At 44.8% G+C, this 144,179-nt stretch overlaps 1 protein-coding gene and 2 non-coding genes across 3 annotated transcripts; 1 reads left to right on the plus strand and 2 right to left on the minus strand.

Moving 5' to 3' along the window:
- Positions 1-16,439: 16,439 nt before the first annotated feature.
- On the minus strand, positions 16,440-83,920 carry LY86 (lymphocyte antigen 86). Its single transcript, XM_038770493.1, has 5 exons — positions 83,800-83,920; positions 50,968-51,054; positions 42,326-42,454; positions 18,605-18,657; positions 16,440-16,973 (listed from the first exon to the last, which is right to left on the minus strand). The coding sequence occupies exons 1-5, from the start codon at positions 83,918-83,920 to the stop codon at positions 16,890-16,892; spliced, it is 474 nt and encodes a 157-aa protein (XP_038626421.1). The 3' UTR covers positions 16,440-16,889.
- Positions 38,995-39,065, minus strand: TRNAG-CCC. Its single transcript has one exon. It is a non-coding gene; the product is annotated as a tRNA-Gly (tRNA).
- Positions 83,921-94,077: 10,157 nt separating the features above from the next.
- On the plus strand, positions 94,078-94,210 carry LOC119948990. The gene has a single exon (XR_005457089.1). It is a non-coding gene; the product is annotated as a small nucleolar RNA SNORA7 (small nucleolar RNA).
- The last annotated feature ends 49,969 nt before the right edge of the window (positions 94,211-144,179 follow it).

Genomic DNA, 144,179 nt, shown 5'->3' on the forward strand with positions numbered 1-144,179 from the left:
TAGTCCCTGTCCCTGTCCCACAGTCTAAGAGGGAGGGAAAACTAGTTATTTTATTACGATTTGACAGATGAAGAAACTAAGGCACGGAGAGGTTAAATGACTTGCTCAAGCTCACACAGCTGGAAAGTGGCAGGATTAGAATCCAGGTCTCTTGACTCCCGGTCCCATGCCCTTTTCTCTGGGCCACGCAGAAGTGGTATTTACTTCTTGGCAGACCTCAGGGAACATGCCTGATGCTGTTTAAATTGATTTGGCTTAGGTCAGGGCAGGGGGGTAAAGAAGCGTTGACACATATACTGCCTGTAGCATGCAGCACGTCAGCTCCAGACAATTCCATAGCTGTGATGCCTCCATAGTAGGCAATTAGCCAGGAAAAGATCCTCTAGGCAGGGGAATGCCTTATCCAGGGCAGGTGTGTCCTTTATATTGAGACTAGGCAGGAGGAGAATCTTAAGCATGGAAAATTGGATCCTGGAAACAAGCAGCATGGCTTAGTGGATAGAGCACGGGCCTGGGATTTGGAAGGACATGGGTTCTAATCTCGGTTCTGCCACGTGTCTGCTGTGTGACCTTGGGAAAGTCACTTAACGTTTCTGGGCCTCGGTTACCTCAACTGTTAAATGAGGATTAAGAGTGGGAGCCCCATGGGGGATAGGGACTCTGTCCAACCTGGATTCTTTTATCTACCCCAGTGCTTAGAACAGTACTTGGCACAAAGGAAGGAATTAAGAAGCATGATAATTACTATAACAAGATGGGAGTGTTCTGTTTATTGTCTCTGAAAGAAATCAACTGGAGAACAGTTTCATCTCACCTTGACTGCATCAGACTCCTCACTGACCTTCCTGCCTCCTGTCTCTCCCTACTCCACTCCTTACATCACTCTGCTGGCTGGATCATTTTCCAGAAAAAGCATTCAATCCGCATCTCCACACTCTTCAAAAATTTCCAAAAGTTGTCCATCCACTGAGAAACAGTGTGGCTTGATGGAAAGAGTACAGCCATGCCTGGGAGTCAGAGGACCTGAGTTCTAATCCTGACTCTGCTTCTTGTCTGTTGTGGGACCCCGGGCACCTCGTGTAACTTCTCTAGGCCTCAGTTTCCTCATAAATGGGATTCAATACCTTTTTTTAAATGCTTGTTAAGTGCTTTCTACATGCCTGGCACTTGGGTAGATGCAAGGTGGTTATATTGGACACAAACCGTATCCCACACTGTGCTCCCAGCTTTAATCCCCATTTTACAGATGAGGTAACTGAGGCACAGAGAAGTTAAGTGACTTGCCCAAGGTCACACATCAGACAGCTGGCAGACCCGAGATTGGAATCAGTTCCTCCGACCCCCAGGCCTGTGCTGTTTGGAGCGCATGCTCTTTCCACTAGGCCACACTGCCTCTCTATACCTGTCCTCCTTCCTACTTTAACTGTGAGCCCCATGTGGGACGGGGACTGTGCCTGACATGATTATCTTGTATCTGCCCCCATGCTTACGACATACCACCATTACTGCTATCCATCTACGCACCATATGGTAAATGGCCTACCTCTGGCTTTAAGGCACTCAATTGGCTCTCCTCCTCCCACCTAATCTCACTGATTTCCTATTACAGCCCAGCCTGTACAATTAGCTCCTCTAATGCCAACTTAGTCACATCCTCCTGGCCTGGTATTCCCTCCCCATCAATATCCATCAGATCAGCCTTACTAAAATCATATATCCTCAAGGTAAGCCTTCCCTGACTTACTCTTCATTTCCCCACTCTATTCTCCCTCCTGAGCACATAGATCTGTACCCCTTAAACATTTTGATACTCACCTCACCTCCAGCCCCACAACACTTATGGGCATGTTATTGTACTCTGCCGCTTCCCCTATCTGTTATTTGTTTTAGTGTCTGTCTTCCCCATTAGACTGTAAGCTCCTTGAAGGCAGGCAGCATGTCTACCAACTCTATTGACTTGTTCTCACCCAAGTGCTTAATATAGTAATCAATACACAGTAAGCGCTCAGTAAACACCGCTGTTTGATTGATGAATGGCTTGAGTTATCCTTCTTAAATTGGGAACCAGGGACTGTGACTAATTTTCACCCATGTATTTTTTTCTTCCAGTGCTTAGTACGGTGATCTGTTTAGCACAATAAATACCACCTCTACTACTACTCGCAATGGGTGAATTTTATGAGGTAACCTGCCTCTTACTATCATCAACCGTAGAATTTGGGGGAGCTTCATGATAGCACAGCTTTTTCATTTGCATATTACTTATTTCCTGAGAATCAGTGCAGCCCACTGGATAAAGCCCAGTCAAGGAATCTGAGTTCTGATCCCGGCTCCTTCACTTACCTGTTCTATGACCTTGTGATTTGGGATTTGGACTGTGTCCAGTCTGAGTATCTTGTACTAATACAGTGCTTGACATGTAGTAAGCTCTTAACAAATACCACTATGATTATTATCATTATTATTGAGGTCCAGGAGAATAGGCATTGAATTCTCCTTGATCTCACATGCCAGCAAGTTACTGCTGAAAGTTATACAGCGTTAAATGGAGATATACATGGAACATGAATTGCCTGATGTTCAAGCAGGATTCCGGAAAGGACGAGGGACACAAGATATTATTGCTGATGTCCGTTGGATAATTGAGAGGACAAGAGAATATCAAAAGGAAGTCAGCGTGTGCTTTATTGACTATAGTAAGGCCATCGACGGCATAGATCATGAGAAGCTCTGGAGCACATTAAGGAAAATGGGCATGCTGGACCACTTAATTGCATTAATACGGAACCAGTATGCCTAATGGGAGGCTACAATAAGAACAGAATATGGAGAAACAGAGTGGTTTCCCATTAGTGAGGGTGTAAGACAAGGTTGTATCGTATCATCTTACCTGTTCATCCTTTATACCAAATACCTAAAGAGAGAAGCTGGATTGGATGAAGACAAACAGGGAGTAAATATTAGAGGAAGGACTATAAACGACCGCCGTTACGCTTATGATACAACCCTACCAGCAGAAAGTAAAGAAGATTTGAAGGGCTTATTAGTAAAAGTTAAGGAACGGAGCAAAAAGATGGTCCTACATTTGAATGCCAAGAAAACAAGGATCGTGACAACTGGAAGTTTTAAAACACTCGTAGTGGTTGGGGAGAAGATTGAAATAGTTGACAATTTTTCTCTCTTGGGATCGATAATCAATAATAAATGAACTAGTAGTTAAGAAATATGCCAAAGATTAATGTTAGGAAGACTTGCTATGAAGAGCCTGGAGAAAGTCATGAAACATGCTGATGTAACAATTGCCACAAAAATGCAAATTGTCATCAATTCCATGGTGTTTCCAGTGACAATGTATGGATCCAAAAGCTGGGCAGTGAAAAATACAGGGTAGAAAGAGCATCGATTCTTTTGAAATGTGGTGTCTGGAGAAGGCTTTTGTGAATCCCATGGACTGCCCGAAAAACAATCAGATGGATTTTAATGGATTTTGGAGCAAATTAAGCTAAAGTGGTCTTTGGAAGGCCAAATGGCTCGACTTAGATTAGCATATTTTGGACATGGACTAATTCTCTGGAGAAGACACTAATGATAAGAAAAGTCCAGGGAAAACGTGGAAGACGCAGACCAGTAACTAGTTGGATAGAGACCATAACAATGAAAACGGAAGAACCGTTTGCTAGGTTATGGATTATGGAAGAAGACAGGATGTTCTGGAGATATCCATAGAGTCGCTATGAATTGGAAACGACTCAACGACACTTGATAATAATGGTAAGATAAGGAAACTGAGTCACCGAGAAGTTAAGTGATTTGCACAAGATCATACAGCAGGAAAATGGCAAAACTGGGATTAGAACACTCTGACACTCAGGGAGGTGCCCTTCTACAAGCCAAACTGCTTCTCCCTATCAAAACTGTTCATGTTGATGTCGGCCAAGAAAAAAGTCATGACAACTGACATATACATATCACCAAGAGGCTTAGAGCTGTGAATTCTGGTAAATTTTTAATGGTCTCGTTACATATGCTTGAGAAGCAGCACGGCCTGGTGGAAAGAGCACAGGTCTGGAAATCAGAGGACCTGGTTTCTATTCCCAGCTCTGCTGTTTGACTTTGGGCAAATCACTTAGCTTCTCTGTGTTTCAGTTTCTTCATCTATAAAATGGGGATTCAATTCCTGTTCCCCCTCTTACTTTGTCTGTGAGCCCCAAGAGGGACAGGGACTGTGTCCAACCGGATTATCGTATATCTACCCAGGTGTTAATACAGTGCTTGGAATACAGAGAATGCTTAACAAATACCACACTTACCGATTCTATCAAGTACAGGTTACAAAATACCTAGAGAGTCAATCCTATTTATAGAGCATTTATTGTGTGCAGAGCACTGTACCAAGTGCTTGGGAGAGTACGACAACAATATAACAGACCCATTCCCTGCCCACAATGAGCTTTCAGTCTAGAGAATTGGGTGGGGAATGTCTAGGGTTTAGGTTATCTATGTTAGCTAGTTCTCTGAACTAATGAACCTCCTCCCTGGTAAGGGAGCATACTACTACTACTACTACTACTACTACTACTACTACTACTACTAATAATAATAATGGCATTTGTTAAGCGCTTACTATGTGCATAGCACTGTTCTAAGCGCTGGGGGGGGATACAAGGTGATCAAGTTGTCCCACGTGGGGCTCACAGTCTTAATCCCCATTTTACAGATGAGGTAACTGAGGCTCAGAGAAGTTAAGTGACTTGCCCAAGGTCACACAGCAGACATGATCGGAGAAGCCTGTGACTGTAAACCAGCAAACTCTGGGTTTTGAGGGAACGATTATGAAGGTGGTGGATTTTCCAGGTCCCTTGCTTGCTTCTCTTCCTCTCTTGCTGCTGCCTTTTCCTTTTTTATGGTTTTTGTTAAGCATTTTCTATATGCCAGGCAATGTACTAAGTACTGGAGTAGGTACAAACAAATCAGGTTGGACACAGTCCATGTCCCACACGGGACTCACCGGCTTAATGCCCATTTTACAGATGAGAGAACTGAGGCAGAGAGAAGTTGAATGACTTGCCCATGGCCACAACAGAAAATGGCAGAGCAGGAATTAGAACCCAGGTCCTGCTGACTCTCAGGCCTTTTGACTGTTTCACTGATTGTCTACCCCTACAGAGAGTGTGCGGGAGCTGGTATCTGACAAGCTACTGTAAGTTTGGGGGTGAATTCCCTGGCAAATGGGCATCCCTCTCCCAAGCTGTAAGTCCAGGAGCCAAACTCTGGCCAAGGCCAAGGGGTCTGTAATGAGAATAATAGTTGTGGTATTTGTTAAAGGTTTACTTTGTGCTAATCATTGAATAATAATAATAATAAGGGTATTTGTTAAGCACTTACTATGTACCAAGCACTGTTCTATTCTATTTATTTTATTTTGTTAGTATGTTTGGTTTTGTTCTCTGTCTCCCCCTTTTAGACTGTGAGCCCACTATTGGGTAGGGACTGTCTCTATATGTTGCCAAATTGTACTTCCCAAGCGCTTAGTACAGTGCTCTGCACACAGTAAGCGCTCAATAAATACGATTGATGATGATGATAAACACTGGCATAGATACAAGGTAATCGGGTTGTCCTGCATGGGGCTTACAGTCTTAACCCTGCATGGGGCTTTTCTGCACACAATAAATGCTCTATAAATAGGACTGACTCTCTAGGTATTTTGTAACCTGTACTTGATAGAATCGGTAAGTGTGGTATTTGTTAAGCATCCTCTATATTCCAAGCACTGTATTAACACCTGGGTAGATATACAATAATCCGGTTGGACACAGTCCCTGTCCCTCTTGGGGCTCACAGACAAAGTAAGAGGGGGAACAGGAATTGAATCCCCATTTTATAGATGAAGTAACTGAGGCACAGGGAAGTGAAATGGCTTGAACTAAGCACTGGATGGATACAAAATACTCACGTTGGACAGAGCCCCTTTCCCACATGAGGTCAAAGTTGGAGGGAGAGCAGTTATCGAAATCCTGTTTTGCAGGTGGGGAAATTGAGTCAGAGAGCAGCTAAGTGACTTACCCACGGTCACACGACAGGCAGAGTAGGGACTGGAACCCATGTCCTCTGACTCTCAGGCCTACACTCTTTCCACTAGGCCTCCCTGTTTCTCATTTTCTCCTGTTTGAGACTGAGAAATCTCTGAAGAGTTTCACTCTAGTGTAGCCCAGGCTTTTCCCAATCCAGATCACCCCCAAGGAGATGTTAGGGGCCCGCCTTCCTGACTTTTTGAATATAGGGAAGATAGTGGCAGTTGACTGCATAGATGAGGAGCCGTAGGACTGCTCTTCTTCAATAAATTTTTATTTAACTTTAAATTTACCACTCCAAGTCCAGGTAGCCATTGTTCATTGTCAAACTTTCAGTTGTCTTTGTTGTGTTTTCTTGATATTCTTCGGTTTTCTGGGTGTCCTCCCTGCCTTGAAATTGTGAGCCCATTGTAGGCCAGTCAGCCAGCACCTATTTCCCTCAATCAATCAATGTCATTTATTAAGCGCTTAATGTATGCAGAACACTGTACTAAGCACTTGGGAAAGTATAATGCAGTAGAGTTGTAGATACAATCATTTGTACAGAGGACAAATCATTTGTAGTCTGTACAAAACACACACTAAATAATGTTACTAATGTTGTAATAACTCTGAATCCACACTTTGCCCGAGCTTCCCTCTTCAGACATCCTCAGAACCAAACTTCTACAAAAACCCAATTAAAACAGGAGGGAGAAATGAGACCCGGTGCAATATATTACATTACCTTAGGCCAGCCCCAGTTTCCTCTTCACCAAGAGCTTATTTTCGTGGCCGACTAAGACAATTCCAGGCAGATGGGTATCTTTCTGTTTAGCCTCTAGGAAATGAGATTCCGCAACTTCCCTTGGTCGCGGCGAGAGTACGCTTCCTTCAGGAAATACTTCCCCAAACCACATCTAAACAGAAGAGGATGTTGATCCAGCTCTATTCCTCAGGGAGAGAGAGAGGAGCAGGACCATGAGGGACAGCCAACTGGGCCTGAATGATTAACTACGGTCCTGGATTATTGGTTCCAGGAGTTTGGAAGTCTGGTCAGGCAATCTCAGAAGAATTAAATTCATAAAATGGAATTCAATAAGTGGAGATTTTTTTCAAGAGAATAAAATAAATGATGGTGGAGAGAGACAGCTCTTGCAGTGGTATCGGAATGAGAACAATGAAGATGAAGGGATGGTGGCATGGGGGACAGGAAGCCTAGATGAGTAAATCCAATATAAAAATGGGCAAGACAGAAGCTGGCAGAGCCTAATTTCTGCTTGACTCTGCTTGCTCTAGCTGGTAAATTTACACTCCCCTCCCACCCATCCTTTTCCCCCACCCCAACCAAATCTTGAGGGCAGAAAAAGCAAAAAAAATCACAGCTGGCGGGGGATACACTTTCTAGGCAAGTTTTTGTCCTTGGCTTCCATTCATTCATTCAATCGTATTTATTGAGCACTTACTGTGTGCAGAGCACTGTACTAAGCGCTTGGGAAGTACAAATCGGCAATGTATGGAGACGGTCCCTACCCAACAACGGGCTCACAGTCTAGAAGGGGGAGAAAGACAACGAAACAAAACAAGTAGACAGGTGTCAATACCATCAGAATAAATAGAATTATAGTTATGTACATGTCATTAATAAAATAGAGTAATAAATATGTACAAATATACACAAGTGCTGTGGGGAGGGGAAAGGGGTAGGGCTGAAGGAGGGAGGGGGGCGGTGGGGAGGGGAGGAGGAGGAGGAGAGGAAAGGGGGGGCTCAGTCCGGGAAGGCTTCTTGGAGGAGGTGAGCTCTCAGTAGGGCTTTGAAGGGAGGAAGAGAGCTTGTTTGGCGGATATGTGAAGAGAGGGCATTCCAGGCCAGAGGTAGGATGTGGGCCAGGGGTCAACAGCAGGAAAGGCGAGAATGCGGCACAGGGAGGAGAATAGTGGCAGAGGAGCAGAGTGTGCGGGCTGGGCTGTAGGAGAGAAGGGTGGTGAGATGTTGGGGGGCGAGGTGATGGAGAGCTTTGAAGCCGATAGTGAGGAGTAACATTAAGTCTTCCCCCTTCTAGACTGTGAGCCCATTGTTGGGTAGGGACCGTCTCTGTATGTTGCCAACTTGTACTTCCCAAGCACTTAGTACAGTGCTCTGCACACAGTAAGCGCTCAGTAAATACAATTGAATGAATGAATGATTATAACCCTTGTCTTCTAAACTAAGGTGCTTCTTCCTCTCGCTTGCATTCAGGACAAAATGATTTGCCATTCAATCTCTAGCAGTTGTTCTAGAGAGGGGAATGGGAAATAGACAGTGATATAAATTTACTGGACCAAGTTGATAATAATAATATAATAGTAATATACATATCCATGATTTATTTGTTTGTTCATACTAATATCTGTCTCCCCTTCTAGACTGTAAACTCTCTGTGGGCGGGGAACGGGTTTACCACCTCTATTTTATTGCTATATTGTACTCTCCCACCCACTCTGAGAATCGCACCTGGAGAGTTTCCAGTACTCTACCAGTCTCGACTACAGGAGGGAGAGTCAAGAGGAGGCGTACCCATTCCCTTCCTAGCTTGGGCAGTGGCTAGTGAGTGGAGGGCTACAAGTCAAAACTCACCTATGCTGGGCAGCAGCTGCGAGGGAGAGAGTCGAGGGCGGAGACTCAAGTTTACTGCATGGAAGAAGGCAATGGCAAACCACTTCCGTATTTTTACTAAGAAAACTCTGTGGGTACACTACCAGCCCGATTGCAGATTGAGGTGGGGTGTTCTGGGGGAGATATGTCCATGGAATCGCTACAGGTCAGGGACGACTCAACAGCAGAAGGCTAAATAGGACTCTCCCAAGTGCTTAGACCAGTGCTATGCACGCGGGAAGTGCTCAATAAATATGACTGATCGATTAATTGATTAACAATAATAATGCCATACACTAAGCAATTACTATGTGTTAGGCACTGAAGTAGCTATAAGGTCATCAGATTGGACTCAGTCCCTAGTGAACACAATCGAAGAGGGAGAGCAGGTACCTTAGCAGAAGCAGCGTGGCTCAGTGGAAAGAGCACGGCCTTTGGAGTCAGAGGTCATGCGTTCAAATCCCGGCTCCGCCAATTGTCAGCTGTGTGACTTTGGGCTAGTCACTTAACTTCTCTGTGCCTCAGTTACCTCATCTGTAAAATGAGGATTAAGACTGTGAGCCCCCTTTGGGACAACCTGATCACCTTGTAACCTCCCTAGTGCTTAGAACAGTGCTTTGCACATAGTAAGCGCTTAATAAATGCCATCATTACTATTATTATTATCCCCATTTTAGAGATGAGGAAGCTGAGGCTCATAGACATTAAGTGATTTGCCCAAGGTCACACAGCAGTTCAGTGTCATGGTTAGGACTAGGACCAGGGTCTCCTGACTCCCAGTGTGGTGCTCTTTTCCCTAGGCCACATTGCCTCCTAACAAAATATATTTGTTGTGATTATCTTGTTAACCTCGCAACTGTTAGAGAGCAAGGCCACAGCAGGAAGAGGGGTTTTTAAAATCCTTTTAAGAGGTCCAGAAGTTGGATTGTAGAGACGATGAAGGATGATGAAGCCCATGGTGTAAAGGGTTTAACTACATTTCAAAGGAGCTATTGCACTTCTGAGAGACCAACTCTATTATATTGTTATATAGAGTTCCAAGTGCTTAATACTTTCATTCATTCATTCATTCAATCGTATTTATTGAGCGCTTACTGTGTGCATAGCACTGTACTAAGCACTTGGAAAGGACAATTCAGCAATAAAGACAGACAATCCCTGCCCACACTGGGCTTACAGTCTAGAAAGGGGAGAGACACACATCAAAACAAGTAAACAGGCATCAATATAAATAAATAGAATTATAGATATGTATATAGATACATAAGTGTGGTGGGGCGGAGGGGGGGAGATCAAAGGGAGTGAATCAAGGTGACACAGAGGGAAGGGGGAGCTGAGGAAATGGGGGGCTTAGTCTGGGAAGGCCTCTTGGAGGAGGTGAGCCTTCAATAGGGCTTTGAAGTGGGGAAGAGTGATTGTTTGGCAGAGTTGAGGAGGGAGGGCATTCCAGGCCAGAAGTAGGACATGGACCAGGGGTCGATGTCAGGACAGGCGAGACTGAGGCACAGTGAGAAGCTTAGCATCAGAGGAACAGAATGTGCGGGTTGGGATGTAGACGGTGCACTGCCCCGGCAAGTGCTCAATAAATATGATCGATTGGTTGATTGATTGGGAAGAGACTGGACCCACCACCCTGGGGGCAGGGCAGGGCTCTCCTGAGGAAAGCTTGGAGACAAAGTCAGGCAGTTCTGAGCTTCTTGGGGGTGTGCTATGCCTGACACCCTGCTCCCCTGAGACCTTGTCAGAAGACGCTTCATGTGGTAAAGCATTTATCTCTGCTTAGTTTATACTTGGGGCAAGAGGGAAGCTTGAGTAAGTTAATTTTAGAGAAAACCCTTTTTCCAGCCACTTCCTCAAGCAAAACCTTCAGGCAACTGCATGTCTAAAATACACGGTGTCTGATTTCTGAGTATAAAATCATCGAGTATTCAGATTTGTAGTATTTATTAAATCCCCGCTTTGTCATCATCTTTGGGAATCTGATTCAGCCACAGTTGCTGGGCTTTAAAAATTGTGATAGTATCTGTTAAGCACTTACTATGTGCCAAGCACTGTACTAAGCACTGTGGTAGGTATACAAGAATCTGGTTCCACATGGGGCCCATAGTCTAAGTGGAAGGGAGAAGTGGCATTTAATCCCCATTTTGCAGATGAGGGAACTGAAACCCAGAGAATAATAATAATAATAACAATAATAATAATAATAATAACAACATTTATTAAGTGCTTACTATGTGCAAAGCACTGTTCTAAGCACTGGGGAGGTTACAAGGTCATCAGGTTGTCCCACGGTGGGGGCTCTCAGTCTTAATCCCCATTTTACAGATAAGGTAACTGAGGCACAGAGAAGTTAAGTGACTTGCCCAAAGTCACACAGCTGACAATTGGTGGAGCCGGGATTTGAACCCCTGACCTCTGACTCCAAATTCCTGCTCTTTCCACTGAGCCACGCTGAGAAGTGAAGTGACTTGCTCAAAGTCACACAACAGGCATGTGGAGGAGCCAGGATTAGGACCCATGTCCTCTGACTCAGTCAATAGTAGTTATTGAGCACTTACTGTGTGCAGAGCACTGTACTTCTCACAGAGCACTGTGAGAAGCAGCGTGGCTCAGTGGAAAGAGCCTGGGCTTTGGAGTCAGAGGTCATGGGTTCAAATCCCAGCTCCACCAACTGTCAGCTGTGTGACTTTGGGCGTCACTTAACTTCTCTGGGCCTCAGTTACCTCATCTGTAAAATGGGGATTAAAACTGTGAGCCCCCTGTGGGATAACATGATCACCTTATAACCTCCCCAGCGCATAGAACAGTGCTTTACACATAGTAAGCGCTTAAAAAATACCATTATTATTATTAATATTGTTACTTAGTACTTGGGAGACTGCAATGTAACAACAAACGCATTCCCTGCCTACGATGAGCTTACCATCTAGAGGAGGAGACAGACATTAATACAAATAAGTAAATGCATAAATTATAGATATATACATAAGTGCTGTGGGGCTGGGCGGGGGGGATGAATAAATGGAGCAAGTCAGGGAGATGCAGAAGGAAGTGGGAGAAGAGGAAAGGAGAGCTTAATCAGGAAAGACCTCTTGGAGGAGATATGCCTTCAATAAGGTTTGAAGGGGGGAAGAGTAATTGTCTGTCGGATATGAAGAGGTAGGGCAATACAGGCCAGAGGCAAGAGGTTGGTGAGACGTTGGCGGCGAGATAGATGAGACTGAGGTAGAGTGAGTAGATTAGCATTAGAGGAGCAAAGTGTGCGGGCTGGGTTTTAGTAAGAGAGTAGCCAAGTGAGGTAGAAGAGTGCAAGGTGATTGAGTGCTTTAAAGCCAATGGTGAGGAGTTTCTGTTTGATGCAGAAATAGGTTGGTAACCACTGGAGGTTCTTGGGGAGAGAGGAAATATGGCCTGACCACTTTTCTAGAAAAATGATCCGGGCAGCCGAGTGAAGTATGGACTGGAGTGGAGAGAGACAGGAGGCTGGGAGGTCAGCAAGGAGGCTGGTATGGTAATCAAGGCAGGATAGGATAAGTGATTGTATTAACATGGTAGCAGTTTGAATGGAGAGAAAAGGATTGATTTTAGCGATGCCATGAAGGTCGAATCACCAGGATTTAGTGATGGATTGAATATTTGGGTTGAATGACTAATGTCATAGTTATGGGTTTGTGAGTCAGGAAGGATAGTGGTGCCGTCCACACTGATGGCAAAGTCAGGGGTAAGAGAGGGTTTGCGTGGGAAGAGAAGAAGCTCTGATTTAAACATGTTAAGTTTGAGGTGACAGGAGGACAACCAAGTAGAGATGTCTTGAAGGCAGGAGGAAATGTGAGACTGCAGAGAGGGAGAGAGATCGGGCTGAAGATGTAGATCTGGGTATCATCTGCATAGAAGTGGTAGTTGAAGCCATATGAACGAATGAGCTCTCTAAGGGAATAGGTGTAGAGGGAGAAAAGAAGGGGACCCAGAACTGAATCTTGAGGGACCCGGGTGAGAGGCAGAAGAGGAGCCCGCAAAGGAGACGGAGAGTGAGCAGCCAGGGAGATAGGAGAAGAACCAGGAGAGGACAGTGTCAGTGAAGCTGAGGTTGGATAATGTTTCCAGGAGAAGAGGGTGGTCGACAGTGTTGAAAGCTGTTGAGAGGTTGAGGAATATTAGGATGGAGTAGAGTTCATTGAGAGGGAGGTTTCTGTGGAGCAAAGGGGACAGAAACAAGTTCCTTTCTCCTTTACATATGTCTTAAATTGCAGTGGGGTCAAAAGGATGTATGGGCACCCCACTATAATACAGATCCCACAGCCGATGCTAAGATTTTGGACTTGTAAGACAGGGAGGATGATGGGAAAGTTGGTGGGAAAGCAGGGTTTGTGGAGGAAGACAAAGAGTTCAGATTTGGGGTGTTGGTGGGTCAAACGTCATTCCCTTTTAACACTGTTGTAGAGTTATTATTATGGGATTTTTCAAGCATTTAAAAGCATTTAGAGCACAGGCTTCTAATCCCATCTCCACCGCTTGTATGCTGTGTGACCTTGGGCAAGTCACTTAACTTTTCTGTGCCTCAGTTACCTCTTCTGTAAAATGGGGATGAAGACTATAAGAGCCTCACACAGGACATGGACTTTGTCTAACCTGATTATCTTGTATCTACCCCAGCGCTTAGTACAGTGCCTGGTACAAAGTAAGTGCTTAACAAATACCATTTTTAAAAAAGAGCCATGAAACCAATCATGAGGAGTTTTGGTTTGATGTGAAGAGGCAAAGAGAGCCAATGGAGAGTTTGGCGGAGAGGAAAGATGTGGGCTGAGCAATGCTTAAGAGGGTAATCCATGCAGCATTATGGAGTATAGATTGGAGACAGGATGACCAGAGAGGGTAATGTAATAATAAGCCATGAAAAGGCCAGAGCTTATAGCAGAATGGTAGCTGTTTAGGAGAAGCGGATGTGGTGGATCCGGGAAATGTTGTGCAGGAAATTTTGGCGGGATTGGACAGTGAACAGGATCAGACAGTTCAGTGATATCAAAGAGTCGAGGCTGGCACCAGGGTTGTGGGCTTCTGGGATGGGGAAGATGGTGGTGGTGTCAACTGAGATGGGAAAGTCAGGAAGGGGAGGAGGTATAGGAGGGAAGAATTAGGGTGCTGTTTTTGGCATGTTGAGTTTGAGCTGGCAGGACAAACAGACAAGATGTCCTGGGGGCATTAGGAGATGAGGGATTAGATGAGAGGTCAGGGCTAGAGTGATAGATTTGGGAGTTATCCACATAGAGGTGGTAGCCGAAATCATTTGAGTGGGTGAGCTCCCTGGGCCAGCGAGTGTAGTGCGAAAACAGTAGTTTTGGGAAGTGCCCTCAGTAAGAGGATGGGAGGTGTAGAAGGAGACAGGAAACAAAACTGAGAGGGAGTGGTAGGAGGGGCAGGAGGAGAACCAGGATAGTATTGAGGTCTGATAATGTTTCCGAGAGAACAGACTGGCCCATGGTATCAAGAACAGCTGAGGGATCGAGGTGGTTGAGGATGGACTAGAGACCTTTGGACTTGGCTATCAAGAGGTCGTAGGTGACTTTGGAGAGAGCACTTACGGCGGAGGGGAGGAACCAAAAGCCAGCCTGCAGAGGTTTGAGAAGAGATTTGGGGGAAAGGAAATAAAGGCAGTGGGTGGAAAGGAATGGGAACAGGGAAAACCAGCGTTCCTTTTTCATGAGAAACAATGTTTTTGATCTATGGTAGGTGTACTGGTAGAGCTGGTTTTAGTCCCTTCCTGTCTCCATGATGAATGACAAACACACTCAATTTTAGTTTGGGAGCAGAGAGTGCCAGGAGGGAAATAGCAGAGTCTGAGAGAAATGAGAAGAAAAAACAAATCCAAGTGAGTCCATCCAAGTTTCAAAATCCAACTTTCATTTGACCACTTATACCACTCACACCGAATTCCCCAAAATAATTAAATTTACTTCCCATAATTGTTTGCAATGGCCTTTATTATATACAAGGATGTTTACTAAACAATAAATGCAAGCTGAACAATTCCTGCTAAAGCCAGTGAGAATAGGTCAGAAATACAGGAACGTATATACGGTTCCTTGGCCTTGTATACAATGTCACGATTTCCTTATTTCTCCTTCCTCCCTAGACCTAGAGTTGTTGGGCACAGCTGTAGAGCCCCTCTCCTCCCAGCACCCTAGGCCTTGGGGCTCCCCCTCCCCAACTCTTCCACCTCCCAGTAGACCAGTAAGGAACTGGTGACCCCGACTTTCACATTTGGATTCCTGATCAGCTGTTCAAAGTCATCATCATCAATGATATTTACTGAGCACTTACTGTGTACAGAGCTGTGTACTAAGCACTTACAACCGAGTAAGTAAACACATTCCCTGCCCATAACAAGCTTGCAGTCTAGCATCCTGGAATCCCAGGCATTTCTGACGTATTTTACTGGGGAATGAACAAAGGATTGTTTTACCACAAGACTTTTGTTTTTCTTATGAGTATAAATCAGGTATGCGCATGAAAGCAACAGCTACACACCAGTCCTTGGGTATGTGTTCCACATTCTGGCCTCTTACAGTGAGAAATATTTCCAACGATGGGATGCTTAGTGGAAAGAGCACGGGCTTGAAAGTCAGAGGACATGGGTTCTAATCTCGGCTCCACCACTTGTCTGCTGTATGACCTTGGGCAAGTCACCTAACTTCTCTGTGCCTCAGTTACCTCATCTGTAAAATGGGGATTAAAAGTGTGAGCCCCACGGGGGACAACCTGATTACCCTGTATCTACCCCAGTGCTTAGAACAGTGCTTGGCACATAGTAAGCATTTAACAAATACCATTATTGTTATTATTATTAGACCAGAAGACAGATGATCAATTGACGGTGGATCATCATCTCTGGTGTTAGAGACACACGCTGATAGGAATTGACAGGAGGCTGAGACAGAACCGCACGTTTCAGTGAGGACAATAGAAGTCAAACAGTCCTGGAGATTAAATTGAGGTTGAGGAGAAGTTGTCCCTTTATGCTATAGGCAGAGTGAGAACAAATGGAAGTGATGGGTGCCCAGCTTCATGAGCTATATGGCTATATATCTCTAAAGCTGTAAACAGATGGCAATTGAGATTGAGAGAGATTGAGAGAGAGTGAGAGAGCTGAATTTCTAATGCTTCCTGAATTTAAAAAGCAAAACATAAACAACTTTCCAAAAATACTCTTTAGAATGGAACACATTTTCTAAGGACACTAAAACTTTGGCCAATGCCTTAAAATTTTTATTTCAAATTTAACACTGGATGACATGAAATCGGATTCTTATGCTGCTGCATTCTAGGGAAATCCTGTGAACACGTGGTCAGGGTTTTCCTAAAACAGTTGGCCTGGTGGGGCAGTAATGTCTAATTTTTAAATTAGGCAAGAACACTGCTCAAGCAGCAGGCATAAGGACTATTTCAAAGGCAAACACTTTACTCTGAAGGTACAGTGGTGAGAAGCAGCGTGGCTCAGTGGAAAGAGCATGGGCTTTGGAGTCAGAGGTCATGGGTTCAAATCCCAGCTCCACCAACTGTCAGTTGGGTGACTTTGGGCAAGCCACTTAACTTCTCTGTGCCTCAGTTACCTCATCTGTAAAATGGGGATTAAGACTGTGAGCCCCCTGTGGGGCAACCTGATCACCTTGTAACCTCCCCAGCGCTTAGAACAGTGCTTTGCGCATAGTAAGGGCTTAATAAATGCCATGATTATTATTATCATTATTATTATTTGTGGTGCTTACTGTGACTGAACATTTAGGACTTGGGAAATGACCCCTAGTGGGTTGGATAGGATAAAAATATTGCCTATGATGATCAGTTAAGGAACAGAAAATGAATTCCAGTGAATGCTTGGCTAGCAATGATAGACACATTAAAAATAGATAATTTCATTACATCAGGGGGTCTAAAATTATCAATCAATGCTATTTATTGAGCGCTTACTGTATGCAGAGCATTGTACTAAGCACTTGAGAAAGTACATTCCAAACAGAGTGCTCTGTCCCTCAACGAGCTTACAGTCTACCTCAGCTCTTGGAGTTTCTCAGCCCCTGAACTCTCCAGGGAAAATTGTTCTCTTGATCCTTCTCTGTCCGGGATAATGTTTTTTTTTTCTTGCCCCAGACTTTGCAGTTCTCATGACACAGAACTTGGGTGCAGTAGAATTGCAGGAAAACAAGTCACAGGCTGATCACAGTGAAGTTGGCACAAGCAATGGTGCCCTGCTGTCCATTGAAGAGTGTCACTGAAATGTGGTATTCTCCCTGGGGGAAACAGAAAGCCATCGTTAGACTGGAAATGACATCCAGCACATTCAGCATTGAATCATGGCTGGCCAAGAAGAAAATGTTTTATCAGCCATGCGATCCTTTACTAATAGTTTTCAGGCAGCAGAGTACTCCTTTCTGAAATAACTGTGGCTCAATCATTCATATTTATTGTCATCCTACTCTGTCCAGAGCACTGGGTGAGCTCTTGGGAGAGTATAATAGAGGCTAAAAAACATGATTATTTTCCTCAAGGAGTGTACAATCCAACAGGGGAGGTCGATGCAAAATATTTTGGAGACGGGAGAATTAAGAGAACTGAAAAGCTCCTCCCTCCAGAGGGGGTAAGATCCTTGTGGGCTTGGGATCATGTCTACCAACTCTAAATATTGTACTCTCGTTAGTATAGTGCACTGCACACAGTAAGCACTCAATAAATACCATTGATTGATAACAAATGTATAAGTGAATAAATGAGTGCTTCAATGGCAGAGTATGCAAATAGGGTTATACAAAAGTTCTGAACTATCTGTGTTCATTAATGTCGAGAGAGGACATTTGTGTTGAGGTGTTAATTGGAAAGATATGACCTGTGGAGAAGAAAAATTAATTTAGGAAAGCTTCCTAGAGGCAGTCTGATTTCAAGATGGGGATAAATGAATCCTGAAAGATGTGAAGAGGTAGGGAGTTACCAGGCAGGATAAAGAGTATGAGCATAAGATTAGATGCCACAAAGCAGATAATTTGGCACGTGAATCGGTTATCTTGGGAGGAATTACAGCATGAGCTGCGTTGGAGTGGGAGAAGAGAGTTGATACTCAAATGCAGAGAGCGTGATAGAGTGCTCTCAGGGTGTCTTAAAGCCAACGGTCAGTGCTTGATGTGGAGTGGAATGGTAACTATCGGAAGTTTTTGAGACATCCACAGGGAGACCAGTGAAAAGACTGGCACGGTTTTCTATCCAATGTGTGACGGGCTTCAGGACCAAAGTGGTGGCTATTGGGATGGAGAGCAAAAGGCCAAATGCTATCTAATTCTGCTTGCCATGATCTATCCAAAAGCACAGTAAAATCACACATTAGACTGTAAGCTCGTTGTCTCTGGACTGTAAGTTTGTTGTGGGGGTGGAATGTGTCATTTATATTGTTGTATAGTACTCTCCCAAGCGCTTAGTATGGTGCTCTGCTTATGGTAAGCGCTCAATAAATATGATTGATTGAGGAGAACTGCAAGTTTTTTCACTGAGTATAAAACTTCCAAGGGAGAACCAAGACCCTCCCACCTCACCCACATTCCCTCACACCACAAAACTTTTATCTTCTCATTCATTCAATCATATTTATTGAGCGCTTACTGTGTGCAGAGCAAGCGCTTCTCCCACAGAGACCTCTGATCTTCAACCTTCTCCACTTATCCCAATCCATCATAACCCACACAGGCTCCCTATCTAACCTTCCCTCCTTCACCCCTTTGTCGACACTGAACTCAAGTCCTCTCCACCCTGGACCCCTATCAATTTCAAACCCCCAATCCCCAATTGCAGATTGGCTCTTAACATACACTTCTATCACTCCTGCACTTGGGCAGCAACTAGGTGTAAATAGGGAATAACCAAAAAAGAAGCTTACCTGAATAACTGGTATGGAAGGAACGTTTATAGGCCCACTGAAGTAGATCTGTTCTGAAAATACATAAGCTATGTAAAGTAAAGGAAAACAAAGACAAGCTGCAATGCAACATAGCAGTGGATGGTTAGGAGACCACAGGGGCAGACTGACCAGCCTTGAAAGAGGGGGGAGAGGGTGCATATTCTGAAAAAATGGGGCTCTCCCTGAGCTAATGCTTCATGAAGATTGTTATACAAGGAGGCAGCTTTGGAAACAGAGGCCAAATATGGAACAAACCATTTGAACATTGGCGGAGCAGACCAATTAGGGTCAAACCATTGCCTTAGATCTATTCATATCTGCAAATAATGGGGGTGGCTGCATCGGAAAAGAGCATTGCTCTTTTCAGTCGCACAAATAAATGGATAGGATTTCACCTCCAGAAGCACCATCTTCCTAAAGGTGGTGTGTATATAGTTGTAGCCATAGTCAATGTGAATGGTCAGCAATAGTCAATGTAAATTGAATGATGAGTAAGCCAAACCCTTTGGGAGACAAATGAACACATTCAGAGCACAGTGGGACCACTATTATTATAGCACCTTACTAGAGAATCTGCTTTCAACCAGAGAGAGTTCATTTGTTCTGTATTTCCCCCAGTACTGAACATGTTCTCCAGGATTGGGATCTAGATTCCTGAATATGCTCCTTGAATACGAGAATGAACCAGCCAGCACTCCAGCAGACATTCCAGCTGGGTTTTATCCTTTAATTGTCTTTGATGTAGGGAAACACGATGCTGAGAGTTTTAATCCTTGATTTGCCTGGCTGTGTGCCCTTAGGGATGTTACATAACCTCTCCATGCTTCCATTTTCTTTTTCCTGAAATAGCGTTGTCTTCAGAGGGCTGAAGCGAGTAGGGCCAGCCTCACTGTGGGGTGAAGTGGAACATGGGCTGAGGTGTCGAGATCTTGACAGCTGCTCCCACACTCCAAGTATGATCGAATGCATGGAGTCAGAGCAAGTGTTTTCTTTCCAGTAGACTTCCAATGGGCACCAAATTGCTCTCTTGGCGCACTCTCATGCCTGGGGTTGCTCTAACCATTGAATGAAAAGTTCATCCCAATTGCATTTCCCCTTCCATGCATATATCTAGAGCAACACCTAGCAGTTCTGCAGAAAGTACTGGTTGCTCCAAGCAAGGACACATGCGTGGCGGTGAAGAGCTTCGGCCTCCCACTAACCCCAGGCAGGAGTACCAGGGCTTGGATCCAGCCCTTTGTGCCCTCTTCCTCCCCTTCAGCTCTCATCCCTGTAGGGTGGAAGCAGGGGAGTTGCAAAGTACTGTAGTTACTGCCTCATTTAACGGCCTAGTGGCCTAGTGGTGAGTCTAATAAAGTGGCAATTTTGTAGACAATGAATTACGAAGATAAGTGGGCCCAAGCAGATTCTTTGAAGAACACCATTTGAAACATTTCAAATAATAATAATTGTGGTATTTGGTAAGCACCTACTATGTGCCAAGCACTGTTCTAATTGCTGGAGTAGATACCAAGTAATCAGGTTGGAAACAGTTCACATCCCTCATGGGGCTCACGATCTTGATCCCCATTTTACAGATGAGGTAACTGTGGCCCAGAGAAGTTTAATGACTTGCTCAAGGTCACACAGTAGACTGTGGAAGAGCCAGAATTAGAACCCAAGACCTCTGACTCTGAGGCCCGTGCTCTTTCCACTAGGCCACACTGCTTCTCAAATGTGCTGCTACTATTCATTCAATCATATTTATTGAGCACTTACTGTGTGCAGAGCACTGTACTAAGCGCTTGGGAAGTACAAGTTGGCAACATATCACTTACTTATCATATACTATCATTTAGGTGTTCAAAATTGGCTAATTTGAGCTCCTCACTATTACCAGGTTTCTCACTGGGGTGATAGATTTTTCACTATATAGGTTTCTTGCAGTTGTCAATTTCAACTGGAGCTATTTTTGTTGGAAAGGACTTTCAGAGAATTGCTTCAATTTATCAAACTGCTTTCTTTCCCGATGAAACAGCACCTAGAATTAAATTTTCACTCCTTGTTTTTTCAATTCCTTTCTGATGCTGGGAATCTTTTAACATTCTCACACTCTAGTTCTATAAAAAGACCCTTCAGTTTTAAATGTAGGGGGGATGGGGGGATTACAGGGCAGGGGAGCCTAGACTGTGAGCCCACTGTTGGGTAGGGACCGTCTCTATTTGTTGCCAACTTGTACTTCCCAAGCGCTTAGTACAGTGCTCTGCACACAGGAAGCGCTCAATAAATACGATTGATTGATTGATTGATTGGGAAAGGGTGGGGAAGAGCTCGCAGTGGGAGAAAAATTACGGAGTTTCCTGTAGCCAGAAGTCATTATGAGGCTGTGCCTTAGTATCGTCACAGCAGGGAAATGACTTGTAAATTAAGCTGGCCTCTAGACTGTATGCTCCTTGTGGGCAGGAAATGTTTACCAACTCTGTTATATTGGCATATTGTACTTGCCCAAACAGTACAACACTGTGCACACATTAAGCACTCAGTAAATACAGTTGATTCATTAACTACGTTGGGGAAGCAGCGTGGCTCAGTGGCAAGAGCCCAGGCTTTGGAGTCCGAGGTCATGCGTTCAAATCCCGGCTCCTCCAATTGTCAGCCATGTGACTTTGGGCAAGTCACTTCACTTCTCTGGGCCTCAGTTACCTCATCTGTAAAATGGGGATTAAGACTGTGAGCCCCCCGTGGGACAACCTGATCACCTTGTAACCTCCCCAGCGCTTAGAATAGTGCTTTGCACATAGTAAGCGCTTAGTAAATGCCATCATTATTATTATTATTATTATCCAGGTAGAGATGTCTTGAAAACAGGAGGAAATGTGAAACTGCAGAGAAGGGGAGAGTAAAGCTCACTTAGCTGTGTCCAAATTTGGCCCTATTCCTGGCCAGCAAGTTCAGGCGATGTACTGGCCCCGATTGGAATGAGACAGCTGGGGACTGGCTACGACCTTTTCTAGATCTGGGAGGCATCAAGTCACGCTCCGATGGTCTAGAGGCCCATGGACCTGGAGCCAGGTGTGGGTGTTGCATTATGGATGTTTCCTTTCTGGGTTGGGTCTGATGCCGTCCGTGGCTTCTGTGCTCCGTCCTCTCCAACTACCTTCTGATCTAAAATGATGGCGCTGCAAAATATTGGTGACAGCCCACCCACCCTGTCAAACCCACTTTCTAGCAGGAGCCAGTTAAAAGAAGAGAAACTTATTTAAAAAGCAGCACTGAATTTCAAAGTAATGACCGCAAACACATTTACGAAAATTGAAAAGTTGCTTGCACTTGGAAAATCATCTGCCCTCACTCATTTGTCCCCCCACCCCGATGCCCGAGCTCCACGAAACCTCAGCCCTGGGATCACCACCATAGTTCACTTCCTCCAACCCCATGCTTGGGCAGCTGAGCCAGAATGGCAGCAGTCCAGAGACCCAGGCGACCAGCCACCCAAATTCCACTCTCTTGCTCTCTGCCCTTTCAACTGCTCCTCTCCGCATTGACTCCCACCCTCAAGCTCTCACTGACTCTTCCAGACCTTTCCTTCCCTACCAAAGCCCCCTTCTTCTCTAACCCCTCGATGACCTGACTAAATAATCTGTTAACAAAATAGAAGCCATCAGACAAGAACGTTCCCCAGGGTCACTCTCCCCTCCAACTTTCTCCTGACTCCATTTCCATCTATCTTCTACTGTCCTTCTCATCTGTCTCCAAAGAGAAATCTCTCAGTGCTCTGAAAATCTAGACCCGCACTTGTCACCTCTCAGAGAAAGCTTGCTGTGGCTCTTCATTTCTGCAGTACTTTCATCTACAACCTTTGACTTTCTCACTCCCTTGTGAACTTCCCACATCCTTCTTTTGACTCTCACCATCACTCAATCAACCAATTATTTTTATTGAGCGCTTGCTGTGTGCAGAGCACTATACTGAATGCTTGGGAGAGAATAATACGGCAATATAATATACATTCCCTACTCACGGGATTAGAACCCATGACCTTCCAACTCCCAGGCCCAGGCTCTATCCACTACGCCGTGCTGCTTCCCACCCAAACCCTGTCCTCCCCCTGACTTTCCCATCACTGTAGGCAGAACCACCATCCTTCGTGTTTCACAAGCCCATAACAACTTTGGCATTATCCTTGACTCCTCTCTCTCATTCAACCCACATATTCATCAGTAAATCCTATCTGTCCTACCTTCACAACATCGCTAAACTCTGCCCTTTCCTCTCCATCCATACTGCTACCACATTAATACTATCACTCATCCTGGATTACTGCATCAGCCCCCTTGCTGACCTCAGCCTCCTGCCTCTCTCCACTCTAGTCCACACTTCACTTTGCTGACCGGATCATTTTTCTACAAAATCGTTCAGGACACGTCCCCCACTCCTCAAAACACTCCAGTGCTTGCCCTTTCACTTCTGCTTCATACAAAAACTCCTCACCATTCATATCACCTTGCCCATTCTTAACTCACCTCGCTACTCTCCTACTAGAAGCCAGCCTACAGAGTTTGCTCCTCTAATGCTAACCTTCTCACTGTACCATGATCTCGTCTATCTCAACTCTGACCCCTGGTCCATATCCTGCCTCTGGCCTGAAACACCCCCTGCCCCGAATCCGACTGACAACTACTCTACCACGCTTCAAAGCCATCAAAACCTTAGAGAAGCAGCGTGGCTTAGTGGCATGGCTGTGGGAATAGGGGACATTTGAGCTGTGTGACTTGACTTGCTTGTGTGACTTGAATGACTTGGCTTGGGCAAATCACTTCTCTGTGCCTCAGTTACCTCATCTGTAAAATGGAGAGTTAAACTGTGAGCCCCACATGGGATAACCTGATTAACCTGTATCTACCCCAGTGCTTAGAACAGTGCTTGTCACATAGTAAGCACTTAACAAATGCAGTAATAATAATGATAATTATTATTATTATGAAAGGCGCATATCTTCCAGGATGCCTTCCCTGACTAAGCACCCCCTTGGCTCTTCTCTCACTTCCTTTCATTCATTCATTCATTCATTCGTATTTATTGAGCACTTACTGTGTGCAGAGCACTGTACTAAGCACTTGGAAAGTACAATTCGGCAACAGAGACAATCCCTACCCAACAACGGGCTCACAGTCTAGAAGGAATAATGATAATAATGACATTTGTTAAGTGCTTACTATGTGCAAAGCACTGTTCTAAGCACTGGGAGGGATACAAGGTGATCAGATTGTCCTACTTGGGGCTCACAGTCTTAATCCCCATTTTACAGATGAGGTAACTGAGGCACAGAGAAGTTAAGTGACTTGCCGAAAGTCACACAGCTGACAATTGGCGGAGCCGGAATTTGAACCCATGACCTCTGACTCCCAAGCCCGGGCTCTTTCCACTGAGCCACGCTGCTTCTTGAAGACAGAAAACAAAACAAAACAAGTAGACAGTCATCAATGGCATCAATATAAATAAATAGAATTATAGGTATATACACATCATTAATAAAATAAATAGAATGTACATGTGTACATTCTGTTGCCAAATTGTATTTCCCTAGCACTTACTACAGTGCTCTGCACACAGTAAGCGCTCAATAAATACGATTGAATGAATGAATGAATACACAAGTGCTGTGGGGTGGGGAGGGGAGGAGGAGCAGAGGAAAAGGGGGGCTCAGTCTGGGAAGGCCTTCTGGAAGAGGTGAACTTTCAGTAGGGCTTTGAAGGGGGAAAGTGTGCTGTAGGACGTGGGCCGGGGGTCGACAGCAGGACAGGCGAGAACAAGGCACAGTGAGGAGGTTAGCGGCAGAGGAGCAGAGGGTGCGGGATGGGCTGGAGAAGGGGAGACGGGAGGTGAGGTAAGAGGGGGCAAGGTGATGGAGAGCTTTGAAGCCAATAGTGAGGCATTTTTGCTTGACAAGAAGGTTGATAGGCAACCAATGGAGATTTCTGAGGGGTGGGGGGTGACATGCCCAGAGCGTTTCTGCAGAAAGAGTGAAGTATAGACTGAAGTGGGGAGAGACCGGAGTTTGGGAGATCAGAATAGATGCTGATGCAGTGATCCAGTCCAGATCGCCCAGACTTGCTCCCTCTGTTCTTCCCCCCTCCCAGCCCCACAGCACTTATAATAATAATAATAATGGCATTTATGTAGTGATTTCATAGCGGGAAAATCCTGTTACCTGAGAGAAGGTCAGTGGTAACAAAGGTCTCTGAAGAAGGTATGATTTTAGGAAGGTTTTCAAGGTGGGGAAAGTTGTGGACTGTCAGATTCATTCATTCAATCATTTATTGAGCACTTACTGTATGCAGAGCACTGTACTAAGTAATAATAATAATAATAATAATGGCATTTATTAAGCGCTCACTATGTGCAAAGCACTGTTCTAAGTGCTGGGGAGGTTACAAGGTGATCAGGTTGTCCCGGGTGGGGCTCACAGTCTTCATCCTTATTTTACAGATGAGGTAACTGAGGCCCAGAGAAGTGAAGTGACTTGCCCAAAGTCACACAGCTGACAATGGGCAGAGCCAGGATTTGAACCCATGACCTCTGACTCCAAAGCCCGGGTTCTTTCCACTGAGCCACGCTGCTTCTAATGTACATATCTGTAATTTATTTTTTTTGTGTGAATGCTTGTCTCTCCCCTCTAGAGTATAAGCTCATTGTGGACAGGGAATATGTCTGTTTATTGTTGCATTGTACTCTCCCAAGCATTTAGTAGCAGAGAAGCAGCGTGGCACAGTGGAAAGAGTTCGGGCTTTGGAGTCAGAGGTTCAAATCCCGGCTCCGCCAATTGTCAGCTGTGTGACTTTGGGCAAATCACTTCATGTCTCTGGGCCTCAGTTACACATCTGTAAAATGGGGATTAAGACTGTGAGCCCCCCCATGGGACAACCTGATCACCTTGTAACCTCCCCAGTGCTTAGTACAGTGCTTTGCACATAGTAAGCACTTAATAAATGCCATTATTATTATTATTATTATTATTCTTTAGTACAGTGCTCTGCATACAGTAAGTGCTCAGTAAATGATTGAATGAATGAATCTGACAGTCCACAACTATCCCCACCTTCAAAACCTTCCTAAAATCATACCTTCTTCAGAGACCTTTGTTACCACTGACCCTCTCAGGTAACAGGATTTTCCCGCTATGTAATCATTACCGAAGAGACCATACACCAGCATTGTGGATTATGACAGGTTCTCTTTAATTGAATACCCCTCTGGCCCCCCATGCCAGGGTGCACCATCCAAGCATCATCTGGTAGACGCACAGCTTTACAGCAAAGGCTTATGTTCTTAATGGCCAAAGAAATCCAAACTCCCAAACTCTCTATATTTCCCTCTCACTTGGATTTTATTTTGATGGTTTTTGTTAAGTGCTTACTATGTGCCAATCACTGTTCTAAGCACTGGGGTAGATACAAGGCAATCAGGCTGTCCCACATGGGGCTCACAGTTTTAATCCCCATTTTACAGATGAAAGAACTGAGGCCCAGAGAAGTGAATTGACTTGCCCAAAATCAAACAGCTGACAAGTGGTGGAGCCGGGATTAGAACCCATGACCTCCGACTCCCAAGCCCGTGCTCCTTCCACTGAGCCATGTTGCTAAGGATTTCATTCATTCAGTCGTGTGTATTGAGCACTTACTGTGTGCAGAGCACTGTATTAAGCGCTTGGGAAGTCCAAGTTGGCAACATATAGAGATGGTCCCTACCCAACAACGGGCTCACAGTCTAGAAGGCGCTCAATAAATATGACTGATTGATTGATTAGAAGGGGGAGGCAGACAACAAAACAAAAGGATGTGCACCCTTTACTCACCTCTCCCTCAGCCCTACAGCACTTATGGACATATAATAATAATAATAATAATAATGGCATCTGTTAAGCGCTTACTATGTGCCAAGCACTGTTCTACATATCTGTAATTAATGTCTGTCTCCCCTTCTAGACTGTTAACTCCTTGTGGGCAGGGAATGTGTCTATCAGTTTTGTTCTACTGTACTCTGCCAAGCACTTAAAACAGAGCTCAGTACACAGTAAGCGCTCAACAAATGCCATTGATTGATCCCAAATGCTTCCCAGACTTCTCCTCTGAGTGCTCAGCCCAACAAAGAGTACTTCAGGGTGAGCCCGTTCCTCTTTTCTTTTGCTGATCCTATGCAGGAGCATCTCTTCTCAGGTCGTCTTTTGTCAAAAGAAATGCCTCTAGGAATATCAAAGGAAATTCCTCTCCTGATGATGCAGACAGTGCTGATTCCTCCCCATTTGTTGGCTGGATTGGGGGAGGGAAGGGGAGCTGGTGGGGGGGGTGGGGGGGGGGCGACTTTCCTGAAGAGATCTTTGTTTTGATCCTTGTGTGTGTGAAACTGCTGCTTGAACCTTTCCAGAGATGACCAGATTGTTCACAGGACTGCTTGCAGGCTCAAAGCAGGGCTCTTGCTGTGATTGCCTTGGAGAAACAGCACAGCCTAGTGCATGGAGCACAGGCCTGGGAATGAAAGGACCTCACTTCTAATCCCAGCTCTGCCATTCGCCTGCTGGGTCACCTTAGTCAAGGCACTTAACTTCTCTGTGCCTCATCTGTAAAATGGGGATTCAATACCTGTTCTCCCTCCCCCTTACGATGTGAGCCTCATGTGGGACGGGGACTGCATCTGACATAACAAATTCCATTATTATTGGGAAGCAGCGTGGCCTGGTGGAAACAACAAGGACCTGAGAGTCGGAGGATCTGGGTTCTAATCCTAGCTACACCGCTGTGTGACCTTGGGCAAGTCACTTAGCTTCTCTGTGCCTCAGTTCTCCTGCTCTCCCTCCTACTTGAATTGTGAGCCCCATGAGAGACAAGGACTGTCTCCCCTCCCCATCCCCTCTGCCTTACCTCCTTCCCCTCCCCACAGCACCTGTATCTATGTATATATGTCTGAACACATTTATTACTCTATTTATTTATTTATTTTACTTGTACATATTTATTCTATTTATTTTATTTGGTTTATATGTTTTGTTGTCTGTCTCCCCCTTCTAGACTGTAATCCCGCTGTTGGGTAGGGACCGTCTCTATATGTTGCCAACTTGTACTTCCCAAGCGCTTAGTACAGTGCTCTGCGCACAGTAAGCGCTCAATAAATACGATTGAATGAATGAATGAAAGGACTGTGTCCAACCTAATTCACTTGTTTCTAACCCCAGTGCTTTGAAAATACCATAAAAAAAGGTCCTTCTATGACTCAGGCACTGTAGTAAACACTGGGGTAGACTCAAGCTAATCAGGTTGGACATAGTCCATGGTTAATCCCCATTTTACCAATGAGGAAACTGAGGCACAGAGAAGTTAATAATAATAATAATAGCATTTATTAAGCGCTTACTATGTGCAAAGCACTGTTCTAAGCGCTGGAGAGGATACAAGGTGATCAGGTTGTCCCACGGGGGGCTCACAATCTTAACTCCCATTTTGCAGATGAGGGAACTGAAGCACAGAGAATTTAAGTGACTTGCCCAAAGTCACACAGCTGACAGTTGGTGACTTGCCCAAAGTCACGCAGCAGACAGGTGGCAGGGCAGGGCCAGGATTAGAACTCAGGTCCTTCTGATGGCCAGGCCAGTGCTCTATCCACTGGACCACACTGTTTTTCATCTGTTCCCTCCCCTACTTAGACTGTGAGCTCTGTGTGGAACCTGGCTATCTTGTATCTTTCCCAGCGCTTAGTACAATGTTCTGGACATAGTAAGCACTTAAGAAATACCACTATTACCATTATTATAATCATTATCATTATTATTATTGTTCTGTAGTTGTCATGCCACTGGGTAACAGCCTTTCCCAATTTCCACTAGGCATCGTGGTATAGTGAGAAGAGCAAAGGCCTGGGAGTGAGAGGACCAGGATTCTAATCCAGGCTCTGCCACTTGCCTGCTGTATGTATGTATATTCATTTATTTATATTGATGCTATTGATGCCTGTTTAATTGTTTTGATGCCTGTCTCCCCCCTTCTAGACTGTGAGCCCATTGTGGTCAGGGATTGTCCCTCTTTGTTGCTGAACTGTACTTTCCAAGCACTTAGTACAGTGCTCGGCACACAGTAAGTGCTCAATAAATACGACTGAATGAATGGATGCTGTATGACCTTGGGCAAGTCACTTAACTTTTCTGGGCCTCAGTTTCCTCATCTGTAAAATGGAGATTCAATGCCAGTTCTCCCTCCTAATTAGAGTCTGAGCCCCAAGTGGAACAGGGACTGTACCTAACTTGATTAGCTTGTATCTATCCTAGAGGTTAGAACAGTGCTTGACACATAGTAAGCGCTTAGCAAATACAATGGTAATAGCAACAACAATAATAATGATGGTGATGATGATAATGAAAATACTCACCCTCCCTTCTGCATCACAAATGCACTTGGATCTGCACCCCCTAAGCACTTAATATTCACCTGATCCCCAGCCCCGGAGCGCCTATGTGAGTATCCTTATTCCAAAACATTTTTTCTATCTGTAATTTTTTTCATGTCTGTCTCTCCCTCTTGACTATAAGTTCCTTGTGGGCAGGGAACTCTATTGTATGGTGCTCTTCCAAATGATTGATTGGTTAATTGAAGGACTTGCCATGCTCAGCTTCTGCTTGATCTGTGGCCAAGATAATAATGATAATAATAATTGTGCTATTTGTTAAGTGCTTACTATGTATCAGGCAATGTTATTAAGCACTGGGGTGGTTACAAGCAAATTGGGTTGGACACAGTCCCTGTCCCTTAAGGGGCTCAATCTCAATCCCCATTTTGCAGATGAGGGAACTGAGGCCCGGAGAAGTGAAGTGACCTGCACTAGGTCACACAGCAGACAAGTGGTAGAGCTGGGATTAGAATCCAGGTCCTTCTGACTTTCAGACCTATGCTCTATCCACTGAGCCATACTACTTCTCTATCTTGCCACCCAAGCCCTGTCCTCCCCGGACTTTCCCATCACGGTAGATGGCACCACCATCCTTCCTATCTCACAAGCCTGTAACTTTGGTGTGATCCTTGACTCTTCTCTTTCAACCCATCATTAAATCATATTGGTTCTACCTTCACAGCATCACTAAAATCTGCTCTTTCCTCTCCATCCAAACTGCTACCACACTAATCCAAGCACTTATCCTATCCCGGCTGGATTACTGCATCAGCATCCTTTCTGATCTCCCCACCTCCTGTCTCTCCCCTCTTCGGTCTATACTTCACTCTGTTGCCCGGATTATCTTTCTATAGAAACGTTCTGGGCATGTCACCCCCCTCCTCAAAAATCTCCAGTGGTTGCCTATCAACCTCTGTATCAAGCAAAAACTCCTCACTATTGGCTTCAAAGCTCTCCATCACCTTGCCCTCTCCTACCTCAACTCCCTTCTTGCCTTCTACAGCCCAACCTGCACACTCCGCTCCTCTGGCGCTAACCTCACTGTGCCACATCCTCGCCCGTCCCGCCATCGACCCCTGGCCCACATCCTACCCCTGGTCTGGAATGCCCTCCCTCCTCAAATCTGCCAAACTACCACACTTCTCCCCTTCAAAGCCCTTCTGAAGGCTCACCTCCTCTAGGAGGCCTTCCCAGACTAAGCCCCCCTTTTACTTTGCTCCCCCTTCCCTCCCCATCACCCCGACTCACTCCCTTTGCTCTACACCCCTCCCTGAACCATAGCACCTGTATATATATATATATACATATATATATATATCCTGTATATATGTATATATGGTTGTACATATTTATTACTCTATTTATTTATTTATTTATTTATTTTACTTGTACATTTCTATCCTATTTATTTTATTTTGTTGGTATGTTTGGTTCTGTTCTCTGTCTCCCCCTTTTAGACTGTGAGCCCACTGTTGGGTAGGGACTGTCTCTATGTGTTGCCAGTTTGTACTTCCTAAGCGCTTAGTACAGTGCTCTGCGCATAGTAAGCGCTCAATAAATACGATTGATTGATTGATTGATTGATATATGTACATCCCTATGTACATATGTACATCCCAGTTGTACATCTGTCTCCCTCCTTCTAGTCTGTGAGCCCGTTGTGGGCAGGGATTGTCTATTTGTTGCTGAATTGTACTTCCCAAGCATTTAGTACAATGCTCTGCACACAGTAAGCGCTCAATAAATACGATTGAATGAATGAATGAATGGATTTTTCGACAAAAACGTTCAGGCCACGTTTCCCCACTCTTCAAGAAACTCCAGTGGTTGCCCATCCACCTCAGCATCAAACAAAAACTCCTCACAATTGGCTTTAAAGCACTCAATCACCTTGCCTCCTCCTACCTCACCTTGCTACTCCCCTACTACAACCCAGCCTGCACATTTTGCTCCTCAAATGCAAACCTTCTTACTGTACCTCGATCTTGTCTATCTCGCCTCTGATCTCTGGCCCATTTCCTGCCTCTGGCCTGGAACGCCCTCCCTCCTCAAATCCTACAGAAAATGAGTCTCCCCCACTTCAAAGCCTTGTTGAAGACACATCTCCTCCAAGAGGCCTTCTTTTCCTCTGTGTGGGCCCCTCTGCCCTTGTGGACTTTTCCCCGGCTTGGATGAAGATGACCGTGTCACTTTTAGCAGATGCTTTGGCCTACCAGACAGGTCCCAGGCTGCAAACACCAGAAGTTTCCCTCTATGTTGGAGTTGGGGTGAAAAATGTCTCTGGGCTTTCAGGCAGAGTCCTCACTTTGGAGAAAGCTCCCTGCCACCACCTCTTGCTCGGCTGGAGAGAACAGTGCTTGCCACACAGTAAGTGTTTAACAAATATTATTATTATTATTATTATTATTATTATTATTAGGGAATGAGGCAAAAGAGGGGTGGGAACGGCCCACCCAGCTCACTGGGGGCTGAGACTGTAGAGTTTGCCAGTTTCCCTCACTCTTTCTTCCTCCCCAGTACAGATGGTAAAGTGAATCGAAGGAAAACACTAGACAAAACCCAGATCCGACCAGAATGACTGAGCCCTGACCATTCCCGGTATCTCATTAGTCACCAGGCTTTTCGCACTTACTTTCCCCAGGGAATGCCAGGTTTGTTTTCCTTCCAACCTGCTTCTGTGATCTGCATCCTTCAGTCAGGAAGAGAAGGGGTTTGACAGGCTTCCAACCCACCAACTAACCTAGTCTTTCCTTTAATATACCTATTTCATAACCTACACCTCTTTTCCCAAGTACTCAGGTGGTTGGTTTTTCCCCAATTATCTAGGTGGGGTTCAGTAGATTCATAACTGATCCAATTCACTGAATTGCCCAAAGGGTTTGAGTCTTTTAGCTAAATGACTTAATGACAACTGCTAAACAACTTCCCCTCTCTTAATTGCCCTCTCCTGGGAAGGAGAGCTAGTTAAACCAAAACAAATAGATGATTTCCTCTCTCTATTGTAAGTAAATGATCTAGCTTGCTATCGGGGCTCCAATAGAATAGTTAGCCTAACTCCTCCCTTCCTCTTTATTGTAGCAATGTGGAACTCTCCTAAGAAGTCATTCAACCCGGCTCATGGATTTCAGGGACCTCTCAAACTTTGTTTTCCCCTTTATCTTCTTTTCACTGGGCAATAGTGCATTTTATTCAATATCACAATATTATAGCTCCATGAAACTGCTTTGCCCTGGGCCTGCAGTGGTATTAGTGGCATAGTTAATCCCGCTCAAACACCACCAACACGGTTTTGTTTCAGAGTAGGAATGGGAGAAAAAGCACTTAAAACCACTAGACTCTCAGTGAAATAAGACACTTTAAATTGTATGATTGTTTGCATACAGTCTGCTCATCCACTTCATTTTCGTTTGGCTCTTCTACACAACAAGGTTTCCAACCCCTTCCTGAATGGAATCTTATAAAGTTTTCCCTCTCTTCTATGTAATCAGCTACATTAGCTAAAACAATGACTGTTTTCCAGTACTGGAATGGGTTACTAAAGGGAGCTGTGAGATTATTATTATTAAGTGTGTCGAGTGATTTCTGATTCACAGCAACTCCATGGATATACTTTCTCCAGAAAGTCCTATCCTCTGCCACAATCCACAGCCTTTCTAATGGTTCTTCCGCTATCATCATTACGGTCTCTGTCCATCTAGCTGCTGGTCTGCCTCTTCCACGTTTTCCCTGGACTTTTCCTAGCATTAGTGTCTTCTCCAGATAATTAGTCCTCCTGATTATGTGTCCAAAGTATGCTAATCTAAGTCGAATCATTTGGCCTTAATAATAATAATAATAATGGCATTTATTAAGAGCTTACTACATGCAAAGCACTGTTCTAAGCGCTGGGGAGGTTAAAAAGTGATCAGGTTGTCCCACAGGGGACTCACAGTCTCAATACCCATTTTACAGATGAGGTAACTGAGGCCCAGAGAAGTTAAGTGACTTGCCCAAAGTCACACAGCTGATAATTGGTGGAGCCGGGATTTGAACCCATGACCACTGACTCCAAAGCCCCTGCTCTTTCCACTGAGCCATGCTGCTTCTCTAATAATGGCATTTATTAAGTGCTTACTATGTGCAAAGCACTGTTCTAAGCTCTGGGGAGGTTACAAGGTGATCAGGTTGTCCCACGTCGGGGCTCACAGTCTTAATCCCCATTTTACAGATGAGGGAACTGAGGCACAGAGAAGTTAAGTGACTTGCCCAAAGTCACACAGCTGACAATTGGTGGAGCCGGGATCTGAACCCCTGACCTCTGACTCCAAAGCCCGGGCTCTTTCCACTGAACCACCCCTTCCAAAGACCACTTTGCTCCAAAATTCATTTGTTTGTTTTTCGGGCAGTCTGTGGTATAGCCTAGGTAAAGTGTCCGGTGGATGACGGCTCATCATTTTGTCCCCTGTCCCCTGACCCATGAGGGACAAGGGACTGTGTCCGATCTGATTAACTTGTATCTACCCCAGTGCTTAGTACAGTGCTTGACTCATAGTAAGTGTTTAACAGGTACCATAATAATAATTAATACTATTTCTGAGCTTGCTCAGGAGAAGGTAGTCTTACTTGGCATGGTTATGCAGCTAAACTATTCTGAGTAGCAAGCTCCAAGAAATAACACTTATTACTCGCCTCTTTAGCCCAGGCTGGTCAAGTTATTAACATCTTGAAATGATCTGTGAATTCCACTATCGACATCAATGCCAAAATAGCATTACTATCCTGTTTACTCTAATTCACCTGTTGCCTAGGAACAAGTGGGATAAAATAGAAGGGGGAAAAAAAGCAAGCCACTGTCTCACCCTGTGGAGGTCCTAGCCACACACCCCCTTGACCAAAATCAATTTCTGCCTGGTCTTTTTGAACTCAGCTGGTAGAATAGCAAGTGGCATCCTGACTGAAAGAGAAACAATACTATTGCTCTGGAAATCTTATATCAGTAAGTCAATGGTGGTATTTATTGAACGCTTACTCTGTGCAGAGCACTGTACTAAGTGCTTGGGAGAGTGCAAAATAACAACAATAGTAATAATCAGAATAGTAGTAGTAATAACAATGAAATGATAGTAACAATAGCCAGACATCAGGCCCCCTGAATCAAGCTCCCAAAGGCCAAATACCTTCCAGTCAAGGGGGTCTCCTCCATCACCAGCAGTCACCCAACAATAATCACCCTCACCACATAATTTTATGTGCAGTGTATGCTCCTTGTAGGTAAGCATTGCATTACTTCTTAATTCTGTACTTGATGGTGGTATCTGTTAAGCACTTACTATTTGTCAAGCACTGTTCTAGGGGCTGGGGTAGACATAAACTATTCAGATTGGGCACAGTCCCTGACCCACATGGGGCTCACAGTCCTAATCCCCATTTAACAGATGAGGTAACCAAGGCACAGAGAAGTGAAGTGACTTGCCCAAGGTCACACAGCAGACAAGTGGCGGAGCTGACATTAGACCCCAGGTCCTTCTGTCTACCAAGTCCGGGCTCTATCCTCTAGGCCGAATATTTCCCAAACTCCTAGCATGTTGCCAACTTGTACTTCCCAAGTGCTTAGTACAGTGCTCTGCACACAGTAAGCGCTCAATAAATACGATTGAATGAATGAGTGAATAGTACAGTGTATTGTACAAAGTGGGCATTCAATAAATACTATTATTACTACTACTACTTCATTGCCATTACTACTACTGCTACATCTATTACTGCTACTGCTAGTGCTATATCTCCTACTCCAAATTTTAAATCTCAGTCTCCTTCTCCCACCCCCTAAACGTGGGGGTCCCTCAAGGTTCAGTGCTCAGTCCTCTTCTATTCTCCATCTACACTCATTCCCTTGGAGGACTCATTCGCTCCCATGGCTTCAACTACCATCTCTATGCAGATGATACCCAAATCTGCATCTTCTCCCCTGTTTTATCTCCCTCTCTCCAGGCTCACATCTCCTGCCTTCAGGACACCTCTACCTGGATATCCTCCCGTCACCTCAAAGTTAACATGTCCAAAACGGAACCCCTTATCTTCCCACCCAAACCCAGACCGCTCCCTGACTTTTCCGTCTCACAAGCCTGTAACCTTGTCTTTATCCTTGACTCATCTCTCATTCAACCCACATATTCAATCTATTAGCAAATCCTGTCGGTCTCACCTTCACAATATCGCTAAAACTTCCCTTTCCTCTCCAACCAAACTGCTACCACGTTAATACGATCACTCATCCTATCCTGCCTAGACTTCTGCATCATCCTCGTTGCTGGCCTCCCAACCTCCTGCCTCTCCCCTCTCTAGTCCACACTTCATTCTGCTGCCCGGATCATCTTTCTACAGAAAAGTTCAGGGCATGTCATGCCCCTACTCTAAAATCTCCAGTGGAGACCTATCCACCTCTATATCAGACAAAAACTCCTCAGCACTGGCTTTAAAGCACTCCATCACCTTGTCCTCTCCTACCTCACCTCGCTTCTACAACCCAGCATGCATAATTCACTCTTCTGGTGCTAACCTTCTCCCTGTGCCTCGATCTCACCTGTCTTGACTCTGGCCTGGAATTCCCTCCCTCCTCAAATCCTACGGACAACTACTCTCCTTGCCCCCTTCAAAACCTTACTGAAGGCACATTTCTTCCAAGAGGCCTTTCCAGACTAAGTCCCACTTTTCCTCATCTCCCACTCCCTTCTGTGTCTTCCTGACTTGTTCCCTGTGCTCTCCCTCCACTTCCCAGCCCCCCTGCACTTTTGTATATATCTGTAATTTTATTTATTTGTACTGATGTCAGTTTATTTGTATCAATGTCTGTCTCCTCCCTCTAGACTGTGAGCTCCTTGTGGGCAGGGATTATCACTGCTTATTGTTGTATTGTACTTTCCCAAGCACTTAGTACAGTGTTCTGCATGCAGTAAGCACTTAATAAATATGACTGAATGAGTGAATGAAAGATTTTGTTCTCTGAACCTAAAAGATTTATACAACTTAGCTGCTTGTGCAGCTTTTGTACATTACTTTTCTGGTATTTCCATGCTATAAGAAATCCATTGGCCATTTCCAAAGTGCTATCTTATCAACAGACCTCTGCATGGCCTTTGAATCCTCAGCAATAAAGCAAATAATTGATCGAAATGCAGCTCAAGGTGCAGAAAGTTAGTTTTCCTAACCTATTAGAGCTGAATTGATTCTGGCTTGCAGATAATTGGGCTGTTATGTTTGTTTTTAATATCTCCTCCTCTGTGCCAGAAGGGAAGAGTAATGCATTGTGCATTGTTTTCTATTATTTCTGTTGACACCGCCTATTGCTCTTAGAGGAAAAAAAAGAAAAGAACAGGGTTCAATTTGGGAACTGAATCCAAAATCAAGAAGACTGACTTATAAATCTCCTTAGGATTGTGATCCATTCCTCTGAAAAGAAGTGTTTCTCTAGGTTATCAATTATCCTCTTATGCTCTCGGGATGCTCATGAATTTACCCAACTGGCTAAACATATTGGTGGCATTTGTCAAGTGCCATGTGCCAAGCACTGTACTAAGTGCTGGGGAGGACACAAGCTAATCAGATTGGACACAGTCTAAGGGGGAGGGAGAACAGGCAATTAACCCCTATTTTACAGATGAGGAAGCTGAGGCGCATAAAGTTTAAGTGACTTGCCCATGATCACACAGGCAGTAAGTGGCAGCCCCAGAATTGGAACTCAGGTCCTTCGATTCCCAGGCCTTTGCTCTTTGCACTAGGCCACACTGCTTCCCGTTGTCCAAGAAATGGGCATGACTAAGCTAGCCTTATTAATTTTGTTGAAATTCATTCATTCATTCATTCAATCATATTTACTGAGCGCTTACCGTGTGCAGAGCCCTGTACTAAGCGCTTGGAAAGTAAAGTTCGGCAATAGGTAGAGACAATCCCTAACCAACAATGAAATGAAACATGGGGACCACATCACAAGTTTGCACACCTTCCTCTTTCTGCTTGGTGGTTAAAAAGGTGGAGGAAATGGGTCGTGTGGGGGCTAAAGTTCCCAACCCTTCTGGAACATTCATATTACTCAACTCAGAATGCTGTGTGGCCCAAACCAGGCTTTTCTGAAAATGGTATTTGTTAGTCACTTATTATGTGCAAGGCACTGTACTAAGCACTCGGGTAGATACAAGTTAATTAGGTTGGAAGTAGTCCCTGTCCCTCATGGGCCTCACAGTCTTAATCCCCATTTTACAGATAAGAGGGCTGAGGCACAGAGAAGGAAAGTGACTTGTCCAAAGCCATGCAGCAGACAAGTGGTAGAGTCGGGATTGGAACCCAGGTCCTTCCGACTTCCCCTGTGCTGTATCCACTAGGACACACTGTTTCTCCTTTTCCTCCTCTAGCTCCCCCTCCTCCTCCTCCTACTGCAGTAGAACCACCCTTTCTCAGAAAACCCCATTATCTGAGTCAGGCTAGGTCAAGGGGAGGGCGGGGGGTACACACACACACAAACACACACACACACACACACACACACACACACACACACACACACAGATGCACTCATTTCCAAAGAACGAAGTATTAAAAATCAGAAGGGGCTTGGTTTGAAATACTTATAAGTAGTGAAAGGATGGAAAAGAGAAAAGTAGAATATGTGGGATTCACTCATACTTAGCAAGAGGGAAGCTGTACGCTCTACTGCGTGTTAGCTGGGAGTCACTGGGCAGTGATCCAGTGGAATGGTCCAGTCAAAAAAAACCACACATGAAGACAGAGATGGGTTACGCTGTTCTCACCGTTCTGCTACCTGGATCTGAATCTGGGCTATTAGAGACTGTGAGATCATAAACTCATGCCAGGCAGGGGAAGTAAGTATTTTCGGGTCAAATGTTCTGTCCATGAGATTTGTGGACCGACTCAAAGACGTTTTAAAAAGGAATGCTTTGAATACTATCCCCTCTCTGCACAAATTAGAATTCCGCAAGGCAGAAAGAGTGGCTAATCGTTCGCTGTTAGCTCTTGGACGCTTCTCTGGTTCACTTCCACTCATATCAAAGGGAAGTCGCAAAGATGAAATGGCTGTAAATGACAACCAAAAACGGCAGCCATACCCACTAGTGGTGGAGGTTGGGGGAAGTTGGCATGGACCTGTGTCCAGAATCCTGGGCTCCTCACTGTGACCTTGGTTCTCATAGATGGAGTGGGTAACAATGGGAAGCAATGAAGTCCTGGTCCCCTCTGGGTCTCCAAACCAGAACTTGGACTGCCAACCCTAAAGTGGGCATCGGTGTCCACTGCATGGACAAAACTTGCATTCAATCAAACACTCAATCAATAGCATTGATGGAGCACTTCCTGTGTGCCCACTACTCTGCTAAATACTTGGAAACATACAACAGAGTTGGTCAACTCAAAGCTTGCCCACAGGGACCTTGCAGTCTACGGGGGAGACGAAAGCAAGGCCGCAGCCTCCCTGTGTGCTCCAGCTGTTTCCGGATTGAGAGCAATTCATCCCCTGCACAGCCTCACTCAGCCCTCCTTCCCCTATTGTCCCATCTTTGTGGGCTGGACTCCTCCATAATAATAATAATAATAATAATGGCATTTGTTAAGCGCTTACTATGTGCCAAGCACTGTTCTAAGCGCTGGATAACAGTATGACAGACATATTGCATTCCCTGCCCACAAAGAGCTCACATCATGGTTGTTGGGAATCATTGTTAAGGAAATGTATTATATTTTAGTACAGTACAGTGCTGTGAGCAGAGTAAGCACTCAATAAACACAATTAATCGATTGACTGATTTTCCATCAAGTCTCCAGGAAGTGGAAATAAATGGGGATTAAGACTGTGGGCCCCACCTGGGACAACCTGGTTACCTTGTATACCCACCAGCGCTTAGAACAGTGCTTGGCACGTAGTAAGCGCTTAACAAATACCATCATTATTATTATTTGAAAAGGCCATTCGCATTGGTCGGGAATCGAACCCGGGTCTCCCACGTGGGAGGCGAGAATTCTACCACTGAACCACCAATGCTCTTCTGTGCCTCAGTTTCCTCATCTGTAAAGGAGGTATTAAATACCTGTTCTCCCTCCCTCTTGGTCAGGGACTACGTCCAATCTGATTTTATTGCATCTACCCCAGTGCTTAGTACAGTGCTTGGCCCATAGCTACTGAACTTGCTCCAGCTCAGCTCAAGCATTTTAGGTGAGCAGTAGCAGTTAGTGGCCCGATCATGAGAGTCAAGACAACGCCAATTCCTGGCATTTGTATATGTTTCTAAGCTTGCCAGGGATGTTAGAGATAGAGCCAGGACTTCTCTGGCTCAAACAGAGTTGGTCAGCCTGCATATAAACCAAACAACCCTGACTCAGAGAGGGTCCTTTTGGACACCAGATTATCTGAGGAATTTCTAGGGGCTGGGGGTTAGGAAATCCCTACACAGCTCAGGTAGGCGTTGGGGAAGAAAATATTTTTGCGAAGGAGAAACTGTGCCTTTTTTGACTAACTTGAAAGGATAAGTTCTGTAGTATAGTGTGAAAATGCTAAAAATACCACTATTATGATCCAAATAGCCACACTGATAATAACAATAATGATGATTTATATACAACATTTCCACAATACACAGCCCTATACTGTTTAAAAGACTCATACATTAAATGAAATCTGTAACACTGGAATTCACTACTGTGCTATGAATCACTTCATTATATACTTAGAATATGTAAAGGTCTGCCGGACATAGCAGTTGTTGAGATTTCTGAAAAGTGCTGGCTCGATTTGGCAAACTTTAGGTATTTAGCAGCCAGTAAGGAGTTCCTCTCCTACAGCTGGTCTCTCATTTATTGTTCATTGTCGAAGAGGAGGAGGAAGCAGGCTGTGGCGAGGGTGCAGGAACGGGTTCTAAAGTGGATTAGACTGTGAGCCCACTGTTGGGTAGGGACCGTCTCTATATGTTGCCAACTTGTACTTCCCAAGCGCTTAGTACAGTGCTCTGCACGCAGTAAGCGCTCAATAAATACAATTGATTGATTGATTGATTGATTAGGGAAGCAAGGCAAATGGGGAGATTGAGAAGCGGCGTGGCCTAGTGGAAAGAGTGTGGGTTAGAGAGTCAGGGTACCTGGCTTCTAATCTCAGCTCAGTCAGTTGCCTGGTGTGTGACCTTGAAAAAGTTGACTTTTTTTTGATACTTGTTAAGTGACAATAATAATAATAATAATAATAATAATAATAATAGCATTTATTAAGCTCTTACTATGTGCAAAGCACTGTTCTAAGCGCTGGGGAGGTTACAAGGTGATCAGGTTGTTCCACGGGGGGCTCACAGTCTTCACCCTCATTTTACAGATGAGGTAACTGAGGCCCAGAGAAGTTAAGTGACTTGCCCAAAGTCACACAGCTGACAAGTGGTGGAGCCGGGATTTGAACCCATGACCAAACTTGAACTCCAAAGCCCGGGCTCTTTCCACCGAGCCACGCTGCTTCTCTATGGGCACTATAATAGTAATAATAATTTTGGTATTTGTTAAGCGCTTACTGTGTGCAAAGCACTGTTCTAAGCGCTGGGGTAGATACAAGGTAATCAGGTTGTCCCACGAGGGGCTCACAGTCTTCATCCCAATTTTCCAGATGAGGGAACTGAGGCCCAGAGAAGTGAAGTGACTTGCCCAAAGTCACACAGCTGACAAGTGGCGGAGCCGGGATTTGAACCCACGACCTCTGACTCCAAAGCCCGGGCTCTTTCCACTGAGCCACGCTGCTTCTGGATTGGACACAGTTCCTGCCCATAGGGGACTCACAGTCTTAATTCCCATTTTCCAGATGAGGTAACCGGGGCCCAGAGAAGTTGAGTGACTTGCCCAAGGTCATAGAGCAGACAAGCGCTTAACAAATACCATTAAAAAAAAGTGGCCCAGACAGGGTTAAAACCCAAGTCCTTCTGTCTCCCAGACCCGCTAGGCTACGGTGTTTCACTTAGCTTCTCTGTGCCTCAGTTTACTCACTTGTAAGGAATGGGCGTTGAGAACCTGTTCTCCCACCTATTTAGACTATGAGGCTCATGTGGAACCAGGACTATGTCCAACCTGATTCACTTGGATCTATAGCAGTGCTTGGCATATAGTAAATGTTTAACAAATACCATTATGATTATTATTATTATTATAAATAAGCAGAGGAGGTATAATTAAGGGCTCACTGGGGCTGAGGGATAGGAGTAGTGAAAGGACTCTATAAATCAGCTTTGGGGCAGTCAAAAGAGGAAGACTATGCATTGTCTTAGTCATGCAAGAGTTGCTAATGGCAAGGGAAAGGATCAGGACTTAAAAGAAATCAGGCTGTAAGACTGGAAGGAATAAAAAAGAAGAGACAAATGGACTGATCAGCAACACTAGGGTGCTGGTGAGGGTGAGGAGAGCTAGGGTGAGGAAGCAGCATGGCTCAGTGGAAAGAGCACGGGCTTTGGAGTCAGAGGTCATGGGTTCAAATCCCGGCTCCGCCACTTGTCAGCTGTGTGACTTTGGACAAGTCACTTAACTTCTCTGGGCCTCAGTTACCTCATCTGGAAAATGGGGATTAAGACTGTGAGCCCCACGTGGGACAACCTGATCGCCTTGTAACCTCCCCAGCGCTTAGAACAGTGTCTTGCACATAGTAAATGCTTAATAAATTCCATTATTATTATTATTAGGGATATTTCAGGCTTCAGGGCTTTGGAAGACTCAGGGAATAGTTCTGCGATGCTGGTGCCCGAAGAAATGCAAAATGAAAGCTAGAATGTTGCTGTCTGCTGATAGTCTGCTGTCCAGGATGATTTTTCCCAATTCCCTCTCTAAATCCCTGTATGTCGTGTCCAGGTCCAATTCTATACCCTATTCTTCAAATCTCTCCTTTGGGCCACCTTCTAGGTTCATCCCTACTTCCCCTCCTGCTCGCCATACTCCATCAGCCAAGCCTTAAGAGAAGCAGCATGGCTCAGTGGAAAGAGCCCGGGCTTTGGAGTCAGAGGTCATGGGTTCAAATCCCAGCTCCGCCAATTGTCAGCTGTGTGACTTTGGGCAAGTCACTCTACTTCTCTGTGCCTCAGTTACCTCATCTGTAAAATAGGGATTAAGACAGTGAGCCCCCCGTGGGACAACCTGATCACCTTGTAACCTCTCCAGCACTTAGAACAGTGCTTTGCACATAGTAAGCGTTTAACAAATAGCATCATTATTATGAACAGACATCATGTCACCAATTTGCTAGCCTCTACAGAAGTAGCCAAGCCATTTACATGATGAGCAAGTTACCTCCTTTTCTTCTTCCACAGAAAGTAAACTGTGGGAAATCCAGTTCACACACTGGGAGTGAATAAGATAAGATGGATGCTCCCTGGGAGAAGAAATTAATGTCAATGAACAGTTCCTGGATGTCACGTCCTAAGTGGGAAAAGGAATAACAGCTTTGTTAAAAGAGTGAGGGATTGGGAGATCTCATTTTCTCATTTTCACAATACATTTCAAAGACTTTTCTGTTGGGAGAGCCAGTGTGGCTGCTTTGCGGGGGAGAGAGGAGCATCCGCAGACCCCTGGGCATGAGGCTTTGCCATAGTAAGCGCTCAATAAATATGATTGATGATCCCAAATAATCTGGCAAGCCTCCAAGAGGGACCAAATCCAGGGAGAGGAATCCCATTAGATAGTAAGCTCCTCCAGTGGACTGAGGGAGCGATCTTACCTACCCAATGGTACTTAGATTGTACTCTCCCAAACACTTAGGAGAGTGCTCTGCACCCAGTAAGCTCTCAATGAACACTGCTGATTGATTGATAGGAGTTCAGAGCCTGAACACAGAAATCTTAAACTAACCTCAAGATGTATGCACCATTTCCAATAGTTCAAATTTCCAACTACTTTCCCCCAAGAAAGTAGTTTATTGTTGTATTGTTTATTGTTGCATTGTATATTCCCAAGTGCTTAGCACAGTGCTCTGCACACAGTAAGCACTTAATAAATATGATTGAATGAATGAATGATTGAATAGTTCTTTGAGCCCCAATTTGCGTTTTGCTCTCTCCCTAGCTCTCACATTGACTAACTAATCATCATCATCATCATCATCATCATTGAGAAGCAGCGTGGCTCAGTGGAAAGAGCACGGGCTTGGGAGTAAGAGATCGTGGGTCCTAATCCTGACTCTGCCACTTGTCAGCTGTGTGACTTTGGGCAAGTCACTTCATTCATTCATTCATTCATTCATTCAATCGTATTTATTGAGCACTTACTGTGTGCAGATCAGTGTACTAAGCGCTTGGGAAGTACAAGTTGGCAACATATAGAGATGGTCCCTACCCAACAGCAGGCTCATTCATTCATTCATTCATTCAATCGTATTTATTGAGTGCTTACTGTGTGCAGAGCACTGTACTAAGCGCTTGGGAAGTACAAGTTGGCAACATATAGAGACGGTCCCTACCCAACAGTGGGCTCACAGTCTAGAAGGGGGAGACAGACAATAAAACAAAACATATTAACAAAATAAAATAAATAGAATAAATATGTACAAGTAAAATAAGTAGAGTAATAAATACGTACAAACATATATACATATATACATATATACAGGTGCTGTGGGGAGGGGAAGGAGGTACAGTGGGGGGGATGGGGAGGAGGAGGAGGAGGAGAGGAAGGAGGGGGCTCAGTCTGGGAAGGCCTTCTGGAGGAGGTGAGCTCTCAGTAGGGCTTTGAAGGGAGAAAGAGAGCTAGCTTGGCGGATGTGTGGAGGGAGGGCATTCCAGGCCAGGGGGAGGATGTGGGTTGGGGATCGACAGTGGGACAGGCGAGAACAAGGCACAGTGAGGAGATTAGCGGCAGAGGAGAGGAGGGTGTGGGCTGGGCTGGAGAAGGAGAGAAGGGAGGTGAGGTAGGAGGGGACGAGGTGATGGAGAGCCTTGAAGCCGAGGGTGAGGAGTTTCTGCCTGATGTGTAGGTTGATTGGTAGTCACTGGAGATTTTTGAGGAGGGGAGAAACATGCCCAGAGTGTGTCTGCACAAAGACGATCCGGGCAGCAGCGTGAAGTATGGATTGAAGTGGGGAGAGACAGGAGGATGGGAGATCGGAAAGGAGGCTGATGCAGTAATCCAGTTGGGATAGGATGAGAGATTGAACAAGCAGGGTAGCGGTTTGGATGGAGAGGAAAGGGCGGATCTTGGCGATGTTGCGGAGGTGAGACCGGCAGGTTTTGGTGATGGATTGGATGTGAGGGGTGAATGAGAGAGCGGAGTCGAGGATGTCACTTCACTTCTCTGGGCCTCAGTTACCTCATCTGTAAAATGGGGATCAAGACTCTGAGCCCCATGTGGGACAACCTGATTACCTCGCATCCCTCCCCCCCAGCGCTTAGAACAGTGCTTGGCACATAGTAAGCGCTTAACAAATGCCATTATTATTATTTATCATTATTGAGCACTTACTGTGTGCAGAGCACCATACTAAGCACTTGGGAGCATATAATACAACAGAGTTAATAGATACATTCCCTGCCCTCAACGAGCTGACAGTCTAGAGAGACTGGAACTGTGCAGGAGAAACAAGGGTGATTGTCCTGTAACTTGTAGGGCTAATTCTTAAAACACTTAACGCAGACATTAATACCCTTCTGGTAGCTTAAAGCTTAAAGGCTTAAAGCTCTGGGACTTGGGGTAATCAAAGAAACTAAGGCAACCCAGTGTTGTAGACAAGGAACATGTCTACCAATCCTATTTTACTGTATTCTCCCAAGTGCTGAGAACAGCATTCTACACACAGTAAGGACACAATAAATACCATTGATTAATTGTAAATATCCGAATTCCCAGAGCTAGGAGTCACCTAGTCACTTACTGCACACAGTAAACACTCAATAAATACTACTGACTGACTGGCTAACTGACCAATGGAAAGTTAAAAATGTCAGGTTCAAGACAAACTCAATGAGGGGAGAACATATGGCATTCACGATGGATTCATTCATTCATTCAATCGTATTTATTGAGTGCTTACTGTGTGCAGAGCACTGTATTAAGTGCTTGGGAAGTACAAGTTGGCAACATATAGAGACGGTCCCTACCCAACAGCGGGCGCACAGTCTAGAAGGGGGTGATGGTTGAAAATATAGATGAGTTTGAATTCAAGGATGAGGTGTTAAAGGGAAAAGTAACGCAGGGAGCTGTCATCCCTCAGAGCTTTGTGACTTTGGGCAAGTCACTTCACTTCTCTGTGCCTCAGTTCCCTCATCTGTAAAAGCGGGATTAAGAATGTGAGCCCCACGTGGGACAACCTGATCACCTTGTATCCCCCCAGTGCTTAGAACAGTGCTTTGCACATAGTAAGCGCTTCACAAATACCATCATTATTATTATTATTGTCCACTTGCAACTGCCAGGGACTGATGCGTTGGTCAGATGCTGTATGGCATTATTTTTGCTTTTGTGCTGATTCCCATTTCCTAAAATTCCTCTTGAACTCTAGGAGTCGAGGAAATGATGGAAAATAGTGGCAAAGTGGATGAAAGAATCCTTTAGAGGAGTTGTCAAAGGTAAGGAAGGTTTGTCTTGCTTCAGCTGTTCTCTGCCAAGTGCTTAGCACAGTGCCTTGCACTCAGTAAACCCTCACTGAATGTTGTCTGCTCTCCCTCAATCAATCAGTGCTATTTATTAAGCACTTACTATGCGAAGAACACTGTACTGTGTTCTTAGGTGAATACAACAGAGTTGGCAAACACATTTCCTGTCCTCAATGAGTGTACAGTTTAGTCTCTCTCCCTCTTAGTCTCTGAATCTCATGGGGGACAGGGACTATGTCTGAACTGATTGTGTCGCATTTATCCCAGTGTTTAGTACAGTGGTTGGAGCATAGTAAGTACAGAAGCAGCATGGCTCAGTGGAAAGAGCATGGGCTTTGGAGTCAGAGGTCATGGGTTCAAATCCCGGCTCCGCCAATTGTCAGCTGTGTGACTTTGGGCAAGTCGCTTCACTTCTCTGGGCCTCAGTTACCTCATCTGTAAAATGGGGATTAAGACTGTGAGCCCCGCGAAGGACAACCTGATCACCTTGTAACCTCCCCAGCACTTAGAACAGTTCTTTGCACATAGTAACTGCTTAATAAATGCCAACATTATTCTTATTATTACTTAACAAATATAAAAATTATTATTATCATTATTATTACCACTTACTACTATTACTACTACTAGTGATTGGAATTAATGGGCACTGTATGCATTTATCTTTTGGCCTTAGTTGCCTTCCCGATGCCCTAAAATCCTAGAAACACTAGCTAGTGTTGTGCAATATATGAGTTTTAAGAATATTTACCAGAATGGAATGCTTATTCTATCTTCCCTGGAATTCCTGGTGATGTCCAGTTATGAAAGCTTAGTGGCAAAGTGAAAAGTTATTCCATCTCAGTCCTGGAACTAAGGATTCTTCAGAAATCAGTTCAGCTGTATTTATGTATGTATATATGTGTATATATGTATTTAGCTACTCAAATATATATTGCAGGAAGATTGGGGATTAGGAGAGCTATGAGCAGAGTTCCTTGAAGTACTGTCCATTGAAAAAGTCACCAGTGTCAATGCATCCTGCAGCCTGGGTAGAGGTTTGCAACTAATCACAGATCTTTTGTTTCAGAAACTGAAGTATATTCTTCAAATTACAAGGGATGCTTTGAACATATATTGAATGCTGCTTTAAGACACTAAGCCCCCCTTTCCTCTTCTCCCACTCCCTTCGGCGTCACCCTGACTTGCTCCCTTAGTTCATCCCCTCCTCCCAGCCCTTGCAGCACTTTTGTACATATCTGTAATTTATTTATTTATATTAATGCCTGTCTCCCCACCTCTAGACTGCAAGCTCATTGTGGGCAGGGAACGTGTCTGTTTAGTGTTGCATTGTACTCTCCCAAGTGCTTAGTACAGTACTCTGCACACAGGAAGCGCTCAATAAATATCATTGAATGAATGAATGAATGACAGTGTAGGTATTAGTATTACTTATATGTGGAAACATACAGCTGCCTAGGATGTTGTCAAATGAAATACTGGGAAGAAAGGGGAGAAAGCATTTCAACCACTGCATCCTTTCAGTCATAAACGGGAGAGTGGGATGGAAGAATAACAGTATTCCAATAGGTCACATCTTCTCCAAGAGGCCTTCCCTGATTACACCCTCTTTTCCCTCGCTTGCTCTCCCTTCTGGGTTGTCTATGCACGTCGATGTGACCTTTGGACATTTGATGTTCACCCCACCCCCAGCCTCACAGCACTTATTTACATATCTTTAAATTATATATTATAAATGACTTAATTATTTATATTCATGTCTGCCTCCCCCTCTAGACTGTAAGCTCATTTTGGGTAGGGAATGCATCTGCTAATTTTTTTGTATTGTACTTGGTTCAGTGCTCTGCACCTAGTAAGCATTCAATAATCACCTTTGATTGATTGATCCAAAAGCCAAAGATATTGGAGACGGAGTTTCTGGGAAGAAGCATAGGAATCAGGATTTTTTGAGGCTCAAGATAGGAGAACCCAGAGATCAGGGTGAATCGTTTGTATGTACCCAAACTAGCTTAAATAGATTAGTTCAGTTCTGGGTGTTTGCCCCAAATTTTGTAAACTAGACAACATACTAGATATAAGCACTGGCTTCTTCTTTTTAAAGCATCTCTACAGTGGACTAGTCGGGATTGGTCCTTCTCACTAAAACCTGGAATGTTTCCTAGGCTCCCTGATGGCTCTGAACCCTGCAGTCTCTTGCTGACTCCTCTCTGGGTGGTTCGGAGCCCTTGGAGCCAATTCCTTCAAATCCAGGAAGTTGGGGAGTGGGGCTGGGAGGTCCCCCCCCACACACTCCATCCCTGTAAGAACCCTGGGAGAAAAGGTTAACGGTCTGAGCACTTTCCAGACAGCGTAGCCCATAGACCACCAGGCAGTAGCAAACCCAGGGATGATGGCTAGTGCTCACAGGACAGGAATGAAAATGGGGTCTCCAATCGAGAATGGGATAAGCCTCAGTCATTCAATCAATCAATGGTATTAATTCAGTGCTTCCTTTGTGCAGAATGAGGATGAGCCTCAGTCATCCTCATCAATGGTATTTATTGAGCACTTACTATGTGCAGAATGACAACAAGCCTCAATCAATCATTAGCGTTTATTGGGCACTTAACTGTGTAAAGAGCCCTGTACTAAGCTTCAGTTTGGAGATTCAGGTCTGAGAATCAGCACGGAGGAGTTGATTACAGTGATTATGTTATAGGCAGGTGCAGGGCCAATCACACAGCTCACATGGTCTCCACCCTGCAAGTTGTGTGGCTTCTGGGGGAAGGAGGGCAAAGACTGAATAGTGAGAGGGGCAGTGATGCAGGACATTGTGAAGTGCACACAAGGGTCCTTCATGTTTCAGCAGCAACTAGTTGGGACAACTAAAAGTGTTTATTTGCTTCCAGAATGTCTGACATCACATGTTCTGGTAAGACAGAAGTCTCGGTTCTGGTCTCTGGAATGCCTCTATGTCTGTCACGCTGCACAGATCATGTCTGTTTTGCCGCACTGTGATCTGAAGTCAAATTACAGTTGTGCAATATTAACAGTGTTTTCGATTGACCATCGAGAATGACTGGCTAGGAGATTTGGATAGCAGCAAGAAGTGAGGTGCCCTGAGAGTTTCTGCAGTCAGCTAGCTCTCTCCTATTTCTTCTTAAAGACAGTAATTATGGTGGCATCTTTGAAGCCTTTGGCGTTTCCTTAACGTTCCACATGTGGAGATTAGTCATGCTCCTAAGTGGAAACTCCTTTTTTTGTTTAAAGAATTTGGCAGCAATGATGGCACATCAGAAGCAGTGCTCTTTTTCATGGTTTTGACTATCATATCGATTTTCTTATGAATAGAGGCCATGTATGCATTCAAAAGAGTTGCCATCTCTGTAAATTCTTGTTGAAAAGGCTGAAGCCGATGAAGTCGAGTCTTCTATTGATAATAGTAATAATAATTACTATATCTGTTAAGCACTTACTATGTGCCGGACATACTAAGTGCTGGGGTGGATAAAAGCAAATCGGGTTGGACGCAGCCCCTGTCCCACATGGGGCTCACAGTCTCAATCCTCATTTTACAGATGAGGCAACTGAGGTCCAGAGAAGTGAAGTGATTTGCCCATGGTCGCACAGCAGACAAGTGGCAGAGACAGGATTAGAACCCATAACCTTCTGATTTCCAGGCCTGTGCTCTAAGCACTACGCCGTGCTGCTTTTCAAATTGCAGCTCTGGTATTGGTCCACTGGAAAGAGCATCACCCCGGGAATTGGGAGATCTGGGCTCTAGTCCTGGCACGTTGTGGGCAGGGATCATGTCTACCCATGCTGTGATAGTGTTATATCGTACTCTCCCAAGCACGTAGTACAGTGTTCTGCACAAAGTAATCGCTCAATAAATACAATTAATGGATTGATTGATTGAGGTGCCAAATGGGGGTAGGCCAACCGGGCTGAAGGTTTCACCCACTTTGGTCTTCTAACACCATCCTGCTCTCAGTTATCCTGCCACCAACCCACTCCCCATTTGGACCTGGAATCCCTCCTCCTTTCTATCTGATAGTCCCCCTCCTTCAAAAGCCTCCTAAAATCACATCTCTTCCCAGGTTAAGCCTTTATTTCCCCTACCTGCCCTTCCTTCTGTGTCACCTAGGTACTTGGCTGCATAGCCTTTAAACCCTTTGATACTTACCCCAGCCCCACAGCAATTATGTAAATAGTCTTATACTCTACCATTTCACCTATTTGTAGTTTATTTTAATGTCCATCTCCCCATGTACACTGTAAGTTGCTTGTGGGCAGGGATTGTGTCTACTAACTCTATTGTACTGTACTTTCCCGAGCACTTAGTATAGACTCTTTTCACAGTCAGTGCTCAATAAATACCACTGATTGGTTTAAACTCCCCTCCCCCTTCCCCGCCTCCCTAGGTGTACCCAGGGGTGAAAGAGGGCCAGTGATACTGAGCAAACCATAATCACTATGATTAGTTTCATCTCTCAGGTTCTCAGTCTGATGCTTATCCATCATTCTTCACGGGAGACTCCATCAATTCTTCAATCTCAAAAGTGTTTCATTAAAACCCGTTCCAGAAACTCTGCTTCTCAACCATAGTACCCGTTCGCTCTGTTTGCACTGATTACTTTCCTTGTTTTTTATGTAGTTTTTGGGTTTTCAACATCTTATTTTATTTTGTTTTGGTGCTAAATTTTCCCCCTTATTATTAGATTATGAGATCCTTAGGGGCAGGGACCATGTCTAAATCTCACCCTGTATTTTTTTTCTCCAGTGCTTAAGCACAGTGCCTTCCCACATCACATGCTAATAAATACCAATAAACCCATTTTACTGGTGTTGACTGATCCAGTCTTAATAGCTGCCTTGAAGATAATGTCTAGGAGAAACTCCCACTCACTGTTTGCATTGGTGGGGTTGAAGGTGGGATTTTTTCTTCTGAAAGAACTGCTCAGATGGCAGAGTTTGTAACCATGAGTTCACACCCAGTAAATCTTTACAAAGCTCAAATTGAGGTGGGATTGCTCTCCAGTAAGATAATGCTCTAAATAACAAATTTATGGCATTTATTGAGCATGTTCTGCATGCAGAGCACTTGGGAGAGCCCAAGAGAAGCTTCCTTTAAGGAGCTTAAAATCTAATGAGGGAGACAGACAAATGATTTATAAAGAGAAGGAGTGGCAAGGGGTGCAGGGATAGACAGAAATGAGGAAAAGAATAAAAGTACAATGGATATGTGGGAGACAGTAGGGAGAAAACATCACTGATGGACCAGCCTCTGCTTTTCATCTGTGGCATTGTTCCAGAGCGGAATGTTGCATGTCTTAGTTTGAAAGTATTCATATTTCTTGTTTTACTTACTTAAAATAATTGCAAATCTCACATTTAGATAGGATCCTAGTTGTTTCGAACAGTGGTCGATAGAAAGGCCAAAATCTTGAAAAGGATCTGTCAAAGAGAAGGCAGACAATTAGTTTTCAATCCATCACGCTGAGGTTTTCCTGTTCCTTCATCCACAGTTTTTATAAAAATGCACTACTGTCACCAACTCAACCTGGCGATTAGGTCAAAAAAACCTATTAACCCACAAAATGTGTATCAGCTCTTCCTTCACTCCCCTGTGACCTAGCAATAATGCAGTTGACAGAATGAGCAGTCTGAAGGGATATGATGCTAATAGTGGGGATATGTTTTCAATTTTGTTAAAATTCTTTGCACTCATGGTTGGCATCCTTTAGGTGCTGGAACTACAGGCCTGTGTTCCATTTGCAAGATTATCTTAAAGGTTGTGTCTTTTTAATTAAGTAAAATAAAGTAAAACATCACATATGTGATATTTAAAAGACACGATTAAAAACTTGCAAAACCTAAAGTACCTTAATTATTCTAAATGTACGGTGTGGCCACCTTAATTTAGCTGCGTAAATTGATATAAACAATTGTCTTATTTCCTTTTGGAATTTATTATCTCTATAGTACCAAAGTTCCTTTTCAGCATTTGAACAGATACAGCCAACTTCTGCAACGGAGCATGTAGCCTGCTTTGACCGAATATATCGAGGGTCTCGTCATTTGTACTAATTGGTTGCAATGTCCTGATTACCATTTCTCAAGATCTTGTCTTTATCTGCCACTGAGCCTATGGCAGTTTAAACGATTTTAATAGTACAATAAAAATACTGCCCACTCGCTGGTCTTCATGATCAATTAAACTAAATAATCTGGACCTAAAATATCTTTACTTGTACTTATTTAAATGTTTCTGGTGAAGGGATTTTTTTAGGGGTCCCCTAAATTAATGGATAATTGAGGTCAGAGGATATATTTTTGGCCTCAATTACCAGGTAACCGGCTGGTGTAAAGGTGAAGCGCTGCAGTGTTAATGAAGCTGCCCCTTCAGAATCCAGGAATCTGGGCTTTTTTCTTGGCTCTGGCTAGATTTTTCTAGGTTAAACAAGTTAAGTTCTTTCTATCTTATTTTTATTCCTTTCTACTGTACTTCATTTTGCCTTTCTGATTTCCTTCTACTATAAAGCTGCACAGCCCTGCAGAGGTAGTGTCTGGGAAGCAGAAGGATGATTACTTCTATTCTAAGCCTCACCACCATTCAGGAACTTGAGTAGAAAAAAGCTGTCTGCCACTTAGTGGAGTTGAGGGAAGAGCAGCCCAAAAGAGCTGTAAGAGAAGATGAATGCACCTCAGAGGAAAGGTTAAAGAGGCTAATTGTGCCTGGCAACTCTAAGGTGAAAGGATGAGTTTATAAATATTTGAAAGGAAAAAATGGGAGGAGGAAGTGAAATTCAAAGAGCAAGGAGGGAGACTTCAGAAAGAAAATCATTTATTTTGATGCCCGGAAAAATTTCTTGAGAAGAAATGTGATCTGATTGGGAAATGGTTCTCACAAGTAGTGGTGGGTACTTAATTTAGGCTTTAAAAGCAAGTCTCCTGCCAGAGTGCTTCGTAGGGAGGAATCATTCTCGGCACAGTCCACCAATGTCGGATCTCTATGATGGGTTTTCAGAGGGATTGAGTAGAGCATGAATGGGCAAAATGCAGCCATCTTGACTGGCAGTGTGTCACCAATCAGTCTATCAATCAATGGTTTTTATTGAACCCCAAACTAAGCGCTTGAGAGTGTATAGTACAATAGAGTTAGGAAACACAATCCCTGCCTTCAAGGAGCTTACAGTCATCTCTCAGCTCCCCACTTAGCGAGGACTCCCTGCAGAAGATCAGCCTATCACTCAATCGATCAAATAATCAATAAATTGACCACTTGTGTGCCGAGAACTGTACTAAGTGCCCGGGAGAGTACAATATAACAGAGTTGGTAGACATGTTCCTTGCCCACAAGGAGCTTACAGTCTAGCTACTTTTTGTTTCACTCTCTCATTTCTCAACTTGCACCATGAGTATTTACAAAACATAAGAAAAGAGAAAGTGGGAAATGGTTGCATGACAAATCATCAGAAATAAAGCAATACAAATCAAATGATCTGAAAAAAGCAATAATGTAATCATCTTAAAAAACCCTAAAACTAAGTTTAACCCTATGCCTCTGCCACCCCATTTTCTCCATTACTGGCTTTTAGGCCAGACTGATTTTATCTAGATAACTTTTGAATAAGAATCCAGATAGGTTTATCTGTATTTGAATTTCCCAAATCAGCAAAACTTGGTTGGAAAGTTAAGCAGCATCAGTTTGTGTTAAGTCCAGGGGCTCTGATTGCAGAAGCTGGCAGCCTCTTAGGACAGTATCATGAAGCCAATCTGACTTTATGGAAAAAGATCCTCATGTGTGGTGAATTCCCCAAAGATTGACTGTTTTGAGGTGGTTTGACAAAATGACTCTTTCCTTCCCCAAGCATGCTAAGGCTTGGTTTTGGCATTGTTAGGGAAGAGGGGGCTGGGCAGGGGGAGGAGGAGGGTGGACCAGGGTCCTTCCCTAAGTGCTCAGGAAGATTCACTAAAGTAGATACTCTTCAGCTTCCTGAACACCAAGAGGATGTAGCTGCTTTATTTTATGTGAGCAGGGCTGAAATGGAGCCTAACCCAATAACCTGCCTTTTTTGACTTCTTGATTGACCAGATGGAAGGATCATCCAATTCAGAGCTTGTGAACTAGCCTACCCAATCCTGTCTCCCTGTGGAGAAGGAAATGGCTGTAGTCCAAAGGAATAGCAGATGGTTAACTTTAATGGAAAATAATCCCTTCAGGATTAAAGTTTTGGAGAACAGTTACCTAAACATTGATCCCCTTCTTGCCAAATCCAGCGGCTTCTACTCCGTCCTAATCCTCCTCGACCTCTCAGCTGCCTTCATCAATGTGGACCACCCCCTTCTGGAAACGTACCCAACCTTGGCTTCACTGACTCTGTCCTCTACTGGTTGTCCTCTTATCTCTCTGGCCGTTCATTCTCAGTCGACTTTGCGGGCTCCTCCTCTGCCTCCCACCCCCTAACTGTGGGGTTCCCTCAAGGTTCAGTTCTGGGTCCCCTTCTGTTCTCCATCTACACTCATTCCCTTGAAGAACTCATTCGCTCCCATGGCTTCAACTACCATCTCTATGCAAATGATACCCAAATCTTCACTCCTCCCCTGATCTCTCTCCCTCTCTCCAGGCTTGCATCTCCTTCTGCCTTCAAGACACCTCCACTTGGATGTCCTCCCATCACCTCAAACTTAACATTTCCAAAAACAGAGCTCCTTATCTTCCCACCCACACCCTGTCCTCTCCCTGACTTTCCCATCACTGTAGATGACACCACCATCCTCCCCGTCTCACAAACCCGTAACCTTGGTTTTATCTTTGATTCCTCTCTCTCATTCAACCCACATATGCAATCTGTCACCAAATCCTCTCGGTCCCACTTTCACAACATTGCTAAAATCTGCTCTTTCCCCTCCATCCAAACTGCTACCATGTTAATACAATCACTCATCCCAGCCTGCCTAGACTACTGCATCAGCCTCCTTGCTGGCCTCCCAAACTCCTGCCTCTCCCCACTCCAGTCCATACTTCACTCTGTTGCCTGGATCATCTTTCTACAAAAAGATTCAGGACTTGTCACCCACCTCCTCAAAAATCTCCAGGGATTGCCTATCCACCTCCGTACCAAACAAAATCTCCTCACTATTTGCTTTAAAGCACTCCATCACCTTGCCCCTTCCCACCTCACTTCATTTCTCTCCTTCTACAACCAATCCACGTATTTGCTTCCTCTGGTGCTAACCTACTCACTGGGTCTCGATCTCGCCTGTCTCGCTGCCGACTCCTGGCCCACATCCTGCCTCTGGCCTGGAATGCCCACCCTCCTCAAATCCTACAATTAATGATGCCATTTATTAAGCGCTTACTATGTGCAAAGCACTGTTCTAAACTACAATTACCCTCCCCCACTTCAAAGCCTTATTGAAGGCACATCTCCTCCAAGAGGCCTTCCCAGACTAAGCCCCAATTTTCCTCATTTCCCACTCCCTTCTATGTCACCCTGACTTGTTCCCTTTGTTCTCCCCTCCCTCCCCCAGCCCCACTTATGTTTATATCTGTAACTTCATTTATTTGTATTAATGTTTGTCTCCCTGCTTCTGGACTGTGAGCTCGTTGTGAGCAGGGATTGTCACTGTTTATTGCTGTATTGTTCTTTCACAAGTGCTTAGTACAGTGCTCTGCGCACTGTAAGCATTTAATAAATACGATTGAACCGAATTGAATTATCTTTCCTTCCTTCCTTCCTCTCCCTCCCTCCCTCCCCACCACTCTCCATAATAGCCATTCAGTGTCAAGGGGTGGGGTGCAGAGAAGGAGGCTGTTCAGTAGATCCAGAACTGTGCTGTTTCTAGGCCTAATGGCAGCATAGGGGTTGGAAAAACTCATGTCACAGTTGGTAGAGCTCAGATGGGAACCCAACCGGAAACCCGTTTCCACTGACCTGGGTAGGCTGGGTGTGTAGTCGGCTGAGCCAGGGCCAGGGCTACAGCCTCTAATGTTTTTTTTCAAAATGGGCACTTGTTTCTCAAGGCCTCTGAATCTTAACCAGGCTTTGCACCAGACCAAACGATCTTCTGAAATTGCCCAAGAAATAGTGTCTGCCCCCATCCCCCTTCCTTCCCTCCCCAAATCAGACACACCACAGCAATCTTGACATCACAGCCCTCCTAAAATCCCATCTCTTCCAACATGCTTCCCACAATTAATGTATCAGCACTGTGAGCTCTGCCATCCCTTCAGTGAATTTCAGGTAGGGGGCAGGGCAATAGGGGTTATATACAATAATAATAATAATAATAATAATGGCATTTATTAAGCACTTACTATGTGTAAAGCACTGTTCTAAGCGCTGGAGAGGATACAAGGTGATCAAGTTGTCCCACGGGGGGCTCACAGTCTTCATCCCCATTTTACAGATGAGGTAACTGAGGCACAGAGAAGTTAAGTGACTTGCCCAAAGTAGTTTGTTTTAACTGTGCTGGTTCCTAACCTGTTATGGGTTGGTTACTGTCCCTGCCCCACCTCTGGGGAATGTGTGTATCTGAACCCAAGCCCACATCTCCATGCCAGCAAGCTCTGACTCCTTCCTGTCCCCTCCTCCCCACAGCCACCCTTTCCTGAAGGGGAGAGGCCAGGCTTCCTAGCCTGACATCACCAGTGCTCCAGGCTGGCAGACTGGCTGTTCGCCCTCTCCTTGGCAGCAGCCAGTTGCTGCTGGCTTCTAGGAAGCAAGGATAATGTCAGTTTTCAGCCACCTGACAGGCCAGGCTAGGCCTGCAGCCAGAGGCCCACTCACCAGGAGAGTTCTGTATTGCCGATGTCCTTAAATCCACTCAATGTGCCTTACTTGCACACTGAAGGAAAAATCCTTTGGAAACTTACTTTGTGTGTGGGGAATGTGTCTTTCCACTCTACTGCATTGCAATAATAATAATAATAATAATAATAATAATAATAATAATGGCATTTGTTAAGCACTTACCATGTGCAAAGCACTGTTCTAAGTGCTGGGGGGAATACAAGGTGATCAGGTTGTCCCACGTGGGGCTCACAGTTTTAATCCCCATTTTACAGATGAGGTAACTGAGGCTCAGAGAAGTTAAGTGACTTGCCCAAGGTCACACAGCAGACATGTGGCAGAGCTGGGATTAGAACCCATGACCTCTGACTCCCAAGCCTGGGGTCTTTCCACTGAGCCACGCTGCTTCTAATGTAATGCTTGTAATGTTCTGGGTACGCTGTAAGCTCTCAATAAATGCCATCTGATTGATTAACTGATTAATTGCATGGCCTTGCACTTGTCTTTTTTGAACTTAATTATCAAATTGTTCAATCAATTTTCCATCTTGGGAAGTGCTGCCACATGAGCGAGTGATCCTTTGTACCGCTCGGTTGAATTTCTAACTCTGTGGGGAAAGTTTTGGCAGGCTTTTTGGGTTAGGCAGATATGTAAGTAAGCCAGAGCTGGTGGAAAGACTTAAAACCAAAGTCCAGGAGATGCTGCATGATGCTAGGAGAAATGAGTCACCTTTAGAAGTTTTTGAGAAGTGAAGGCGTGTGAGCCAAACAACATGTTAAAAAGATAATACAGAGGAGCAGTGTGACCTAGTGGAAAGAGTCCAGGACTGGGAGTCAAGAGGCCTGGACTGTAATCCTAGTTGCCTGTTGCGTCATCTTGGACATGTCGCTTAACTTCTGTGCATCAGTTTTCTCATCTGTAAAATGGGGATTCAATATCTAGTCTGTCTCCTGCTTGGGCTCTGAGCTTCATGTGCGACCGGGACTGGGTCTGATCTGATATTCTTAAATCTATTTGAGCATTTAGTACAATGCTTGGCACATAGTAAATGCTTAACTGTTATTATTATTATCATTAATAATAATAATAATGATCATTACTCAGGCAGCAAGCTGAAGAGGGGAGAGTTTTAAAGTAGGGAGAGCAGTGAGGAAACAGAGAAGCCTAATCTGGCTAGGATGAGAGCCTGAACCATGGTGGATGAAGGGCAAGGGGCAGCACTGTGAAATGCGAGGGAGGAAAACCAAGCAGTATTTAATATCAGTCTGAATTAGAATATTGAAAGTCATAGAGGTGTCGGTGATGACACCAAGGATGTGGATTTTATGCTTGGGTTGACTGTGATTGGAAAATTAAGAAGAGAAGTGAGGGAGCTAAGGTGTCAGCCCTGGAGGCGAGAGGAAATGTGAGATTGTCAGAGCAAGTGAGAGGACGGGCCTAGAGAGGTAGATTTGAGAGTCATCTGCATCAAGGAGGTAGCCATCATGTGGGACTTACCCTGTGGACCTACTCCTTTTCGGCTGATCACTACAGTTTTGCAAGAGATAGAAGAATAGGGAAGGACCATGTTATTTTGGGGGGCTGAGAAAACAGGCAAAGGAGTGTGTATGTATCCATCGATCATATTTATTGGGCACTTCCTGTGTGCAGTGCACTGAACTAAGTCCTTGGGAGAGTACAATATAACAGAGTTGGAAAATTCCTGCCCACAGCGAGCTTACATCACTTAGTCACTCAGTCAGTGGTTTTTATTGAGCATTTACAATGTTCAGAGCACTGTATTAAGCACTGGGAAAGTATAATACAATAGAGCTGGAGACACAGTCCCTGCCCTCAAGGAGCTTTCAGCCTAGTTGGGGAACAAATGTTGAGATAAATTACTGATATGGGGAGCAGCAGAGTATCAGGCTATGTACATAACTACTGGGGCTGGGGTGGGATGAGTGTCCAAGTACTTAAGAGGTATGGACCAATCTCATAAGGGACGCTGAAGGGCAGGTGAATAGAATGGGGAACTGAGAGGTTAGTCAGGGAAGGCTTCCTGGAGGAGATACACTTTTAGTAGGGCTCTGAAGATAGGGAGAGTGTTGGTCTGTCAGATATGAAGTGAGGGAGTTCCAGGCAGGAAGGAAGGTGGGAGCAAATTGTCGATGGAGAGAGAGATGAGAACAAGGCATAGTAAGTAAGTAGGTTGGTGTTAGAGGAGCAAAATGTGTGGATTGGGTCAAAGTGATAGAGGAGTGAGGTTTGGTAGCTGGAAGAAGAATAATGGAAATGGGGTTCTAAATATGAAGTGTGGAATGAAAGGGACTGAAATGTAATGAGATGCCAAGTGTCTATTCCAGCCCCTGCGGAGAAGATCAGGGCCACCCCACGGGCTCAGGACCCTGTGGAGAGCGTGAAAGTTTGGGGCCCAGTCTGGGGGTTCACGGTACTTATAAGAAACTGATTTGATCTGGGACCCCCAACCAGCCCCAACCAGATAGGGACCCCACTCCCTTGATTCAGCCTAGGACTGCCTCATCACCCAGGTACCCTTTGATTAGAGAAGCAGCACGGCTCAGTGGAAAGATCACGGGCTTGGGAGTCAGAGGTCATGGGTTCTAATCCCGGCTCTGCCATCTGTCAGCTGTGTGACTTTGGGCTAGTCACTTCACTTCTCTGGGCCTCAGTTCCCTCATCTGTAAAATGGGGATTAAGACTGTGAGCCCCATGTGGGACAGTCTGATTACCTTGTTTCCCCCCAGCGCTTAGAACAGGGCTTGAATTGTTCTGAGAATTGTAAAAGTGCTTAATTAAGCAGTTAGTGAGGAGTCCTACTGCTGTCAAAGTATTGATATTATATATATTGATATATCTATCTATCTGTATATAAAGTGCCTGGCACATTGTAAGCACTTAACAAATACCATAAATATTAATAAGTATTATTATATAAATATATACAGAGGATCTTTAGTCTAATCCCAGCTGTGCTACTTGCCAGTCAATTATCTTTACTTCATTCATTCATTCAATCGTATTTATTGAGCGCTGACTGTGTGCAGAGCACTGTACTAAGCGCTTGGGAAGAACAAGTTGGCAACATATAGAGACGGTCTCCACCCAACAATGGGCTCACTTCTCTGTGCCTGTTTCCTTCTCTTTAAAAAGGGGTTTTTCAAGCAATTGGGGGAATTTGTTGAGTGCTTACTGGTTGCAGAGCACTGTACGACGCACTTGGGAGAGTACAATACAATAGAATTGGTGGACACAATTCTCAGCTCTAAGGAGTTGAGTCTAGTGGAGGAGATAGACATTAAAATTAAGAGTATGTATAAAAGTGCCGTGGGGTTGGGGTGAGGTGAGTATCAGAGTGCTTTAAGAGTACGGACCCAAGTGCACAGTCAATGCAGAAGGAGAGACAGTAGGGGAAACTAGGGTTCAGGAGGTCTCTTGCAGGAGATGGGATTTTAATAAGGCTTTGAAGATGGGGAGGTAGGATATGAAGGCTAGAGGGAAGACATGAGCAAGGCTGTCAGCGAGACAGAGATCGAGGTACAGTGAAAGAGCTGTCATTAGAGGAGTGAAATGTCGACCCCCAGCCCACGTCCTTCCCCTGTCCTGGAATGCCCTCCCTCCACACATCCGCCAAACTAGCTCTCTTCCTCCCTCCAAAGCCCTATGGAGAGCTCACCTCCTCCAGGAGGCCTTCCCAGCCTGAGCCCCGATTTTCCTCTCCTCTTCCCCATCCCCGCCTCTGCCCTACCTCCTTTTCCTCCCCACAGCACTTGTATATATTTGTACAGATTTATTACTCTATTTTACTTGTACATATACTCTATTTTGCTAATGATGTGCATATAGCTATAATTCTATTTATTCTGATGGTTTTGACACCTGTCTACATGTTTTGCTTTGTTGTCTGTCTCCCCCTTCTAGACTGTGAGCCCGCTGTTGGGTAGGGACCGTCTCTATATGTTGCCGACTTGTACTTCCCAAGCGCTTAGTACAGTGCTCTGCACACAGTAAGCGCTCAATAAATACGATTGGATGAATGAATGAATGAATGAATGCTTAGCACATAGCAAGCACTTAACAAATACCATCTTTATTATTGTTATTATTATTCAACCCCCCAGGATCACTGAGAGAACCAATCTCCCCCGTCAGGATCCACAGTGTCGGAATGGCTTTTCATCCGGTGGATTCCCTTTCCACCTGGAATTCCACTGGGATGGGATTGTAATTCCACACAAAAGGAATAGTGAAACTCAGGAGGGAAGAACATTTATCACATGTCCAACTTGTAGCTCTCCTGAGCCATTTAGTTTACTGAAATGCTTGCTTTACTCAGGATAGAAATGGAGAGGGAGAAACCTAGACTGTAAACTCGTTGTGGGCAGGGAACATGTCTACCAACTCTGTAATATCATATTTTCCCAAGCGTTTAGTACAGTGCTCTGCAAACAGTGAGTGCTTTTTCAACTACTACTACTACTACTAATAATGATGGCATTTATTAAGCGCTTACTACGTGCAAAGCACTGTTCTAAGCACTGGGGAGGTCACAAGATGATCAGGTTGCCCCACGGGGGGCTCACAGTCTTAATCCCCATTTTACAGATGAGGTAACTGAGGCCCAGAGAAGTTAAGTGACTTGCCCAAAGTCACACAGCTGACAACTGGCGGAGCCGAGGTTTGAACCCATAACCTCTGACTCCAAAGCCCGTGCTCTTTCCACTGAGCCACGCTGCTTCTCTTATTAAATATCATTAATGATGATGACCCCCTGTAGGTTCTGCTTAAGCACATGAGTTGTTTGATTTACAGTTAGTTACATGAGGGTCAGACAGAGATGGGCTGCTTCTTGTTTTCTCTATTTCATGTGTTCTGACTGGCTTTCAAAACTGTTGCCAAATGAATAAAGCATTAGTTTTCCAATTCCCGAGGGGGGGTGATACTCTGAAACTAATGTTTTCTAGCACTTCTGCCCATCCACAACTCAGCTAACCCTTCTCCCCGCCACCTTCCTTCTCTTTCTGTGTTTAATCTTTTGAGCGATCATCTGATTTAGAGCCCAGCCGCCCTGATTCAAATGTTGCGAGAACTCTATGGCTTCTCTACCATAATCTCAAGGCTGCTGCTGTTGCTGCCCTTTGCTGTTGTCCTAGCCCAAGCTAACCCACATCCCGAAGAATGCTGAGCTCCATGGCAACGCTTCCTATAGCGGCCCAGCGGGAACGCAGGTGGGTCAGGAAGGCTTTTATTCCCGGAGCTCAGTTGAGAGGGACTAGTGAGATCAAGGTCTGACAGAAACAGTTTGACTTGCACCCAAGAATGTGCAAGTCAAGAAAACGCTGAGAGAGTGAAGTTGTTTGTTTCTTGCGGTTTAATAAAACAGAAAATGGTCTCTCTCTGTTGCTTTAAGCACCCAAATCCAAATAGCACATTCCCTCATCCACCCAAATGGACCTTCAATTTCTTTACACTCTGGCCTTTACAGTCAGCAGTTAACATAGGCTCCAAGTTCTGCTCCCTTAAAGCCATTTCTTCCACCGCTAAAAATAGAGGATGAGCTGACTGTTCAGTGAAGCCTGGCGTGTTCTCTATTAGGAAGTGTTTGCACTGCCGATATTTTTGTAAACTCCCATATGAAAATCTTCAGTTTTACTTAGTGTAAAGGCCTGGAAAATTTGATGTCTTTGGGAATAGGTTTCTAGTGGCATAACATTTTATTTGATTGTCACAAGTATCATGCAGGCAAAAAAATAGGGCCCGAAGTTGGATGTTCCCACTTTTTCCTCCCGCCCTCCAGAGGCACGGCGTCTGGAGACGGGCCCTGAAACCCTCGGCTGGATGAGGCGGGCATGTCTATCTTTCACCCCTTCTCAGAGAAGAAGTCCCAGGGGGAGGGAATGGCCGAGTGATTGGGAAGGAGTGTGGCCCAGTCAGAGGACCTGGGTTCTAATTCCACTCTGTCACTTGTCTGCCATGTGACCTTGGGCCTCACTTGATTACTCTGGGCCTCAGTTTACTCATCTGCAAAATGAGATTCAAAACCTTTTCTTCCTCCTGCTTAGCCCCATGTGGGACAGGGATTGTGTCCAAACTGATTAACGTGCCTCTACCCCAGGTCTTAGAACAGTGATTGGCACATAGTAAGCACTTAACAAGTACCGTAATTGTTCATCATTAGTAAGTATAGTGTGAGACGGCTTCCGTACGCACAGCCGACTATCCATTTATGTCTGTCTGTAAGGACCTTCCTGGGCCTTCCCGGTGGCTGCTCTGCCTCCCGCCCCCACCATCCCACAGAGCCAACACCAAACTGGCAAAACGGACAACCAGGCAACTCATTTCATGGCTCATTTTTCACAGGGTGATGGCTTAATGCTGTTGTGGGTCATTTGTCTGCCCCTGCACACAGAGGCCCAAGGCAACCGAAAGTTCATTTCTGTTATTTTGCAGTGTTGGGGGCTGACTTGGGTGAGTGAGACTTTCCAGCTGAATCACCCTGGTTACAGACAAATGGTCCTACATCTGCCGGCAAGCCCCACTGCAATCGGCCCTGTGTATTTACTATTGAGCAAAGCAGCGTTGCCTAATGGAAAGTGCACAGGCCTGAGAGTCAGAGGACCCGGGTTCTAATCTAAAATCCTTCCTTCCTGCCATTGCAGAGAATAATAATAATAATAATAATGATGGCATTTGTCAAGCGCTTACTATGTGCCAAGCACTGTTCTGAGCGCTGGGAAGAAGCCTGGCCTAACGAAAAGAACACAGGCCTGAGAATCAGGAGACCTGAATTCAAATCCCAGCTCTGCCACTTGCCTGCTGTGACCTTGGGCAAGTCACTTAACTTCTCTGTGCCTCAGTTATCTCATCTGTGAAATCAATCAATAGCATTTATTGAGAACTATTTGCAGAACACTGTACTAAGTACTTGGGAGAGTACAGAACAACAGCATTAGCAAAAACGTTCCTTTCCCATAATGAGCTTACAGTCTGGAGGGGGACACTGACATTAATATGAGTAAATCATTTATAATATATAATTTAAAGGTATGTACATAATAATAATAATGGCATTTACTAAGCGCTTACTATATGCAAAGCACTGTTCTAAGCGCTGGGGAGGTTACAAGGTGATCATGTTGTCCCACAGGGGACTCACAGTCTTAATTCCCATTTTACAGTTGAGGTAACTGAGGCCCAGAGAAGTTAAGTGACTTGCCCAAAGTCACACAGCTGACAACTGGCAGAGCCGGGATTTGAACCCATGACCTCTGACTCCAAAGCCCAGGCTCTTTCCACTGAGCCATGCTGCTTCTCTAATAAATGCTGGGTGTTGGGGGTGGGCTGAACCTTAAAATGGGGATTAAGATTTTGAGCCCTATGTGGGATAGGGAGTGTGTCCAACATGATTAACTTCTATCTACCCCAGAACTTAGTACAGTGCCTGGCACATAGTAAGCACTTAACAAATACCATTTTTAAAAAAGAAAAAACTCACTTCCACCTCTTTCCTCTCCCTGGCCTGTGTACATATCTTAAATTTATTACTTCTTCCTAGCTGTAATTCTAAAATGTGTGTCTGTCTCTCCCACTAGATCGCTTAATACAGTGCTCTGCACACAGTAAGCGCTCAATAAATACGATTGATTGATTGATTGATTGATTTGAGGGCAGGGTTCAGGTCTATTACTACTATTGTCCTCTCCCAAGTGCTTAGTACAATGTCCCACACATGGTAAGAGCTCAGAAAATATTACCAATTGATTCATTGATTGATTGATCCTTTTCAAGAGTTTGCATCTGTGATCCAAGCTAGCAGAAAAGAAAGCCAATTGGAATAATCTATCATGTTCTGCTCTGCTGTTTTACCATCCTTTCTTCCTGCCATTGCAGAGAAGCATCCTGGCCTCATGGAAAGAGCATAGGCCTGTGAGAATCAGGAGACTTGGGTTCAAATCCTGACTCTACCACTTGCCTGCCATGTAACCCTGGCACCCCACTATTCTCATCTGTAAAGCAGTCATTAACCATTCTCCTTCCCCCTTACATTGTGAGCATACAATAATACAATACTAACTGGTATTTGTTAAGAGCTTACTACGTGTCAGGCACTGTACTAAGCACTAATTGGGTTGGACACAGTCCCTGTCCCACATTGGACTCACAATCTTAATCCCCATTTTACAGATGAGGTAACTGAGGCACAGAGAAGTGAAGTGACTTGCCCAAAGTCTTATAGCAGATAAGTGGCGGGGTCAGGATTAGGACCCAGGTCCTTCTGACTACTGGCCTTGCGCTCCATCTGCTAGGCTTCATGTGGATCAGGGACTGAACTTGACCTGATCATCTTGTAGTAGAACCCCAGTGCTTCACACAAAATAAGCACTAAACAAATAGCGCAATTATCATTATTATTATTTGCAAATTAAGGGAATTCCCTTGATTGGGTGTTTTGAGCACTGTACCATGACAGCACACTAGGATAGAAATATGGAAATGTATATAGTGAAGGAAAATTACATTTCCTTTTGTGGGAAGTAACTCTGTTGGGGCCGTGATATAAGAACATGAGAATATAAACCGTGTTGTTATTGATTTAGACTGAAAACGATAGTTTAAAAAAATGATTGTGGGGTTAGTTAAGCAGTGTGCTGAGTGCTGGAGTAGATAACAGATGATCAGGTTGGACACAGTCCCTGTCCCATAGGGGGTTCACAGGCTAAGGGGGAGAGAACAAATATTGAATCCCCGCTTTACAGATGAAGCAACCGTGGCCCAGAGAAGTCCCACAACAGGAAAGCAATGGAGCCTGGATTTTAGAATCCAGGTTTTCTGAATCCCAGACCTAGGGTAGCTCTTTACATTAGGCCACAACTTCTAGCTCAGAGTCCAGCCTCATGTAGTGGTAGTTTGAATGAATATTCTCTAGGTGCATCACCTTGTACTTTCTCATGCTGCAACTTTTCTGCTAGTCTTGGGCCCCGCCTCTCAGCTCTATGAGGACTTCCTGCAGTTTATTCCCATCTGCCTGGCATTTCTGCACTAGGAAGAATCTGCACCAGAAAGTTTGTTATCTGAAAACTCAGCATCTTCGTTACTTATTCCTGTTCCAGGTGCTGCCTCAGGGAGTGATGTCAGAGGAAAGCACCACATAAGAGACAGCACCTATATGAGTAGAAGCCTGGGAGCAGACTGTTAGAGTGGCTCTCGAGAAACAGGGACAGCCTCAGGTGTCCTGGAAAAATGCCCCAGGATCAGGGGTTCACACAGACTTCTGCATAGCACTGTGGCAAGACCCTCAACATATGTGTACTGATGTCATATGAAATGCTGCATGCATATGCCCCAGATTGGTGACATCATATGGAGTGTTAGGTGCGTGCACAGTGAAAAGTGATGAACGTTGTGTGGAAATGGAAATTTGTTTCCTGTTTCGGCACGTGTCTCACATCTGGAGCCAACTCTGGATTGGAAAATATTTGTCATCAATGGCTGGGAGACCACATTCTGTACTTCATCTCCCTCCAGGCCATCGTGGGCCAGAGGCCTATGTGCTCTGAATAATAATAATAATAATGATGGCATTTGTAAAGCGCTTACTACGTGCAAAACACTGTTCTGAGTGCTGGAGGGGTTACAAGATGATCAGGTTGTCCCTCGTGGGGCTCACAGTCTTAATCCCCATTTTACAGATGAGGTAAATGGGGCACAGAGAGACTTGCCCAAAGTCACACAGCTGACAAGTGGCGGATGTGGGATTTGAACCCATGACCTCTGACTCCAAAGCCTGTGCTCTTTCCTACTGAGCCATGAAGCGGGGCTGGGCATTACTAAAGGAAGACCCTTTGGGCCTAGAGCCTCCAACCAGGCTGGGAGCTCTGGAATTTCTCCTCCAGACCAACAGTCTGGAGCCTCCAGAACTGTTCCCACCTTGTCGTGGGGAGGCCGGCGGGGTTGAGGTACAGAGCCTGCGCCCCGGGAGCCCCACAGACTGGTGACCGTGTTTACCTGCTGGGCTTCGCACTGCTATTTTGGATCCTTGCTTTTGTAGCTCATTATTGTTTAGCATTTCACTCTTACCCTTCTATATGCTCATTTATCCCCATTTAGATTGTGAGGAATGGAGAAGAGGTCTAATCTGTTTACCTAGAGATTTGCACAGATGAATACAGTTGTGACTATTCATACTTGGCCAACAGCCCTGCTCTGAGAATCAAGAGACCTGGGCTCTATTCTGCCTGTAGTTGACTAGTGTTGGAGAAGACAGCGCTTGCAAGCTGCTGAGCCCCGTCTGCCTGTCTGTAGACTAGACTGTAAGCTCCTTGTTGTGGACAGTGAATGTTTATTATTATTATTATTATTAATAATAATAATAGCATTTATTAAGTGCTTACTATGTGCAAAGCACTGTTCTAAGCACTGGGGGAGATACAAGGTGATCAGGTTGTCCCACAGAGGGCTCACAGTCTTCATCCCCATTTTCCAGATGAGGGAACTGAGGCACAGAGAAGTGAAGTGACTTGCCCAAAGTCACACAGCTGACAAGTGGTGGAGCCAGGATTTGAATCCATGACCTCCGACTCCAAAGCCCGGGCTCTTTCCACTGAGCCATGCTGCTTCCCTGAAAACTCAGCGTCTTCACTACTTATTCTTGTCGCAGGTGCTGCCTCAGGGTGTGATGTCACAGTGGGCAAGGAAAGCAAGGATATGTTTCTATCATATCTGTTATAGCGTACTCTTAAGCACTTAGTACGATGCTCTGCATAAATAACTATTGATTAATTGACTGATTGTGTTTGCTGCTCTCTGCACTCTGGCGGGAGAAGGCCCACCAGGAATGAGTGCCCAAGAGGAGACGGGCAAGCTGCTTTCACTATGATCGTTTCCTCTGTGGAGGATCTTGGTTCCCGAGAATTCCAGACTGAACCTCCTCTGTTGTTCCTGGCAGGAGAGTCCATCATCGTCCCTTTGACAACCTGAAAAGTGGCAGTTTATTCCTACCCTGTGCTTCCCATCTAAGATTCTTATGCTGTTGTCGCGTATCTTGTCTCTCACATATAATGCCACACCCCATCTGTGCACTCCTCTTGGCGTTTCCTTTTTAGGCAAACTATAAATACCATCGACTGATTGATTGATTGATTGATTGACTTCCTAAAGAGGTTGTAGCCCAACAGCATTGCTTCCCACAGCTCTTGCTTCCGTCAGGTTTCAGAGATGCCAATTATATCCATGTCCTCACTGGCCACCGAATATTCAGATATACTCATTTTCTTGTCCGGGGCTGACAATCCAGACACACTGCAGGTTATAACCACCCCACCCATGACATTTAGAACCAGGGAATACATTCTGTCTTGTTGGATACCTTGTTCCAGGTTATCGCCAGCCTGCAAAATAACCACCCTGGAGACACAGCCTATATAGTCTGATGCCTTGCTATAGGCAAAGAACCCAGTAATAACTTAGTGATATTTAATATGTCAGCATATGACATATGAAAGAGTCATCTTATTTTTCCAAAGGTTCCAGAACAGATCCCAGTTTTTAACCATGTAAGTCTCTAAGAAAGCACTCCCCTCAATTCAGCCATTTAGGATATGGCCACATTTCAAGGAATATAATATCGTGTAACTAATGGTGAGTGTGAATATACCCCAACAGAGAACTATTTGAATTTCAACACCTCGGAATTCTCTGCGTTCAAGATCCTAAATTGCTCTTCCAGCTTTGGCTGCTATTAGCAGCTCCAACTCTTCCTCTCTCTCGGGGCTACATGGTGCCCACTCAAAATGAGTCACTGAATCTCCAATTGCTACAGACCCAGCTGCTCTACCTGCTGCTGGATTTTCTAGCCATTATTGGTCATATTCCATTGCTTGAAGGAGTTTTAATCAGGCCCCTGAACATTTTTCTGTCCTTTTCCTTGTGGTCACCAAAGCACTCATTGCTAACAGGGAATAGTAGGAATTTCCATCAGGAAATTCACTGGGATTACTGGACAAAGGGCCCATTGTAAATATAAAATAACGTTAACCTAGGGTCAACATTTAAACTGGAAAAATTCGGAAGCGCGAGCCCATCCCTGCTGTAAAAATGAAAACTGTGGGCTTTCCAAATGTGTTGATTCACTGTCAAGATTGGAATGTGAATTTTATTTAATGGTATTTGTTAAGCATTTACTATGTGCCAGGCACTGTTCTAAGTGCTGGGGTAGATGCAAGGCGTTCGGATTGGACACGATCTACGTCCCTCATGGGTCTCACAGCCTTAATCCCCATTTTACAGATGAGGTACCTGAGACACAGAGAAGTTAAGTGACTTGCCCCAGGTCACACTGCAGACAAGTGGCAGAGTTGGGATTAGAACCCAGGTCCTTCTGAATCCCAGGTCCGTGCTCTATCCACTAGGCCATGCTGAATTTGCACCCGATGGCAGTTGACCCACTTCTGAAAGAAATTTCTTTTTTGGATACACATATCTGCTGGGCACTCAGCTACTTAGGAACAGCTGCAGCAGCGACAGTGAGGAGTGAGAGGGTCATTTCGGCTCTTTCTGCAGCATCTGAACACGAACAGTGATGGAGAGGGAGACTTTCGGACAGGAGGGCGCGAGAGACCTTCCCTTTGGCTTTTTGAAAATCACCAGTAACACTTGGGTTGTGTTCATGTGAAGTCGGGATTAAAGACCCTACTAGATGCAGGGATGGGGAGAGGGGATCCAGGAGCCCAACAGAGATAAGCAGGGTGGCCTATCAGATACAGCACAAGCCTGAGAGTCAGGAGGACCTGGTTTCTAATACCGGCTCCGCCAATAGTCTGAAATGTGACCTCGGGCAAGTCACTTCATTTCTCAGTGCCTCAGTTACCCCATCTGTAAAATGGGGATTGAGACAGTGAGCCCCATGTGAGACAGGGACTGTGTCCACCTAACTAGCACACTTCCTCCCTTCAAAGCCCTACTGAAAGATCACCTCCTCCAGGAGGTCTTCCCAGACTAAGCCCCCCTTTTTCTTTGCTCCCCCTCCCCTCCCCATCGCCCCGACTCGCTCCCTTTGCTCTACCTCTCCACCCCACAGCACTTGCGAATATATGTACATGCTTATAATTATACTTCTATTTATTTTTATTAATGATGTGCATAGATCTATAATTCTATTTATTTATAATGATGCTACTGATGCCTGTTTACTTGTTTTGATGTCTGTCTCCCCCCTTCTAGACTGTGAGCCCACTGTGGGCAGGGATTGTCTCTGTTGCTGAATTGTACTTCCCAAGCACTTAGTACAGTGCTCTGCGCACAGTAAGTGCTCAATAAATATGATTGAATGAATGAATTAATGAATGATTAACCTGTATCTACCCCAGCGCTTAGAACTGTGTCTGAAACGTAAGCGCTTAAAAAATAACCATTAGAAAAAAAAAAGCAATTTGGGGCATGTGAGTTTTAGGAAAAATGAATTCATTCATTCATTCATTCATTCAATCGTATTTATTGAGCGCTTACTATGTGCAGAGCACTGCAGAGCGCTTGGGAAGTTCAACTAGGCAACATATAGAGACAGTCCCTACCCATAAATGGACTCACAATCTAGAAGGGGGAGAATGATGATGTGCCCCCTTCCCGCCAGACTTCAGCCCTCTCCATATGATAATAATAATAATAGTAATATCTAGTATTTGTTAAGCACTTACTATTTGCCAGGCACTGTGCTAAGCACCTAAGTGCTAAGCACCTTTGAAATGCATGATGGAAAAATTGGAATGATTGGAAAAATGGATTAGATAATACCTGAAATCAGCTTGACTTTGGTTTTTAACTTGAGACAAAATGCTTGGAAAGTTCTAAAATGTGCTTTTGTGATTCCCTGCTTGGTTCAGAGCTGGAAGTGGTGAACTCTGGTGGTAACATCTGTTCTTATGCTCTGTTCTAGAGAGACCTGGCTAAACATCTTTGGAGAAAGCTTCTGGGGAGTTATTATTTTGATGTGGAAAACTTTCATTCCACCTTGCATATTCAAAGTGTTTGAATACATGGATAAGTAAAATTTCAATGCAGGACTATTTTCTTTACTTTGACCTATTCAGTTTTATGACCCATAATGCATCGGTGAGAGAAGATGAATTAATCAGGCACTGCATGATATGTTGTACCATGTTCACATGAACAATAAGGTCAGATTCCATTATGAGGCCAGAGGGTTGCCAATATGAATGGTCTTTGGGCCTCCGGAAGACTTTAAAGCACTCAATCCCCTTGCCCGCTCCTACCTTACCTCGCTACTACAATCCAGTCCACGCACTTTGCTCCTCTAATTCCAAACTACTCACTGTACCTTCATCTCATCTACCATCAACTTCTCTCCTACAACCTGCCTCTGGCCAGGAACTTCCTCCCTCTTCTTATCCAACAGACAATCATTCTCCCCACCTTTAAAATCTTACTGAAGGCACATCTCCAAGAGGCGTTCTCTGACTGAGCCCTCCTTTCCTCTTCTCCCACTCCCCTCTGCATCACTCTGACTTGCTCCCTTCATTCATTCCCCCCTCCCAGCCCCACAGCACTTATTTATTTATCTTAATGTCTGTCCCTCCCTGCCCCTAGACCGTAAGTTCACTGTGGGCAGGAAACGTGACCGTTTATTGTTGTATTGTACTCTCCCAAGCACTTAGTACAGTGCTCTGCACACAGTAAGCACTCAGTAAATACGATTGAATGAGTGAGTGAATGAATGAATGAATGAATTAATTAATTAATAACCATCACTTTGCGCTTGGGCTTGGTCTCTCAGAGAGTCAATATTTCAGATTACTAGCCCTAGCAAGGAAGACATAGTCTCTTCTGGCAAGGATATTGCCAGATCCAACAATGCACCAAAGATATCCATTAAGTGCTTACAGAGAAGCAGGGTGGTTCAGTGGAAAGAGCTCGGGCTTTGGAGTCAGAGGTCATGGGTTCAAATCCTGGCTCTGCCAATTGTCAGCTGTGTGACTTTGGGCAAGTCACTCCACTTCTCTGTGCCTCAGTTACCTCATCTGTAAAATGGGGATTAAGACTGTGAGCCCCCAGTGGGACAACCTGATCCCCTTGTAACCTCCCCAGTGCTTAGAACAGTGCTTTGCACATAGTAAGCATTTAATAAATGCCATCATTATTATTATTATTACTGTGTGCAGAGTTTAATGCAACAGAGATGGTAGACACAGTCCCTGACTTCCAGGAGGTTACAGTCTAGTGGCGGAGACAGATTTTAAAATAAATTGCAGAAAAGGGAAATGGCAGAATTTAAAGAATTCCAAGTGCTGTGGGGGTGGTGGGGTGATGAGCATCAAAGTGCTTAAGGGGTACAAACCCAAGTGCTAAAATGGCTAAAATCCAACCTATTCTCTCCATCAGAATTGTTACTGCCCTGATCCAAGCATTTATCATACCCCTCCTGGACTACAGCATCAGTATGTATTCTACAGCAAGTGCTCAATAAATACCATTGACTGATTTTATTTCATAGGCATCACGGGCAGGGAGCATGTGTACTAACTCTACTATATTGTACTCTCCTAAGTGCTTAGTACAGTGCTCTGCACACAGTATAGTGTGTGCACAGTGCCGTACATGCCATTCTGTGTGCACCTCAATTCATACGGTAGAAGCAGCTTGGCCTAGTGGATCGAGCATGGACCTGGGTTCTAATCCGGGCTCTACCACTTGTCTGCTGTGTGACCTTAGGTAAGTCACTTTGCTTCTCAGTGCCTCAGTCACCTCATATGAAATATGGGGATTGAGACTGTGAGCCCCACATGAAACAGGGACCGTATCCATCCCGATTTGCTTATATCCACTCCAGAGCTTAGTACAGTGCCTGGCACATAGCAAGCACTTAACATATACCACGATTATTATTATTAGTAGTAAGCAGTCAATAATACAATTGATTGATTGATAGGCAACACAAAAGGGAGGGCAGATAGGGTACAGAAATGAAAGGTTATTCAGGGAAGTCTTGGAGGAGATATTTCAGTAGGGCTTCGAAGAAGATGAGAATAGTGGTCTGAAAATATCTTTCCACTTAAAGTTTATAAATCCTTCCTTAACCTTTCCTTCTATGAGAAAGTTAGTCACCTAAATGATAAGCCCATTGAAGGCAAGGCTTGCATCTTTCAGTTCTTTCATTCACTAACCTAGGGCCTAGTAGAGAAGCAGCGTGGCTCAGTGGAAAGAGCATGGGCTTTGGAGTCAGAGGTAATGGGTTCAAATCCTAACTCCACGTGTCTGCTGTGTGACCTTGGGCAAGTCACTTAACTTCTCGGAACCTCAGTTACCTCATCTGTAAATTGGGGATGAAGACTGTGAGCCCCACATGGGACAACCTGATCACCTTGTATCCCCCCCAGCACTTAGAACAGTGCTTTGCACATAGTAAGCACTTAACAAATGCCATCATTATTATTAGTAGTAGTAGTACAGTGCTATGCAGAGAATAAGTGCTCAATAAATACCATGATTGAGTGAACTCTCTCACCCACTCTCTTCTCTTCCCTGAGTTTCCCTATCATTCAGGGATGGGGAATACAGGAAATGTTCACTTCATCATTTCAGTCTTTTCTGTGAGCACTGAAGGGGTGTTTTACCTTTCTTGGTTCATTTTCAAGGGTCAGCTACCTCACATCCCATTCAACTGCATGCCATTGCATAACATGGGGGCTAGGAAATCACAGTCTTTTGGAAAGACATCAATAGAACATCCTTGTATGGTTAGTAGCTTTTAAAATCGTAAGCTCATTGTGGGCAGGGAACATGTCTACAAACTCTTTTGTATTGTACTCCCCCAAGTACAGTGCTCTGCACACCGTAAGCACTCAATAAATATCAATGATTGATGGATTCAAAAACACTTAAGATTTCTACAGTGGCAAGCCAACACCCAAATTATAGAGTACTCAACTAGCCTTACACCTACAGCCTAAAGAGGAAGCCAAAATGGACAGGATGGAGGATCCAATTCTGTAGGCAGCAGGAAAAATATTTCTATCAATCACATTTTATCAATAAGTCATATTCATCGAGTGCTTACTTTGTGCAGAACACTGTATTAAGTGCTTTGGAGAGTATTATACAATAGGGTTGGTAGAGGAGGCGCTTACTAGAGGGGGAGACAGACTTTAATAAAAATAAATAACTCTCCGATTCTTGCTTATACTCTGGGAGTTCATGCAGCATAAGATCAGGAGGGAGTGGAACTATGATGATTTGACCAATTTAGAACCAAGACCAATTGAGGAAGTGCTAGAGGAGAAATCCCAAGAAGAAAATGCACAGTGTAAGAGGGTACCCTCTTAAGCGAGGGGATGAATGAAACATATAGCTTTCTGAATCGAGGAGACTGGTTCATTTCAAACATTAAAAGTAGGCGGGGGGGCTGGGATTGGTTCGGATGACATCACTCCAGGTCTGTCTATAAACAGGTAGATCTTGGTTCAAGTGAGATTAGAGTACATCCTATCTCCTATCTATTTGTCACTGAATTGTTCTTCCCAAGCGCTTAGTACAGTGCTCTGCACACAGTAAGCGTTCAATAAATATGATTGAATGAATGAATGAATCTCCAGAGTAGCAACAGTGCAGGAGGTGGTGAGCGTCATTTTCATCAGCAGCATTGATCATTGTCATCTTCATTACCCCTGAAGCAGAGATCCAGGGCCACCTAAGCAGACCTTCCCAATATGGACAATAACCCATGCAAGAGAGACAGGTCGAGCCATTGACCAGTGGAGGACCAGAGGAAAACACCATGAGAAAGAAATATTAGAATACACAGTGGAATTCAGCAAGGGTGAGGGAATGAGAAGCAGCACAGAGTCTAAGCCAGACAGAGAACAGACAGTTCTGACAGCCCTGCATTTCCGGAAAGGAAGGTGGAGATGCTGTGACTTTCGTTTCCCAAATTCCGTTTGCAGTCTCAGGCTCGCCGATCCCCTTCTTTGGATATCCTGCCCTGTCCCCAACCACCTCTTGAGGTTCACAGCAAGGAGATGGGAGGGAAAACAGCTGTCAAGTTCAACTGTTCCTACCACTGCCACTGACATGTCTGCACTGACTCTCTGTGTGTGTGTGTGTGTGTGTGTGTGTGTGTGTGTGTGTGTGTGTGTGTGTGTGTGTGTATTCATGCATGTGTGTGTCTGGCTGAGTGCCTTTGTCCCCATCCCAATCCTCTTCAACAACCCCTGGCAATCTGTCCATCAGTTGTATTTATTGAGTGCTTAGTGTGTTCAGAGCACACTTGGGCGATATATTCCTGCCCACAACAAGCTTACAGTCTAGAGAGGGGACAGACATTAAAATCAATTAAGGCTCCATACATAAGTATTTTGGGTCTGAGGGTGGGGTGAATAAAGAGAGCACATCTAAGTGCAATGGAGATGCAGAAGGTAGACAGAGTAGGGGAAATGAAGGTTTAATCGGAGGCAGTGCTTGTACTGTTGAACCTCACGCCCCCATCCCACTTTGAGTTACAGTGTAGCCACTTTGTGGACGGGAAATGGAGAGCTGTATTTTACTGAGGATACAAGAGGAGGGAAAATGGGTTAGTGCATCTCAAATTCCACAGCAGTGTTACCCTGATTCAGGACAGGGGACACAAACTCTGCCTGTTTGAGAGCTCCACATTATCAGATGGTTGGCAACTTCGCAAGTACTCATGAGGAGCTAGTGGCAAGCGAGGTAAATGTCTGCAGCTGTGTTTTTCCAGAAGTTCTTGAGAGAGGGAGTGATAGTCTTATCTCAGTTTCCTCATCTTTTGCTCAGCTTCCTGTTCACTATTTTGAGGATTATCTGCAGCCCTAAAGAGGGCACCGCTGTTGTGACATTCCCAGAGTTCCCAGAACAGGACAGGTTTGCAGAGGTCTACAGAACCCCAGAAAGTTTTCTGTCATGAAATTTAATAGCAATCAACAGGCCAGTGCGGAGGCCATAACTACCAAGACAAATAACCCTGGGAAATATTTTAAATTTTCTCCTGACATTTTTAGTGGAGGAAAATAGTTCCTTTTATTCTCACCCAAACCAAAGGCCAGTGTGACATGCAAAAGAAATTTTCCACCCAAGAAAAAATATCTTCTCTCCCAATCTCCCAACAGTTTGGGCTCCAGGCATCTTAGAGAAGATCAGGCTGAGGACCTGTGGATTCTGCTGGATTTACCCTCTCCCTCCGGGTTTCCCGAATCCCAGAGGAGATCTCTACCTCTCTAATGCACCAATTCCACAGTTTGCCTTTTGTTGCAAGATGCCTTAATATGCTGAAGCTTTTGCTTAGTATTCTGTAAGCCTAGTCCAGGACCGGCAATAATTGTGACTCGGAGTAAAGGGATCTCATATATTGGAATCTAGAGGTTCAGAAAGAACCCAGACTTGAGGCAAGAATGCACATTCTGTAGAAAGTTGTCTCCCTCCTGCTCCTATCCGGGGCCAAGAGGAGAGCTCTTTGAAGGCTCAAACTTGCAGCTCAAATGGACATAAATCGACCCAGTTACCGGTATATAAATGCTTTGCAAGCAGCCTCTAGACAGTTTCAATACCATGGCTTTTGGTCAGCATTGATTGCATGAAAAACTCACAAAGCCCAAACACGGTCTTTAAGGAACTTCTTGACCTCCTGGGGCACTTAACTGCCTTGCTTTTCCCATCTCCCTTCCCTGTGTGCAGTGTGTACTGTCTTTATTGTGTGGTAAAGAAAAGACCAAAGCTTTATTTTTTCACTTATCACTGAATCTTAGGGGGACAGCCAGGCAACATATATATATATATATATATATATATATATATTTATGGTATCTGTTAAGTGCTTATTATGTGTAAAGCCCTGTTCTAACCCCTGGGTTAGAAACAAGATAATCAGGTTGGCCTTAGACCCTGTCTGTCCCTCATAGGGCTCAAAGTCTAAGTCCGAGGGAGAAGGATTTAATCTGGCTTTACAGATGAGATACTGAGGCACAGAGAAGTTAAGTGACTTGCCCAAGGTTGCACAGCAGACAGGTGGTGGAGCCTGGATTAGCACTAGACCAGTGCTCTTTCCACTAGGCTACACTGCTTCTCTATCATGTCTAATGTTATTTCTGTCTTTTTGGGGCAGAGTGATGTGGGGAAAGCTTGCCAATTGCCACACACCATTTCCTCCTCATCAGGGAGGAACATTAGCTCGAGGTAGTCCCTGGGCCCTGTGGGAAAGGCAGGGAGGAGGCCCCCCCTTTAAGGTCTTGTTCCAACTCTCTGGTGATTTTGTTTTGAATAATAATAATAATAATGATGGTATTTGTTAAGTGCTTACTACGTGCAAAGCACTGTTCTAAGAGCTGGGGAGCTTACAAGGTGATCAGGTTGTCCCGGGGGGCTCACAGTTTTAATCCCCATTTTACAGATGAGGTAACTGAGGCACAGAGAAGTGAAGTGACTTGCCCAAAGTCACACAGCTGACAGTTGGCGGAGTCAGGATTTGAACCCATGAACTCTGACTCCAAAGCCCATGCTCTTTCCACTGAGCCACGCTGATAGCAGAGGGCCCGGATGATGCTCATTTAACCAAAAAAGGGAATCAAACTGGACTCTCCCAACCACCAGACAAGGATTCAGAATCTGGTGTAGCACAAATGGAGACTTTGGAAAGATGTTTTCTTTTTCCCGGGTGTATCCTGAAACATTCCAATTGTATATTGATCCTACAGCATCCCCTAGTGGGAATAGCACAGAGCCGGGAGTCCTGCGACCTGGGTTCTAATCTCGGCTCCATCACTCAAATGCTGTGAGACTTCGGGCAAGTCACTTGACTTGACTGTGCCTCAATTTTCTCACCAAAAAAATGGAGATTAAAAACCTGTTCTCTCTTCCCCTTGGACTCTGAGCCCCACATAGGACGAGAACTGTTTCCATTATGATTATTTCGTATCTACCTCAGCCCTTGGCACATAGACAGTGCTTAGCAACTACCATTATTATTATTACTATTATTACTATTACAGGGGTCTCATTTCGCAGTGAGGGTTGACAGTTAAAGAGAATTCTGTTTCTGTAATTCAGACTCAGAGCTTCTCATGACTGCAGGGTACAGTTTCTGCTTTGGGAGAATGTCAGGGCCATAAACTGTGAATATTTAGCAAGGAGGCAATCTGTGAGAAAGCTTCAGTTGAAAATTAGGCCGCATAATTCCTTGAAGAGGCCAAGTGTGACTTCAGATATCTGTGGTCTGCTTCTCTATATATTTTCTAGCCTCTCCATCCCCTCTTGGATGCTTGTTTTCCCTAAGTTCTTTATTCAAACCCTCTTTCTTCAATGGGGTGAGGTGATGTAAGTAATAACAATAATAACCGCGCTTCTTCTGAAGTGCTTACTATGTGCCAAGCATTGTACAAAGCGCTGGGGTAGATCCAAGATAATCAGGGTAATCAGGGTGGACAGTCTCGGTCTCAAGGGGGCTCACAGTCTAATTAGGAGGAAGTAGGATTTAATCTGCATTTTACAGATGAGGAAACTGCAGCCAGAAAAGTTTAATAACACGCTCAAAGTCACACAGCAGCCAAGTGGCGGAGCTGGGATTAGAACACAGGTCCTCTGATTCCTAGGCTCCTGATTTTTCCATTAGGCCCTGCTGCTTCCCTAAACACGCTGTGAAGGAGACACTCTCTGTTAGAAGGGGAAATAATTTCTTATTGAAATACTGTTCACGCAGGACAGTGAGCAGGTGTTCATCTACCCATCACCACATTTGAATAGAAAGTAGCCAAACATCTCACCAGGACCTGAAGCACTAGATGGCAGAGCGTATTTCTCCAGTGCTTATTTGGATTTTTAATACAGTGGACAAATTGCTTGTAGAAAGGGTTAGTAGTTATAGGAAGCCTGTGTTGTCCTGGCTAGAAAGTGGTATCTTTGAGAGGTAGGAAATGTTGGGCCTCAGTTTGAACTGAGTTCCACCTGGTTGATGGTTGTCCCTGGGTTCTTTTGCTACTTTCGATACGGATGAAGGCCTTTCCAGCTGTTTAGGATCCTTTCGGAGTCACTTGATGGGACTTAATGCCAGCTCATCAGCTCCAAATCTTCCAGCGGACAGGCCTGCCCTTACGTTTTTAGCCCGGCATGGACTGATCTATTTGTCCTGCATATACCCCAGTGCTTAGTCCAGTCCTCAGCTCATAGCAAGCCCATAGTCGATAGCATCAATACAAAAGTCCTAGCTAACTGTCATCCAAAAATCCCCTTCCCATACAGAAAACATTTCCAATCTCCCTCCTCAACGAGGACCTTCCAGGCTGGGGACAATTTTGAACTGCATTTTGCAAATCATAGTTTTACTTCTGCATTTGGCTTGCACGAAAATAGCGTTTGGGCTGGAAGTCACACCGCCCCCACCCCAGCCCCAAGAGACTCTTTTCTGAATTGCCGGTTGGGAAACATTAATAAGCATGAAACGATGAGGGCATTGTGAATTTTCCATCCGGCTGGGGAGAAGGAGCATGGAATCAGGTTTGAGATGGCATTTCCTCTTCCTTGGGCAGCTCCAACTTTTCAGGTCCCCACCTACTTACTAGCCACCCACATCTCTAGATGCGAGGTATTGCCTGACCATTTTATAAAATGGTATTCGTTAAGTGCTTACTATGTGTCAAGCACTGTGCTAAGTGCTGGGTCGGTACAAGATGATCGGCGTGGCTCAGTGGAAAGAGCACGGGCTTTGGAGTCGGAGGTCATGGGTTCAAATCTCAGCTCCGCCACTTGTCAGCTGTGTGACTTCGGGCAAGTCACTTAACTTCTCTGTGCCTGTTACCTCATCTGTTAAATGGGGATTAAGACTGTGAGCCCCACGAGGGACAACTTGATCACCTTGTATCCCCCCCAGCACTTAGAACAGTGCTCTGCACGTAGTAAGCACTAAACAAATGCCATTATTATTATTATTATTATCTCCCCGAACAAAGGGCTTCAGCCCAGTAAATATGGAAACCCTAAATTTGGTACCATAGGAGCAATCAATCAATCAATTAATGGCATTTATTGTGCGCAAAGCACTGCATTAAACATTTGGGAGCGTACAACATAAGAGTTGGCAGAAACAATCCCTGGCCTCAGGGAGCTTAGAGTCTAGCTGTCAAATGGCAGAAAATTAAATTGGGCTGTTTGAGAAGCAGCGTGGCTCAGGGGAAAGAGCATGGGCTTTGGAGTCAGAGGTCATGGGTTCAAATCACCGCTCGGCCAGTTGTCAGCTGTGTGACTTTGGGCAAGTCACTTCACTTCTCTGGGCCTCAGTTACCTCATCTGTAAAATGGGGATTACGAATGTGAGCCCCCCGTGGGACAACCTGATCACCTTGTAACCTCCCCAGCGCTTAGAACAGTGCTTTGCACATAGTAGGCGCTTAATACAATGCCATTATTTTTTTTTCTAGTTTTGCCTGAAATATTACAGAATGAGGAGGATGCGGGAAGAGTATTTTGCCTTCATATATCAATTTGTGGGTTGTGTATGTAAATGTGTATCAATAATAACTCCTTCATCTGCTTTGTGCCGTATCCTTTGTGACTCACACACTTTATTTTGGGTTTGTGGAGATGGTCTGCATTTTTGGAGTGCACTTTAATTCCTGCATTTTACTATCTTGATGGATTATTCTGGCTCATCACATAGTCTGATCCACACTTTTAGCCTCCATAATAGATACCGGGCAGTTTTCGCCAGCAGTGAGCATTGGCCCTGGCATTACATTCCCTAGTGACACGCCCAACCCATTCAAGGAGCCCCCCTGCTAGGAAGCAACATTAAGTAATCAATTACTTGATTATAGGGAAGCAGCATGACCTAATGGGAAGAACACCCGCCTGGGGGTCAGAGGCCCTGGGTTTTGTTTCTGGCTCTGCCACTCATTTGTTGTGTGACCTTGGGCAAGTCACTTAACTTCTCTGTGTCTCAGTTACCTCTTATGTAAAATATATATATATATATATATATATATATTAAGATTGTGAGCCCCACGTAGGACATGGACTGTGTGTGAACTGATTACCTTGTATCTACCCTAAAGCCTGGTAAGTGCTTAACAAATATGATAAAAAATGGAATTGTGATATTTATCGAAAAGCAGTATGGCCCAGTGGATAGAGCATGGACCTAGGAATCAGAAGGACCTGGGTTCTAATCCAGCCCCACCACTTGTTTGCTGTTTGAGCTTGGGAAAGTCACTTCACTTTTCTGGGCCTCAGTTACCTCATCTGTAAAATGGGGGTTAATACTGTGAGCTCCTTGTGGGATATGCACTGTGTCCAGCCTGTTTAGCTTGTATCTACCCCAGTGCTTAGTAGAGTGCCTGGCATGTAGTCAGAGCTTAACAAATGCCACAAAAAAATACATTTGTTATGTCCAGAATAATAGGATCAGACATAGGCCCTCTCCCACATTAAGAGCACTCTTGCTCCTTCTAACCTCGATCTTATTTATCTAGCCTCCAACCTCTCACCCACATCCTGCCTCTGGCCTGGAATGTCCTCCCTCCTCATATCCAACAATTACTCTCCCCAGCCCCCTTTAAAGCCTTACTGAAGGCACATCTCATCCAAAAGGCCTTCCCTGACTAAGCCCTCCTTTCCTCTTCTCCTACGCCCTTCGTCATCTCCCTGACTTGCTCCCTTTATTCATCCCCTCTCCAGCCCCACAGCACTTATGTACATAAATGTATATTAATGTCCCTCTCCCCCTCTAGACTTCAAGCTCGGTTTGGGCAGAGAATGTGTCTGTTATATTGTTATAAAAAATTGTACTCTCCCAAGTGCTTTGTACAGTGCTCTGTACATAGTAACTGCTCAATAAATATGATTGATTGACTGACATGGGGCTCATAACCTAAGAGGACATGACAACAGATATTAATTACCCATTTTTCATATGCGGGAACTGAGGCACAAAGAAGTGAAGTGGCTTGCCCAATGGCTGAGCTAGGATTAGATCCCAGGTCCCCTGACTCCCAAGACCATGCTCTTTCATTCAATCGTATTTATTGAGCGCTTACTGTGTGCAGAGCAGTGTACTAAGCGCTCTTTCCACTAGGCTCTTTCCACTAGGAATGTAGCCAATTGACCCCAGTTGAGAGAGGGAGAGCCCGAAGGCACACAGAGGGGATGGAAGGAACTTGTGGGGAAGAAGGGTCCCTCAGCCCTGGAGCCCTGAGTTCAAGTAGGGGACTTTGGGCCCTTGAACTCTGGCCCAACTTCCTTTCAGTGTCACAGGGTGGATGATCTTTTGGATCCTAATAATAATAATAATGGCATTTATTAAGCGCTTACTATGTGCAAAACACTGTTCTAAGCGCTGGGGAGGTTACAAGGTGATCAGGTTGTCCCACGTGGGACATCCCCATTTTACAGATGAGGTAACTGAGGCACAGAGAAGTTAATTGAAGCACAGTCTTCATCCCCATTTTACAGATGAGGTAACTGAGGCACAGAGAATAATAATAATAATAATAATAATAATAATAATGTTGGTATTTGTTAAGCGCTTACTATGTGCAAAGCACTGTTCTAAGCACTGGGGTAGATACAAGGTAATCAGGTTGTCCCACAAGGGGCTCACAGTCTTCATCTCCATTTTATAGGTGAGGGAACTGAGGCCCAGAGAAGTGAAGTGACTTGCCCAAAGTCACACAGCTGACAAGTGGCGGAGCTGGGATTTGAACCCATGACCTCTGACTCCAAAGCCCGGGCTCTTTCCACTGAGCCATGCTGCTCCTCTAGTGATTCCCTCATCATTCATTCAGTCATATTTATTTAGACCTACTGTGTACAGAGCACTGTATTAAGCACTTGGGAGAGTACAGTGCAAAAATACAGACACCTTCCCTGCCCGCAATGAGCTTACAGGCTAGCAGGGGTGGGTGACGCTTCCCTTTGATGACTCCAAGCTCCTGAAGTCTTTGCTGGAGAGCAGAACGGACCAAGCAAGACTGTGAGCCTCTGCCTCCAGAGTCAGAGGGGGATGCGTGGAAGGAGAGTCAGACATCTCCAGAGTTAGAGAGGGATGCATGGAGGGAGAATCAGGCAGGCAACACTCACTTCTTTGTGGGCAGGGATCGTATCTACCAACTCTGGAGCACTATACGCTCCCCCCAAGTGCTCAGTGCAGTGCTCTGCACACAGTAAGCGCTCAATAAATACTCTTGATTGACTGATGGGTGATTCGGTAAGATTATTTACGCAGGTAGAAAACAACGAGTCCAGTGATTTAGAAGCAAAGGGGGAAGATGCGTAGAATGAGACCGCTGCTTCTGTCATACTTCATTAGTACAGTCCATCACAACCAGTAGATGCTCAATAAGTACCATTTCTACTATTACTATTACTCCTATTATATGGACCGAGACTGTGAGCCCATTGTTGGGTAGGGACCGTCTCTATATGTTGCCGACTTGTACTTCCCAAGCACTTAGTACAGTGCTCTGCACACAGTAAGCACTCAATAAATACAATTGAATGAATGAATAAATGAGTGCAAATTCTGGGAGTCCATTTGGCATCAGAAAAATTGCATAGGCAGAGGACCAACTAAGCAATATTTAAGAAGACAACACCTTTGTCTTTGCATTTATTGAGGTGGTGGAGTGGGGAGGGGAGGGATTTGGTCTAATGTTCCTCTTTTTTAAGTGTGTTTTTTCTTGAAGTCCAACACCTCAATAGCTTTATCTCTGCGGTAGAAGCAATTCAGCTGCCTTGATCACAGCAAAATAATAATAATAATAATGGCATTTACTAAGCACTTACTATGTGCAAAACACTGTTCTAAGCGCTGGGGAGGTTACAAGGTGATCAGGTTGTCCCACGGGGGGCTCACGGTCTTAATCCCCATTTTACAGATGAGGTAACTGAGGCACAGAGAAGTTAAGTGGCTTGCCCAAAGTCACACAGCTGGCAATGGGCGGAACTGGGATTTGAACTCATGACCTCTGACTCCAAAACCCCGGGCTTTTTCCACTGAGCCACGCTGCTTCAGTAGCAAACCTGTGGGGCTTCTATTTTCCGCTCCTCCCATGCCCTAAGGGGGAGCAAACTGCAATGAAGACCCAATCCTCCTTATCTAGGCACCACTCAAGAGGACATTTCTGAATCACTGATCAGCACAAGACCAGATTCTGAGAATGATATGCAAGAAATAGCGCAGGTGAAGAAAGAAGTGCTATTTTCATTTCGCCTGCAAATGTGACACTATGAAAAAAGCAACCTAGCAGTACAATCCTTTTCTGTTAGGATTAACATCTGTTAGGATGTAAGGAGAGGCCCAGGAGCGACTCTGTCCCCCAGCAAAGGGCTTACAAGCTCCTCTGATCTGCAGGCACCCTGATTTCATGATAAACAGAAATGGTAGTTTATAAAGACCTCACCACAGCTCTGGTACAGAACTTCCAAACCATCCTCCTTGCACGCTGTGTGTATGGGCCAGTCCAGGCTGCAGCAGGGCCACAGGAGAGCCGAAGCGACCAAGACAGCCACGGAAATCCTCATGGTGTAGATGGTGGGTTGGAGGTTCCAAAACAACCGAGAAAGAACCGCTCTTTCTCTTTCCTCTTCAAGGGTGAAATGATGTTTCACTTCTCAGTTTGTCTGCCCATGGGGCCAACTATACAACACGTCCGCCGGCAGAAACATTTGAATATCTAGAACAGGGTCACAGTTGGAAGCAGGGTGACGGTGAATGGGTAGGGGCGGTCACAACTAGTGCATAAATAAGGGTTGACTTCAGGTCCAGAAATGTGGCACCCTGGGAGCCACTTTCCTGATGGATGGAGACAAAAAAATCCTCACTATTGGTTTCAAAGCTGCCCATCACCTTGCCGCCTTTTACCTCACCTCCCTAGTCTCCTTCTACATCCCAGCCCGCACACTCCGCTCCTCTGATGCTAACCTTCTCACTGTGCCTTGTTCTCACCTGTCCCGCCGTCAACCCCTGGCCCTCGTCCTACCTCTGGTCTGGAATGCCCTCCCTCCTCACATCCACCAAACTAGCACATTTCCCCCCATCAAAGCCCTAATGAAAGCTCACCTCCTCCAGGAGGCCTTCCCAGACTCAGCCCCCCTTTTCCTCTGCTCCTTCTCCCCTCCCTATCGCCCTTACTCCCTCCCTCTGCTCTTCCCCCCTCCCCACCCCACAGCACTTGTGTATATATGTACATATTTATTATTCTATTTATTTTATTAATGATGTGTATATATGTATAACTCTATTTACAGATATTTTATTAATGATGTATATATATGTATAATTCTATTTATATTGATACTACTGATGCCTGTTTAGTTGTTTTGGTGTCTTTCTCGCCCCATCTAGACTATGAGCCCGTTGTTATTTTTTTTAATGGCATTTATTAAGCACTTACTACATGCAAAGTACTGTTCTAAGCGCTGGGGAGGTTACAAGGTGATCAGGTTGTCCCATGGGGGGCTCACAGTCTTAATCCCCATTTTACAGATGAGGTAACTGCGGCCCAGAGGAGTTAAGTGACCTGCCCAAAGTCACACAGCTGACAATTGGCGGAGTCCGGATTTGAACCCATGACCTCTGGCTCCCAAATCCGTGCTCTTTCCACAGAGCCACGCTAGCTCTCTCCAATAGCCCTCACAAATAGCCCTCAACACTAGCCCTCAACATGGTTAGCCTTCACCAGTAACCCTCACCATTAGTCCCCACAATTAACCCTTATTGCTCACCCTCACAGCAAGTCCTCACTACCAACCTTTACAATTAGTCCTCCTGCTTGTTGTTGGGGAGGGATTGTCTCTGTTGCTGAATTGTGACTTTTCAAGCGCTTAGTACAATGCTCTGCACACAGTAAGTGCTCAATAAATACGATTGAATGCATGAATGAATGAAAGGAAACAGAAGGGAAAACACAGATCAATCAATCAGTGGCATTTACTGAGCACTTACGGTGTGCAGAGCACTGTACTAAGTACTTGGAAGAGTCTATTACAACCCACTTTCTGTGTGGTTTTCATCAGACAGCTTCACCTGTGATTCTGGGAGCCTCTTGGCGGGGTAGGGGGTCTTTATGATGCTGCTGCAGGGTGGGATTGGGATTGGGAGTGGTGACACGCTGGCAGCTTGGCTGGCATGGGGCAGCCTGGTCCCATGGCTATAAAATGGCACTCAGGGCCAGGAGTTTTTTTTTTTTTTAATGTTATTTGTTAAGTGCTTACTAGGTAGCAGGCACCCAAGTACAAGATAATCAGGCTGGAGTCCCTGTCCCACATGGGGCTCACAGTCTTAATCCCCATTTTACAGATGAGGTAACTGAGGCCCAGAGAAGTGAAGTGACTTGCCCAGGTCCCGCAGCAGACAAGTGGCAGAGTCAGGATTAGAACCCAGGTCCTTCAGGCTCCCAGGCCTGTGTTCTATCCACTGGGACATAGAGTGAGACTGAACCCCGCCGTCATGCTCCTCTTCACTTGGGAAGTCCTTTGCACGTAGTAAGCGCTTAATAAATGCCATTTAAAAAAAAAAGTCACAGAGCTGCCCTGTGGCAAGACCAGAGCATTGGAGGTGGCCCTGCTCGGGACCAGCGTGGAGCTGAGCACAGAGACACAGGAGAAACTCCAAAGGGGGGAGAGAAGCTCTTGCCGCCTAAAGGGCAGGGTGTGGAATCAGAGAAGCAGAGAGGCTCAGTGGAAAAAGCCCGGGCTTTGGAGTCAGAGGTCATGGGTTCAAATCCCGGCTCCTCCACTTGTCAGCCGTGTGACTTTGGGCAAGTCACTTATACTTCTCTGTGCCTCAGTTCCCTCATCTGTAAAATGGAGATTAAGACTGTGAGCCCCCCGTGGGACAACCTGATCACCTTGTAACCACCCCAGTGCTTAGGACAGTGCTTTGCACATAGTAAGTGCTTAATAAATGCCATCATTATTATTATTATAATGAGCTGGGCCCCACTGTTAGCCCTCACTGCTACCCCTCACTGCTAGTCCTTGCCCTCACCTCACCACACCTCAGTGTTAGCCCTAACTGCTAGCCCTCGATGACATCTCTCACTGCTAGCCTATACCTCTAGCCTTCAGTGCTAGCCCTTACAGTTAGCCTTCACCACTAGCTCTCACCATTAGTCCTCACAGCTAACTCTTACCTCTCCCCCTCACTGCTAGGCCTCAAAGCTAGCCCTCACAGTTGGTCCTCACTGATAGCCCTCACAGTTACCCTCATCTCTTGCCCTCCCTGCTAGCCTTTACCACTAGCCATCACAGTTAGCTCTCACCACGCTAGCTCTCTCCACTAGCCCTCACAAATAGCCCTCAACACAGTTAGCCTTCACCAGTAACCCTCACCATTAGTCTCCACAATTAACCCTTATTGATCACCCTCACAGCTAGTCCTCACTACCCGCCTTTAAATTAGTCCTCCTGGCTAGTCCTCACCACTAGCCATCCCGGGTAGCCCTTACTGCTAGCCCTCTTCACTAGTCCTCACAGCTAGTCCTCAGAACTATCCCTCACTACTAGCCCTCAGAGTTAGTTCATTCATTCATCCCATATTTATTGAGTGCTTACTATGTGCAAAGCATTGTACTAAGTGCTTTTAAAACAAACAGACACATTCCTGTCCACAATGAGCTCATGGTCTAGAGGGGGAGACAGGCATTAATATAAATAAACAAATAAATAAATGAATAAATTACAGATATGCAATTAGCAATTATACAGTTAGCCCACAGAGCTAGTCCTCTTAGCTAACTCAACACCAGCCCTCTCCACTGGCCCTCACAGTTAACCCTCACTTCTACCCCTCACCATTAGCTCTCTCCACTAGGCCTTACACTTATACCTCACTACTAGCCCTTTCCACTAGTCCTCACAGCTAGCCTCTTAGAACAGTGCTTGGCATATAGTAAGCGCTTAACAAATACCATCATTATTATTATTAGCCCTCACAGCTAACCCTCATAGCTAGCCCTGACCACTAGCCCTTACAGCTAGCCTTCACCGCTAGCCCTCACAGCTAGTTCTCACAGCTAGTCATTACCTCTAGCCCTCACCACTATACCTCCCCACTAATTCCCACAACTAGCCCTCACCATTTTTCCTCGCCATGGACCTAGATTGTAAGCTTGGTGTGGGCAGGGAACGTGTTTGCTAATTACGTCATATCATACTCTCCCAAGTGCTTAGTGCAATTTACCTAGTAAGCACTTAACTTCACAGTTTGTCCTCTTAGCCCTCACAGCTAACCTTCACATTTAGCCCTTATCGCTAACCCTCGCCACTAGCCCTCAGAGTTAGTCCTTATAACTAGCCCTCTCCTAGTCCTCACAGCTAATCCTCACCTGTTAGCTCTCGCAGTTAGCCCTCACAGCTAACTCTCACCTTAACCCCTCACTTAGCTGTGAGGATTGGCAATGAGGAGTAAGGGCTAACTGTGAGGGCTAGGAGTATGCATTAGCCATTAGGGCTCACTGTAAGGGTTAGTGGTGAGGGCTAGCTGTGAGGGTTAGCTGTGAGGGCTAGATGTGAGGGCTGGTGGTGAGGGCTAGAGGTTTGGGCTAGCTGTGAGGGCTAACTGTGAAGGCAAGCAGTGAAGGTTAGCTGTGAGGACTAGCTCTGAGTCTAAAAGTGAGGGTTAGAAATGAGGATAGCTGTGAGGGCTAGATGAGGTTATAGCAGTGAGGGCTAATATTGATGGCTAGCTGTGAGCTAGTCCTCATGGCTAGTCCTCTTGCTTAGGTCTCACCACTAGCCCTCACGGCTAGCCCTCACCACTAACCCTCACAGCTAGCCACTTGTTGGCTGTGTGACCTGGGGCAAGTCACTTCACCTCTCTGTGCCTCTGTTACCTCATCTGTAAAATGGGGATTCAATACCTGTCCTCCCTCTTACTTAGACTTTGAGCCCTAAGTGGAGCAGGGACTGTATTTGACCTAACCTGCATAAATCCAGTGCTTAGTGCACTGCTTAGTACATAGTTAGTACTTATTAGTCATTAAATTGTTATTTATAGTTAACTAACATCTAGTGATAATTAATTGCTATATTATTATTTTTTTTCTTTTCCCTTCCATTCCTTCCTGCCTCTTCTTGTTGTTTCTACCCCTCCTCCTTCTCTCTCCTCACTTTCCCCTCTTTTCTCCCCATTCCCCTTTCCTCTTCCCTTATCCCCTCTCTCCTCCTCCTCATCCTCTCTCTCTCCTTTTTCCTCCACCTTCCCTTCTACTCCCTTCCCACAACCTTTCCTTCCATCTCTCCTCCAAACTTGCTTCTCTAATGATTGACTCCAAGTTTATCTCTGGGTGATCCAAATGGCATGGTGGTCCCTACTCAGGTCTACAGTGTGTGGGAGGTGGCCTGCTACTGTTTTTTTGGCTGTTCAGGACCTTCTAGGTGTGTGAGTATTTCTCTTTCAAACCCTCTTATTTAATTCTTCTTAGATTTATATGGATTATTAATGCTCCCTCAAACTTCTCCTTTAAGCCTGGGCATCTTTTCCCCTATTGCCTATCAAAATGAATCTCATTCATATTGACATGAGTCAGCATGGTTTAGTAGGAAGAGCCAGGGGTGGGAGTCGGGAGACCTGGGTTCTACTTCCTGCTCTGCTCCTGGCCTGCTCTATCACCTTCGGCAAATCACTTGAACTTTCTTGCCCTCAGTTTCCTTTTCTATAAAATGGGGATTGTAATAGCTGCCTGCCCCTTCCTCACTGGGCTGTCATGAACATAAAATGAGATAGTTCATTTGGAAAAATTAAAATACAATAACAAAAGCAAGCTACTAATATTGGAACTCATGGCACTATGACGATTGCATCCCGAAACTATTAATTCCTTGGTTATTGTTGCAGAGGCTGGATGGGAGAAAAAAGAAAATACTGTCATAGTATTGATTGAATCTTCAAGGTGCTGAACAGAGCTGACAATGATCAGTGCCAGGTTAGGAGACTTTCTGTTTCAGGCTGGAATGGCCACATTTTCATTTCCACTCGGGGCCTCGTAATAATGATAGTAGTTGTTGTTCTGGGCAGGGAGTGTGTCCAGCGTGATTATCTTGTATCCACCTCATTTATCTTACAGTGCTCATCACATTGAAAGTACATAACAAATTTGACAATAATAATAAAATCATAGTAATAATAATAATTTCAGCAGCTGTAGTAACAGTACCTATTGAGCACCCAAAGGGTAAAATGCACTGTACAAAGTGCTCACGAAAGTACAACAGAAACATGAAACACATTCTCTGCCCACAAGGAGCTTACACTCTAAAGAAGCAGCATGGCTCAGTGGAAAGAGCTCGGGCTTGGGAGCCAGAGGTCACGGGTTCTAATCCCGGCTCTGCCACTTGTCAGCTGTGTGACTTTGGGCAAGTCACTTAACTTCTCTGGGCCTCAGTTACCCCATCTGTAAAATGGGGATTAAGACTGTGAGCCCCACGTGGGACAACCTGATCACCCTGTATCCCCCCTCAGTGCTTAGAACAGTGCTTTGCACATAGTAAGTGCTTAATAAATGCCATTATTATTATTATTAATGGGGGAGGCAAGCCTAAAAATACTTACAGGTAGTGAAATCAGAAAAAAATATTGAACATACATATTCATCAATGTGCTGAGAATGGGTAGAAATGTCTAGATAGGGAATAGTCGTGGTTACTGGGTTAATTTGCATCTCAGGGTGGGGATTAATTGAAGTAGTGAAGCGTTATTCTCATCATTTTAATATTTGTTAAGTTCTTACCATGTGCCAAGCTCTGTAATAAACACTGTGGTAGATGCAAGATAATCTGGCTGGACACAGTTTCGGCTTCACTTGGGACTCACAGTCCAAGTAGGAATAGAGGAGGTGGAGTTTCAGGAGGGTTTTGGAGGTGGGGAGGGCTGAGATCTGATGAATTTAGCAGGGCACAGAGTTCCAGGTACAGGAAACAGTGAGCAGATGTTAGAGGCAGGAGAGGTAGGAATGAGGTGCCATTAGGAAGTGAACAGGGGTGTGTGAGCTGAGGAGCAATGGAGAGAGTTGATCTGTAAAATGGAGAGACCTGTGAAGACAAGTTTCCACTGGCTACGTTTTCTCTGGCCGTAATTGGAAACCAGCTCTTGGCCAGGTCCCATCTTCCCCGACAGCTTCAGCTCCCACCTCTGTGTGGATGAATCCCAGCTCAACCCCGTTAGCTCCAGCTCACCTTTCCTCTTGCCTGGATGTCCCACCGGCATCTTCAGCTCAATACATTAAAAATCAAATTCCTCATCTTCTCTCTTGAATCTTCCCCTCTCCCACCTCAATTTGTCCTCCTACTTTACACCACCACCACCATCACCCGCCCTTTCTCCAAATCTGCAACCTTGGGGAAACTTTGGAGATTGGAAAACCGAGATTTGCCTCGGTGACTGAACCTTCCCCAGAAGTGAGCCGGAATACTTCCCTCAAGCTGAGGAACAGTCCAGTAGGCTGCACTCCTCCTCTAACTGTTGGACTCTCCCAAGTGCCGAGGACCAATTTCTACCCACATTGGTGCTCCTTGCTGTATCTCGATTCAACGATTGATTGAATCTTCAAGGTGCTGAACAGAGCTGACAATGATCAGTGCCAGGTTAGGCGCCTTTCTGTTTCAGGCTGGAATGGTCACATTTTCATTTCCACTCGGGGCCTGCAGGTTGGCTACTTTCAATCGATCAGTCGTATTTATTGAGCGCTGACTATGGGCAGAGTGCCATACTAAGTGCTTGGGAGAGTATAGTATAACAGAATTAGCCAATATGTTCCCTGCCCATGACGAGCTTTCATCTTTGCTGCCATGGACTTTTTCAAAGGCGCAGCTTGAAAACATATTTCTTTCCATTTTTAGTCAGTCCTTGATCCTTATTGCCAGCTCATTAGTGTCCAGATCACATTTTGCTCTCAGAGATCAGCTATGGGCACTTTATTTTTGAATCCACATATTATTGGATGACCAGCAGTGAAGAGCGAACCATTCAGCAACAGTGTTCATATTTGTAGTCTCAAGGCAGTGACTTCTGAAAAGTCTGTGATCAGGTTCAGAAGGATGGTGATAGCCACACTTGGGTGCAGAACACATACGCTGGGTAGGGAAGAGATGGAGGCTATAGATCCGTCTGATCAATTTCCAATGAAACCAAGAGCATTCAGTTTAGGCATTTGATTAAAGCAAAGAGATTTCCTCGGGGATTGGACCAAGAGGGCACCATATTTAACTGTAATTCATCACCTGAATCCTCTTGACATAGCAATTTTGTTCCATTCCTCCCTACACAGACAGCATGTTATTGAGATGTCACCCTAACAAGGCCAAATGGTGAATTAGAGTTAGAAGGAGGAGGTTTGAGGCAGAGACTAGACTTGCTTCTGAAAGTGCTGGAGGAATCAGACATCAGCCAGGGGACGTATAAGTTCCAACTTTTCATTTTGGCCTTTTTCCTGCCCTGAGATGAAAGGCTGACCTTACGATAATAATAGCATTCATTAAGTGCTTCCTATGTGCCCAGCACTGTACTAAGCCCTAGGATAGATATGGCATATGCGGATTGGACCCAATCCCTGTTCCACATGGGGTTCATAGTCTAAGAGGGAGGCAGAACAGGCGTTCAATCACCATTTTACCGGTGAGGAAGACTGGGGTACAGAGAAGTTTAGTGATTTGCCTAAGATCACACAGCAGCCAAGGGGCAGAGCCAGCATTAGAAGCCTGATCTCCTGACTTTCAGTCCTATGCACTTTCCACTAGTTCACCATGTTGCTTCTCCTGGAATTGTCTAGAGTTGATTAAAGGGCAGGTCATGTCTTTGTTACGTTCTTCCAAAGCGCTCACTACAATTGATTACACTCAGTGGGTGCTCAATAAGTACACTATTACTACTACTTCTACTGCATGCATTTCTTGGAAATAAGGCACACCATTTGCTCATGGAGATTGCTCAGTTAAAATGAAAGATAAAATTAGGCCGTCAAAGACACAGTAAGAAGAGAGAAGGCAATGTCGGCTGGTAGAGAGAGCATGGGACTGGGAGGAAGAGCTCTTGATTCTAGCCCACAAATTGGCCCCTGGATTGCAGTGTGGCCTCGGACTAATCACCAAACCTCTCTGGGCCTGTTTCCTCATTCGTAGGGATAATAATAATAATAATAATGATATTTGTTAAGCGCTTACTATGTGCCAAGCACTGTTCTAAGGGCTGGGGAAGATACAAGGTAATCAGGTCATCCCACGTGGGACTCACAGACTTCATCCCCATTATACAGATGAGCTAACTGAGGCACAGAGAAGTTAAAAAGTTATGTGACTTGCCCAAAGTCACGCAGCTGACCAGTGGCGGAGCTGGTATTAGAACCCATGTCCTCTAATTTCCAAGTCCATGCTCTTTCCACTGAGCCACCCTGCTTCTCTTAGGGATATCTCTTAGAGTGATAATTCTAAATGGGGACAGGGTCTGTGCCTGATCTGATTATCCTGTATCTACTCCGGCATTTATTACAGTACTCGGCACAGAGTAAGTGCTTATTAAATGTTCTAATTAATCAGGAGGTGGAGCGAAAGCAACAGACTAGCTGATGGACTCGATGCAGTTAATGAGGTGAAGCATGTCGAGATAGGTAAAGCAACTCTCCTCCTCCAAGGTATAGAAATCCAGCCTCCTCCTCTAGTCTATCCACAGTTCCTATGGCTTTCCTGTCCTCTTCCCAAAGCTCCAAACTCACCCCACTGTCTCCCCCGCATCACCCTCCCACCCAAACATTTTTTTCCTATTCTTTTAACTCTTTTTAGTCCCTTCAATGTTGCTCCTTTCTACTGTTTACCTTGTTGCTACTGCTGGCCCCTTCTAACAACTTGTGGTGTTAGTCACAAATTCAAGTGCAAGGGGGTTGCAGAAGGGAGTGGGAGAAGAGGAAATGAGGGCCTAGTCGGAAGGCCTCTTGGAGGAGATGTGCTTCTCAGTGGTTGCATCCCTCTGTGCCTCAGTTACCTCCTCAGTAAAATGATTAAGACTGTGAGCCCCGTATGGGATAGTAAAACTGAACTTCTGTGAAAATGTCCTTACTTCATATCTATTTAGAAAGCAAATTAAATGTCTCATTCAATCAGCGTGGTTCAATAGAAGGAGCCTGGGCTTTGGAGTCAGAGGTCATGGGTTCAAATCCCAGCTCTGCCAATTGTCAGCTGTGTGACCTTGGGCAAGTCATGTAGCTTCTCTGTGCCTCAGTTGCCTCATCTGTAAAATGGGGATTAAGACTGTGAGCCCCTCGTGGGACAATCTGATCACCTTGTATCCTCCCCAGTGCTTAGAACAGTGCTTTGCACATAGTAAGCGCTTAACAAATGCCATTATTATTGTTATTATTATAGGGACTGTGTCCAACCTGATTTGCTCTTATCTATCCCAGCACTTAGAACAGTGCCTGACACATAGTAAGCACTTAACAAATACTATAATAATAATAATAATTATTATTATCCCTCCCTGTTCCCCCTGCCCCCTCCGTGATCTAACTTCGACCTCCCGGCTTTGCAGCCCTGGAAGGTTGGATTCCCAGCCCTCGAAGCAGGTGGGGGATTGGGAAGGGGTGGCTGCAGTGGGATCCCTGATGGAACCTTGCAGTGTTAGTAGTTATTAAAAATACATATGCATAACACAAATATTTATAACATATGTCTATACTATTATATATGGTTCCCTCTCAGGGTCGCACCTGGAGAGTTTCCATTACTCTACCAGTCTCGGCTACATGAGGGAGAGTCAAGCAGAAGCCTGTTCATTCCTAGCTTGGACAGTGGCTAGTAAGTGGAAGGCAATCTGCTACAAGTCAAAACTCACCTGTGCTGGGCAGCAGCAGCACGGGAGAGAGTCGAGGGCGGAGACTCGAGTTAACTGCGTGGAAGGAGGCAACGGTAAACCACTTCCTTATTTTTACCAAGAAAGCTCTATGGATCCACTACCAGAACGATTACAGATGGAGGTGGGGCGTTCTGGAAGAGATGCGTCCATGGTGCCGCTGTGGGTCGGAGACGACTCGACGGCATAAGACAAGATAATTATATATAGTATTATAAAATATTATATATGCTAAAAGAATAAAAATAGAATCGTGAGGGCATGAAGGAACTGAGAAGGTGGTTTTGTGATACAGGAAGGCCAAGTACTGGGATCAGGGGAGGCTGGAGAAGGGAGAACAAGTAGGGAAGAAGGTATTTTTGCGGCAAAATGACAAAGGCAGAAAGCTGAACAGCAATCACCTCGAGAAGTAGCGTTTCTCACCAGGCTGCATGGAACCTTAAAAGTCACACTGCAGGCAAGTGGCAGCCTGGGATTAGAATTTAGGACCTCTGTACCCAGATCTGTATTCCTTCCATTGGCCATGCTACTTTTCTAGGTTGGTGTTGGAGAGAGGGTCTGAGGGGGCCACTGTCCCTCCTAATAATAATAATAATAATCATAGTATTTGTTATGTGTCAAGCACTGTTCTAAGCACTGGGGTAGATGCAAGGTAATCAGATTGTCCCACGTGGGGCTCACAGTCTTAATCCCCATTTTGCAGATGAGGTAACTAAGGCACAGAAAACTGAAATGACTTCTGCCACCGACACCTCTGTCCTGGAACTCCCTCCTGCTTCTTATATGACTGACCGCCACTCTCTCCACCTTCAAAGCCCTACTAAAGAGAAGCAGCGTGACCTAGTGGAAAGAGCGCGGGCCTGGGAAACCGAATGTATGGATTCTATTCCCAGCTCTGCCACTTTTCTGCTGTGTGACCTTGCGCAAGCCACTGAACTTCTCTGTGCCTCAGTTAGCACATCTGTAAAATGGGGATTCAAGCTCTGAGTCTTGTGTGGGCCAACACTCTGTCCAACTTGATTATCTTGTATCGAACCCAGCACTTAGTACCATGCCTGGCACATACTAAGCAGTTAATAAATACCATAAAAAACCGAAACAAAATCACATCTCCTCTAAGAGGCACTCCCTGACTAAGCCCTCATTTCGCCTACTCCTTTTCCCTTTTATGTTTCCCTTGGACTTGGGTCTGTGCCCTTTAAGCCCTTGATATTTACTCCACCTAAACCCCACGGCATTTTTGTGCATATTTTGTGCGGAAGCAGCACGGCATAGTGGATAGAGCACAGGCCTGTGAGTCAGAGGTCATGGGTTCTAATCTTGGCTCCATCACTTGTCTGCTGTGTGACCTTGGACAAGTCACTTCACTTCTCTGGGCCTCAGTTATCTCATCTGTAAAATGGGGATTGAGACTGTGAGCTCCATGTGAGACAGGGACTGTGTCCAACCCAATTTACTTCTACCCACTCCAATGTTTAGTACAGTGTCTGGCACAATATTATTATTAAGTGCCGTCGAGTTGTTTCCCATTCAGAGCGACTCCATGGATATACTTTCTCGAGAACGTCCTGTCCTCTGCCATAATCCGCAACCTTTCTAACGGTTCTTCCGTTATTGTTGTTATGGTCTCTAGGCATCTAGCCTGTGGTCTGCCTCTTCCATATTTTCCCTGGACTTTTCCTAGCATTAGTGTCTTCTCCAGAGAATTAGTCCTCCTGATAATGTGTCCAAAATATGCTAATCTAAGTCGAGTCATTTGGCCTTCCAAAAACCACTTGGGTTTAATTTGCTCTAAAATCCATTTGTTTGTCTTTTGGGCAGTCCGTGGTATTCGCAAAAGTCCTCTCCAGCACCACATTTCAAAAGAATCGATGTTCTTTCTATCCCACTTTTTCACTGTCCAGCTTTTGGATCCATACATTGTCACTGGAAATACCATAGAATTGACAATTTGTATTTTCGTGTCAATCGTTACATCAGCAAGTTTCATGACTTTTTCCAGGCTTTTTCATAGCAAGTCTTCCTCTCATTAATCTTCGGTGTTTTTCTTGGCTACTATTTCCTTTGTTATTGATTATTGATCCCAGGAGGGAAAAATTGTCAACTATTTCAATCTTCTCTCCATCCATTATGAATGTGTTAAAAATTCCAGTTGTCATGATCTTTGTTTTCTTGACATTCAAATATAGGCCATCTTTTTGTTCTGTACCTTAACTTTTAATAATAAGCCCTTCAAGTCTTCTTTGCTTTCTGCTAGTAGGGTATTATCATCAGCGTAACAAGGGTAGTTTATATTACTTCCTCCAATCTTTACTCCCGGTTCGTCTTCATCTAATCTGGCTTCTCTCATTAGGTATTTGCTGTAAAGGATGAAGAGATAAGGCAATTAGATACATCCTTGTCTTACTCCCTTACTAATGGGAAACCACTCTGTTTCTCCATATTCTGTTCTTATTGTTCTCTCCTGCTTGTTATACAGGTTCCGTATTAATGCAATAAAATGGTCCGGTATGCCCATTTTCCTTAATGTGCTCCATAGTTTCTCGTATTCCACGCAGTCAAAGGCCTTACTATAATCAATAAAGCACATGCTGACTTCCTTTTGCTATTCTCTTGTCCTTTCAATTATTCAATGGACATCAGCAATAATACGTAGCATCCCTCATCCTTTCCGGAATCCTGCCTGGCACAGAGTAAATGCTTAATAAATACCATTATCAATATTATCATTATACTCTGTCATTTTCCCTATCTGTAATTTATTTGTCTGTCTCCCACTCTAGACTGCAAGCTCCTTATGGGAGGGGATTATGTCTACCATCTCTATTTTATTGTACTCTTCCAAGTGCTTAGTGCAGTGCTCTGCACACAGGAAGTGCCTAATAAATACCACTGATTGATTGATAGATTGATTGATCCAGAGGCATATTTCCCAGAGAGGCCCCACTAGGCAGAAATCTAATGCAGCAAATTTTTTGCTAAGGACAACAATTTTTGGAAAAAAACGAAGAGGTCCTGAACATATGCTTTTCCATTGCAGTTTGCATCCTATTAATCCTGAGCACAAACCCAGGAACCATTGTACAGGAATCCCATAGGGCAGCTCTCAGCCAGCAGGTAACTCACCTCTGACGCAACTGGTCAGGGAAGCCAGGCTGAAGCCTTTTTTTTTTTAATAACAAGTTTCAGGGAAAAAAAAATAGGATTGAGTGGAGTTAAAGGTGAAAAATGAGCAGAAGTAAAAAGCAATAGAAAAAGATGAGTTGTGTAAATATATTCATCTCCTTTCATGCTGTTGGTGGGGGGAGGGGAGAAGGGGAGAAGGAGGCCATGGAAAGAGAAGGGGCAAGACTGAGTTGGCAACCCAATCAAGCAGTCAGTGTTTTCTATTGAATGCTTACTTTGCAGACCACTGTACTAAGCAATCGAGAGAGTAGAATATGACTGTGAGCCCCTTTCTAGACTGTGAGCCACTTGTGGGACGGGATTGTCTCTATTTGTTGCTGAACTGTACTTCCCAAGCACTTAGTACAGTGTCCTGCACACAGTAAGCGCTCCATAAATACAATTGAATGAATGGAGTAAGTAGATTCCTGCCTCAAGGAGCTTACAATGTAGTGGAGGAAACAGACATTAAAATAAATAAAGGCTGTATATAAGTGCTGTTGCTGGAGTGGGGTGAGTAACAAAGTGCTTAAAGATGGGTCATATGTAATCTGCCAAGAGAAAGTGTTGAGTTCCTCTGATCTCTCCTGAGGTAGGAGTCCCAGGTAAGTTCGTAGCAGGAGCAATTGGGAGGGCTCCCTGGACGAAGTCCCGTGGGATCCAGTCCTGACATTGAACTTCTGAGGCAGAGAAGAGAAGGAATATAACTAATGAGGCCACGAGAAGCAGCGTGGCTCAGTGGAAAAGAGCCTGGGCTTTGAAGTCAGAGGTCATGGGTTCAAATTCTGGCTCTGCCAATTGTCCGCTGTATGACTTTGGGCAAGTCACTTCACTTCTCTGTGCCTCAGTTACCTCATCTGTAAAATGGGGATTAAGACTGTGAGCCCCACGTGGGACAACCTGATCACCTTGTAACTTCCCCAGTGCTTAGAACAGTGCTTTGCACATAGTAAATGCTTAATAAATGCCATTATTATTATTATTATTATGAGGAAATGCTCTTCTCTACAGGCAGGAGAGGAAGCTACCCTGGGCTGGAAGAAATGGGGCAATTCTATCCCCCCATGGACAAGCTAAGGAAGGAAGGAAGGAAGGAAAGAAGGAAGGAAGGAAGAACAGGGCTGGCTTTAGACCGAAAGTAAGGTAAAGAGTTGCCTCTAATCCTCCCAAGATGTCCACCACTTGGGACATTCAAGATGGTGCCCTTGTCAAATCTCCTTATTAAGATGTCTAAAGTAACCGGTGACCTTCTTCTCTCCAAATCTGATGGCCTCTACTCCATCCTAATCCTCCTAGACCTCTCAAACACCTTTGACACTTTAGACCATCACCTTCTCCTTGAAACGTTACCCAACCTTGGATTCACTGACACTGCCCTCTCTAGGTTCTCCTCCTATCTCTCTGACCACTCCTTCTCAGTCTCTTTTGCTGGCTCCTCCTCTTTCTCTCACCCTCTGATTTCCTCAAGGCTCATTTCTAGGTCTCCTACCTGGGAGAACTCACTCAATCCCATGGCTTCAACTATCATCTATCTTTAAGCAGATGATTCCCAAATATACATCTCCAGCCCTGACCTCTCTCCTTCCCTGCCATCTCGCATTTCCTCCTGCCTTCAAGACATAGCTACTTGGGATGCTTTCAAATTAAATATGTTCAAAACTGAACTCCTTATCATCCCACCCAAAACCTGCCCTCCCCCATCTTTCCCATCACCAAAGACAATACCACTTTCCTCTCTATCTCAAAGCCCTTAATCTTGGCGTTGTCCTAGACTCATCTCTCCCATTCCACCCTCACATTCCATCTGTTACCAAATTCTGTCAATTCTACTTTCATAACATTGCTAAAATCCACCCTTTCCTCTCCATCCAAACTGCTACCATGCTGACTGAAGCACTTATCCCATGCCCCTTGACTGCTGAATCTGCCTCCTTGCTGATCTCCCGGAATCCTGTCTCTCCCCATTCCAATCCATACCTTGCTCTCCTGTGTGGTTCATTTATCAACAGAAGCATTCAGTTCATGTCTTCCCACTCCTTAAGACTGTCCAATGGCTGCCAATCCACCTCCGCATCAAACAGAAACTCCGTTCCATCTGCTTTAAAGTGCTCGATTAGCTCACCCCATCCTACCTCACCTCACTAATCTCCTACTACAGCCCAGCCCGCAACGCACTCTGCTCCTCTAGCACTAGATCTCGTCTTTCTCTCCACCAACCCCTTTCCCATGTCATCCCCCTAGCTGGGAGTTCCCTCCCTCATCATATATGTCAGACCACCCATCCCTCCCCCTTCAAAGCATTAAGAAGGTCACATCTCCTCCAGGAGGTGTTCCCTGGTTTAGCCCTCTCTTTCCTGGCTTGCTCTCCCATCTGTGTTGTATATCCATTTCAATTTGTGACCTCTGGACACTTAATATTTACCCCAATCCTAACTCCACAGCACTTAGGTACATTATATCCATATATTACAAGTTATTTATTTATTCAAATTAATGTCTCTCTCCTCCTCTAAACTGAAAGTTCATTATGGCCAGGGAACTTGTCTGCTAATTCTGCTGCACTGTACTCTCCCAAGCACTTAATTCAGTGCTCTGCACATAGTAATCATGAATAAATACAATTGACTGATTGATTAATTGATAATAATAGTAATTGTGGTATTTTTTAAGCACTTACTATGTGTTAAGCACTGATCTAGGCACTGGGATAATCAGGTTGGACACAGTTTCTGTCCCACATGGGGCTCACAGACTTAATCTCCATTTTCAGATGAGGTAACAGAGGCCCAGGGAAGTTAAGTGACTTGCCCAGGGTCACACAGCAGACACAGAGCCGGGATTATAACCCACGTTCTTCTTATTCCCAGGCCCATGCTCTGTCCACTCGGCCATGCTGCTTCTCTGATCAAAGCCAGTTTCTCAGGAAGAACTCTGCAGTCACGTTTTCCCCCTTTTCATAGTAGCAGTTGCTGGTCATGTGACTCTGATTTTTCCAGATGTATGTGAACTGTCTCCACAGATTATTTTAATCTTGTTGAAAATTGATCTGTGGTGAATGAAGAAATAAATCATCCCCGTGGTGACATTTGAATAGTTCAAGCGTGAGCATTGGAAAAACAAATAAATCTGATGAAAAATGTTCTCCCGTATAACAGGCCACCCTAGGGAGAACCCCTTGGATTGGGCTAACCATAGGGTATGGGCCATAGTGGCTAGTGCATAGATGCAATCCAAGTTTCCAGTACATTTCAAGATCTAATGGTAGGCCACCCCAAGCTGTTAGAAAAGAAGAATGCAGCTGTGAAGGGCTCCATTGCTACAAATGGACCTTAGGTGAAGGAAATCTGCTTCAGTTTTCGTACTGGAACTTGAAGATTTTAATCTAGAACAAAATCTTTGAAAACAATAATCTCTTGAAAACAACTCTGGGTTGAACTCCAAGTCTACACAGGAAAGGAGCAATACTGACTCAAGCACACTCATTCAATTCATTCAATTCCCTCATTCAAGCAATAATACCAAGATAAGATCCAAATTATTTAACCTACTTAAATCATTTTTATCTGGTGCAGTGAAGGAGGATAATTTAATTTGAAGGGATTGGATGCATTGATTGAGCTGCGTGTCCCCAAGGCATTTATGAGAAGAATGAGTCCAATGAAAAGGAAATTTATTTTTCATCTGCAGAGATTTGTAGCCAACCTCAGTGGAGTTGATTTTTTAAGCCTGACATTTATCCAGAGAGTTGACATTCTCAGAAAATGCTAATAAAGATAGGGGCAGGAAAGGATGTCATCGACCTATTCCTCTAGGCAAAGGTGGGTGTTTGGCTCAAGGGCCTCTCTAAGAGCTCTGCAAACCTACTACTACTCTTAGCTGCCACATGGCTGGGGGGTAGGTCGGCGAGACAAAGCTCCCATTGGTAGCTCGCCCTGCCCATCCCTGCTCTGGGTAGACATCCGGACCCTCTCCTTTGAAATTAGTCCATTGCTAAAATGTCATTATTATTATTATTATTATTATTATTATTATTATTAATGCTGATCATAATAATTGTGGTATTTATTAAGTGCTTACTATGTGACAAGTATTCTACTGAGTGCTGGACTAGATACAAGATAATCAAGCCCTACATGGGGCTCACAGTCTAAGTAGGAGTGCTTTGCACATAGTAAGCACTTAACAAATGCCATCATTATTATAGGAGGGAGAACAGGTATTATAGCCCCATTTTTCAGATAAGGGAACCAAGGAACAGAGAAGTTGAATGACTTGCCCAGGGTCACAGAAGCAGGTATGTGGTGGGGCTGGAATTAGAGAAGCAGTGTGGCTCAGTGGAAAGAGCATGGGCTTTGGAGTCAGAGGTCATGGGTTCAAATCCCGTCTCTGCCAATTGTCAGCTGTGTGACTTTGGGCAAGTCACTTCACTTCTCTGGGCCTCAGTTACCTCATCTGTAAAATGGGGATTAAGACTGTGAGCCCCCCGTGGGACAACCTGATCACCTTGTAACCTCCCCAGTGCTTAGAACAGTGCCTTGCACATAGTAAGCGCTTAATAAATGTCATCATTATTATTATTAGAACCCAGGTCCCTGTCTCCCAGCCAAGTGCTCTTTCCACTAGATTTCACTGCTTCCTAAGCAGCTTTTCCCAAATAGGGCCTAAAAAGGAAACGCTGAAGCCCATGTTTATCATATCTGGGTGCAATGACACTGTCCTCTCCTGATTCTCCTCCTATCTCTCTGGCCACTCATTCTCAGTCTCTTCTTCTGCCTCCTCTTCTGCCTCCCACCCTCTACCTGTGGGAGTCCCACAAGGCTCAGTTCTAGGTCCCCTTCTAGTCTCCATCTACACTCACTCCCCTGGAGAACTCATTAGCTCCCATGGTTTCAACTACCACCTCTACGCGGATGATTCCTAAATCATCCCTGATCTTCTTTTCTTCCATCTCATATTTCCTCCTGTCCTCAGGTCATCTCTACTTGGAAGACCTACCTTCAAGTCAAACTTAACATTTCCAAAAAGGCCGCCCTTTCCTTTTCATCCAAACTGCTACCATGTTGATCCAAGCACTCACCCTATTCCGCCTTGACTATTGCATCTGCCTCATCACTGACATCCCGGCCTCCTAGTTCTCCTCACCCCATTCCATGCTTCACTTTGCTGAGTGTAACTTTTTTCTAAAAAAACTTCAGTCCTCAAGAACCACCAATGACTGTGCATCCAACTCCACATCAAACAGGAACTCCTTACCATAGGCTTTAAAGCACTCAGCTTTCTCCATCCTACCTCACCTCACCGATTTCCTACTGCAAACCAGTCCACACATTCCGTTCTTCTAGGGCCAGTTTACTCACTGTGCCCCAATCTCATCTATCTCACCCCTGACCTCTTTCCCACATCCTCCCTCTGGCCTGGAATTCCCTTCCCCCCAGTATATGCCAGACCATCACTCTCCCCACCGCCAAAGCATTATTAAGGTCACAACTCCTCCAGCAGGCCTTCCCTGATTTAGCCCTCTTTCCCCCAGCTCACTCTCCCTTCTGTATCGTCTATGCACTTTGGGCATTTGATCTTTGGGTATTTGATATTCGCTCCATAAAGTTTAGGTAACCAATCACACTTAACGAACCCCAAATAGTCCCAAGCATAATACAGTGGGAAGTTGCAATAGTCCCTTCAAACAGAATAATAGAATAAAGTGCAGATAAAACAAAGCAAAAATGGACCACAAAAAATAAAGGGAAGCCAAAAGAGGTCACAATGACCATGCAAAGGAACAGCGGAATTAAGTGCCAGAATTATGTTGCCAACTTGTACTTCCCAAGTGCTTAGTACAGTGCTCTGCACACAGTAAGTGCTCAATAAATATGACTGAACGAATGAATGAGTGAAAGTGCAAATGAGGCTAAAGAAAAATACACCCAAAAATAAATAATGGAGTTTCAAATAATCCCCAAAGATGAAATAAAATACACCAATCAGAAATAATAGAGTGTCAAGTAACGCTCAAACATAATAATTAGAAAGGAGGTTGTGATAACCCCACAGAAAAGAATATAAGAATACTGTCAGAATAAAGAATAGGACGAAAAGCAGTGTGGCCTAATGAGAAGCAGAGTGACCTAGTGGAAAAAGGACGGGTGTGGGAGTCCGAGGACCTGGATTCTAATCCTGGCTCTGCCAATTGCTTGCTGTGTGACCTTGGGTAAGTCACTTAGCTTCTTTGTGCCTCAGTTAACTCATCTACAAAATGGGGAATCTGCCTCACTCCCACTGGGACTGTTAGCCCCTGATAACCTGATAAACTTATATCTACCCTAATGCTTAGAACGCGGCTTGATGCATTATAAGCACTTAACAAATACTCTACAAATATGGAGGGAATAAAAGAAAGGAAATATTAAGCTATTAACCAATAGTGACAATAGTAATGATAACAGTAATAATGATGGTAACAACAACAGTATTAAATGCCAAACACCATACTAAGCAGTGGGATAGATATAAGAAATTTAGGTTGGACACAATCTAAAGGGGAGGAAGAACAGGAATTGAGACCCAGAGGCATTAGGTGACTTGCCCAACATCACACAGAAGGCAAGTGGCAGAGCCAAGATTAGAACTCAGGTCCTTTGACTTCCAGATCTGTGCTCTTTCCACTAGGTCACACTGCTTAAAACCCCCAAATAACCCCAAACATAATGCATCCAAGGACAGGGGCAAAAATCACCCAGGGGGGAAGAGATGCAAATTGTAGGTGATGGAATCTGGACCTCCTGCTGGGGTTCCAATTTCTACTCTGATTAAAACTCTTTACCACTGGATTTTAGGCACTCAATCAGCTGCCACCTCCTAATTTACCTCACTGATTTCCTACCTCAACCCAGAAAATTCATTTCACTCTTCTAACGCCAACCTGCTCACTGTACCTCGGTCTCATCTATGTCTCTACCAACCCCTCACCCACTTTCATTAATTCATTCATTCAATTGTATTTATTGAGCGCTTACTGTGTGCAGAGCACTGTACTAAGCGCTTGGGAAGTACAAGTTGGCAACATATAGAGATGGTCCCTACCCAACAATGGGCTCACAGTCTAGAAGGGGGAGACAGACAACAAAATATGTGGACAGGTGTCAAGTCATCAGAATAAATAGAATTAAAGCTAAATGCACATCTTTAACAGAATAAATAGAATAGTAAATATGTACAAGTAAAATAAATAGAGTAATAAATCTGCACAAACATACAGGTTCTGTAGGGAGGGGAAGGAGGTAGTGCAGGGGGGATTGGGAGGAGGAGAGGAAAAAGGGGGCTCAGTCTGGGAAGGCCTCTTGGAGGAGGTGAACTCTCAGTAGGGCTTTGAAGGGAGGAAGAGAAATAGCTTGGCGGATGTGTGGAGGGAAGGCATTCCAGGCTAGGGGGAGGACATAGGCCGGGGCTCGACGGCAGGACAGGCGAGAACGAGGTACAGTGAAGAGGTTAGTGGCAGAGGAGCGGAGGGTGCGGGCTGGGCTGTAGAAGGAGAGAAGGGGGGTGAGGTAGGAGGGGGCGAGGTGATGGAGAGCCTTGAAGCCGAGAGTGAGGAGTTTTTGCTTGATTCCTAGGTTGACGGGCAGCCACTGGAGATTTTTGAGGAGGGGAGTGACATGCCCAGAACGTTTCTGCACAAAGATGATCCGGGCAGCAGCGTGAAGTATAGACTGAAGTGGGGAGAGACAGGAGGATGGGAGATCAGAGAGGAGACTGATGCAGTAATCCAGTCGGGATAAGATGAGAGATTGAACCGGCAAGGTAGCGGTTTGGATGGAGAGGAAAGGGCGGATCTTGGCGATGTTGTGGAGGTGAGACCGGCAGGTTTTGGTGATGGATTGGATGTGAGGGGTGAACGAGAGAGCAGAGTCAAGGATGACACCAAGGTTGCGGGCTTGTGAGATGGGAAATATGGTAGTTCCATCCTCTCTCCCCACCTGGAGAAACAGCGTGGCTCAGTGGAAAGAGTAAGGGCTTTGGAGTCAGAGGTCATGGGTTCAAATCCCAGCTCTGCAAATTGTCGGCTGTGTGACTTTGGGCAAGTCACTTAACTTCTCTGGGCCTCAGTTACCTCATCTGCAAAATGGGGAATAAGACTGTGAGCCCCCCATGGGACAATCTGATCACTTTGTAACCTCCCCAGCACTTAGAACAGTGCTTTGCACATAGTAAGCGCTTAATAAAATGCCATCATTTACACAAGTGCTATGAGTGAGGAGGAGGGGTAGAACAAAGGGGGTGAGTCAGGGCGATGTGGAGGGGAGAGGGAGCTGAGGAAAAGGGGGGCTTAGTCTGGGAAGGCCTCTTGGAGGAGGTGAGCTTTCAGTAGGGCTTTGAAGGGGGGAAGTGTGATTGTTTGGCAGATTTGAGGAGAGAGGGCATTCCAGGCCAGAGGCAGGACGTGGGCCAGGGGTCAACGGTGGGACAGGTGAGAATGAGGCAAAGTGAGAGGGTTAGCACCAGAGGAGTGGAGTGTGTGGACTGGGATGTAGAAGGAGAGGAGGGAGGTGAGGTAAAAGGGGGCAAGGTGATGGACAGTTTTGAAGCCAATAGTGAGGAGTTTTTGCTTTATGTGGAGGTTGATAGGAAGCCTCTGGAGAATTTTGAGGAGGTGGGGGTGACATGCCCAAAACATTTCTGTAGAAAGATAATCCAGACAGCAGACTGACATATAGGCTGAAGTGGGGAGAGACAGGTTGGGAGATCAGAAATGATGCTGATGCAGTAATCCAGTTGGGATAGGATGAGTGGTTGTACTAACGTGGATGGAGAGGAAAGGACGGATCTTGGCAATGTTGTGAAGGTGAGACCGGCAGTTTTCGGTGGTGGATTGGATATGTGGGGTGAATGAGAGAGCAGAATCAAGGATTACACCAAGATTGCAGGCTTGTGAGACGGGAAGGATGGTAGTGCTGGCCACAGTGACGGGAAAGTCAGGGAGAGGACAGGGTTTGGGAGGGAAGATACGGAGCTCTATCTTGGACATGTTGAGTTTTAGGTGGTGGGAGGACATCCAAGTAGAGATGCCCTGAAGGCGGGAGGATATGTGAGCCTGGAGGGAGGGAGAGAGAACAGGGGAAGAGATATAGATTTGGGTATCATCTGTGTAGAGATGATAGTTGAAGCTGTAGGAGCGAATGAGTTCAACAAGGAAGTGAGTGTAGATGGAGAATAGAATTCCCTAGTACAAATTGAGTTTCAGTTTAAGAAGCAGCATGGCCTAGTGGCTCAAGCATGGGGCTGGGATTTAGAAGGACCTGGGTTCTAATCCCTGCCCTGTCACTTGTCTGCTGGGTGACCTTGGGCAAGGTACTGAACTTCTCTGTGCCTCAGTTCCCTCATCTGTAAAATGGTGATTAAGACTGTGATTTCTTTATGGGACAGGGACGATTCCAACCCTATTTTCTTGTATCTACCCCAGTGCTTAGAACAGTGCCTGGCACAAAAGGAAGCCCTTAACGAATACTACAGCTATTACCACTATTATTAGGATTCAGGGGACATATGGTTGTCACCCATTATGTGAGGACAGGTTCGAATGGGAAACTGGAGTCCAAAAGACTGTGCCATGCAAAATTTATTCCATGTGGGCGAATCAAACTATCCTCTGGGGAGGAATACACTTATGAGTTACTTGTATGTGGTGACGCATCTAGCTCCCTCCCACAAACGCTTCCCACTCAGGAGAAATACACTTAAGCCTTACTAGCATGTGGCGAAGCAGCTAGCTTCTGACCATGAAGGTTTCCCACTCAGGAGGCATTCACTTATGTGTTACATGCACATGGTGAAACGCCTAGCTTTCAGTCCCACACGCGCACAGCGGGACACTCACCCGCCCCACGGCTCCTCGCTGGGTGTAGACAGAGCAGGCATCCCACACTCTGGGCAGAGGCGGCATGCAACCGGCTGCTGAAAGTCTCAATCCACTGCCCAAGATGTCAGAAGTGGTAGGTATTTATTACCTGGCCTTCCGGGCCTCTTGGGCTTCAGGATTCCACTTGTCCAATCTCCTTCCTCCCAAACTGCTCCCCCATACCTTATTTGGTTGACCTGGGGGCGAGGGTGCCCCAGTTCACTTGGGAACAATGGTCGGAAGACAAAGCGCAACACGCCGTTTGTTAGCCGAATCAACTGGTGTGATGTCTGACAGGTGCAGGGGAAAGCAACGGTAGGAATCGAAGTCGCTGAGGTAGATCGACGGCAATATTAGCACCCCGTGGCCCTTACAGGTATCTGTTTGTCAACATTCATGAAAAGTTGTGGAACTTTCAATCAGTGAAACTCCGTGCTTTCTTGTCTGGCAGATACAGCTGTTTTCCAGGGTAAGGGGAAACCAATTCAGGCTGGGGGAACAGAAGTTCTTTGAAAATCAGAGAAATGAATCATTGTGCCGAAGTTCACTTTCATTTGGATAAATGACAACTCTCTCCTTTCCTGGTGAAATAGTCTGGATAGACAGAAAACCTGACTTTTCAGTAGGAAATGGTGAAAAGAGAAGCAAATGACAATGTTGTGAGGCTAAACTGATTTTCTTTATGACAGAACTGCTTGGGGAAGCCACTCTGCTTCTGAGACTCTCTAATACACTCTCACAGCCCTCTGGCTTCCAGCCATTTGGCTGAGCTATTTTTGCTGTTTTCAGCAGACCTTAGAGTGCTAGGAGAAAATGGATGGCGGGTGGGGGAGATCCCTTGAAGGGGTCCTGAGATGAATTGCAGGGAAGTTTACGGATGAGGTAACTGAGGCACAGAGAAGTGAAGTATCTTGTGTTGGTGATGCTGTCTCAGGTATCTGGTTAATTTACCGAGTTTCAAAACTGTGACTGGTGTCCTACATCATGAAAAGAAGACCAGTAGTTCAAAGGAGGAAATGATTATTCCCAAAGAAGCAGTATGACCTAGTGGAAAGAGCACAGAACTGGGAATCAGGAAACCTGGGTTTTAATCTCAACTCTGCTCTTGCCTTGATCAAGTCACTTAAATTCTCTGGGCTTCCATTTCCCATCTGTAAAATGGGTATTAAATACCTGTTCTCTCTCCCGCTTAGATTGTGAGCCCCACGGGGGGCAGGGACTATGTCCAATCTCCTTTTTTTAAATGGTATTTGTTAAGTGCTTTACTATGTGTTAAGCCCTGTTCTAAGTGCTGGGGTAGATACAAGTTAATCAGGTTGAATACAGTCCTTGTCCAACATGGGGTTCCCAGTCTAAATAGAAGGGACAGGTACTGAATCCCCATTTAGCAGTTGAGGAAACTGAAGAACAGAGAAATCACTGAACTTAGGTGACTTTCCTAAGGTCACACAACAGTCAAGTGGTGGAACTGGGATTACAGCCCAGGTCCTCTCTAGGCCTGTGCTTCATCCATTAGGGCATCCGGCTTCCCTATTGCTCATATTGTATAGACCTCAGCGTATAGTTGAATGCTCAGTACTTTAAGTGCTTAACAAATGCCACCATTATTATTGGAAACTGACAAAGACTGGAATTGAAGGATTGAAACTTTGATTGCTTTTTGAGGGAAGGGCCGTGAGGAGCTGGAAGATATGAACTCTTCTTCTGAGTAAGGGAACGCCTCCCTAGCACAGTTTGGATTCCAAGTTTGCTCTGGGGGCTCCTTCCTGCCTTCATGGTTCCATCCTGAAGTGCTCCCAGGGAGTCTGTGATGGGGCATGATTTACTTAATGAAACTGTCAGGGCATCCTATCAAATCTACCAATCCTGAAGTGAAGGGGTCGACCTCCCATCCAACATGACGCCGCCTCCCCCTTTGAGTCATGTAAAGCAATCTGATGCCCATCTTGTGCCCACCCCAGGCCCAAGGCCCCGCTTGTAGCCGTCAGTGCTACTGCTGCCACTGCCAGGTTGTTGGGTGAAGAGAGATGTGCACCCGTGTTGGGGGTGGGGGGAAATGGGGGAGTCCTTATCCCTCGACTCAAAACAGGAAAGTGGCACAGACTTATGTGGCTCTTCATTAGCTCCTCGGGAAGGTTCAGTTGCAGTTTATGCCGCTTTTCTGCTTTGCGGGCTTGGAAAAGGATCCTTACTCCCCGCAACTGCCCCACCCCAGGAGTCAGCGCCAGGTTCACCCACATGTTTCAATTCCAGAGGAAACTGCGCTTGCTCCCACAGTCAGCCTGGGTTCCTTCCTCTCCCACCTCCCTCTTCCCCGACACCACCCCTTGTTCCAAATGTCCCGGGACTTCATAATATAAAGTTTACAGGAGGCTTTAGATAGGGTCATCTCGATGGTTTTCGCCTGATTAACATTTCATAGAGCAAAATCTGCCAACCCGTCATGAATCCCTCCCTGCTTCCTTCCCATGCCCCACCCTCTCTTCTAAGGTCACGCTTAGAGGATTTAAGAAAGCGTTGAGTCAGTCCACTATGCCACCAAACTAAAGGTTTCGTCAAATAGCAGGATCGCAGTCCATGCGGGCACGGTGATCTCATGGAACCAGTGTGGAGCCTCTCTCTCTGTGTAACAGTTTCTCAAAGGATATGCTGGTTTCTCAATTTGGTTTGCTACTTGCTTGTCTATCGTTGAGTCATTCCTCAGTCCTTACTCTGTACAGAGCACTGTACCAATTGTTTAACAGATAACAAACACAGCAGGTCCCACTCAGTTTCAAACCCAAGACCTCTTGCTTATTAGAGAGATGTTTTCAGCAGGAGGGCGAGGATGCAGCACATCAACACAAACAGGGTTGGTTTAATGGGCAGGGCCCATTTATCGCCAAAGCGACAGCAGCATTTAGCACTTTGCTAAGGGTCTCCCATTTAACATTTTCCGACATATAACATGCTTGGTTAACCCAAAGAGACAGAAATCAATTATATTATGTATATTTTGGGTATATTTATAGCTTTCCTTTGTTTTCTAAGATGACGGTAAGATCCTATCCTTGAGTGTGGATGTGGGTGAAAAGACTGATGTGTGAATAACACAATCTGCTGTACTGCTTGCATTTAAGAATAGACAGGGCTTGCCTCAGTATTCGAGCCTGCCTTTTGGTATTCCAGTGTTTGCGAAGCCTTTGTTCAAGAAGAGCAACACCTCTCCTGATAGTGATTCTCCAGGGTGGTCTGTCTGCTGCAGCAGTTTCTTGGAGTTCCACTGCCCTATTGCATTATTTTAGACAAGGCACCTTCTTATCTTAGAGAAGCAGCGTGGCTCAGTGGAAAGAGCATTGGAGTCAGAGGTCATGGGTTCAAATCCCGGCTCCGCCAATTGTCAGCTGTGTGACTTTGGGCAGGTCACTTCACTTCTCTGTGCCTCAGTTACCTCATCTGTAAAATGGGGATTAAGACTGTGAGCCCCACATGGGACAACCTGATCACCTTGTAACCTCCCCAACGCTTAGAATAATAGAGAAGCAGCGTGGCTCAGTGGAAAGAGCACGGGCTTTGGAGTCAGAGGTCATGGGTTCAAATCCCGGCTCTGCCAATTGTCAGCTGTGTGACTCTGGGCAAGTCACTTCACTTCTCTGGGCCTCAGTTTCCTCATCTGTAAAATGGGGATTGACTGTAAGCCCTCTGTGGGACAACCTGATCACCTTGTAACATCCCCAGCGCTTAGAACAGTGCTTTGCACATAGTAAGCACTTAATAAATGCCATTATTATTATTATGATTAGAACAGTGCTTTGCACATAGTAAGCACTTAATAAATGCCATTATTATTATTATTAGTATTATTATCATTTATTCTGTGTCCCGTATTCATTCATTCAATCGTATCTATTGAGCGCTTACTATGTGCAGAGCACTGTACTAAGCGCTTGGGAAGTGCAATTCAGCAACAGAGATGATCCCTGCCCACAGTGGTCTCACAGTCTAGAAGCCAGAACTTAGAACAGTTCTTGGCACATAGTGGAGCACTTGACAAATGCCATAATAAAAAATGCCAAAATAACCATAATACCTACCCCAGCACTCCTAGGTGCTTGGCAAATAGTGAGTGTCATTATGATTGTTTACCATTCAGCAGCTGTTTAGGTATCTTGCTGTCATCCATTCTTCTCCTAGGTCCCGTCAATCAATTAATCAGTAGTATTAGTAGCTATGTTCCCTGCCCTCATGGATCTTATAATCTAATGGGAAAGACAGATAATACAGTAAATGAGAAGCAGTATGCCCCAGTGGAAAGACTATGGACCTGGGAGTGACAGGACCTGTATTCCAATCCCACCTCTGCCACTTGCCTGCTGTGTGACTTTGGAAAAGCCAATTAACTTCTTTGGGTCTCCATTTCCCATCTGTAAAATGGGGATTAAATACCTGTCCTCCCTCCTACTTGGGCCGTGAATCCCATGTGGGACAAGGACTGCGTCCAATTTGATTACCTTGTATCCATTCTTGGCACAAAGCAAGTGCTTTAACAATTATTAAATTACAGGTAGGTTGGAATAATAGTGCATACAAGATATTGCATAAGTACTATGGGGTATTGTAAGTATTTACATGCTTAGGAGGTGCAAAATTACTGATGTGGTATTTAGGAAGGGCCATCTTAAGGAAAACCCAGGCCCAGTATTGGCCCAGGTAATGGGGCCGCTCGTGTGACCTGAGACACAGAAGACATCATGTGTAGTGCTGTGTGAGGTGGCAGAGATGGAAGAGTGCTGTGGGCAGGTGGCTCCAGCTCGCTGTGTGTGCCAGGGGATGTTTTCTGGTGCCCCTCTCCTCCCCTGCCCCTTCCCCCCTACACAAAATGCTTCATCCTGGGACTTGCTATACCCAGAGTGGAGGTGGTTGTGGTGAGGGGGGCAGCAGGGAGGAAAAGAAGCAGCAGGGGGAAGCTTGTCCACTCCCACCAGTTGGGTGACACTCAGCAGCCCAGCGGGACGGCACCCCAGCGAATGCACACGTATGAATGTATACACAAAAATATACCCACGGAGTCACCTCTGCTCTGTGGAAATTTCCGACTTGGCATCTGTGACCGGTCACGTCCTGCCCAGGCTAACAAGCTTAGCTCAGTAATACCGGAGGGGCTAGCAGTGAGAGATAGAAAGCATTAACACTTCCCACACCTCCTGGCGCTACTGACCCTGGAGAGGCCGGGCAAGTAATAAGGCCGAACGATTAGAACGGATGAGTAAATTCCGATAGGTTTACGCGATCCTTTCTTCCCCCAAATATGGCTGACGGAAGGGAAGAGGATCGGGAAGTAGCAAGGTATATCTAGAGAGGGGTCTCCGTGAACTCTTGGTAGTAGGTTGGAACTCTGTCACACCGATGTGACGAGTCGCCTCTACCCAGAGTCAGGTACGCCCACTCCGACGGACCCATTGCGGTGGCCGGTGGCCGATCGAACCTCCTCTCTGAAGCTAGGAGAAATGTGTATTCCCCCTTGGGAACTTGACCCCCGGGTGATTTGAAAGGTAGCTCCTTCTGGGTTTTACCAGCTGCTTGAAGTTGGGTACCATGCTGCCCAGTGTACGTATTGCTTCTTTGTATATAGGAATAGCTTTGCTCTCTGTAGATTACCTCTCACAATTCTTTATACCCATAATCTTCAAGTCCGTGAATCCAATTCCAACTCTCAGACTGAGCGCTTGAGTTTCCTTGTGGCTGGTTCCTCCCAGTGACAGCTTTTCACCCAATCCCCACTCTGATTCTTAAACACCAATACCCACTTTTCCCCTCTCTATACACTATCTTCTTAACAACATTCCCCAAACTGAGGAATCTGGGATGAGTACTGTAGTTACTCACGTAATTGCCCCCACTGCATAATCTCCCTGCCCTTGCTGATTTTTGAGGAGGAAATGAAAGGCTATTTTTATAAAGGGTGATAGCAACCCATGCTGTTCTAGGGAGAGGAGTAGGGTGAGAACTTCTAGAAAACAGGCTCGCAGAGTGAAGGTTTCTTTTTAGGAACGTGGGTGCACATGCCCTTTGAGGTAAATGTCCTCTTACCTTTCTCTACCTTCTTCCCTCCTTTCCTCCTCCTTTTTTTTTCCATTCCCCTTTTTTCCCTACTACTCTGTTTATTGCTAAACTTAATCCCCCTTGCAATAGACTCTCCACTGTTTCGGGTTGCTTGGGGTTTAGAAGCACCATGGATTCTAATCCCGGCTCTGCCACTTGTCTTCTGTGTGATCTTGGGCAAATCACTTCACTTCTCTGGGCCTCAGTTACCTCATCTGTATAATCGGGATTGAGACTCTGAGCCCCATATGGGACAGGGGCCGTATCCAACCTGATTTGCTTGTATCCACCCCAGCACTTAATACAGAGCCTGACACATAATATTAATAATGATGGTATTTGTTAAGCGCTTACTATGTGCAAAGCACTGTTCTAAGGGCTGGGGTAATAATAATAATGATGGTATTTGTTAAGTGCTTACTATGTGCAAAGCACTGTTCTAAGCGCTGGGGTAATAATAATAATAATAATGATGGTATTTGTTAAGTGCTTACCATGTGCAAAGCACTGTTCTAAGTGCAGAGGTAGATACAAGGTGATCAGGTTTTCCCACATGGGGCTCACGGTCTTCATCTCCATTTTACAGATGGGTAACGGAGGCCCAGAGAAGAGAAGTGACTTATCCAAAGTCACACAGCCGAAAAGGGCACAGCCAGAGTTAGAACCCATGACCTCTGATTCCCAAGTCCAGGCTCTTGCCACTGAGCCACGCTACTTCTCTAGTAAGTGCTTAACAAATACTATAATTAAATTAATTATTAATTAACAATGATAAAAAGAGGGTCAGTTAGGCAAATACAGTAGCTGGTGGGTGTGGTCAATCATTTGAAACTATCTACCTGTGTTCATCACTAACCACTGCAGGTGGGTTAAATGAGAAGGAGCAGGAGGCTGAAGACTGGAAGACTAAGTCCTTCTGGGGTGAATGACTAGGCGCCTCTATTTTGCTTCCCATTATAGGACAGCATTCCCTCTAAGAGCTAGACAAGCTGGCATAGGCTGTTTTGTGGAGGGCATTTGGGGAAGAGGTCCATATTCGTTATCCTCCAAACAGCGGTTATGTTCGTAAGGTCCAAAGGGGGTGCGACTGGGGCGGGGGGGTGTTGTTTAAGGTCCCTCTAAACCCAGCATCCTGGGACTGAAGCCCTGTTAGTCCGTGTGTTAGTCCAGCATTGGATTTAGGCGGTATGAAATGGGGAGAGAAATCCACAAGCTACAGAGGACTGAAGCAGCATTGCTTGTGGGGTCCAGTGATGAGCGATGGAGTAATAATAGTGATAATAATAACAACTCGGATATTTGTTAAGTGCTTACTACTTGCCAAGGATTGTTATATGCATTGGGATAGATATAAGAAAATCAGGATGGACTGAGTTCCTGTCCCAAATGGGACTTGCAGTCTAAGGGTGGGGGCAGGGGATGGGGGTGGATGGGAGAACCAGTAATAATAACAATAATAATAATAACAATGGTATTTGTTAAGTGCTTACTATGTGCCAAGCACTGTTATAAGCACTGGGGTAGATACAAGGTAATCAGGTTGTCCCACGTGGGGCTCACAGTCTTCATCCCCATTTTACAGATGAGGTGACTGGGGCACAGAGAATAATAATAATTATGGTATTTGTTAAGCGCTTACTATGTGCCAAGCACTGTTCTAAGCTCAGGGGTAGATACAAGGCTATCAGGTTGCCCCACGTGGGTCTCACAATTTTAATCCCCATTTTACAGATGAGGTAACTGAGGCACAGAGAAGTTAAGCCCAAAGTCACACAGTTGATAAGTGGCGGAGTTGGGATTAGAACCCACGACCTCTAACTCCCAAGCCCGGGCTCTTTCCCCGTCTTGCAGATTTGCCTTCCATGACTTGCCCAAGGTCACCCAACGGGCAAGTTCAGAGCCGGAATGAAAACCCAGATCTCCTGAATCCCAGGTCCGTGTTCTTTCCACTAGGCCACAAGTTCTTTCCATGGGCTTAAAGCCTGCTAATAAACAAACATATGTGGGTCGTTGAATGTCTTCCATATGATGCAGGCTTTTTTTAGGAGAGTTCTTGGGGGTCAGATGGGCCTGCAAAATGCAAACACGTGCAACGTGATACCATGGAGGTGGACGGTGAATCTAATCCATCAGAAACGGCAGACATTTGATAATGACATTAACTCGGAAAATCCCGCCTTCAAAGAAAAGGAGTTATTCCTGGAACCACCGGATGGTGCTAGAGATTTAAGATCCGGAAGGCTCCCGTTGCCGAATTTGCTTGGACGGATAGCCGTTGCCCTGAATGTAAATCCTTCCCTAGCACCAAACATTTAACTCAGAAGAAATACAGACGAAAGAATGGTCTGTATTCCTCACCTTTCTGCCAGCCCTAGAGCAATCAGTCCTTGGGTTATTTACGTTTCAATTTCAGGAAACTAAATAACTTAAATAAATTAAGTAAGCTGAGCAGAAAAGAAGGCTACTGTGGACTGTGGAGCATTGACCTTGCTTTAGCTCACATTCCCCTCCCATTTTTCCCAAGTGGAGATTTGGTAGCAGCAATAGAGGCCTTGCTAGAAGTGCAGCAGCCAAATGGAAATCTCTGTGGAACTCACGTGTCCTGTTTTCATGGCCCCGCAATGAGGGCCCCAGGCCATCTCAGGTGCCTCAGTGCCCGCCCTTCCGCTGCCTCCCCTTCTCTAACTGCCTTTCAAGGAGATGGCAGGTCAGGAAAGTCTTAATTGCCTCTTAATTGTCACCCCATCCACAATTATGTGGTCTAGGACACATTCTCCCACATGCAAATATGGGGCTGAGCAGCCTCGCTGAGGCATAATGTGCACAGAGACTGTGGGAGATTTAAGTTTCAGTGGGCCCAGAGAAGGCGATTGATTGATGATTGATTGATTGATTGCGGATTTGCAGGCTCCGTGGTGGCTAATGGAATTCCCGTTGATTCTTGAGGGAGTACTCTGCCATCGTCATCGCTCTTCTGGAGGCAGGCCTGCCCGAGAAGCTTTCTGGGATCAGGACCCTCCGGTGACTCATTTGTCTCTCACTGTCAGGGCTCTGACTCTAACTCCACGTCCTCCCGTTAGTGTGTATTGCTTGTCCGTGCTGACACAACACACCTAGTGTGTGGCGTCCCCCGTTTCAGCTGGCTGCTATTCCATTTTCACGGGGATGCTTTCTCAGAGGTCATTCATTCAGCGTGTAGCAGGGCCACTGACAAATCCGATGTGATGAATATTTCATCGCGATTCAGTAGGAATTCTACCGACGCACTGCTCAGTGCAATGCGTCGATAGGTGACGTGCTCAGCCCAAGCCTTCTTCCTGGCTGCCCCTCTCTAGATGGGCTAATTACTGGTGTTGAAGGGGAATTCCTGTTGTTTCATGAAGCATTTTTTCTTCTGTCTACAAAAAGGGCACCATTCTGGGATCGGATGTGAGGATTGAAAATCCGTTTGAAAATAACTGGTGGCGGGGTTGGGGATGGAGGTTTTGCCAGGTCTCCTTTTCCTTAACAGACACTGAGAACGTTCACCCTTACGCATTTACCAAGGTGGGGTTCTGTGGTTGATTTTTCATTGGAGGCGAGGTAATTCTGCCAGATATCCAAAGTTACTGAGGACGAGGCCAAACATCCCTGAAAATGTTTGAAACCAGTCCGGCATAGGGTTAGAGACCGTAGAGAGGAGTTTGCTCTTTAGTCTATCCATCAATCGATCACTGCACGTGTTAAGATATTTGCATCTTTGTCCTCCCGAAAGCAGCTGCTATCCAAGGGTCTCCTAGCTCTTGACATCCATGATCTGTTTACCCTCCCTGGTTTTCACTGAAAAGATATTTCCAAGGGTCCATCATGCAATCAGGAGTCCTTCATTCCCAAAGGTTTCAACTACCAGCTCCATGCAGATGATCCCCAAATCTCCATCTCCCACCCTGATCTCCTTTTCTGCAGTCCTGCATTTTCTCCTTTCTTTAGTACACCTCTCCCTGGATGTCCTGCAACACCTCAGACTTAACATGTCCAAAAAGATCTCCTTATCTTCCCACCCACACCCTGCCCTCCCCCTCACTTTTCTATCACTTTAGACAGCAGCGTGAAGCAGCGTGAGAAGCAGTAGGGGATAGGCGGAGAGAGCACAAACCTGGGAGTCATAAGGACCTGGGTTCTAATCCTGGCTCTACCACTTGTCTGTTGTGTGACCTTGTTGGGCAAGTCACTTCACTTTTCTGTGACTCAGTTACTTCATCTGTAAAGTGAGGATTAAGACTGTGAGCCCCATGTGGGACAGGGACTGTATCCAACCTGATAAACTTGTATCTACCTTAGTGCTTAGAACAGTGTTTGGCACATAGTAAGTGCTTAATAAGTATAATAACAATAATAATTACCTCTTATACACCCCAGCACTTAGAACAGTGCTTGCTACATAAGTAAATACCATCATCATCATCCTCACGGTACCACCATCCTCTCTGCCCTCACAAGCCCATAACCTTAGCATTATCTTCAACTCATCTTTCTCATCCAACGCATGTATTCAATCTGTCACCAAATACCAGTCGATTCAACCTTCACAGCATCACTAAAAATCCACCCTTCTCCATGCGAGCCGCTACCACGCTGACCCAAACACTTATCCTGTCCTGCCTTGACTACTGTATCGGCCTCCTTGCTGACCTCCCTGCCTCCTGTCTCTCTCCACTCCAGGCCATACTTCGCTGTGCCACCTGTATCATTTTTCTAAAAAAACCATTCAGTCCATGGTTCTTCGCTCCTCAAGAACCTCCAGTGGTTGCCTATCGATTTCTGCAACAAATAGAAATTCCTTACCATTGGCTTTAAAGCACTCAATCACCTTGCCCCCTTCTACCTTACATCCCTGATTTCCTCCTGTAAGCCAGTACGCACGCTTCACTCCTCTAATGCCAACCTACTCACTGTACCCCGAGCTCATCTATCTCGCTATCGACCCCTTGACCAAGTCCTGCCTCTGGCCTGGAACTCCCTCCCTCTTCATATCCCCATCTTAAAAGCCTTTATTAAAATCACATCTCCTCCACAAGACCGTCCCTCACTAAGCCCTCGTTTCCCCTACTCCCTCTCCCTTCTGAATCACCCTCGCACCGGATCTGTACCCTGTATTCATCTCACCCTCAGCCCCACGGCACATATGCACACATCGTAATTTACTTCAAATCTGTTTCCCCCTCTAGACTACAAGCTCCTTGTGGCCAGGGAATCTGCCAACTCTATTGCACTGTACATTCCGAAGTGCTTAGTATAGCACTCTACTCACTGTAAGTGCTCAATAAATGCCATTTATTGTTTGATTGATTTCAATACAGCATCTCATTTAGTCCCCTGTTTCCAGATAGAAGGATCCTATTCCTCTGATGGACAGATGCTTGATTTGTAATGAGCTCCAAGAGGAGAGTACTAACCTCCAGCATTAGCTTTCCCTGGCTGTAGCCTAAGCCCCATTTCCTCCTGCTCGGTACAAAGAACTGTTTCTCCCAAATGAAAACAGGTAACAATTGGTAAATAGTTACTTTTAGTGGCCTTATATCTGGGGCTTAAAACATTTTTAATTGGTAAGGCATATGTTCTTACACTTAGATTCTCCTCTCTTCAAAACAAGTGGTTTGTATTTCATCCTCAGCTATTCCCACCAAGAAGAAAATCCTCAAAATTATTTGGATTCTCTTGTGAAGAGGAAAAATCCACTAGGGGCCTTTCTACCATCCTACCTGGAACTGCTTCTAGAGCCAAGCTTTCCTCCGCTGATTTCATCCTCAGGGACCTTCCCCTTACGCTGGGCCAGCCTGTCCCTTCTCCTCCCCTCCCCTTCCTGCCCCACTTTAACAGATGATTCATTCATGCATTCAATCCTATTTATTAAGCGCTTACTGTGTGCAAAGCACTGTACTAAGTGCTTGGGAAAGTACAATACAACAATAAAGAGCGACAATCCCTGCTCACAACGAGTTCACAGTCTAGAGGGTGTACAACACAGGGACAGAGAAACAGGTTTTCCATACTTTTAATCAATGATGTTTATTGAGCGCTTACCTTGAGCAGAACACTCTACTAAGCGCTTTGGAGAGTACAATACAACAGAGTCGGTAGACACCTTCCCGGCCCACCAGGAATTTAAATTTACAGTATAGAGGGAAAAGTGGATAATAATAGTAGTGATAATTTGGGTACTTACTAAGTGCTTACTGTGTGCCGACCCAACCGAACCCTGACTTTCCCATCACCGTAGGCAACACCACCATCCTTCCTGTGGCACAAGCCTATTACTTTGGAATTATCCTCAACTCAACTCTCTCATTCAACTTACATATTAAATCTGTCACGAAATCCTGTTGGTTTTACCTTCACACCTCTACGTTTCACCATTTTCTCTCCATCTGAACTACTACCACTCTGATGCAAGCACTTATCATTTCTCGCCTTGACTATTTTATATGGTACTTTTTAAGCGCTCACTATATGCCAGGCACTGTTCTAAGCACTGTCGTAGATACCTGGTAATCAGGTTGGACACAGCCGTTGTCCCACATGAGGCTCACAGTCTTAACCCCCATTTTCCAGATGAGGTAACTGATGCACAGAGAAGTGAAGTGACTTGCCCAAACTCCCACAGCAGAAGTGGTGGAACTGGGATTAGAACTCAGTTCTTTCTTAGTCCCAGACCCTTGCTCTATCCACTAGGCCACGATTGCATCAGTCTCCTCGCCGACCTCCCTGTCTCTCCTCTCTCCAGTCCATACATCACCCTCCTGCTCAGATAATTTTTCTAGAAAACCAATTAGTGCATATCTCCCCACTCCTCAAGAAGCTCCAGTGGTTGCCCATCCACATCCGACCATCAGCTTCAAAGCTCTCATTCCTACTCTTACCTTACTTCACTGATCTTCTTCTACAACCCAGCCAATACACTTTGCTTCTCTAATGCCAACCTACTCTCTGTACCTCAATCTCATCTATCTCACTGCCAACCCCTTGCCCACATCTTCCCTCTGGTCTGGAAATTCCCCCGCCTCCCCCATCCCACTTCATATCTGGCAATCCACCAATTTCCCCACCTTCAAAGTCCTACTTAAATCCCATCACATCCAAGAGGCCTTTCCTCACGAAACCTTCATTTCCTCTACCCACCCTCCCCATTACATTGCCTACGCATTTGGCTGTATGCCCCTTAAACATTTTTATATTCCCTCTGTCGCAGAGTGCTTTATGTACATAGCCATAATTTATTTTACTCTTTGTCTCCCCTTGTAGACTGTAAACTCCATGTGGGAAGGGATACTGTATTGTATTTTCCCGAGTGCTCAGTACAGTGCTCTGAACATGGTTAGTGCTAAATACGTATCGTGTATTGACTGACTGACTGATTGGAAGGCTTGAGAAAGTTGGCAGTGGGAAAGATGAGGAAAAAACACAAGTAACAATAATAATAATAATGATGATGGCATTTGTTAAGCGCTTACTATGTGCTGAGCACTGGTCTAGGTGCTGGGGGGATACAAGGTGATCAGGTTGTCCCACATGAGGCTCACAGTCTTAATCCCCATTTTACAGCTGAGATAACTGAGGCACAGAGAAGTGAAGTGACTTGCCCAAAGTCACACAGCTGACAAGTGGCAGAGCCGGGATTAGAACCCATGACCTCTGACTCCAAAACCCGTGCTCTTTCCACTGAGCCACGCTGCTTCATGGAGGGTAATCTGACAAAATTTAGAACACAGCCATGAGGGCCACTTAGTAATTTCCTTCTGATTTCTACTTTTGACTTGAGGGCCATCTGCCATATGCATCCCTCCCCCTTGAGGCCATTCAACTGGACTGTTGGAGGGGCCTTAGGAATCCACGAACGGGATGTATTCAAAAAACATTTTGACGTGGAAAATAACCCAGCCAGGATCTCAGATGGCTTCACTCTGCCTACTTCTGGCATCAGGGGAAAGGAGAAAATTCTTCCTTTCAGTGGCGTGTTAATACAGTTAACACTGTAAGTACGGTGCCTTGCTATATTCACTGTAGACAGCACCACCATCCTCCCTGTCTCATAAGCCTGTAATCTTGGCATTATCCTCTACTCATTTTTCTCATTCAACCTACGTATTCAATCTGTCATCAAATCCTGTTGGTCCAATCTTCCCAGAATCACTAAAATCTGCCCTCTCCTCTCCATCCAAACTACTACCATGCTGATCCAATCACTTGTCCTATCCCTCCTTGACTTCTGCATCAGCCGACGTCCCTGCCTCCTGTCTCTCTCCACTCCAGTCCGTATTTCACTCTGCTGCTTGGATCATTTTTCTACAATCCAATCAGTCTATGTTTCCCAACCCCTCAAGAACCTTCCGCAGTTGCCCAACCACCTCTACATCAAACAGAAGTGGCATGGCAAAGTGGCCTAGGAGATCACGGGTTCTAATCCTGGTGCTGCCACGTGTCTGCTGTGTAACCTTGGGCAAGTCACATCACTTCTCCGGGCCTCAGTTACTTCATCTGTAAAATGGGGATTGAGACTGTGAGCTCCATGTGGGGCAGGGACTGTGTCCAACATGATTTGCTTGTATCCACCCCAGTGCTTAGTACAGTGCCTGGCACATAGTAAGTGCTTATCAAAAACCACAGTCATTCATCATTCATCAGAAATTCCTTACCACTGGCTTTAAAGCACTCAAAATCATCTTGTCCCCTCCTATCTTACCTCGCTGATTTAATAATAATAATAATAATAATAATAACGATGGCATTTAATAAGCGCTTACTATGTGCAAAGCACTGTTCTAAGTGCTGATTTACTAATAATAATGTTAATAATAATGTTGGCATTTGTTAAGCGCTTACTATGTGCCAAGCACTGTTCTAAGCGCTGGGGTAGATGCAAGGTAATCAGGTTGTCCCACGTGGGGCTCACAGTCTTCATCTCCATTTTACAGATGAGGTAACTGAGGCACAGAGAAGTTAAGTGACTTGCCCAAGGTCACACAGCTGACAAGTGACGGAGCCAGGATTTGAACCCTTGACTTCTGACTCCCAAGCCCGTGCTCTTGTCATTAGGCCAGGCTGCTCCTCAGTCCACTGAAGATTGTGGATGTTAACTTTAATCGCGTGAATGTCTAGGAATGACAGGCTCTTAAAATTTACTTTTACTGAATTATAACATCTTGGCCTAGAGGAAAAAGCAGGGGCCTGGGAATCAGAGGACTTGGGTTCTAAACCCTGCTCTGCCACTCGTCTGCCTTGTGACCGTGGGCAATCCACTTAACTTCTCTGGGCCTCAGTTACCTCATCCGTATAATGGGAATTAAAACCTACTTCTTCCTATGTAGAATGTGACTGTGTCGAACCTGACTGTCTTGTATTTTCTCCAGTGCTTAGAACAGCATTTAAAAAGTACTATATAAAAATGTAATTGTGAGCAAAGCACTGTACTAAGCTCTGGGGCAGACACGGGCTAATCAGGTTGGACACAGTCTACACCCCACATGGGACGTTCAGTCTTAATCCCGATTTTACTACTATTATTAACAGACTGTTTGTCTACAACCCAGTCCACCCAACGCTTACATATATATCTGTAATTTATTTTAACATCTGTCTCCCTATCTAGACTGTAAGATCCATCCTGGTGGGCAGGGAACATGTTTGTTTTTTACACTGGTATGTACAATTCATAGGATATTTGTTACTCATTGACTAGGTAGAGGTTATCTGTCCAGAACACTTTCTCCAAACAATGAAATTCTCCAATGCCCTGCTATGGGACAAGGAAGATTCAGATGCTGGTGGTATCAAATATTTCTTTCTGCATCAGATATTTAAGAGACATTTATAAGACTGTGTTGAAAATACAATTGAGACTTTTTCTTCTTGGCTGGGTCACCACAACACTATGTTAGGAAATATTTGGACAGTGTTAACAGCCATTGGAAAACGTTTAGTACATATTTACTATTCTTTTTATTTTGTTAATGATGTGCATATAGCTTTAATTCTATTTGTTCTGATGATTTTGACATGTGTCTACATGTTTTGTTTTGTTGTCTGTCTCCCCCTTCTAGACTGTGAGCCCGTTGTTGGGTAGGAACCGTCTCTATATGTTGCCGACTTGTACTTCCCAAGCGCTTAGTACAGTGCTCTGTACACAGTAAGTGCTCAATAAATATGATTGAATGAATGAATGTTTCCCAACTCTGCTGTACCGTACTCTCCTAAGCACTTAGTACAGTGCCTTGTACACCATAAGCGCTTAATAAATATGATCGATTGATTGCACCCAAGGGGAGTGCAGAACATCACATCTCTTAAAACAAAATATCTGGTGAGACCCCCTCCTTCCCAATGGGCAACAGCCCGGGAGGAGGCCACAGTCCTTTGAGCTTTACCATTTCTCTTTAGGGACAGGCATATTGATGTTGTAGATGAAGCCCACTCTAGATGATGAATTTGTGCGTTTGAGTTTATTGAGCAACTTCAGATGCAGAAGGGCAAACGAACGAGAGTGCACAATGTGGATTTCCTCCCCAGAACATAGCTAACAGGGTTAAATTTTTTTAAATCATTTAAACATTTAACATCTGTAAGTTCAATTAGTCAATTAATGGTATTTATTGAGTGCTTACTGTATGCAGAGCACTAAACTCTTGGGAAAGTACAATACGGTTGGTAGATATGAGTTTACAGGCCAGTGTGGGTGGGGAGGGCAGATGTTAAAAATAAATTTTATGTAAAGGCAGAAGCTGAGTGTAACGATACGTGCATAAGTGCTGCCGGAGGTGGGGGGAGAGTAAATATGGCTTTTTGTGGGCAATTCTGCCCTATTTTTTTGTATAAGTAAAAGAAAAAAGTGAAAACAGAAGTGCATTTTTATTTCAGAGTTTCTTTGTAGCATTCTCCATGCAGAACAAACTACTCATTGCTAAGTCCCCTCTAAGGATCCTTTAATTTTCATTGGGGTCAGGCCAGGAATCCCAGAAGTAATTGACACCTTCTTGCTCTTCTCTGACATAGAAGCCACCCCTTTGCAGCTGCTGTTTTAATCATTCATGTAGCCATTGGTGCACCAGAAGACTGACTTCACCTGCTCGCCTAGAAGTAATTAATGCCCAGCAAAGAATGCTGATTTCACTTTATTGTCTGGGACCTAGTAATGGAAGGGTGAGGTTAGCAAATCACTCTGTGGGCTGAAAAACATTTTGTGCTTATTTGGAAAATGGATGCCCAACTGCTTGTATTAGCTGTGTCCTAGAATCCAATGTGAGGAGGGAAGAAAAACGTAAGTAGACATCATTATTCTATCACCACCCAGATCATAATTTTGTCAAGTTCTTACTATGTACTAAGCACTGGGATGGATAAAAAAACAACCAGATCAGACAAAATAGCCCTCCCGCATGGGGCTCACGGTCTAACAGGTCGGGAGAACATGGTTTTAATCCCCATTTTGCAGATAAGGTCACTGAGGCACAGAGAAGTGACTTGACCAAGGTCACACAGTAGCAGAATTGCTCTCTGACTCTCATTCAGTCTTGTGCTCTTTCCGCTGGGCCGTGCAGCTTCCTGCAGATCAGTTTTAGGGCAAATTTTAGAGGTCACTTAATTCCAGGAGCATCCAATTGGCTGATACCTACCCCTGATTGTCCCCTGCTAAAAGATCTATTTAAAGGAACTCTCAGGCTCTTGGGTCAATCCTAAACAAACCACTCTTCCTCGATTGCTTTCCCATCGCAACTTTTAAACTCTTCCTTATGTCGCTGGGATGTTTGTTGTTCTTTAGTGGTATAAAACCTTTCACTCCCCTGCCTCAGCTGTTTTCTCTTTTGTCTAGTAATTGCAGATTTCATTTTGCTTGTGATTTTTGAACTCTCTCTCTTCTTGCCTAAAAAAGAAGCAAATGTCTGTCGCTATATATGTCAGCGGGACTGAAAGAGGGTTGAGGGAGAAAAACTTAAAGCAAATTAAATGTGACTGCCACAAATCCTTGACAGTCAAAAGTGTCGATGTAGAGGGTGATCCTGAAATGCGCTTTTCCTTTCTGAGGCAGGGCTTCTGGGGATTGAGTGCCTTGGTGTTGAGATGGCTGGGCAGCCGTCCTCCTGCAAGGAACCAGCTCCCTGCTGGATTGGAGTTTTAATTTTTCATGGGCTTATACTGTGATGAGAAGGAGCGTGAAAAACTGAAGAGCAGTCTATGAAATTACAGTTGGAAAAGGAGCCTTGCTCTGACTGGGAAGAATCTAATTGGTCTGAAGCAGAAATGCATGCTTTTTAGCAGGGGCACCAGTAAAATGGTATATTCTTTAACCCAATTCAGTGGCAAAGAATAGTTTGTGGATGTTGAATCTTACCTTCCCCTAAAAAGTAGGGCTTTCAGCTCTTCCTCATCTCCCCCTGTCAGTCTGTGAACCCCATGAGGGAAAGGGATTGTGTCCAACCTGTATTTAACTTGTATCTACTCCAGTGTTTAGAACATTGTAAGTTCTTAGCAAGTATTATTATTATCATTATTATTAGCAAAGATTTGAAAAATGAAAGAGGATTTGAGTCCGTTTTTGGTACCATCTCTATTCCAGCCTTTTCCTCAGTCGTTGTCGTTGGACTTCTTCAGTTTTGAAGGCTTAGTGGTTTCTTTTAGATTTTCACAGACTTTGTCATTTGATAACATGACAAAGCAGTGTGGCTTAGTGGAAAGAGTACGAGCTGGGGAGTCAGAGGTCCTGGGTTCTAATCCCAGTACCACCATTTATAAGCTGTGTGACCTTGGGCAAGTCACTTAACTTCTCTGTACCTCAGTTACCTCATCTGTAAAATGGGGATGAAGACTGTGAGCCCCACGTGGGACAACCTGATTACCGTGTATCTATCCCAGCGCTTAGAACAGTGCTTGGCACATAGTAAGCACTTAACGAATACCATCATTATTAGTCTTATCATTATAACAACTCTCCATACCTAGCATTCTAGGTCAGATAATTAATCCATCGTTCAATTACGGGAGACAACTGAATATTTAAGTTAAATGGAGCTAAGCTAGTTCAGATAATAGAAATTTTGGGTAAAACAAAATTGGGTTTGATTATCACGGACAGGCTCTTAAATTTATTCTGGCTTTGGAACGTTTTTCTGAGCTAGTTTCAGTTCAGATGGAGAGCTGCTTCAAGTACCAATCACTTGGATGATCTTTAATTTTCACTGTTTGCATGGAACTCAACTAGGTGTCGTGCCAAGCCCAAGCATTTAGTACAGTGCTCTGCACACAGAAAGCACTCAATAAATATGAGTGAATGAATGAATGAAATGATCTGATTCTTGCCCATGTGGTCAGTAGGAAGGCAGGGCTTGGCAGTTGGATTTCTTTTCATTACGGTATTTATTACGTGCTTTCTATGTACTTAGCACTGTGACAAGTGCTGGGATAAATGCAGGATAATTAGATTAGATAGAGTCCCTATCCCACATTGGTCTCAGAGTCTCAGTTTGGATGAATAGATATAAACAGTAAGAACGATGAATGCATATATCTGTAATTTATTTATATTAATGTCACTGTGGGCAGGGAATGTATCTGTTTGTTTAATGTTATAGTGTACTCTCCCAAGTGCTTGGTACAGTGTTCTGCACACAGTAAGTGCTCAATAAATATGATTGAATGAATGAAGAACAACATTAAATAAGATAAGACTGTTATAAGAAATGTATTCTCCTCTCCAATAGCACAGGAGTGATGCTACTGAAGAACACTCATAGTTGTTATAGTAATAGCAACAGTAGTACTATACTGTTTATTAAATGCCTCTTGTGCGCAAAGCACTATATCAAGTGCTGGGAAAGAAATACATGGGTGAGATTTAGACACAACCACAGGGGCTCAAATCTAAGAACATTCAGAGGGGTTGGGCGATAGACACAAAAGGAATGATGAAATACTATCAATACAGAAAGAACATAAAAGGCAAAGCTCAGAGGCCAACAAGTCCAGAGGTGAGGGGAGAACGGGGCTTTGGGTCAGCTGGAGCCCTGACACAGTCTAAGCTTCCCATCATCCTAAACCTTTTAGAGGCCGCCCACTGTTGCAGTTTAAATCCCTCCCAACCCTGTGTGTACAGAGCTTGTCTGGGGCATACACCAGTCAAGTGTGCCTTGACTGAGCTTGACTGTTCATTAGCTTGTGCATAATCCTTTCTTCCAACATGGCATGCATAGTGTATTTAGATAATAACAATTGTGGAATGTGTTAAGCACTTACTATATGTCAAGCCCTGTACTAAGCATAATCAAGTCCCACATGGGGCTCACGGAGTAAGTAGGAGGGAGAACAGGTATTGAATCCCCATTTTGCAGGTGAGGGAACTGAGACACAGAGAAGTGACGTGACTTGCCCAAGATCACAATGAAGGTGAGTGGCATGCGTGGGATTAGAACCCAGGGCCTCTGACTCCCAGGCTTATGGTCTTTCCACTAGGCCACACTGGTTCCCGATGCAAGATGTTGGAAGAAAGTTCCCTATTTCCTGTGCATTCTATCCAGAATGCATAGTGAAAACATGTGAAACAGCAGGAGAACGTACCGTACTTGGAAGGCTGGCAGGTCTACTCACCCTGCTGAAGATAAACACTCCTTCTTTGGAGCCAATCTAGAATGAAGTGGAATAATAGGAGTGGAACAAGCTCCTCTTTTTACCCCTTTTTCTCTTTATGGTATTTGTTAAGCACTTAGTATGTGCCAGTCCCCATCCCACATGGGGCTCACAGTCTTAATCTTAATTCCCATTTTATAGAGGAAGTAACTGATGCACAGAGAAGTTAAGTGACCTGCCCAAGGTCACACAGCACTCATGTAGCAGAATCCTAAGCTCGTGCTCTATTCATTGGGCCAAAATATAGAAGCTGTGTCTGCCATAATTTTAGGTGCCACTGGTCCATACTGTAGGAACAATTTGCTGCTATTATGGTTCCTTGATATGAAAATGGAGTGGGAATTAGGTGGGAGTTATTCTATTCTCCACAGAACTGCTCCTGTTACTTACCTCTACATCCCCACTGGTGCCATTGTGGTTTGTAATTGAATAAGTATTTCGGTGCCTTAAGGGATGCTCCTGATTGATTGGTCAAGAGAACTTTGTTTCTTGGAATCTCTTGGAATATCCTTTCCAAGAAGGGAGGGCTGTGCTTCCTTGGCGTTCCGTACCATATTTAATCCAATGAAGGCACTTAGTTAAGAGCCAAGGAATCTGACTGTGATTAGGTTGGAGATTAGGTTTGATGTGTAAGCATCGCAAGTAAAGCCACCCCTATCATGCCTCAGAGAGCTACGTAACTATCTTGTTTAAAAGACGTCCGCAGAAGAGGATTTCACAATCTACGTTGGGAACCCATTTTGGTGTTTATAACTTAACACATTTTTAGTGTGACTTTTAATGTTGGCAGTTAAAAAAAAAATCATCATCTGACTTGCAGATTGAACAGTTTTGGCATAAAAGTCACTGAGAGGATAAACATGGGCTTGCAACATGTCGTTTAGAAATAGAGTCTTTCTAAAATGAGGCTAAAATGGACAGGCTTGGCTCTTAAATTCCATCTTGGGCTTTCTTCCTCATGTTGCCTGAATTATTTTCCAAGCCCAGCCGTGCTTGTGTTCTTTTTTAAGTCACTGACTTCCAAATCAGGTAACCTGAAATCACAAGCCTACTAGGTGACATATTGCAGCATTAAAATTGATGAGTCAGGCCCTCAGAAATTCACCACTGTTAGAATCCTTATATAGGAAAATGTGACTAATTCGTTAATCCTCAGCAGTCTTCTCCAGATAGAATCACAAGTTGGGCTACTCGGATATCACGAAAACAGCTCCCTCATGGCTCCCAATCCAGCCCAAGGAGTGACTAGCCGAGGAGGGGGAAGTTCAAGCTGAGAGCTGCCTGTTCTAAAAATCTCTCATAAATCATACCTGTAAGAGCACCTTGATGCAAGCAATAATAAACATTGTAGTATTTAAGTGCATATTTTGTGCCAAGCACTCGAGTAAACACTGGAGTAGATTCAAGATAATCAGGTCCAGCCACAGTCCTTGTCACATGGGACTCATAGTTGAAGTAGGTGGGAGAACAGGTGAGGAAACAGAGGCACATCAAACTGAAGTGACTTGCCCAGGATCACACGGCCGGCGAGTGAGAAGAAGCCCGGCCTAATGGAAAGAGCGTGAGTCTGGGAGGACTGGGTTTTAATCCCAGCCTCAGTACATGTCTATTGTGTGACCTTTGGCAAGTCACTTAACTTTTCTGTGCCTCAGTTACCTCGTCTGTAAAATGGAAATTAAGACTGTGAGCCCCACATGAGACATGGACTGTGTCCAACCTGATTAGCTTCTATCTATCCTGGTGCTTAATACAGTGCCTGGAACATAATAATAATAATAATAATAATAATAATGATGGCATTTGTTAAGCACTTACTATGTGCAGAGTACTGTTCTAAGCGCTGGGGCACTGTTCTAAGCGCTGGAGCACTAACCACTTAACAAATACTATTTAAAAAAGTGGCAAAGCCAGGAGTAGAACCCAGGTCCTCTGGCTCCCTGGATCATGCGCTTTCCCTTGGCCACACTAAAGAGGCAGTCCTAAGCACTGGATTCAAGCACCGTGGCTCAGTGGAAAGAGCCCGGGCTTGGGAGTCAGAGGTCACGGGTTCTAATCCCGCTCCGCCACTTGTCAGCTGGGTGACTCTGGACAAGTCACTTAACTTCTCTGGGCCTCAGTTTCCTCATCTGTAAAATGGGGATTAAGACTGTGTGCCCCACGTGGGACAACCCAATCACCTTGTATCCCCCCCCACAGTGCTTAAAACAGTGCTTGGCACACAGTGAGTGCTTAACATCAACATTATTATTATTATTATTCAAAGGAGCACTTCGCCAGTTTTCTCTCTCTCTGTCTCTCTCTCTCTCTACCTCCCTCTCACATATCAGCATTCTCCTCACACTTTTTGCTCCTTCCAACTTTTCACTGATCCTTCTTCTCTACTCACTCACCTCAGACTCCTAGCTCACATTATTCCTCTTACCTGGCCCTACCTCCCCCTTCAAATTCACCAGGCCACCCCCTATCTTCAAAGTCCTCCTGAAAAACCAACCTCCTCCAGGAGGGATTTCCCATTAAGTTCAACCTTCTCAGATATTCGACTGCAAGGACATAGCAGTATCTGTTACATAGCCTTCCAAGTCAGTTCTAGCAGGAGCATTGTGAGGAGGGAAGCGAAGGGACAGAGCTGCAATACCCACGGGGCAAAGGCGCTGCTTTAGCTTACACTTCCCAGAAGCTATTTGATCACTTTGATTTAAGGCTGGCTCCTCTACCATTAGAGGGAAGGCCCCACCCTCCCTAGAGCGGAACCGAGTTCTCTAACCATTCTCATGAGGTAGAAGCTAGGAGAAGTCAGCCAGTTGCAGTTTCCTGGGAGAGAGAGTGTTTGGTGGTGTGCCCTCTCCAGACCCACCACAAAAAGAATGTATATTTTTCTGCTTAAACTACATGTGGAGTAAAAGGGAAGATAGGATGAAATAATGTGGGTTATCATAAACTCAACTTCACCACTTCCCCAGACAACGCCTCTAGGTAGTCTCCTGGAAATCAATCAATCAATCATATTTATTCATTCATTTATTCAATCGTATTTATTGAGCACTTACTGTGAGCAGAGCATTGTACTAAGTGCTTGGGAGAGTATAACACAGTCCGTAGATACTTTGCTGCCACAGGAGCATACGGTCTATAGGGAGAGACATAATAATAATAATATACAATTTTGGATAAGTGCTGTGGGCTTAAGGTGGGGTGAATATCAAGTTCTCCCCTCCCCATCCCCCCCCCCGCCTTACCTCCTTCCCCTCCCCACAGCACCTGTATATATGTATATATGTTTGTACATATTTATTACTCTATTTTATTTGTACATATTTATTCTATTTATTTTATTTTGTTAATATGTTTTGTTTTGTTGTCTGTCTCCCCCTTCTAGACTGTGAGCCCGCTGTTGGGTAGGGACCGTCTCTATGTGTTGCCAACTTGTACTTCCCAAGTGCTTAGTACAGTGCTCTGCACACAGTAAGCGCTCAATAAATACAATTGAATGAATGAAGTTCTCTTGCAGAAACCCAGCTGAGGACATTAAACCACTAATAACAACAAAAACAATAAGAATAATGATAACAGTAGTAAAAATTATGGTATTTGTTAAGTATTTATGATGCACCAAGCACTATACTAAGTGCTGGAGTAGATGAAAGATAATCAGGTTGGACGCAGTCTCTGTCGCACATGACGCTCACAGTCCAAATAGAAGGAAGAACAGCTATTGAATCCCCATTGTACAGATGAGGAAACTGAGGCCCAGAGAAGTTAAGTGACTTGACCAAGGTCACACGGCAGGTAAGTGTCAGAGCTGGTATTAGAACTCATGTCTTCTGATGCCCAGACCTGTTAGAAGCATTGTACCCTAGTGGAAAGAGCACAGCCCTGGGAATTGGAGGTTTGGGGGGTTTCCTCTCCTGGCTTTTACATGCCTGCTGTGTGAGGCATGTGAGTCACATGCTCGAGGTCTTAGTTTCCTCATCTGTAGAATGGGAATAAATATGTGTTCATCTTCTGCCTTAAACCGTGAGCCCCATGTGGTACAGGGTCTATGTCTACTCCGAATATCCTGTATTTATTTACCACAGCACTTGGCATATAGTAAGCACTTCACAAAGATCATAATTTTTATTGTTAATTCAGCTCGTTATCCACTTGCTGAGCCATCTTCAGACCTGTCTTCATTGCTAGGCCTGAAGGAAATCGGTTCACAAGGTGGATGCACCATAGGTGTTTCCCCAAGGCAGCACTTACGTCAGGCCCCGGGAGACAGAAATCAAAAAGTCACCCACAGGAAGGGGTTGTGACTCTGCCCACGCGCAAGGGAGAGGAACACGGAAACTCACTCATCTGCCTGGGGCTGGGCCTCTGGTGCCGAATTGTACTTTCCGGGTGCTTAGTACAGTGCTCTGCACAAAGTAAGCGCTCAATAAATACGATTGAATGCTACTTGGCCACGCTCAGATATTTCGTCTCTATGGGGGAGCTCTGTAACCTGCTTATGTCTCTCCCGATGTGGTAATGGGGAGATCAGTGATTTGGGCAAACAAATGGCTAAAGATAGAGAGGTTCCTCTCTGGCTTTTTAGTTTTTGCCCGATTATTGATTCCAACAAGCGGTGCAGAGTCATCCATATGACCCGAAATTTTCAAACCGAATGAAAGCTAGACCCAAGAAAACCCAAGTGTATTTAAATCGGTTTAACTTCATGCTACGGTTTCAGTGCAATTGTTAACCTAAATTTTTAGAACTGTGAGAATGGGAATTTTCATCCGGTGCCACACCATCCCCAGAGCCGTGTGTCAGAGCACCAAGGCAAGCTGGATGTTTTCCCATCTCATGGCCACGTCTTCAGCCCCGTGAGTCCTGGCTAGGGTGGATTGAGGCAGAGCAGGCTGCCATCGTCAGGAAGTGCGAATTTCAGGTCATATGTGGAGAAACCCTGAGTTGATCTGAGGCCTGCTTGACCAGGCTCCCAGAGCTCTGGGTTGGCCTCAGAGTTGCCCTGGACCCCAATCCCCAAATCCCAGGACCAGCTTGGAACCGAACCGGCCTCCAGGGATGGGAGGGCAAGGGGACAAACTCTTGTCAGTTTTACTTTGGCCTGCTTACCTGGTGGACTACCACATCTGATAGACTGAAGCCATGATTTACAAAATGGCAACCAGAGGCCTGAAAGGGTAAATGTCTACATGTTGTGGGTAGGGAACGTGCCTACCAACTCTTGGGTAGTGTCTACCAACTGTGCTGTGCTGTACTGTGCTTCCCGAAGTGTACAGTGCTCTGCACATGGTAAGCATCCAATTAATTTAAGTGATTAATCGATCGATCGATTGCTTTGGCAATCAGAAGTTTCTAAATGATTCCCAAGTTTGCACCTCAGCTCTGGGAGAAATCCCTGTCTGGTTTAACATTATTCAGTGATGATGTGATTGATTAACATCTCATGGCCACATCCGGAGGAAGATGTCATGGTTTTCACTTTGTCGGCGCGAGTGATAGCTGATAACTCCGTGGTCCATCGCCAAGGGATGCTTGACTGTAGGTGAACCAGGAAGGACTGAGAAGCAGCATGGCCTAGTGGAAGGGGCACAGGCCTGGGAGTTGGAGAACCAGGATTCTAATCCTGGGTCTGCCACTCCTCTTCTGTGTGAACTTGGGCAAATAATGTAACTTCTCTTTGCCCATTACATCATTTGTGAAATGTGGATTAAGACTGTGAGCTCCATGTGGGACATGGGCTGTGCCCAACCTGATTATCTTGTATCTACCCCAGTACTTAATAGAGTGCTTAACAAATACTGCTGCAAAAAAAAGAAGAAAGAAAGAACTGGCAAGTGAGGCCATGCCAGTACAGGCAGAATGCTTGATTGTGAGATTGCATTGTCATGTCCACTTCCTGATCGCCCTAGACTTCCAACCGGGGCTGCTATAAAATGACTCTGGTGGCCTTGGTTTCCCTCTCACCCTCCACCAGCCTGAATTCTGGGGGCTGACCACCATGAATCCACCCAAATTGTAGCAGCCTGGCGACATGGAGCCGAGGAGACGGAAAAGCCAGAAATGATTTCTGGGCACCTGAAGGATGTGTTGGTGACAGAATTCCCAGAGTGAACACGGGAGCAGTAGTGATGCCACATACCTCCAGAAATGTTCAGGTGGTCTGCATGGCCAAGCCATACATGACAGGTTCATCCGATTAAGCCCTCTTTGACCAACTCCCCCTCCCTTCTGTGACACCTCTGCCCTTGAATCTGTATCCTTTGGGCATTTGGTATTCATTTATTCATTCATTCAGTCATATTTATTGAGCACTTACTGCGTGCAGAGCACTGTACCAAGCACTTGGGAAGTACAAATCGGCCACATATAAATATGGTCCCTACCCAACAATGAGCTCACAGTCTAGAAGCGGGAGACAGACAACAAAACAAATCAGGTAGATAGGTGTCAATACCACGAGAGTAAATAGAATTATAGCTCTATAAACATCATTAATAAAATACTGTAAATATGTACAAATAAAATAGAGTAATAAATATGTACAAATATATACAAGTGCTGTGGAGAGGGGAAGGGGTAGGGCAGAGGGAGGGAGGGGGTTGATGGGGAGGGGAGGAGGAGGAGAGGAAAAAGGAGGGGTCTCAGTCTGGGAAGGCCTCCTGGAAGAAGTGAGCTCCCAGTAGGGCTTTGAAGGGAGGAAGAGGGCTAGCTTGGCAGATGTGTGGAGGGAGGGCATTCCAGGCCAGCGGAAGGACGTAGGCTGGGGGTCGACGACGGGACGGGCGAGAACGAGGCACAGTGAGGAGGTTAGCGGCAGAGGAGCGGAGTGTATGGGCTGGGCTGGAGAAGGAGAGAAGGGAGGTGAGGTAGGAGGGGGCAAGGGGATGGACAGCCTTGAAACCGAGAGTGAGGAGTTTTTGCTTGATTCGAAGGTTGACAGGCAACCACTGGAGGTTTTTGAGGAGGGGAGTGACATGCCCAGAGCGTTTCTGTACAGAGATAATCCGGGCAGCAGAGTGAAGTATAGACTGAAGCGGGGAGAGACAGGAGGATGGGAGATCCCACCCTCAACCCCACAGCACTTATGTACATATCTATAAATTATATAATATGTATTTATATTAATGTCTGTCTCCCTCTCTCATTGTAAGCTCATTGCTGGCAGGGCACATGTCTACCAACTCTGTTGTATTGCATTTTCCCAAGGGTTTAGTACAGTGCCCTGCACACAGGAAGTGCTCCATTAATACCATTAATTGATTGATTGATTGATTGACTGATTTGAGTGGGTTTGCCCCAGGCAGAGATGTTCAATGTGCATGAAGTACTGATCTTAGAGAAGCAGCGTGGCTCAGTGGAAAGAGCCCGGGCTTTGGAGTCAGAGGTCATGGGTTCAAATCCCAGCTCCGCCAATTGTCAGCTGTGTAACTTTGGGCAAGTCACTTCACTTCTCTGGGCCTCAGTTACCTCTTCTGTAAGATGGGGATTAAGACTGTGAGCCCCCCGTGGGACAACCCGATCACCTTGTAACCTCCCCAGTGCTCAGAACAGTGCTTTGTACATAGTAAGCGCTTAAGAAATTCCATCATCATTATTATTAAATTCAATGAGCAATCTGGAATATGAAACATGCTAAAAGTCTGAGCTTTTTCTCTTTTAAGATAAAAATGCATCTTTCCATTTGTGGGTTGTGGAATTCATTTTTTTGCTGTTAGTCACCTTGGTGTCCACGGCCTCATCAAATTGTATTTTCATACTATATCACTGAGGCACCTAAGCATTTTCCAAAAGAAAACCTATCTCCTCTACACAAACACAATCAACAAATGTCTCCCGACCCTATCACAACTAGATGGAAAAGTAAGAGGGAAATAAAAGCACTCATTTCCTCAGGGAAAGCCCGTTATCTTCTAGAAGCTTTCTGAATTCCTTAATTTGCCTTTGCTTCTACTTGGAATGCAGCACATTGATTTACATGGATGAAGGAAGCATAGCTAAAGAGGACCCTGAATTTGGTTTCTCATTCCATTATAACATGCTCACTGATTTTACTTGGTCAGGGTTTATTCTCCATCCGGACAAGGAGGGTAAGCTTACAACCAACTGCCCCCATAAAGGTATGTGGATGGATTAAATAATCTCATTGCCGAATGTGTGTAAATACTAGTTTATCTAGGTTTGGGGTTCAGTCAGGAGTGTAATTTATTTTAGTGTCTGTCTCCCCAGCTAGATTGTAAGATACTTGATGGCAGGGATAATGTCTACTAATTTTTCTGTACTCTCCCCTGGGCTTAGTGCAATGCTCTGCACACGGTAAAAACTCAATAAATACCATTGTTAGAATGATTTGTAGATAATGTGTCCAATGGCCTGAAAATGGGAAAGCATAAATAATAAATGGATAATATCAGAACGAGAACACTGCATAACACTGCATATTTACTCTAGCAATTGCCTCCATCACAAAACTGCCCCATAATCATTTTTGAAGATGAAATAAAAGAATACTTTTTGAACCTCTTAATTGTAAGCAGTGATAGCTACCCACCAGGGATGGAGGGGTAATATAAATACAGGGTTGGGGTGATTGGAAGGGGGCTTAGCTGGCAGTCAGAGGATCTGGGTTCTAATCTTGCCTCTACCACTTTCCTGCCATGAGACCATGGGCACATCATTTAACTTCTGGGCCTCAATTACCTCATCTGTAAAATGAGAATTAGAACTGTGACACAGACTGTGTATGACCTGATTACCTTGTAACTATCCCAGCACTTAGTGCAGTGCCTGGAACATTTTAAGTCCTTAACAAATACCATTAAAATTAAAAAAAAATCCCTGAGTAGCTATTGTATGCAGCACTTGAGAAAGTTCAGTAGCATTGAGGCACTCTCAAGTGCTCTCTAACTTTTTTCTGCTTTCTTTCTTTCTTTCCTCCTCCTTTTTCATTCTTTTTTTCTCCTCCTCCACTTATTGCTAGATTTAATTTCTTATATGATTGGCTTTATATGATATAAAGCAGCGCGGCCTAGAGGAAAGAGCATGGTTCTGGGTTCCAATGCCAACTCCACCACTGTCTGCTGTGTGACCGTGGATAAGTCACTAAACTGCTTTACTTCTTGGTAAAACCAGGGGAGTTAAGGATTTACGCTAAGCATGCTAAGGAGACAAATTTGTACCATACATGTTCTTTAAGTGACCATTAGCTGTAGAACTTGGGGAGGAAAAAAGAAGGTTTTGGGGTGGGGGGGGAATGCGTGTAAGTTTACTGGGGGCAGGAAACGTGTCTGCCAACTCTGTATTCTCCCATGTGCTCTGCACATAGTATGTGCTCAATAAATACCTATATAATTGATGCTGATGGGGAACTGTATTTGTTAGCACAGGTTTCCAAATTCCAAGACCTCAACCAGTAGCTTCCTAAAGGGGGAGGAGGAGGAGGAAGAGGAGGAGGTATCAGTAGGGGGAGGAGGAGGTGTGTGTGAGGTGGAGGAGGATGAGAAGGAGTTAGTTCTGGGATAGAGATCTGTTTGGCCTGTTAGGACTACGCCAGCCATGGTGAAGGTCACTTGACAGAACCAAGGGCGTGACTCAAAAGGAGCTTCCAAGGCAAACACCTTCCGGATCATAGCACCACAACACAGCCTGGGCACAGGCGAACCTCACTGCATGTACAAACCATCTTGCTTACTGTGCCCCAGCTGAAACGCGGCTGTCAGGGATGAGAGAGAGAGAGAGAGTTCATCTATCACGGTGCCCAACACCTGCCCTATAATCAAGTCCTTCATGCAGATCTTCGGCAGTGTTGCAGTTAGGCAGAGGTGCAGTCATAGTGAAGTATTTCCAGGTCGTGGAAAGTTCAACGCAATATACGTATAAGGTATAGAGAATACATTTTCGCGGTTCACCCCATTGTCTGTTGCCATAGCAACTTGATAGAGCTTTTTTTATATGGTGCCCTTTTTCTTAATAACCTTTTCAGAAGCCAGAGTTGCCATAACAATGGAATTGAAAATAGCCATCCCTTTGTCAGTTTGCTGCAGTTGTTTTGTCGCCTGACGAAACTCCTGCCTCCCCGAGGATCTGACCAACTTGGGATAAGGCCAGTTGCAGGGCAGATGAGAAGCAGTGTGGCCTAGTGGATAGACCATGCTGGGAGTCACAAGGACCTGGGTTTTAATTCCGGCTCTGCCACTTGTCTGCTGTGGGATGGCATGTCACTTCACTTCTCTGTGCCTCAGTTACCTTACCTGTACAGTGGAGATTAAGACTGTGAGCCTTATGTAGGACAGGGACTGTCTCCAACTTGATTATTCTGTATCTCCCCCAGCGCTGAGTACAGTGCCTGGCACATAGTAGGCGCTTAACGAATACCATTAAAAAAAAGGTCATGTGCCTGAAATGCTGAGACAAAAATTAATTATACAGGGTCTGTGTTATCTAGATACTGTGCATGTAGTGACACAAAGACACACTTTCACCTTTCTCAATTTCTTTGCCAAGAAGCATGCTATATGCATGAGGTATCTTTATAATTGTGGGTCATTTTTTAAATCTAGACTTAAAACAATAAATTAAATCTTAGGCAAATTATTCAGAAGGAGAGAAAGGAAACTCTCCCTTGTGAATCACAGGAGAAAAATCAAGTAAGACTGGTGGGATCTGCCAGTCTATGGGTGATTCTGGGAGGAAGACTGAGAAAAAAGCATGTTGGATAGAGAGTGGTTCCTTAGAACTGAAGTCTCCTAAGCTTGTGGCAGGAGCAGAGAGCATGGATTAAATCTTAAATGACTTTTGACCAATGCCCACAATTACAAGCCAATTGTCAAAGAACTGATAAGTAAAAAAAATGTGCAAATGAGACACTGAAAATCCACAATCGAGCGACTTTTGAAGCATAATAGGTAGCGGCTAGATTATGGGATTTGTAACAGAGAAGAACTGCTTATGTGGCCTTTGTCATTCCTATTCCAAAGCTTTTATTTGGGAGTCAACCTATCCTTGAAGAGCAGCATTTGGCATATATCGTTTTGATGAGAAGCAGCGTGGCTCAGTGGAAAGAGCACGGGCCTTGGAGTCAGAGGTCATGGGTTCGAATCCCGGCTCCGCCACATGTCTGCTGTGTGACCTTGGGCAAGTCACTTAACTTCTCTGAGCCTCAGTTGCCTCATCTGTAAAATGGGGATTAAGACTGTGAGCCCCACGTGGGACAACCTGATCACTTTGTATCCCTCCAAGTGCTTAGAACAGTGCTTTGCACATAGCAAGCGCTTAACAAATGCCAACATTATTATTATTATTATGTCTGTCTTCAAGACATCTCTACTTGGATGTCCTCCCATCACCTCAAGCTTATCCCAGATCCTGTCCTCCCACTGACTTTCCCATCAATGTAGAAGACACCACCATCCTTCTTGTCTCACAAGTCCATAACCTTGGCATTATCCTTTACTTCTCTCTCTCATTCGACCCACATATTCAATTCATCACCACACCCTGTCAGTCCTACCTTCACAACATCGCTTAAATAAGCCTTTTCCTCTCCATACAAACTGCTACCACGTTAATACAATCACTCATCCTATCCCACCTGGATTACTGCATCAGAAACTCCTGTTTCGTCCCAATCCAGTGCATACTTCATTCTGCTGGCCGGATCATTTTTCTACAAAACCGCTCAGGCCATGTTTCTCCACTTTTCAAGAAACTCAAGTGGTTGTCCTCCGCTTCAAATATAAACTCTTCCTCACCGTTGGCTTTAAAGCACTCAATCACTTTGCCCTCTACTACTACAACCCAGCCCATACACTTCACTCCTTTAGGACTAACATTCTCACTGTGCCTCGATCTCGTCTATCTCGCTGCCGACCCCTCGGCCACCTCCTGCCTCTGTCCTGGAACACCCACCTTCCTCAAATCTGACAATTACTCTCCCATGCTTCAAAGCCTTGAGGGCATATCTCCAAGAAGCCTTCCCTTACTAAGCACCCCCCTCCTCTTCTCCCACTCCCTTTTGCATCACCCTGACTTGCTCCCTTAATTCATCGCCCCCCCCCCCCGCCCCCCAGATCCACAGCACTTATGTACATATCTGTAATTTATTTATATTAATGTCTGTCCCCCACACCCTCGGCCCAGACTGTAAGCTCGTTGTGTGTAGGGAATGTGTCTGTTTATTGTTGTGTTGTACTCTCCCAAGCACTTAGTGCAGTGCTCTGCACACAGTAAGTGCTCAGTAAATTTCTGCTGCATTATGTGATGCTTAAACTTTTAAGCCATGCTCCAGAGTGTAAGTGTCCCCACCTATGTGAAGTTCTGATTTTCATGTGGGTTTTGAATGCAGATAGGGAACCTGGGTGCGTTAAGAATCACTTATGAATCTCCGTTTCCCAGTTTCCTCCAGGGAACAATTGTTGGTCATTTCATCTTTCTTATGTGACTTTTAAGATCCTTGAAAAAAGAAGAGGAATTTTTTTTTTTTGGTTACTTCCCCCAGGGATCTCTTACAAAGGAGAGTGGACCTGAGAAATGAGAAGTGGAACATAAATTTCTCGAGAACCCAGAACCCACTGAGTTTGGAGTCCATATCCTCAAAATTTATCTGAATTGTAACCCCTCAACAAAGGTAAAGCCAAAGAAAAGCACAAATAAAATACAAATGTTCTTGCCTGCATCACCATTTATAGCTCTTCAGTGATTCTGTTGGATGCTGCAACGTGATGTATTCCATTAATATTTCTGGACTGCAGATGGGGAGTTGGAATTGTGAGCTAAGGAACTGAAGTTGATTCAGATTTTTTTGCTTTTACTTAAAATCAGATTACTGAACTACTGTGTTCCAGGTTAGGGTTACATATTCATCACTTGACTGGTAAGGGGGCTCGTTTGTTGGTAGTAGTAGTACTTATTAAGTGCTTACTGTGTGTAGAGCACTGTACTAAGTGCTGAATTAGACATGGTCTAATGGGAGCCCATGGGACATGGACATGGAAGCCCTCGGGGGGCTCCCAGTTTAAAATTTGCTAAGATTATGTAGGACAAAACTATCAGTTTCCAACCAGGACATGGGCAAACTACTTTTGTTTGAAGCTTTTGGCCTTCTTTCCTGTTGCCTTGTTTTTGTTTAGTTTGGAGAGTGGGAATTGAAAAGCACCCTCTGGGTAACAAACACTTTTGCTGAAGAGTTCAGTAAAATAAATTGAGTCACATGGTAGAGTGAAGGGAATCTCTCCATTTACACTGTCCAGCATGGAAATATGGGGCAGTGGAAAGTGCAGGAGACCAGAAGGCAAGAGTTGGATCAATCAATCGTTTTCCTGGGTTTTAATCCCAGATACCATATCATCTGCCTTTGTGTCCCAAAGCCACGACTCCTGACCTCTCTGGGAGATCTTTTTTCTTCCATGGCACTTGAGGTGAAAACCATAATAAAATCCTGGCTTGTACGTTGTTTTCGGAGAAAGGCCTATCTATGCTGAATCGGTCAATCAATCAATGGTACTTATTGAGCATTAACTGAATCCTAGGTACCAAATTTGGGAGTGCAGCAGTACCAAGGCACACATTCCCTTTCCTCAAGAAGTTTGCAATTGAATGGGAGAGACATAAAAATGATTTTTGGAGGGTGAAAACAAGTAGAGAAAGGACAAAGCAGGAAGTGGAACAAACACCTCAGAAAAAATAAGCAGAAAAAATAACTGAAATCCTATAAATACATCCATATGTACTTGCAGAGTTACTCCACTCTTTGCATAATATTTGTAAAGTTAAAACAAGAATGAGTCTATTTCTCAGGTCACACGCAAATTAATCTAGAAATAAGAGGAGGAGAAAAAAGAGAAGGAAAGGAGGAGGAGGAGAAGGAAAGTAAGAGGGCGCTTGGAGACAGCAATTCTTCCATTTCACTCTCTTAAGGTACTCAATGAATTAAAATCGCTGCCGTGTTGCTACTTTCTCTCTCCCTTCTCCTCCTCTTTGCTCTGCCCAAAGTAGCCTTTAAAAAATTAACTCCCCCAACCTGGTTCATTCATTCATTCATTCAATCTATTTACTGAGCGCTTACTGTGTGCAGAACACTGTACTAAGTGCTGGGAAAGTACAATACAGCAATAAACGGAGACAATCCCTGGCCACCAGGAGCTTACAGTCTAGAGGCTTGCAGTCTCACCCTTCTGTTCTTCCTAGTTCCTGTTTACCAGTGATTGATCAATTCAGAAAAGGAGTATTTTGACCTGCACACTACATGCAATGGAGTGCCATGCAGAGTTGGTCTTTTCACATGGCCCACATGATTTGGATCTCAACTTCACTGGTATCATCTTCTCATGTGAAGGACAACTCAATTTGGCACAAAAAATGATCTCAAAAATCAGAATGGGGTAATTACATGGTGGGGACAATTAAGTGAGTAAATGATGCATACACAAATGATATGAAAAAATTAAAGTATACATCCTGATAGGAACAAGATAGGAAAATACATAAGTATCTGAACAGGGTGGATGTTATGAAAATGGGATATTGTGAATTGATCGGGTAAAACTTTTTTGGAGGAGATGGGATTTTAGGAGGGTTTTGAAGATGAGGAGAGTTCTACCCTGGGGGATTTGAGAGGTGGAAGGAATCCCAGATGGGGGGAACTGCATGAATGAGGGGACAGAGACAGGTGGGTTGAGAGCTACGTACTGTTAGAAGATGAACTTCAGAGGAAGGAAGACTATGACCTAGGGAGTACCAACTGATGAGAGCCGAAATGTAAAATGGAGAGAATTTGTAGAGAGCTTTTCTCCCCCTCTAGCTTGCAAAACTCCTTGTGGGTGGGGAATATGTCCACCAACTCTGTTGTATTGTACTCTCCCAAGCACTTAGTACAGTGCTCTGCATGCAATAAACTCTCAATAAATGCCATTGATAGATTGAGCCAACTGCAAGGAGATGGATAGACGTTGAAGGATTTTTGGAGAAAGGAGAGATGAGCTAAATGACACTGCAAGAAGAAGATACGTGCAGCAGCAGTGGGGACTATGGACCCCAGGGAGGGGAGAGGGGAGAGGATGCAGAACACGTGATTTTAAAGGATAAACGTATTTTGACCATCTCAGCTCAGATCACTTTTATGTATATAAGGACACTTCTGGTTCCTCACGTTATTCTGAAAATAACCACCCCCAGCTTCTCGCATGTTTCTCCTCTCCTGTAAGTTTGTTTTCCTAAGATTTTAAAAATGAGATCACCCTAGATCTTTTCCTGCCTAATGCTTCATTAGGGATCATTTGGGACGGTTTGAATGTAATCCAGCTGTTCGCTTGGGTTCAGTGAATATCTCAAAATGTTTTTAATCATTTTCAAGTCAATAAAACCTTAAATACACAATTCACAATCCCTAACCACAATCCCTATGTGCATTTCGAAGACAATGAAATCCATGTGTGGGTGACTCATTTATATTCCATAACTGATATTTGCAAGCCACATTCAAAGAGGTTTTGAAGAATTTTCTTGAACTTTTGAGAATCTTTCCCTATAAACATGGAAAAAGGATATTTTGCTAAAGGCATATTTGCTGAGTCATGCTTTAAGCCTAACTTGGCTAAAAGTCCATGCCAAGACCTTGTACTTAGAGGAACTTTCCATTCAAAATGGAAGGTTGTTCCTGGAGAATTCTCATGCTTGTCCAGGCTAAAAAACAACTCAGTTCACTTCAGTTCAGATGTATTTGCTACCACCAGCATCTAAAGTGTAAGTATAACTTTAATGACTTTAAATAAGGGCTGTATAGTGGAAAAAAAAAATGGATTCCATTGAACAAGACAGAATGCACCGGTGTGCTGAAGAAAAATGTTATGGAGATGTAAAAACACAGTTGTGGTAGAGTAAATCATAAAAATAACAATAATAACAATTGTTTAATTTGTTAAACACTTACTGTGGGCCTACTGAGAGTAGAGGTAGATGCAAGATAATCATGTCGGACGTAGTTCTTGTCCGACAGGAGGCTCACACTCTAAGTGGGAGGGAGAATAGGTATTTAATCCCCCTTATGCAGATGAGGAAATGGATACCAAGAGAAGGTAAATGACTTGCCTAAGATCACTTAGCAGGCAACTGACAAACCCAGGTCCTCTGAGTCCCAGGGCAGAACAGACTTCAGATGGTAAGCAACTATC

The sequence above is a fragment of the Tachyglossus aculeatus genome, chromosome X3 (assembly GCF_015852505.1).
Source record: "Tachyglossus aculeatus isolate mTacAcu1 chromosome X3, mTacAcu1.pri, whole genome shotgun sequence".
In the NCBI taxonomy this organism is placed as follows: Eukaryota; Metazoa; Chordata; class Mammalia; order Monotremata; family Tachyglossidae; genus Tachyglossus; species Tachyglossus aculeatus.

Coding starts and splice junctions, on each gene's coding strand:
- LY86 (XM_038770493.1), bottom strand. CDS start 83,920: ATGAGGATTTCCGTGGCTGTCTTGGTCGCTTCGGCTCTCCTGTGGCCC. Junction 42,455..50,967: donor GAGATTTGCAATTATTTTAA/GTAAGTAAAACA, acceptor TTTCCCACTTAG/GACGTGACATCCAGGAACTG. Junction 16,974..18,604: donor CTTCCATACCAGTTATTCAG/GTAAGCTTCTTT, acceptor TGTTTCCCCCAG/GGAGAATACCACATTTCAGT.